The sequence below is a fragment of the Argiope bruennichi genome, chromosome 9 (assembly GCF_947563725.1).
Source record: "Argiope bruennichi chromosome 9, qqArgBrue1.1, whole genome shotgun sequence".
Classification (NCBI taxonomy): Eukaryota; Metazoa; Arthropoda; class Arachnida; order Araneae; family Araneidae; genus Argiope; species Argiope bruennichi.
The window spans coordinates 60916973-61061151 of NC_079159.1; the positions used below are offsets into that span (position 1 = coordinate 60916973).

General features: G+C 27.7%; 1 protein-coding gene across 1 annotated transcript; it reads right to left on the minus strand.

Annotated features, from left to right (window-relative positions):
- Window positions 1–12795: 12795 nt before the first annotated feature.
- On the minus strand, window positions 12796–67086 carry LOC129984370 (2-Hydroxyacid oxidase 1-like). The gene is made up of 10 exons (XM_056094241.1): window positions 66985–67086; window positions 65307–65353; window positions 46691–46822; window positions 38673–38824; window positions 36903–37164; window positions 32376–32491; window positions 31107–31198; window positions 21694–21861; window positions 16158–16227; window positions 12796–13147 (listed from the first exon to the last, which is right to left on the minus strand). Exons 1-10 carry the CDS (start codon window positions 67066–67068, stop codon window positions 13083–13085), a joined length of 1188 nt encoding a protein of 395 aa, XP_055950216.1. The 5' UTR covers window positions 67069–67086; the 3' UTR covers window positions 12796–13082.
- Window positions 67087–144179: the final 77093 nt, after the last annotated feature.

Consider the following 144179-nt stretch of genomic DNA (forward strand, 5'->3'; position numbering starts at 1 on the left):
ATGGTTTGATCTGAACAGCGATTGGATGTTATATATTTCTAAGAAAATGGTCATTATTTCGGGTTTTTATTATTTCAGAAGGCCTGGTAGTATATAAAACTTAGTGTTATGGAAATATTTGAGCGAATTTATTTTATACTTATGGAGTGGTAAAACAGTCTGCAAATATAAATCCGACTTTTTTTTTTCTGGTGAAAACATATGATACATAAACAAACAATATTATATTTCCTTGAATTAGATAAACTCAAGCCAAAGTGCATCGTTAAAAATTATTATAATTATACTTTAAATCAGAAATTATCGTTATTCTTTAGATATGAAATGCAATTATGATTTTTCATTAAATTCATCTATGATTTGCAGTTTAATGCATAAAATCTAGAACCAATTTAATTTTAAGCATTTAAGTAAATAATGTCTAAGATTCTCCAATATCATCAGAAGGCATTTAATTTGTCTCTCTTTTATTTCCTGGTAATAGGAGAAAAAAAATTGTTCATAATCAAAATTACGATGCAAAACTATTTTGTTAATTTCATAATCTGTACAGCTTATTTGGTGACCCGTTCACTGGCTAAAAAAAAAAAAAAAAAAAAAAAAAAAAAAAAAAAAAAAGGTGAATTCAATTTATATAAATATCTTACACCTAACTTTACGTCCATGATTCCTTGAATAAATATTTTTGAATATAGGAGATTTTAATAGTTTATACATACACACATATTGTTACGAATCTGCGATGCGGCTTTCCAGCATAGTTGGTTCCATGGGAGGTCCCAGAGCTTGGCGACAAATTTGGCGACTTTGGCGCCAAAGTAGATTATACCCGAAACATCGAGAATTTTCCCGATCCGTCCAGTAGGAACGGAGATACGCCTCGAACGTTCCTGATTGGTTGAGAGGCTCCTAGCCCCGCCATATATATATATATATATATATATATATATATATATATATATATATATATATATATATATATATATATAATCTCCATAGTATATCTCAGTTTAATTTGGCAACACACATACACGCAACCATTTTATTGCAAAAGATATATACTCGCTCTATATGTGTATATGAACTTTCTATTGCATTGAGCTCCACAGTGACATTAAAAACCAAAATGTCTGGATAATTTAATTTATAATTTCCATTATTTATTGTGTCAATAGGATTTCATTTTTAAATTCTTCATGTAAAATGGAAAAATAATTACAAGAAAATTTCTTTTTCTGCTTTCCAAAATGGAAAGAAAAGACACGATTAAATAATTAACGAAACAATAGAAGCTGTTTAATTTCCCCTGAAACAATGAAATTTATTACAAAAATAATGCAATTAAAATAAATTGCCAAAACCAAATTTAACTAAAATTTACACTATAATTAAATTGGTATCATTCAAAGGGAAATTCGTTAATTTTTAGGCAATAACATTTTCAGGAGTTAGCACTGAAAACAATCAAAATTTCACTTGATTTCCAATTAATTAAAATTGTAAAGAAATACTTCAAGTTGTATATATATAATTTCCATAGTATATCTCAACCAGATTTGGCAACACACATATACACTTACGCTCGTGCCCACACACTCCATCTTTATTTTAAGGAGTAAAAATGCGAAGAAAATGTTCAACGTAAAGCTAAGCACTATAGATTTACTTTTGTTTTTTCATTTGTTCTATAATTATAGACAGAGAACTGTATGAAAAAAATTTATATTTAAGAAATGAAAAATAAATCACTTTATAAAAATAAAAAACTTTACATTCACAGAGAAAATAAGTCAAATATAATAATTCTGCAACAAATCGAAGACAGTTACTCTTAGTTGGGTTCTGTAAGCGATAAAAATAATAAATGCTTTTATCATCAAGAAAAAAAATCTATTATTGATATATCATAATCTTAGTGTTATATTAATTCCACTATTTTATATAGAGTTTATTAAATCGATTAATAACTATTTAATTAACTATATATGAATTACAGGAATATCACTGCTTCATTTTTGGAGGAATTATGTGCCCCCATGGTTGTTGAGTGACCGCGAGATCACCCAATTGTTAGAAGCGAAACGGACTATCTTCTTAAAAATCTGTGGCTGTTGGGGAACTGTTTTGCTAAAACCCTTTTAAGATTTAAAGCTTGCCATTTAATAAAATGGCATAGTAACTTAAAGAGCTTAGATCCGATTCTGAGTAAACATTGTGTTAATTTAGCAATTATGATATTAGTTGGCAGTAGCTTGGAATCAAAGAGATAATTTGATAAATTCAGTATAAAATTCTGTTCGAACAACTCGGTGACATTTTTATAGATACTTCTGCAAGAAAAATATGGACATATATTCTTTTATTTCTACTTTTAAATATATAATGTAATCGAATTTATAAAACTTAATAAATAAAATTTGTGTAAGCGCTCTTTTATTAGTGGATTAAAATTAATTTATTTGTACTTTCTAATCTTCCACTCTAATTCATTATTATAAATTATATTGATTGTTGGATCTTGAAAGCAATATTTTCTCAAATTTTTCACCAAGCGTTAGCATGCAATTTGCATTTGATTATATTAATTGATTATCTAATTATAAAATTCTGAAAATAAAATAAATTAAAGAATTTTAACGATAATATTTAAGTGCTCAAAATTATAGAAGAAAATCATCAAAAAAGAAATGGGAAATCAATTACAAAATTCAATTTTAAAATATACAATATTTTATAACATAAATATTGTATTTGTAAAAAATTCAATTTTCATAAATTCAATATTTTGTAACATAACAGTGAATATTTAAATAACAACAAAATCAAGTCAAGTTAAATGAAAAATCTGAAAAATCTGATTTGCAAAATATTAACTAATGTACATTTATCTCTTTTAAAGTGAATGAATTTTTCTGCTCTATATTTTCATTTCAGTTAAATATGTAAAGAAGAACATGATAAATTTTAATAATTTGGATAATCATCTACGTTATATGATATATTATTTTATATCTAAACAATTTATCGTTATCTAAAAAATATATCGTTTTAAAGTTTATCAGTTTGAAAGACATATTTCTTAAACTATCCATATCATTTATGATGTTCTAATATTTGAATTCAGAAAATCTTATAAAATCTTTTAGCCATAAAAACAGAAAAATAAAATTCGAAAATAATAATCTGGCATTCCTCGAATTCTTTCTATAAAACCCACGAACTACATCTAAATACTTTTATAATGACTGAAATTCCATATCAATTTGACATTCCACGAAGACAGTTTTTACCTATAAATGAAAAAAATACCGTTTTTCCTTTTAAAGAAAAGCAGTGGGAGATGCTTACAAAATAATTTATATCTACCCACGCCTTACATTTATTGAGATTGCAAAAATAAAATATAAATTTTCCAATTTCCTTATCTTTAAATATTTCCTTTTATCTACTTAATATTATTTATTATATTTTAGATTGAAAATAGTTACTGCTTTTATCAAATTTTTACTACAATATTCTGTATTAACGTTTCCTAAATGTCTTAAAAATGTCGATAATAGTATATACGTTTTACAAAAAAATTTTAAATTATTTAGACAAAAATTAAATTAGCAATTATAAACGGTCTTTCTGATGATGAAAAGTTAGCTTTCATTTTTTTTAAAATTTGCAAGAAAATATTCGTTAACGAAAGTTTTTTTAATCTATTTCTTTCTTTTGCTTTCCAAATTTTACGTTTAATGAGAAATTTAAAATAAAGTTTGTTTAGGTATTAGTGGATTTTAGTCATAAATTGTCAATGCCCTGGTTTTTAATTTCTTAAAAGCCAGAGTTCTTAACTGTTTTATTTTTCCTTCTACCAAAATAGAAGGAAATTTGAAAGAGTTTTTGTTTTGATTGAAATAAAACTTCATAGAAAATTTCAAATATTTATCTGTTCCAAATACTTTTTTTTATAAAAGTATAACATTTATGTTAATTGTTATATAAAAGATTAAAAAAATGTATAATAATTTAATGTATGTACTCCGTATGACAATTAGGTTTAACTGGTTGAAAATATTACCTATTCATGTGTAAATGAAAAAAGTTATAAGCATTCAAATTCAAAAATATTTTGTTAAATATCATGATAATTTTTAAAAAAATGAAATATTTTGAAATGCTTTTTCGTTAAATGTATTTTGTTAAATATCATGATAATTTTTTTTTAAATGAAATATTTTGAAATGTAAAATAATTTAGAATGAACAGAATATTCCTTTTTCTATAGAGGGCATGTACATTCGATCTGGCTGGTCTCTCAATCATAAGTTGCTGCCAATAGTGTGTAGACAGCATAGTTCAATTTACGTTGTGCTTTGAAAGCCATCTGTCGTTACATCTATGTGACAATTTTACATAAATATCATATTTTATATGTCTCATTGTTCATCTTATTCTTTCCCACGAGTTTAGATCCATTATTCTTTTCCACGAGCTTAGTTCCATTATTCTTTCCCACGAAGTTAGTTCCACTGATAGAATGAAAGATGAGAAACTCTCGGTATTGTGGTTAGTTCTCTCCATCGTGATAGGTATAGTAACGGCGTTGTTCGAGACACCTCTTGCCAATGATGGGACCTTCCTCCTATTGGAGGAGTAGTTTTTTGGTCGGTGATGACCTTTAATATTCAATCATGTCGCTGTAACTGTGTCTCGTTACATCTACATGACAATTTTACTTAAATATCATATTTTATATGTTTCATTGTTCATCTTATTCTTTCCCACGAGCTTAGTTCCACTGATAGAATGAAAGATGAGAAGCTCCCGGTATTGTGGTTAGTTCTCTCCATCTTGATAGGTATAGTAACAGCGTTGTTCGAATCACTTCTTGCCAATGATGCGACTCTCCTCCTACTGGAAGAGTTATTTCTTGGTCGGTGATGACCTTCAATATTCAATCATGTTGCTGTAACGGCGTCTCGTTATATCAACATGACAATTTTTCTTAAATATCATATTTTATATGTTTCATTGTTCATCTTATTCTTTCCCACGAGCTTAGTTCCATTATTCTTTCCCACGAGCTTAGTTCCATTATTCTTTCCCACGAGCTTAGTTCTACTGATAGAATGAAAGATGAGAAGCTTCCGGTATTGTGGTTAGTTCACTCCATACTGATAGGTATAGTAATAGCGTTGTTCGAGTCACCTCTTGCAATGATGGGACCTTCCTCCTATTGGAGGAGTTGTTTCTTGGCCGGTGATGACCCTTAATATTCAATCACTGTTCACGCCTGTCGCTGTAGCGGCGTTTCAGTCATTCAAATTAACCGTAAGTCTTTAGATAGAACGGCTTGTCTCAAGTATGTGTCCCATCAGATTATAAAACCAATGGAAATGATCTTCCCAAAACTTTCACGCATATTCTCTAATAAATGTTATACCAGAGAATGCCTTGCATGGCACTGGCTTACAGTAATTGCTAAATGTTAATATCTGGCGAGAATTTTTATTGAATCAATCTATTTTGTCATATTTGGCGAGTAGTCCTGGCATTTGGTTAATAACATCCGAAAATTTAATTTGTAATTTAGCTGCGTTTTTCGGAATCAATTAAAACCGAAATCTCGTATTACAAAATTACACACCAAATTTAATATGTTTGCGTTTTGGAGTTATCATGTTTATATGTTGCTGAAAGTACAGAGCTGACAACCCCTCATTGAAATTGGTTCTAAATTTGATGGATGTTTACACTATAGATGTTAAATCTACCTTGCAGTTATCTTGTCAAGTTATCTGCTGTAAATTATATTTCAACAGCAGACAGACAGACACCTCTGAATGGATGTTCCTCAAAATTTGATCGAATACAAATTTGGTGTAAAGATCAGATACAAAATTTTATTCTTCTCAAAGCGTTATTTAGTTATCATTGTTACATACAGACAGACAGGCGGACATTTTTCTAAAATGTGTTTTTCAAACTAAATGAGATCTAAAACGTGGAGATTCATCTTTATCGCCAATTCGAATTTTTCAAAGATTCCTATACTTTTTTTCTTTACCACGTATAAGAGAAAAAAAAAGCGGCTGTTGAATGATCTGGAAGTAAGAAAATCTGACCTTCCTTAACGATGTCACAATTCTTGGCAAACCGAACATTAATAATGAAGTAAGTTTTTAGAAATAAGAGTAGAGATTCCTTTAAGTTTTTAAGGAAACTGAAAAATATAATAAACGTTTGATATAATTAATTAGAATTTCTAAAAATCTTCATGAAAATCTTATTATTGTATAGCTTCAGATAATAATTATTTTGCCAGAATATGAATGAAATTTGTATATATTTTTATTGGCAAGAATCTCTCAGAATGGATGGTAATTTTGACGTAGGTTTAAAAAAGATTAAGATTAAAACTGCCAACACAGTCAGTATGAGAAAAACGAATAAGTTCATTTAAAAAAGTGAAAAAAATCATTTGTTTATAAAAATAATTTTTTATCTAAACAAATCTTAAGATTTATTATTTTGGTTTATATATATATATATATATATATATATAGCATTAGGTAATGAAAACCTATAAATAATCTAAAGTTAAAAATATTTTGTAAACGAAACTGAGTTATTTCAGAATCGCAACTAAAAATTATTTCTGATTCAAACCAAAACTAAAAAAAAGAACAAAAAACGCACCATTGCATCTAGAGAGCGCAAATGCAGCTACTACTAAACACATATGAATCAACACAATAGTAATAAATATCAAGTTAATAGGAAAAAAGTATCAAAATTAAACCAAATAAAATAAGAATCCGGCATGAAGTCTTTCTCAAGGGCAGGGATTGAAAAAAAGGGATTTTTTTTTGTGAAGGAATACAGACTAAAAAGTCCAACTATTGATACCTCATGACCCGAAAATCCCCTGAAATTAGGCTTAAGAGATATACCATTTTTAACAGAAAAGAAAAACGCAAAACAATAAATTAGATGAATACGACCACTAATAAGCAAAAATACAATAACATAAAATAACGTAAAATAACCCTATAATAACACTCAAATCAATTATGAAAATAAAAAGGAAAGATCCATACCAGCAGCAGGCTAAAAGTTTTTTATAAATATAAGCCCGTTATGTTTCCTGCTCCCTAAACTGCCCCAGCTAACTCCATTCAAGGTAAAACATAATTGTAGGGTCTCAGCGCCATCTATTGAGTTATTTAATATGCAACTGAAGGTCTATTTTTATTTAAGGTAAAGGATTAATCCCAAATCCTCCCTTGCTTAATTAAAAAATTAATATTGCAGTAGTTTTTGGAAAATTTATTATCAGTAAAATTTTTAATGAGATTATATGTTGCTTCAATATAGGAAATTTTGTTATTACAAACTCTTTTGATCCTGTTAAATGTGAGAAAATTAGATTTTTGAAATTTTTAGAGTTTAGATTAGAATGATAAGTACAATGTTACGTTATTTTAAAGTTGAATTCACCCTTTTTATCGTAGATACAAACTATTGTTTTATCATTATCTATTTCGATTTTTAAATCCAGATAGACAGCTTCAAGTTGATTTTTATTTGTTTCTGTTAGAATTAAATTTTATAATTAAATCAAAAGATTTTTTAGAATTAAATCTTGCATATCGCATCAAATTGCATATGCATATCAATTGCAATTGCAAAGAACAATTAATTAGCAAAAGTTTTGGAGTATGAAGTATTACAATAATAACTTCCACACGTTCTGAAGAAGAGTATCTGAAGAGTGAATATTAGTCGGAAAAATTAATGTATAAAAAAACAGGAAATAATTTTTTTCCATCGAAATATTATTTATGTTTATTATTGGAATTGTTCTCTGTTAGAACAATATATTTACTCCCAAAAAATGGATATAATTACAATTCACCACCCGAAACAGTGAAGAAAATATAGTAAACATTTTTGATTTATTTCGTTTACTTGTCGGATGGTAAATGTGTCTACAATCTTAGTACCTAGAATTTATATTAAATTTAATTCATGTAGCTATACAGTTTATTAAGGTTTTTAAATATTGCAATGAAAGACAGACAATAATTTCACTGGTCAATTCAATTAACTAGAGAACAGAAATTCCTCTAGTTTATTATGCTTTTGAACTACTGTAGGTGGGCAGACGAACAAACTGTCAACGATGAATTTCACCTAAAATTTAATAGAAACTAAATTTTTGGAGTTGACTGTACCAAATTTCAATAGTCTAGCTTGTTTTTTTTTTATTTATGTTCACAATCAGATATAGGGCTTTATAATCAGATAAATACAATTCCATAAATATTTTTTTGCACTTGGTGAGACTTAAAATCTAGAGATTTAATTAAAATCCCGGAATCAGTCTTCCTAATATTATACTTTCTCTTTTTCTATCTACTGTACAAAAAAAATCTTTTCATTTTTTTCTCATACTTTTGTTGATGAATCCAAAAATGATGGTGTGAATATTCTTTGCATGATAAAATAAAATTTTCATAATATTTTTTTTCTATTGTAAATAAATGATAATTGTTCGATAGAAATTAAATTTTTATTCTAACTAATAATTTTTTCTATATATTATGTAAATATTAAATTTCCCTGAAAATAAAAATTTGTCGGAGTTTTTTTTTTATCAAATGAAATTGCTTTATAACTGAAATCAGAATCAGGTAGCGCATAGCTGCAAGCATACTTTCCGATCTGAAATATCCATCCTTCTGGAAACTACGAAACGGAAGCTTTCCAATCGTAGAATTTAAAATCCACAGTCGGAAAATTCTGGAAATATCTACATCCAAGTGAGCTGATCTAAAGTTTGTTTTAGGAGTTCTCAAAATTCTGATACAAGTTTTAGTTTGAAACAGAATTTCAGGGAAAACTCATTTTGGGGGAACAGTTTGTTAGAGATGAGAGCCGTGGCGTATGAAATAGATACAATTTCTATTCCAGGTGCCACCAACTGAAATGCTTCAATACATCAAATGAACATAATTATTATAATTATGGTATGGGATATATGCCGTTTGCAGATTAATGATGCTCATGCTGCGAACACTTAGAAAATATTCATCTGTGAGAGATTTCTCTTTTATTAATACAAAATTCAAGTTGAATAATTCGACTTCATCTATCTTCTTTCACATTTTTTTTATTTGTTTATTATCATGTGAGAATATGATGTTGTTTTGGTTTGTTTTTAAAGCGACAAATTGCCCGGGATGAAAATTGGCGATTTATCACTTTTGAGGCATCAATTCATTTTAGGGTTTTTAAATGATAAAGAAGGTTGTCGCCAACAAAAAGTGACAACTTGGGACGAATGTCTTCCATGTACCCGATACTCCTATCTGGCCAATAAAGGGCGGGCTCGTGAGAAGTTATCGCCCTAAAAAGCACAGAGAAGAAAATGGGAATGAACGCGAAACAGCAAGGTGAGGTATTGAAAGTTATTGAAGAGCGATTAGAGCTATTGGAAAAAAAAAACACCATCGTTTTCTAAATATCGCGTGCGTAATCTAATAGTCACATAATTCTTTAAAGTCGATTTAAACTAGTTTTTCACGAAAAAATATTCTGGCCTCGAGAAAAAAATTTTAAAACTCGGTTGATTTTGGGATAACCAAAAACAATCTTTTCTAAATCTTGATGATTACGAAATATAAGTCATGTGAGAACATGATGTTTTCTGTCGGATTGATAACACGATACTTAAAAAAATAAAGTTCTTGCATGATAACTTAAAATTTGTGGCAGAAGGTTTCAATTTCTTATGTTTTATTTTATTTATTTGTTTAGTTTTTATATTTATTTTATTTAATCTTCATTTTTAATAATTATGTGGTTTCGTTTCTTTATTGGTGGTTCTTGTAGAGAACATAAGTGCATAACATTGTGATTCGACATGTTTATACCATACTAGCTGCCTTGGGCGACCAGTTTATTTTCCGGGGATAGTTATTTTATTTAATTTCAATTAAATCTCTTAATTTCCTCTATCCTTTCAACGAAATGTTTTTAGAAATCAAATTGTCATAAAAACTGTATTATTTTGATAGACTTAGATATGTTCTGTTAATTATGTACTGAAATTTTTTAAGAAAAATGAGTTACCAAATCACAGCTCTATTACGAGCCAATCCTACCAATTACCGGTTACCAATCCTACCAATTACCAAATCGTAGCTAATTATCCGGTTCATCAATTTTTAACTTTCACACTGCTATAATTTCATTTTGTTAAAAATTTGTCATGTAAACGACTGCACTCATACTCTTCTTTCTTAGCATATAATAATGAATTACGATATTTCATGACGCAACGAATATGATTTGAATTTTAGGGCAATGATGCTATTTATTGCGCTATTATTAAATTTACGAAAAAATTTACGCGGTTGCTAATTTAGTAACATTAAAAAAAGATCATTTTTAAAATTTTAAGTTGTTGTAAAAATAATTTTTGTGCTATGATATTCATAGAACATATGGTGAAAACCGCCAACATTTCATTCAATATTTAATCAAATAGAAATTTAAATAAAATTTCAAAAACTTCATTTTCGAGATTCTCATTTTCATCCTTTAAAGATGCCAACAAAACTAGTATGAAAAAGTCTACTTTCATCTTGTATAGTTTTTGACTCCCATCCGGTCATTGATGGAGGTTTTTAAAATGGTTATAAAAGACTTTATTAGCATAAAATGCTTCACTATACTGTTACGTTATCTTTACGATATTTTAAGACAATCAGATTATCGATTAGCATTGCGGATGAACCGTATTATATCTGGTGCTCTAACTAAACCCTCGCCACGAAATAGAAAAAAAAAAATCCCTTAATATGTGATTGAACTATCAGACTAGGATTTTTTTTATTTTTATTTTCAATACGTGGAAATGAAAGGATATAATCAGTCGTAACTTTGTGCAGAGGTTGAAACCGTCCTAATTTGAATGCAAGTTGAAACCGTCCTAAAGTATTTGCCAACTAAAGCAATTTTTAATTAAAATATTTGATCTATGTTTTCACCCATTTCAGTTTCTTAAACGATCCTCAGGTCATTCTAATTATTTAGTTTAGAACAAAAATAGTTGCACGTGGGGAACCTCGTAATTGAGGATGAGAGTATGGTGCTTGGTTCTCTCCACACTTGTGGGTACGTAAAAAGGTGAGTGTCTTGCTCATCCCATCGATGAAGGGATGTACTTCCCAAGAGAAGGGTTGTACCGTGGCCGGTGATTGCCCTTAGGACTCAACCGCAGTTTTCACCAGTGTTGCTGTTGCGGTGGTCTGGTCATTCAGATTCTTCCGTGTGCAATTAGGGGGGGTCGGAGTTGCCAATTTAAGGTTAGAACAAAAAAAAGTGAGAGTGCATCATTCTTTTCATCGTAAATTCATGATAATTAATAATAATTGAAATTGATATATGTTCAAAATTTCATCCGTGATAAAATTTAATAGAAAATAAAGTTTCAATTGCATAAGGAATTGTAACTTCAATTATGATGCATGATGATTGAAATTATTGAAGGAACTGATAATAATCGAAATTGATCATAAGTGAAGTTCTTGGAAATTTCTACAAATTTATTAAATATAATTTCGAAAATTTTAAGAATAAAATTATTGTGTGAATATAAATTATTACAAAAGTTATATTTAGTTAGTTAGTTATAATAATAAGAAATCAACTTCATGAATAAATCTAAAACATTTCATTTTTATAAATACAAACGTTTATTCAAAAAAAAAAAAATGTGAATAAGTTATCGAATGTCTTTTCAGAGAAGTCAGAATAACTGAAAAATAAATTTGTAAAGATATTTTAAGATTAATATTTTAATTTATAAGGATAAAGATATATTATTATTATTATTATGGCAAAATCAGCATAGCATTTTCCTTCAGTTTATAATACTGAAATATTTCAGTCATCCTTTCAACTCATCGTTTTTATTTTTAAAGACTTTTTTTTTCAAAATGGGTTAATTTGTAAATAAATGCAAAATTCTGAAAAATTAACCATTCAAAATATTCCTAAAATCTTGAAAATATACTTTTCAGTCTTTGGACTTTTAAAAAGATTCCTTATACCATCAAAGCGTTAGAACTAGAAGCAGATATATGAAAGAGAACTATCAGAATGTTTTAAAGATTCTGTTTGAAAATATTACTCCTTTCATACTAAAGAAATAAAAACACAAATAAAATAGTAATGAAATTTTCATCCTTTTGATAAAGTTTGAAGCAAAAATGCGATTTTCAAGAAAGCTGGAATTCTTTTTGAATCAGTGAAATAGAGAGTAGTATATGTATGTTTTGTCACATTTGGGAATGATAGGAAAACAAAATAAACTTCAAATTTTAAAATATAAAATGATAAAAGGTGAATTACGCTCATTTCAAAGATTATATAGAATCGAAGCTACTAAAATGCTATAGTAAATGAAAAAAAAAATTAGTAAAAAAATTGACTGATTTTTTTTTCAATTTTTAATATTATTTTACTTAAATCATGCCAATAAATTTATTATGCATTAAGTATTGATTTTAATATTCTTTATAAAACAGCACTGAGTAACCTAAGGGAGTTAGCTGTTTTATACTATTGAATTTTGAATTAATAGCTAGAATTCTAAAATAATTATAAATTTCTTTTGTAATTTGTATACGTATGTTATTTATTTCTCAAAAAATATCAATCAATACATTTTACAAAATTATATTGATTTATTTTAATTATTTTTATTATAATTTATTTTTATTATTTTGATTAAAAATAGAACTCAACTAGTATTAAACAATCAGGGTATGAAATGTACGTAGTCACGACTAAAGAATAATAGTCTCGAAATAAGCGAACAAATTTTAATACAATAATCTCAAGTGCTTTATAAAATGCCTTCCAAAAATCAAAATTATTGATTAAAAAAATCTGAAAATGAAAGATTTTTTTTTGCGATTTTTTCCTTGCCATAGCTATGGTTGTCGAGTTAGAACTTTTAAAATTAAACATTGTGAATTCTCTATATTTTTGAATTAACTGCTGTAATGTTCCAAAATTCTTCATCCCCATATTGGAGTCGTTGGAATGAGAGTATCTCTTCTGATTTCATTTACATTGGAAGCACCTATGGAAAGAATTAATAATGGTAACTGCACATTGGTTAGCAAATAAATAAATAAATAAAAGAAGAAAGAAAAAAACCGATAAAAGAAGACTGGTTAAAAGACAGTTGTCAAGGATCGACTTTTTATCAAAAAGTCTTCAAAGACATAACATTACGCGATTCTGAACCCCTAGTATCAATAACACTGAGGTTATCTGACCAGTTAGAAGCAAATAAGATAGAAAAAAAAATCAGTTAAAAAATATGGATCTCAAATCTTTCACATGGTCTCTACAGAGAACACTCTAGAAGTTACATCTCGTTCAGATATAGCTCACCTTCTAACACAGTGAAAGAAAAAACTTGAAGGAAAAGAAAACAATTTAAAAATAAAGAATAAACACAAGTTGAACTTAAAGTGAAAAATTGAAGTTCACATATTTAGTTTTCTTACATTTTTTTGAGAATGTTAACTATTTGTGAACTAAATAACTAATAAAAAAATAAAGAATTAAAGATAGAGAATAAGAGAATTGAAGATCTAATTAGCGAGTTGAAGATAACTAATTAAAGGAAAAAGAACCAAAAGATGAAAAAAATGATAAATTAAAAAAAGCATCGCATAACACTGATATAAGGAAATGCGACTTAGTAATATGACTTTAAATCTTCAACTATTGTAGTCCAAACCACTTATGAGGAATTAAGATCTTACGCTTTATTTGAAAAAAAGCATTATGAAGACATAAACTCGATGATAATTTTGGAATACAAGCTTTGTAACAAACAAAAAACATCCTTGGTTACATAAAAATTAAAATTATTTTTAAAAAAATACTCTTCCCTACATAAATGCAATAAAATTTTGTTGAAAAAACTGCGTCAGTGGCAGTTGTTGGCTAGTCTATATGAAGCAATCTTACGAACCTAATGAAAACGACTTTCTGAAGTTAGTTGCTACTAGTCCTGTAGCTTTATTTTTCTGATTTTCTTTGAGCGAGCGTGATTAGCTAACTCTTTTGAGTGTTACAGTTACGAGAGAAATCTTGTGATGTGTAATTCTTTGATCTTGGTCCATAAGTGGTCTTGGAGATATCTGGATATTTATGAATGTAGCATGGATTTTGCAAGATAAGCTCGTGTGATAAAAAGACTTGCTAAAAAAGTGCAATATCTGAATTCGCTATTGCCACTATAACATGTTTATCGAATTCTTCGAATATAATTCTCGATTTACACAAAATAGCCTTAATATTATTATATATACTACTTTTTACTTGATAAATGCGTATGAAATAAGTATATATTGATATAAACAAATCTGAATTTAGATTTGGAATATTACTTATTGATTTAAATAAATCTGGGTAATAAATCAATATTATTAAGCTTGATTTATAACGAAATATCACAATATAAATAAAGCGTTTGCATTGGGAGTAACTAATGTAAAATCTCAGTCACATGATAAACATCAACAGCATGTTTACGTCGTGACCTAATTGTGTTGTGACATCATTTTCATTTTGAGAACTGCGTAGTAGATTTTAAAATTGAATTGGTAAAATTTTAATTATTTAATTTTAACATTAAACTTGTGCAGTATAAATAATTTTAATATAAAAAAAGACATGCTATAATTAACGAAAAATGTCCTAGATTAATGTACAAATGTATTTGGATCATTAGATTTTCCACATAAAATTCATAAGAAATTAATTCACAAATTATATACCTTGACCAACAAATATGTAGGAATTAAAAATACCTTGATAAATGTATATCATGCCCATTACTATAATTTTCGAGCATTTCATAATGTAAATATCAGAACAGAGGTCAATCTAAGGTTAAAGTGCAGTTAGATTAATGACAAGGTGCAAGGACGTTTATGTGTGACTGCAAGCATTTGAGAAGAATCTAAAAAGCATTTATTTATTTATATATTGCTACTATAATTAAACTGTTTGTGTACGTAATTTTATCTTAATTTACCACGCAAGAAATAGCATTAGTGGAAATATTGATAAATTTTCTTCAGTATATTTCTCCCACCGGTGGGCATCTCAGAAATGAGGATGAGAAGCTTCCGGCATGGTGGTTGTTTCTCGCTACTCGGGTGGATAGAGTAAGTGTGTATTTCCCACGGGAAAGTTTGGATGTGGTCCTGAGGTATAAACCATAGTTCCAGTCAGTGTTGCTGTCATGGCGGTACGGTCATTCAGATTTTTCCGTGTGCCTTCGAGGAGGGGGGGGGGGTAGAGTAGCCGATGAAGGTCGTCTAGTGTATTTGAAAATTTCAATAATACTGCAATAATTTCAGTTTTCCGAAGAATATCAATTTTTGTATTATATGATGGCCACCAACAATTTTATTAATTCTCATGGGATCGCACATATTTTTCTGTGATTTGTTAGGAAAGTGCACATATATATTCAATTACAATTGTAATCATAGAATCTACAGATATAATAAATTTATTAATAAACACAATTTGTGAGAAGAAATGTTTGTTATAAATAAGAATAGATGTTCTTCTAGATATTCTTAAGAACTAAACTATGATCTTATTTTTTATGAAAATAGTATGCAAGTTTGTTGCAGATTTAAATAATTTCTATTATAATAAATTCAAATATTTTTAGATTAAACCCATTCAATAAACACTTTGAAGAAACAAACAAAAAATACTGTATAAAATTTACTGTCTCCCGTATTAGTTTCAAATTTAAATGTATAATTTCTGTACTTCATTTCTATGACCCCATGGGGATAAATACTTAATAATATTATTAAAGACTATAGTTATAATTAGTATTCCCAGTGAAGAAAAATATATAGAAAATAATAAAATTTCATATCTGAAGCCAGTTATTATAATTTTGTATTAAACTGCTATTTAAATCTATAAATGAAATTAAAATTATTTCATCATAGATAAGACATTTTTTTTCAATCTTATTGAATAATATGTTGTATAGTAAATTATAATATTTTGTATTATTTCTTAATAATAAATGCTTTGCTTACCTGATAAAAGCATAGTTTCATTGAATCCATCCCTCAAAATAGTCATCATATTATTTACACCCTTGGAACCCTATGTACATACAATAACAATTCATAAACACTTGCATATATAAAAGCTAAATTTTACGAAATTAATTAATTATTTATTTTTAACCAAACTTCAAATGTCACTGATTTTTTTGGTTAGTATTTAATACATGATTGTTATAATTAATTATTTCTAAGACTTATCTAGGGATCGTTCTGGATGACGTATTTTGTTGAAACTTGGTATGTACATTATTTAACTCACATGGAAAAGAAATTTACAATAAAAATTAATAATTCATATTTCGATCAGTAGGTGAAAATGGAGTGTATAGAAAACAATTCACAAATTTGAGAGCGGCAACAGGAATAGTTGTTCCAGTTTAAAAATTTGACAATAAATTTTATGCAGCATGGAGATTGGATTCATCTAGCAGAATTGAATCTAACAAATGCTTTTCACTTTTTTCACTTTAAATAGGTATTTATTTACGTACTATGGTTTCCTATTATATTTGAAACCTGAAAATGTTTTTAACTGAAGAATAAGAACATTTTACATTTTTTTAACTAACTCCATCATGAACGACGATAGTTTAAGAAATTTTATTCAAGACTTTTCTCAGAAATTATTTTAAGAGTTCTAAGAAATGTCTTAGCTAAATACTTTTCATAGTTTCGAAGAATTCTTTAAGACAGTTTTATACAGTCTGCAAACTTTTCTTTAGTGTTGACTCGAAGTTTAGTACCATGATAAATCATAAAAATACCGAATCAATGAAAAATATTCCTCGGAAATATCTGGAAATAAATTTTTTATTGAAAAGTTTTGAAAGATTTGCAGAATTTACTAAATCACAGATTGAAAGTTTTTAAGCCAATGAATAAATAGAATTATCTTACATTTTATTTTATCATTGGTTAAATTATAGAATTATAGTAAATTCTATAATTTCAAAAGAATTTTACTATTGAAATTATTGAAAATTCAATGACTACTGAGATAAAAATTGAAATATAAGAAAATTTAAATATAATATTATAATTTGTTGCCAAAACAAAAATGTGTCCTTCAGTTTTTAAAATAGTTGTTTACTTTAATTTAAAAAAAAAAAAAAACTTTTTCTTTAATACAGCCCATAAAATTCGATATATCTACATACTTTTTTTTATCATCCAACAAATTTAAACATTGTAAAATAGGAAAAAAATGAATTGCTATACACAATTTGTGAAATTTAGGAAAATTTCTGTAATCTACTTGAAAAAATATGTTAATATTTTGATTCTTTTTCGTAATTTTACTAAATAATAAAAATTTTATGTAAAGGTTATCTTAAGTATTTCTTACCATTCATTATTTCACTTTATAAATAAAATCAAGCATTTCTAATTACAGCAATATGGAATGATTTTGATAAATAAAAAAATATTCCAAAAATTTTATAAAATCGTCTGATTTTTTTCATAAAGATTCTTATACGTAACGTAATAGGAATTGAGTTTTAATTAATCCACATAGTTTAATAAACAATTTTGTAACTTTGTATACAACATAAAAATTGTTTATTTCATATTTAGATTTATAAGCCGAAGAAGCATGTAAAAGTGAAGAAAAAGTAGGATAAGAACATATAAATAAGAATAAAATATAAATAAATAAAACTTTATTTGATTTAAATGGATAAGTAATACTTATTTGTTGATTTTCTCTAATATAATGAAGGCTTTAAAAAAACCTTGTTTTTCAATTAGATAAAGTATAAATTTAATTTTCTAAAATGTCTTATGGTTCTAGAATTAGACAAAAGGAAAATTATTTACGATTTGTCATCTCAATTATTCAATTCACTAATGATTTAAAATTTTTAGTGAACTATCATTTAGAATGTCAAGATTCATTTTTCAGAGAAATTAAATTATCCATATTATTCTTTTGTAGCATAGTTTTGATTTTGTTATCAATTTCTAAGTTTCTTAACTCGTTCATTTTTAAAAGTATGTGTTTTCATTACTCTTGATGAAAAACATACAATAAAAGAAAGGCTTCAGAAAAGATGATGAGTTTTTAAATGGATTTGCTTAAGCTAAAAATATTTATGATTCTTTAAACCATTTAAATAATGCTCCAAAAATATATTCGCTCTTTTATCAGGAATAATTTCTTTGCTCCATAAAACGAACTCATTTTCGGAAGTAAAAGAAAGTTTAAGACGGTATTTTAATGAAAAATTCATAACTAAATTATTTTCTACTCTTCTAGACCCTTAAATATATTACGTATTCAAAAAAAATCTTCTTAAATGCGTTGCATTCTGTTAAGACGAACATTTTCCTGGACATTACATTATTTCGAACATTCTCCTGAACTTTCCCTAACAAAATCATGATTGTATTTTTTTTTAAGCTTTTAGTGTAATATTCATGGTTAGCTAAGTTTTTTGCATATTTTTTGGAACTTTTGAACTCAGCAATCTACTACCAAACTGCTTAGTTTTTATCTTAAAAGTAATAAAGATAAAGGCTTAAATTATGCTTAATATTCATTTTTATTTAAATATTCTAGTTTTAAGAACTGTTCTAATCTGTTACGAAAAGCTCATTCCATGTATCTGCACTTTATCATAATGAAAAACGAGCTTTATAATTTTTCAATGAATTGTTTTAAGTTTGAAGTTATTTATATTAGTTTGGATTAAAGTATTTTGCATATCAGGTTTCCACAATTTATAAGTAAATTCTTCACTTCTATTCAATTGCTTGATAATAAATATCAAATAAATTAATATTTAATATCTAAATTATTTAATTTAATAGAATTCTACAATATGTTTTTATGAAATTATATTTTTCTTAAACAATTATCTTTTAAATTGTTATCTGATTTTGAATATTATTAAATAGTTCCAAAATCCTGTTTCCTTTTAATATAAATTTTTAAAATAATGTCATAAAAGCATTAAGTTTAAAAATCTGTTCTTTTTCTGATGTATTACACTATTTCCCAAAACTTTTTGGAGGTATAGTCCAATTGTTGAAAATCTGTCTTTCCGTAGCAACAACTATTTTTTAACTTTATAGTTGAAACTCCCAAACTATTATAAATATACTAAAAATAAAATAAAAGAATTTTGATAATATTCTTTCTTTTGCCTTAAAATACTGTGTCTTGTTGAAGAATTTGACCAATTCAATCTGATTTATGATTTTAAACAATTACACTAACTTTTATTATAATTTTTTGAATTCAATATAAGCTTTATTTCAGATTATATTCCTTGATAATAATAATTAGGTCTTGTCAGATGTTCCAAATATTAAATCATAATTTCAAACAAGTTATTCAATGAATCAGTCATTTTCAATTAAAAGTTTCATATGAAATGTTTCAGGCTTTTAGATTTTAGAATTTTAGATTTTAGAATTTTAGATTTTAGAATTTTAGAATTTTAGAATTTAGAATTTAGAATTTAGATTTTAGATTTTAGAATTTTAGATTTTAGATTTTAGAATTTTAGATTTTAGAATTTTAGATTTTAGATTTTAGATTTTAGAATTTTAGCTTTAGAATGCATTGCAGATTTAAGAAAGTATTTTTAGAATTGAAATAAAATCTTCTTAATTTCGATTTGTTTGTATTTTTTACTTTATTTTATCATATTTCTTCTTGAATCTAGAAGTGTCTTTTTTATGATTAAAATTTATTAATCCTCATATGCTTCTGAAAATCAAATGCAATCTTATAACAAATAAGAGTTAAGAAATATAAAAAAAAATCTCGAATAGTCATTTTAAGACAAAAAAATTCTGATAAAAATAATTTAAAAAGCTTTATAAAAAGTGTTTTGTAGTTAAATCTCATTGAAAATTTCACAATATTTGTTATTTAAATAAAAATCAATTTGTTTTGTTTTGAGAACTATTCCTAACCATTTATTTATAGCTTCCTTTTAAAAAAATGCAGACACCTTAATATATTATAAATGAAACCAGATTACTGTATTTTTTTGTCTGTGCTAGATAGTATTACTGTAATTCCTGTCTCTGAATTTTCCTAATACATGTTATTGTTAACATCGGCATTGACAACTTAAGACCTTTCTTTCATCGTGTGACGGACATCAAGAGACTTAAATCCAATTCTACGCGATATTAAAAATAGAGTGAGTCATTGAATAAGTCAGCATTAATTCGGGTATTAAAATTTGTAATTTCTGTGAGGGAAATGTATTTATAGAAACACAAATCTGCATAATTCCTAGAAAAATATGTTGGGAATTTAATAAAAACGATTTCAATCACAATGATTGTTAAATAAATATAATCTTCCGTATTTGATATATAACATGTAATTAAACAAATATTGCAAAATATTTGACCTGAAAGACTTGCTTAAAATTTTGTCGGAAATTGTCCAAATTAGGAGTTCTTGTAGAGGAATGCGAGTTAGTAAAGCAATTACATTGGATCTACAATATTCAAATTATTGGCACTGTTTTTCCGGTAATGTTACTTCAATGTAATAAAAGAATCTATATTTCAGTTACAAATTACATAAAATCCCACATTGTAAAAAAGAAAAAAAGTGCATTTCCATGTCAGAATTAACAATCTATGTACAAATTATCGCCTATATACGAGGTCTGTTCAACAAATAATGATCACAATTTTTGATTAAATAAATCAAGAAAAAATCAAATTAATATTGCACCTTTTGCGGGATAATAAGTAATAGATTTCAGATGATACATGGTTATAACGTCAATAAATTGATCTACGCGTTTAACTATTTTTTTCACGTTTATCTACAAAATGAATGGATGGAACAGTAAAAAAAACACGATGAAAGGATTTATTTTCTTTTTGTCTAACAAAATCGTGCGTTGAAACTATTTGATGCTTCAAGAAGTTTATGGGAAGACCTTTAGCACAGTTGGAAGATGTTCAAAATATTTTAAGAGAGAAGAAAATTGATTTCAAAGAAAACTAGATACAGAGCTTCAGTGACTGTTCTAACATGAAGAAAGGTAAGTAGTAAGGGTAAGTTGTAAAATCACATTAAAAGACCAATTGGAAATACTAAACATTTAATTGGGTGCTCTTCCCACTATGCCTATAGAAAAAATGTATATGACTCATGATTGTAGATTCAGAGACGTCTCATTACAATCTTTTAAAAATCAACGACGCATATGTTCCGCATCCTGATTTAGCACCATGTGATTCTTTTCATGAATTTGAAGAAAAATCTATGGGGTAATTTGTTTGCATCATCCAAGCTGTGAAGATGACAATAGAGGACTTGTAAAAAACTGTCTTCTAACAAGGTATTTGAAGACTGAAGAGTTTTTGAATAGTTGCATTGTATAAAATAGAAAATATTTGAAAAAAGATTAACAGAATTTGAAAGATAATTAACAATAAATATTTTTTATTAACTTATAATCCTTTTTTATCGAATAGCTAAGAGTAAACATAAAATAAAACATATCATAGAAAAATAACTCACTCCTAATGCTAGTCCCCAGATTATAGGTCTACCAACGAAAACCATTTTAGCTCCTCGAGCAATAGCCTTGTAGATGTCTTGGCCACTTCGGACACCACCATCCATGTAGACATCTCTACGAGGAAATAGTTTCTTCACAGCATCCACTACTCCGGGCAAGGCTTCGATCTGGAATTGAACTTTCGGTTTATAATAAAATATTTAAGAATCAAAAAATGGATACATTTTTGTGGAGCTAAATTTCTGTGAAAAGATATTTGATATGCAAAGGAATTTCTGTTTAGGTAAGCATATTATCATGTAAAAAGAAATTTTTTCGTAAGTTCATCCCATCATTCAATCTCCATTCCAAAACCATCATAATTTTTTTAAGGAATTAAATAGTTATCGGAAAAGAAAATGCAGTCATTGTGATGGGGAATCCAAAGGCTCCTAGAACTAACAAAGAACTATTCATTTAATGATCATTGATGTTCAGAGAATAACTGAATTTCAAGCAAATCTACCAGTGAACTACTATACAATATAGTACCAGTCCAGTGACGTGTTTTCCATTTAAAAGTACATGCATTCAAAGGTTGATTGTTAGCATTACACAGCTTCTTTACCGGCGTTTAATCGGCTCTTTACCTTTCTAATCTGATCTCTGGTTCATTCTTTACTGGTGTGGTTTTGTATGCTCTATTGTTAATTGATCTAAGACGATGCTTTTTGTTTATAAGAATAACTTTCAGGTGCATTTTTTAACAATACAACTAACAACAGTTTTACAATCTGTAAAAGAATGCTTTTTTGTTTGTTATTTATTCAGAAAGTTTTGGTTTCTGATACAGTTAATCATAGTAATATTTCATTTTAGGAATTATTAAATTTGTAAAAAGCGAAGTACCATTATGTCTTATTATCACATATATCATTATGTCTGCTTTAGTTAATCCTTAGCGTGCCTTGAATTCTTCAAGTTTAGATTCCGTTTCTTTTGTGTATAAATATGTGCAATTAGAAGAAATGAAGTTTTACCATCATATAAAGATAACGATTTTGATATTTTGTTTATTTGGCATGTATTATTCACTTGCAACAGAAATAATAAATTATTCGTCTAATGTAACATTTCTTTTCAGACAAAATAGTTTTGACTGAATTTCTAACTATATTTTCCAAAATTCCTTAAGATGAAATGCTTATTCATTTCTTCTTGTTTGACTTAGTTCTTGAAGACGTGATTTATTTCCAAAATAAATATTTTGTACGAATTTAGTTTTTATTCTTTCTAACTGAATTAGTAACATACAACTCAATATGTTAACGATGATTAAGATAATACTTTATTAAGAGAAGAAGATAATTAAGAAATATTATTGAATCGTATTGACCCAAACGACAGAAAAATATAGAAAAAACATAAATAAAATAAAATTCTTTTCAGAGAAATAATATAACATCTCTACTAAGAAAAATATGATACTATCGTGTTCCATGAACAGTTCGGAAATGTCTCGGATCAAATAAACTGGAACAAAACAGCAAGAATCGTAATGTGGTAATACGAAGACTCAGGAGTGCAATATTTTTCTGGATGAATTTGAACAATTCGAATTTCTTCAAGAAAAGTTACCATATTTTCTAAGCATAGACTTTTTATTTTATTTTCAATATTTTTATTACAGTGACAATTGATAACTTCGACTTTTATATTTTTCTTCGGAGTTAAAAAGTATTAAATTACTTGACTGGATCAAAATAGTATATAAACTGGAACAAAATGGCAAGGTTAATAATGTGATAATACGAATACATATGGCCAAAATATTTCTCTGGTTGAATTTGAACAAGTCGAATTACTTCTAGAAAAGATTTTATATTTTCTAAGCGTAGAATTTTAATTTTCTTTTCAATATTTTTATTACAGTGATAATTGTAACTTCGACTTTTATATTTTCCATCAGGGTTTAAAAGTATTAAATTACTTGTTAGTTTCTATTCTATCTGAAAACTTTATATTAAATTGCATAGAGACAAATTTCTAAACTTTATTATTTACTTTGTGAGAACAGGCAGGAAGTGAAGCCCGTTTTCCAGAACTCTTTTCTCAGTATTGGTTTTCGAATTTTGTTTTGCTTTTTCGTCACAGCGTTTTCTTTCTATTTTATATTTCTTACCTAGTGTAAGTTTAATCGATAAAACAAATCCAATAATGAATTTAGTTTCAGTATTGTTAAACGCAGATCATACAAAATGATTATGTATGAATTTCCTTTGAACTCTTAGATATCGATTTCTGATTTCTCATCGGATGAATGATGGTGAGTTTATGTGGCAGATGATCTACGATTCCTTTTTAACTAATGACGAATCGAGGATGCAATTATTTGTTGGTTCTTTGTAATAGCCTAAGAAACAGAAATCCAGTCAGTTATTTTCGTTTTAGAATTCTTTTTTCAGATTTCTAGATGGGGAGTATGATTAACCAAATAATAAATGCATTTTTACTGCAACATCAAAATATTAGGTTTTCCAGGTTCAAATAATATTTTTAATTTATCTTATATATATAAAAAAAATGTATTAGAATTTTCAAACAAAATTATTTCTCTAAAGTTTCACGTTTTAGAATTTCTTGATCCCTCAAGGCAGATTTTTATTTTCTCGTATACGAAGTAAAGGACAGAAAATACTAAAATCGTCGAAAATACTTGAACATGAAATTTTGACGAACATCCACGTTTCAGTTCACCCAGAGTACGAAAATCATATTTTTGCATGATTTCTATATGTTTGTGAGCAAAATAATTCAAAAACGCTTTGAATTAGACATATATTTTCGCATACCGTTGGTCTCAAATTCACAAATGAAGATTTTCTATCAAATTTTCATTGAAATCTGCTCAGAGGAGGTCTGTCTGTGGAGTGTTGGAATATGAGTTAAAACGAGAAATACAAAATGAAGGGAGCTGGATAGATTAAATTTGGTACACATCTAAAATATAGATACATATCAGAATTGGAACTAAACCCGTGAAGGAATTTATATATTTCATTTGTGTTTTCACAAGCAAGTAAACTCAGTAATTCAATAGGTAAGGAAATAAAACAAATGAAATTTGTCATGCGACTTTAATTAGATTTTTCTATTAAATTGTAATTTCCATCTGTCTGTAAAAAACACCCCAAATATAAATTAGATTTTCTGGTACAATTATATAATGCTCTTCTCAAATCGCATTGATTGCACTCTAATATACATTTTCGTAACTGTTGTTTTTCACACAACAACTGTTGTTGATAAAACACAAATACAGTTATTAGAAAGCCTGATAGAAAGTTTCGGGGAGACTACACTTAAATGTTGGAATCATGTTTGCCTGTTTGTGAACAGGATATCTTAAGGGTATTACTAATAAGAAGAATGACATTTAGTATTGGTTTTCAAATGTTAATTGTAGACTCTTATTGCCAATGCTCATATCAACATGATAACCTACAGATTCAATGATAAGAAAATATGATATTAAAGAAATTACTCTGTCATTAAAGTGGTAGATTCTTCCGGTATTTGGCCACATTTCAATATTTGACTAACTACAAGCCAGTTGCTATAATAAGAAGATTTGAAGGGCTTTAAGGAAAATAAAGAAAAATTTTAAAATTTACATTATTAACCCATTTTAACTTCCCCACATACAAAATATAGAGAAAGTATTGTAATCGTCAAAAAATTCGATATTAAAATTACGAAGAATCTCCACATTTCCGATCTCAGTATGTCAGAAAAACGCAATTTCGTCATTATGTCTGTGAACACAATAACGAAAAAACGTGGTGACCTAGACGGCTAAAATTAAGTATATGGCTTTGCGACTAAATTTGAAGTATTCAGTTCGTATATTTGGAGTTCAGTCAATGTTAAATGAAATCCATTCAGAGGAGTTCTATCTGTCTGTTGCAAGTTAACTCGACAACTACAAACACGACGATCCAAGCAGATAAAAATTGGTATTCAGGATTATTACCTAAAATATAGATATTTTTAAAATGTTATATAAAATCCATTAAAAGGTTAATCATTTCTCAATCTATACTTCCATATGCATGTAAGCATATGGAAGCAACTGAAATAAATAGGCCGGGATATCCTGGTTGGTAGGGCATTGGATTCGCGTCCCCTGGGTTGCGAGTTCGAACCCCACCGCCTAAAGACTCCCCGCGTGTTTGGTAACTGGCGCGCATATAAATCCGTCGTGGTCACAAAGTCTCCATGACGAGAGTAATACTACTGGGAGAACTGGATCAGGGTTGCTCGTTCTCCGATTCAGATCTAAATTACGATCTGTGGATAAGTGAATGAAATGTATGAATGAAGGCCGCCCCGTAAAAAGGGTTGTGACGTGTGTATAGCTCTTGGCCCTAGATGGTGCTCCTGAAAGAACAAGAGGCGTGCCCTTGACTTAAAACCACAAATGACTTCTTAAAGTCAGTGGGTGTGTCTATGACAAGTGCCATTAGAAACAACAATTTAAATAAATGAAATCTGATGTATTATTTTGTTATTACAACTGAAGCTTCGTGTCAAATTTTGGTGTCAATCAACCGGTAAAAATGCGTCCAAAATATATATTCTCGCAATCGGTTCAGTAAAAATGTTACTTTTATGCCAAAGATCTATATTTCGTACTTATCGTTCACAAATGCCAAAACCTTAGTCATTGTCCACATTTTTATGAGGAGAAAGGGGGAAGGGTAAGACCTTTATTGTAGAGTATGTGAGAAAGTTTCAGTCAGACCACTCTCTCTAGTTAAAGTGAAAGGGGGAAGGGTAAGACCTTTATTGTAGAGTATGTGAGAAAGTTTCAGTCAGACCACTCTCTCTAGTTAAAGTGAAAGGGGGAAGGGTAAGACCTTTATTGTAGAGTATGTGAGAAAGTTTCAGTCAGACCACTCTCTCTAGTTAAAGTGAAAGGGGGAAGGGTAAGACCTTTATTGTAGAGTATGTGAGAAAGTTTCAGTCAGACCACTCTCTCTAGTTAAAGTGAAAGGGGGAAGGGTAAGACCTTTATTGTAGAGTATGTGAGAAAGTTTCAGTCAGACCACTCTCTCTAGTTAAAGTGAAAGGGGGAAGGGTAAGACCTTTATTGTAGAGTATGTGAGAAAGTTTCAGTCAGACCACTCTCTCTAGTTAAAGTGAAAGGGGGAAGGGTAAGACCTTTATTGTAGAGTATGTGAGAAAGTTTCAGTCAGACCACTCTCTCTAGTTAAAGTGAAAGGGGGAAGGGTAAGACCTTTATTGTAGAGTATGTGAGAAAGTTTCAGTCAGACCACTCTCTCTAGTTAAAGTGAAAGGGGGAAGGGTAAGACCTTTATTGTAGAGTATGTGAGAAAGTTTCAGTCAGACCACTCTCTCTAGTTAAAGTGAAAGGGGGAAGGGTAAGACCTTTATTGTAGAGTATGTGAGAAAGTTTCAGTCAGACCACTCTCTCTAGTTAAAGTGAAAGCTTTTAAAGATATTTCTGAAGTCTTACTGATTATTTACACAAGCTTTAAAGATGAAACAAACAATCAGTCATATTCGACTCACATATAAAATTTTGTTGTCAATGGGGCCGACCTTTTTTTTTTTTTTTTTTTTTTGCAGGTTATGTCAATATCCGACGTCAGTTTACAGCATTCTAATAGAGTTATTACATTTCAATCTTCAACTTATTTCTGGTTTCAATCTTTCTGTATTATTCTTGCAGTTATATTTCAAACATTTATACAAGCCCATTGCTTCATGTTCCTAAACCTGCCTGGTTCTATTATTTTACATGAATTCTTCGAATGAATTTTAAAATCCATTCTTTACTGCTGAAACAAGAGTTTTTGGATTTTGCATCGTTTGACAAATCATAGACATGTGTAAGATTTCGATAATTGAAATTTTAAATATATGTTGTTTTTTTTTAGATTACATTTTATGTTTGGTTAGTGTCATGAAAAATTAATTTTGCACCGTTAAACGTCAAAAAATCAAATCAAACAGCATTTTAAGGTACTGAATGAAGGGCAATGAAGCTATAAAATAAGACAATGAAGGGAAAAATGTTAAAGGCAATGTAGCTATAAAATAGTGTTAACAATACTATAACTAAATATCAATAAAACATCAATCAATTGGACAGTTTAATGACTTTTAAGCTCTCAATGCTCTAAAGAAAGAAAAGGACTTATCGCATTCTAGATATAAAGATTCAAGCAGAATATTGAGATAATAATTGATTTTCTTACTTTACATTCCTCTTATATGCCACATCGCAAATTCTTAAGCATTTTACGTTTTCAAACTAAATTGAAAGACTAGTTTTATATTGACAAAATATCGTGGGAGTGGATAGATTGAAAAAGATGTAAAAGATTTAATATTGAATTTACAATAAAACATGACACGAAGAAAAAAATATCTATCATATAAGGGAGAAAGGATTTTAGGATGATGGAGTAGATTAAATGTATATGGGTCAATCCAGGTGAAGGCTGCAAAAAGAAGTGAATTGAAAAAAGGAATTTATCTACTCAAATTAAAGCGATGTTGTAAATTCACTCATTTTAAAGAATTTAAAAAATAAAGAAAAGCATTTATAGTCATATAAGAAAAGATATTTTTAGAAATTGGAACAATAAGATTTTCCCTTAGTTGCAAGTTTTTTGAAATAGAATACTGTTTAAGAACAGCAGCATATAAGCAGTTTGCATATTTAGTACAAAAATGTGAAACTTGCAAAGTTAAATTTTATTATTTACGATTTATTTTATTACATTAATTATTTTTGTCACATTGAATTCAAACATATTTTTAGAAAAATCCAGAAAATGTGTATACTTTAAGTAAATTGCATCTCTATTTCTATATTCACTAATAATAAAGATTAATATGTGTGCTTCTATATATGTGTGTTGGCGCTGTTGAAGCTAAACCGTTTATTTATAGTTACCGCATTTGGTACATATATACTTTGGAGTGTGGAAATGATCACCTTGAAGAAATTTCTTTAAGCTTTTAATTAAAATTTTAATTAAATAAAAATTAATTGTAATTTTTCTGCTTTTCCGCAAAAAAATCACAGCACAATAATTTTTGCCTCACCGTTAAATTCAATGAAATTATCTGTTGAATCATGTCAAATTATTGTTGTATACTATTTATTTTTATTTTTAGTCAAATTTTAAAATTATTTTCGGCTTATTTTACCATAATATATATTATTGTTATAATGATACTCAAATATTTTTCAGTGTTACTATTAATATTTCATCGAGATTTTTTAAATTGTTGATGATCAAATGTAGAAATTTCACTTATTTTTCCATATTGAATAGATTTTAGTATAAGACATGCTTTTAATAAAATGTCTAAAATTTTGTTGATACATGAAATAAAGTTTGAACTGCAGAACCAAGCAATGATGATATTTTTTAAGTGTTCCCATTTTAAAGTACTATTGTTATTTCATAGTGATATAATGAAATTATATAAACAGAAAATTAGGAAATTACTTGCAAAATGGTGGAACAATGTAAGTTTTATTTAGTACGAGTCATATATAAATCAAAATTGGAAGTATTTCATCTTATAGATATTTTGTTCTGGAAGCTATTAAGACATAGTTACACTAAATACTTAATTAAAAAAAATTAAAAACATTAATGACGTCGAGCAACTAGACGCCAAAGATCAAAGATCTTGAGATTAGAATAAAATCCATTTTCATCAATTATGGAAAACATAAAACATACGTAAATACATAAAGAATATATGTAAAAATATAAAATGTAATTTACTGAAGAATCAACTCTTTAATTAATTACTAACCACACTGAATATATATATATATATATATATATATATATATATATATATATATATATATATATATATATATATATATATATATATATATATATATATATATATATTCAGATGAAAATTGATTTCTTTTGAAATAGAATTTTCATGGACAAATTAATAAATTAACTATTGAAAAGTGAAAAGCTTTTTGTCAAAAGAAAGGTGTTTTAAGAAAAGGAAATTAAAATTCAACAATACTGACGCTTGAAAATCTAAAATCTTTAATATCCTTAACTTTGCTTGAGAAATAAATTTCAGCATATTCCAGAATATGAGTGTCAGCATGCAGGGATAGCAGTTAATTTATTTTTTCTTTCAAAGAGCCGAATTGCAGACTCTAGAAGAAAATATAGGTAAAGATAGGACACATAAGTCCTGTCATTGAACGAAAATGATGATAAAGTATTTAAAAGGAATTTAGGATATTTTCTTCAAAACGTTTTATATCTATCAGCTTAACATACGCCAACATAAGTTTGACACTTTTAATTTGGACACAAAATTGTCTTGTAGGGCACTTCATTCGGATAGTTTTATAAATGAATAGTTAATTATGAAATAAGAACTAATTTAAATTTGACTCTGTATATTATAAATTAACGAACATGAAAATTAATATTTCTTCTTTCAATTCTAGATTTATTCACTGATAAATATATGTGAATATAAGTGAAAACTTTTCATTTAGTAAGACTTCCGGAAATAATAATTTTTATTTTGACTTCTTTATTTTCTCCCATGCAAAATGCAGGAAATGGAAGTATTGTGTTCTGTACTGTCTTTGAATAAGATAAATAAAACCAGTGTGGATGATCCTCACAAAACTTTCTTGCATACTCTTTAACAATGGTATACGCTCCTTTTTCTACACGCAAAATTATGATCAAAGCCATGTTTCCATGAGTGCTCAGTATTTTTTTTTCTCAGTTAGAGTGCGCGCTTCATAGTACAGTAAATAAAATCAATACTTGTTTATTGAATGTATGACAATGGCGAGCAAAAGTTACGAAATATCGATCTTAGAAATATATTTTGAGTTTTACTAAATTTCGCACAATTTTTGGCTGTTAATAGCTTGCGTGTAGTTAATAGACTGGTCCCAGAAAATCAAATAAGTTTTTGGCGCCTTTTTCTTACAGACTGAAATTAAATTTGACAAGAACTGCAATTGTCACAAGATCCTAAGCTAAATTTCATTTATTGAAGTCACTGTATTTAAATAACATGTTGAATTATTGTGCTTGCATTCATGCAAGAGTAGAAATCGGTAGACTTCAAAATCCTAGATGGATTCGGTCTAAAAATTAATAAGGATCTGCATTTTAAATGTTAAATATGTGTACTAATTTTTATTTTTTGAAAGGTTTCCACAGGTATCTTCCCTGATGATGATTTCTCTATTCTGTAGATTCTTCGAACTAGTTGAAGCACATGATGATCAATGTCATTTATTAATTAATGGAACTTACTTTCCTTTCGAGTAGTACATACAACTTTTTATTTATAAAATATAAATCAAAGTCTAACTAACCGTTGCCGGGTCACCGTCCAGTTGCCTTCCACCATGATTAGAGACCAAAATAGCTGAAGCTCCTGCTAAAATTGCTCTGGTTGCATCAGCGCCTGCCAAAAGTAACATTTTGACTATTAATCTTACGTTGTAAAATTGAATGCTTTATTAAGTTTTGAAAAATAAACTTTCTGAATCTGTTTCAACAAGAGATATTTTGATACGTTAATATTTTAAGATCAACTCATGTCAAAATATAAAGCTTTATGAATTTATCTCAAATTTATCCTCAGTTAAAAAAATAATCATTTATAAAGCTTGATGTTTTTAAATATTACTGAATTTTCTCAATTGTTATAAAAATGAATTCATTTTTAAATAGTGCCTAAAGTGAAATATATATTTATTTTTATAACTGAATATGAGATTTCTTTTATTGAAATATGAGTTTAATAAAAAGATTGGTTTAAACAGTAAATTATACTTTATTACTGATGTTAAATTTAGTGAAAGCAGATTTTTCCTTTTTTAGCGCATAAATTGTATAATTTCTAATTTCGATTCATAAATTCTAGTGTTGAAGCTATGTCATTGTAAATAAGTAATGGAATAATCGGTCATGGATAATTCAATCCATTTTTGCTGAGTTTTGTCGGATCTCTAAATATTTCAGAAATGTGCCAATTATTAAGATTTTTTTTTCTTTTTTATGTTTATGTCTCTCTTTGTAAATAACCTTTCAATAGCAGCATTTACCTAAATTATTGTGATGAATGTTTCACAAGCTAGAAATAATGTTTTACAAGCTTTTATAAAAGAACAAGCTTTTCGGTCTAGCTTTATTTAAATATGTTATTCATATAATTTTCCTGAGCATTGTTAAATATGCAGTTGTAGAATTTATTATGGAAACAAATAATAAGGATAATTTTTTCAGATATCAGACGCCATAAATCTGTTATAAAAACGCAATTGTCTTAGATTAGGTAGGAATCAATTGGTTTTGGTCTCTCAAAAGCCTTAAAGCGGGATTGAAAGGAGCTTTTTTTTCCACATATGTTTCTTAAGTGAGGAAAGAATTAAAATAGTGATGATTACTCACATGATTTAAAGATTGCCTGCAAAGCTTTCTTTTATTCAATCAGACAATTTGCATAGTGAAATTTTATTGCATCTATAAGAGTGTTTTTGTTCTTTATCTCTAAGAATGTAGTAACTAAATATCTAATATTTTGGCAGGTTTTAGATAAAATACAATATATAATTTTCTATTTTTGAGAATTATGATACCTGAAAGCAGTCCTTTAATGATGATGGGCAGCTTTGTGATACTCCTGAGCCACGTAATGTCTCGAAAAACTGCAGACGCACTAAATTTCAGTTGAGTCGGATCAACATTCTTCATACTGTATAGTAAACATTCGTTTAATATAGAAGTAACTTATTTGAGCAAGAAATATATTGTGAAATACTGATGAAAGCTGAATCAATCGATTTCAATATTGCAAAGTGATTGTAAGTACAACTTCAAGATAAATTCATTTTGTTCAAAATATCTGCAATAGCAAGAATAATGTTTGCAATATAAGCAATTGATAACAAATTTCGAAATACATTTGTTACTTGGATTTCAAAAGCATAGAATGTTACCCTTTGATGAAATGTAATGTAATCGGAAATGTATATCTGAGTGAAATGGCTATAAAAGATAAAAGTGTGTTTCATTCTATTAGCGATATCCCGCATATAGAAAAATTAGCCAGTATCTAATATTTTAATATCTCTCTAAAATTTAACAATAAAATATTTCAATGAGCAATTTAATATTCTTCTGTCTGTCTTGTTTATAAAGAAATGTGTTTTCTAATATTCATTGTTAAATATAGAATTTTAGCATACTATTAAGATTTTAGATCAGTTTAGTCAGATTAAAGTTTGGCCTAATAATCATGATCAGATGACTAAAATAATACCTGATTCAGCAACATGCTTAGAAATAACTAACTATATTAGGAGAAGGATGTTATCTCAAAATGGGTTTAATGGGCATTGTCGGCAGATTCTCGATAAATTCAGACCTAGGGATATTACTCTTCTATTCCCAGTTATAAGCTACTAGGCATCCATTATATGTGTGTCTACTAGAAATATCTAGATATGAAGAATCATTTCATTTTTGCGTTTAAAAAATATTGTATGCTGATTTGATATGGAAGCGTACATAAAAATAAGGGGGGGGGGGACTCCAGTAAATAAATTATATATAAATTTCTAAATAAAACTTTAAATCAAATTCTGAGTATAAATAGAGTTCTTTGCTTTTTCGATATCATAAAATCACAATCCTAATTATCATATCCATATGGATCATTGTGACAGAAAAGTGAAAATTCTTATTAAAGGCTGAATATTTTTAAAAGAGTCAACAACGTATTTAACAAGATTATTTGATCTCATGTATGTTAAAAGTCCAAGAGCATTACGATAACAAATAACACAAGAGAAATCTAGCTGAAGCGATTGGAATTGTATTGTGAAGAATGCTTACTAATTTCGAACTCTCAGCCCTTTTGCTCATATTGATGAATCTTTTGGAATGAATTGTTTTGACGATTAGTAATCACTTGCTAGTTTAGTCGCCAAATGTTGCCAGAAATTATTTCCCACACTTATGATAAATTATCAATGAGTTATTTTCACATATTAACTTATGCTTCAGCTTCTCTGAATTTTTTTTTAAACCTTAAGACTCATTTTCATTCCTTTCACTGTTAAAAAATCTATAAATTTGTAAAAAAAAAAAAAAAAAATGCCATTTTATAAAATACGCGCTAAGGGAAGTATTTTATACAAACTTTACAACTAATCATCAAAACATTTTATTTATTTCTTCACATTATTTTCCTGTTTTTTTATTTCTTAAAAATAAAACTACTTTTAAACTATTCTCAAAATTGAATTTCAAAACATATAAAAGTGTGAAAAACTCTACTATACTATACTTGACGAATGTGCTATAAGGAGATAATTATTGTAAAGAAATTTGAAATTTTCAGTCACTGAAATATTTTAAATGCAAATAATTGCTTACACAATTGTATTAAATTTATTTTATATTTCATCAGAATGTTTCTGAATACTTATTTTATTGAACAGAAATATGTATTTTCCATTATATAATGCAAAATGTGCTATTCTGTATAATATGAAAATCAAATAAAATAATTATGATAGATTAATTTTTCGAGAAAATTAATTTCTAATATAATATTTGAATGGAATGTAATGATTTGAAACAATATTAGAAAGGAATTAATGTTGCATCCTTTCAGTTTCAATAAAAATAAATATAAACAAAATAATTTCTTACATTTAGATTAAATGACATTTATCAGAGGTCATCAGAAGGTCATCGGTTTTCCTTTGTCTTGCTTGTCATTTGTAATTAGATTCAAGAAATGTTTCCCAAAAGTAACACTTATTCTAGTTAATTTGCTATCTCTTGAGTATTTTTATCTGATGGGAATAAAATACGGAATAAATCTCTTATTACTATGGCTGTCACAAAATTATCTGTGACACTGCTTAGAAATGGCCGATATAATTAACCTCTTCATTGACTTTGTCTTTTGACTTTCTGCAGAGACATCGAATTGCAGGCACGGATTTAAGTTTTTATAGCTCGAAATTTTAATATTTATATATGTGACTGAAAAAAATTGGTTTTATACAATTATAGATATGCTTTTATACATAATAAGATATAAAAATTTATTGTAGTATTCTCAGTAAAGTTTTAACGTTTTAACATTATAAAATTAATTTTTTTCTTCAAAAATCAGTTAAATGGGCAATAAAATTAATTGATGTCTATATGACTGAAATTATTTTTTATACAATTATAGATATGTTTTTATATATAATAAGATAGAAAAAATTACTCAAGTATTCTCAGTAAATTTCTAACGTTTTCACATTAAAAAGTTAATTATTTTCATTAAAAATCACTTAAATGTCAATAAATTTAATTGATGTATATATGACTGAAAAACATTATTTGTATACAATTATAGATAATGTTTTTACACATAATAATATTGAATAGTTTACTCCAGCTATCGTAGTAAATTTTCAACTTTTTTGCATTAAAAATTATTAAATGGTCAATTGAATTATTCAATAGAATTTTTCAAATATTTATTTATTGAAAGATAATAAATTTTGAAAAAAATCTTCCTGGTCTTTACCATGATTCCAACTGAAATAACTCATGAAAATATTGACATTAGAAAAGAAGAAATTGAGCAATTCATACATTTAATAATTATAAACCTTTTTCCTTTCACTTAACTACTCAATATCATCTGAATGTTAAGTTCATTTAAATTCCGTTTTGATGTCAAGCAAAAATATTTTCATCAGACGTTGCAACTCTGAAATGTAATCACTTAACGAGGGCAATATTTGAAACGGTAAAAGAATAATTTGACATTAGCGTAATCAACAAATATCAACCAGATGATATTATCATGTTCCACAACAGCATCCATTGTTAATTTTCAATGATTCAAAACTTATCGTGCAAATTTCACAGGGAGATAGGAAATACGTCAGGAAATTGATTTCACAGAAGAAAGTATGTTCACAAATGTGCACATATGTATGTAGAAGACGCTGTTTGTGCTGAACCAGTGTGCAGCTCACCCAACCACTCTCGTTGCCATTAGTCTACGAGCTGACTTATTAGAGATAAGATGAATTAGTTTCACGCATCAAGAGCTAGCAGATATGCATCTCGCATATGCGTTAGTTGGCGAAACCAGCCTCCAAGCCAGGCAAGTTTATGAAGACCGATACTCCAACAGAAGAATGCCGTAGCATCAAATGTTTGCACGTATGCATCGCAATCTGTGCGAATGTAGTTCATTGCTCAGCTGGATAATCAGAATACCAGCACACAAGCTATTGCTCAGCAGCTTGGGATCATTGCTCAGCAAGATAATCGAATACCAGCACACAAGTTATTGCTCAGCAGCTTGGGGTCATTGCTCAGCAAGATAATCCGAATACCAGCACACAAGCTATTGCTCAGCAGCTTGGGGTCATTTCTCAGCAAGATAATCTGAATACCAGCACACAAGTTATTGCTCAGCAGCTTGGGATCATTGATCAGCAAGATAATCCGAATACCAGCACACAAGCTATTGCTCAGCAGCTTGGGATCATTGCTCAGCAAGATAATCGAATACCAGCACACAAGCTATTGCTCAGCAGCTTGGGATCATTGCTCAGCAAGATAATCGAATACCAGCACACAAGTTATTGCTCAGCAGCTTGGGGTCATTGCTCAGCAAGATAATCCGAATACCAGCACACAAGCTATTGCTCAGCAGCTTGGGGTCTCTCTGTCAGCAGTGTGGCAAATAATGCACGAGAAATACAACAACGGCGCTGTGAATCCTGTGTTCGTGTAAATGGTCGCAATTTTGAACACCTACTGTTTACCTTTTTGGAACAAAAATCATATTCGTTACCATTTAACTGTACTTTTTTCCTTTTTCTCATTTCACTTGCCCATTTTGTCCTTGCAGTTAACGTTTGCGGACATACTTTCCCATGTGAAATCTGTTTCCCGACATATCCCCTACATCCAAACGAAATTTGAACAATAAGTTTTGAATCATCCTGTATAATCGAGAATCGAACTGATGACTTCTCGTTCTGAAGTCAAAATTTGACTTATGAGAGGAACACCAGTTTTACTTTTATTGAATTATTATTTATTGTATATTTTCAGTGAAAAATTCAACAACTTACTCTGCAGAACCACTTTCCAGTAATCCGTTCCTTCCATTACAAGTAAGGGAGCCATCCACAGGGGCATCCGCAGTAATCACAATCCCTTTGAATCCACTCAATTCGGCTCTTTGAATGAGTGTGGTGGTCCAGGAACGGTTGTTAAAAATATACATTTGCATCCACAGGTGGATGGAGGAGTTTTGAGCAGCTTTGCCTACGTCCTCCAAGAGAGTTGATGCAAAGCTGCTCAGAATCATAATGGTGCGAAAGGGGGAGATGCCTACATGAATAAAAAATGATATAAAATAAGCATGTATATTGTAGCAAGGAACATAGGTAGTATATGTAAAATCATATACATCTTTCATATGTGAGCATACATATGTAGAGAGAAAACATAGGAAATAATGAACTTGAGAAGCCTGTTTTATGAAATGGATGGGTTTTTTTTTTCTGGAAATGAACGATCCTTTGATTTAAGATCAGCGCATAATTGCATTGATATGGCATTATTGCCCGTAGAAATAATCATCTTTGTACTATATGACAGAAATGTATACAACTGTCAAAAAATAAATATCACTTCACTGAATTTATTTCAGTGGTATTTAGGGTAAAGTAAAAAATAGATATATAATTTATATACAAAATAAAATTCAGTTCAACAAAGTTTTTAATAAGGCCTTTAAGCGGTGAATTATTTTGGTTTGGTACAATTCTTAAAGTAAACTTTTAAATTATCCGAAATAAAAGTTTTGAAATGTTTTAGAAGCATAGAAATATTAAAAAAAGACCTATTTTGGCAATTTTAAGAAAATAAGAAAACTTAAACAAAGAAGAAAACTCTACATTTTATTGAGATTGAAAACAGAAAAAAATCGGTTCAGATGCTTAAATAACTAAATACAATGATGCCTTTCTTTCCGGTAATAAAACGCCTTTTTGAGATTTCAAAGTTGGTATTAGAAATGTATCATCTCCTATGACTACGTTATATATATAATTATTTATGTTCAATGTGTTGGCTATGAATCGGGTATCAACTCACCTTTGTAATCTAATTGCACATTTAAAAATCATTAGATAAAAATCTAATTCCCATTGAAAATATATTTTAAATGACTAAAGAATACTTTTTTACGTTTTTTTTTCATATCTTTGATAGCAAAATTTGAAGTCCATACTTTTATATAGTCCCCCTTTCCTATTAGTAATATTAAATAAGCTATATTAAGTCCAAACAATATCCAATTCGTTAAAGGCCATGATTCCTGTCTGATATTCCTCAAGGCAGCGATCACAATAATGTAAAATAATGTTAAAGTTCCAAAATTTGTGCAGTTTTCGTTGCAGAAGTGTGGAAACTATTTTGTTTTCAAATATTTTCGTTAAAGAAAATTAAATATATGTTTTTACATTTAGTTTGGAAGGACTATATAAAAAATTATAGTTTATAATATTCTCAGCAATACGTTTATTGATTCACATATAATGATAAATATCCTTTTATGTCAAATAAGATGTCTTTAACTTTAACGATTTAGAAATTAATTATTGCCCCACGATTAGAATCGACATGTAATCCGCCAAATAAGCATTGCAAAAAATTTTGTATTGGTAGTATATATATATATATATATATATATATATATATATATATATATATATATATATATATATATATATATATATATATATATATATATATATATATATATATATATATATATATATATATATATATATATTTTTTTACGAATCAGTAAAGGAAGTGATTTGTCATATTACCAGCTACAGTTGCCAATTCTCCGTCTGGATGTGCAAGTTCCTGCAACGCTACAGGAGACAGTCCTATGGGAAAATCCACTTTCAGACCTAAAGTCGAGGTTCCCAACGAATTCTTAGACACGTCTCGTAACATACGAGGAAAGATTTTGATTCTGCAAAAAACGTATAAATGTCAGCATAGAAGATAAATTAAATATATATGACGAAGAAAAGTATATTGATATTCAAAATTAAAGATAAAATGTTAAAATAAAAAGTTTTTTTAGTTTTGAAAAATCTTGTATGCATAAAAAATTTTTTGAAGAAGAAAAATGATTGAACAATATTAATTAAATACTCCTTTCACTACAGATTATCTATCTTTTTTTGCATTATATAAGCTGAAATAAACGCATCTTATTTTACACTCATGTCCATAAATTAAGGAAAATGCAAGTTCTGGAAAAGAAAGAGTCAGAAGCAAACAAATGTGACTTATTTGTAAAGCCTAATTATTAAACAAAAGGTAAAGAGCAAAAAAGATGCTATATGTTTGATATCATTAATAAAAATTGCATTTTCCCCCTCCAAATTACAAAATAAAACCTATTTACAAAAACCAATATTACATGGTTGGTATGATTGTTAATGCATAGTATGTCTCCCAGACGAGGTAACACAATCCGTACCACGACTAGGCATTCTGAGTATCAAATTATCGGTCTGATCTTGGAGAACATTACATCACTCATCAAGGAATGCTCTCCGAAGTTCCGGTAGACATGTAGGAGGTAGTTGAAGGACTGCAACTCGTCGGCCAAACATGTCCCACACATGCTGTACGGGATTGAGTCTGGTGAGAATGCTGGTCAGTCCATACGAATGATATTCTCCGATCGAAGGCATTCGTTTACAATGTTTTCACGGTGAGGATGGGTGTTGCCATCCATAAACACGAATTCTGCGTCAATGGCGCCCCGAAACAAACGTACATGTTATTCCATAATGACATCCCGATAGATTTGGCCTTTCATGGTTCCAATTGAAGGTCAGTTCTGGAAACCAGAATAATTTCTCCAAAAACGAGCAATCCTGCACCACCGTAATAGTGTCGTTCAATAATGTTCTCTTGGTGGTAACGGATACCTGACGCTCTGCATAAGAAATTCCGGCGAGAATCAGACTACAAGCTAAACCTGGACTCGGTGGAAAACATGACACAAGCTCACTGTTGCGGTATCTACAAAGCATGCTCTCTACTCCAAGCTAAACGCAGACGACAGTGAATTGCAGTAAGTGGAATACATCTGACAGGCCTATGAGCATATAGACCAATCTACCCTAAACGTATGTACACAGCCTACCTTGAAACTGTCGTACCAGTGGCTGAAGAGAGCTGACGAGACAGGTCTGATGCTATGCTCCGTCTGTTTCTTTTGGCAGTAACGGCCAAATACCGGTCCTCATTCGGCGTTGTAACTCGGGGGCGACTGTACTGTAACGTCTACTCACATTACCATCATCTTGGAATCATTTCCAAATCCTGGAGATGACACTCTGATCGATTTCAAGGTCCTCGGATACTTCCATCTGGGTACACCCACATTCCAGACGGCCGATAATTCTACCACATAGTAAAGCATCTAAATGAGTCCTTTGTGTCATAACTATGCTTTTATTGCCCTGAAAGGCTTATAAAGCGCTTGCGAACAATTTTATTTCTTTGCCTGTATCCCTTATACATCACTCTCTTACACTATTGTCATTGTGACGTACTATCGGTGTCATATGGTGGCTTCCTGCAATTTGCATATGATTTTTGAAGATGCGTGTAGTCATTTTACGGGTGATATATGTATTTTAGAGTTCGATTGCCGTGTGAATCTGAATTATCCTTAATTTATGGACATGAGTGTAGATGGTCTATCAGAAAATCGGAAAGCTCTGATGTCGGTCATCAACTGCGTAGTAATAAAATAAGTTTATTGAGTGACCACAGATTATTTTTTAAGATTCATGAACTTTTAAATTTTATTTACAAATAATAGAAACTATGAAATAAAAAAAGCGAGGACAAAATTTTCTCAATCTTCTGAACATAGAATTAGCAAGAAATAAGTTTCCCACTGTAGAAGGCTTTAGAATGCTTTTTATTGGCTCAAATTAGATAAAATTTGATCTACACACAATTCAAATTATGAGCATGAAGTCTGAATAAGATTAAATAAACAGATTTAGTATAATGATCCGTCAATAAAGGAGCTGTAATATATAAAAATATCTAATACGTTTTATAAATGTTAAAAAAATATTCAAAGTAGCTTGAAAACTACTATATATAATATGCTCTGCTTGATATTCAACAATGTACTATAGCCACAGAATCATGTTTTTGAAAGCTTACTGGAGTATGTCTTCTTGAATATCATGAGCATGGCGCCGAATGCTGCCTCTTAGATATGTCATAGATGCTGGTTTTTGACTCTAGTTATTATCCTTTAAGAAACTCAACAACCAAGAGTAGAAAGAGCTAATATTTGACGAACATTGTGGCCATACTATTGGAAAATGACGGTTGATTATCCGTGTACTCATAGAATGCTTAGCAATTTCTTAACACTCCGTTCAATGTGAGGAGGTGCGCTATTTTGTATGAAAATGATTTCCTGAGGTACTCACGCTGTCTAAATTATAGGATTAAATCTTTCATCATATCACGGTACAGTTATTTGGTGACGCAAAAGGTTTGCATTACTTTTACAATTATTTCTTCAAAAAATGCGGTCCAGTGATATGAACAACAGAAAAAAACCCACCATACTGCCAATGCAAGATTTATACCTTGATTGTGTGAAGGTATAATACTGCAAATTCAACAATTGTGAGTGCTCATTGATGAAAAAGCGAGTTTCGTCACGCCTCAAAATGCTGTATGGCCAAATGAACACAGCCATCATTCTAAGAAGGAGGTAGAGTGCAAAAGTTTTATCAATTTCAAAACCCTCATCCTGCAAAATGTGTACTGACCTAGTTTTGTAGAAATAGAAATGCAAAAACCGATGTAGAATGCATTATGAATACACGGGAAATAATTAGCACACTCTTTTTTTTCCATGCAGTGATTGATTGTTGGCTTCAATGACTTCTTTAGTTCGCTTTCACATGGTGAGACGAGGACCTTTCTTTTTTTATTTTTTTCGTTTTCGCTTCAGACGATAGAATTTTATTACAGTTTTAACGGATATCTGCTGGTCTTGGTAACACAATTTTGCCGATTGCGCCTTTTCTTGTAATGTAGGTATAGTATGTAGTTTAATCAATGCTCGTGCAGAATCCGGTTTATTTTTATTCAAAGAATGATGCTACGGGCATGTAATGCAAAGGAAGTAACACATTTTCATTAGATGCCAATGAATACAGTTTGTGTTATAGTGCCTTCTATTGATGCACTTTAGTGCGATTGTTTTTGAATTTAATAAAGGTCATGCACAACAGTTGAATTAAAACTGTATTTCAAACTGTGTCTCATTTTATAAATAGAACATATTCTAGAGTCCATTGAAGTGGAAACTTATATCTTGCTAACCTTGTTTTTCGAAAAGGCACTAATACATTGGTTTTTTTCTTGTTAACATACCATACATAATATATAAAGGCCATTTACCCTTCGTCTAGAAATGTCTTTGTCTAGAAATATGTAGTCAACACTATAGCGAATAGTAAACGAATTTGCATTGCTGTACAGCCCAGTGCTGCTTCAGTAAGCATATTTTCCCAGTGATTGTCGTCTTAGAGGAAGCCAAGTGCAAGGCATGCATCTTTATATATTGGATACTGTTGTCCATTCACTTTGCGTATATTTTGGAATTACAATGGACCGGTGACATACTCGGTATACTGTATATACATATACTGTATATACTCGGCCAAAATTGCTTGATTCGAATAGGTGGGGCCACGCATCAATTGGTGTGCCTTTCTTGAGGGGCATCCTTTTTCTTTTTGTTTGAGTCCATGTGAAATGGCGTGGTACTTCGGAACAGAGAATTGTTCGTGCAAAGGTACAGAAAGTATCCCCACGATTACACAACTCGAAAAATTCGGTGAGAGTAGTTTTTGATGGATTTATGGCACGCTCAATTGCTGTCTCGTTGGTGAAAAATACTCGCTGGCCGTTTTTAAGATGGAGGGCTAAATGTATAACTGCTGGGTCCCGTTCATGAATTGGGAAACCAGAGATACGCCAGGCAGCTTCATTGGAGCTGATGTACATTTAGCCAATTTAGAGACACCCTAATTACCTAGAATAATGAATATACTTTACGGCCTATTCTCATATCTACCAAATACACATAAAAAGTTTCATAAAAATCGGTCGAGCCGTTTCGGAGGAGTACGAATACAAACACCGTGATACGAGATTTTTATATATTAGATAAAATGAAAATTCTGGATAGGATTTTAATTTAGTAAGTTTTCTACCATAAAATTCATTCACATAACGTTTAATATACAAAGTAACATTAAATAATATGCAATACAATTTTTTTTTAAAAATAAAATAATTTTGCCAATGAATGACTAAAAAAATTCAACAGATTTTATAAATAAAACTGATTAGAAATAAAAAAAAAATAGGGAATAAAGAGATAGTCAATATTTTATTCAAAATTTGTCTTTGTGTTTAGTCATCTGCTTTAAGTTGAAAATGTCAATGCCTGAAATGACACACATTCATATTAGTTTTGATGTCCTGCATTTCAAACAATATTTATCTTTTTAAATGGACTAAAATCAATTTGATATGATGAAACATTTTGTAAAAAGTAACATACATTAATCAAAATAATTATTTATGGCATATTTTTATTTATTTTATCTGCCAATTTTAAAAGAAAGCAATATGAAGATTCTTTTTAAAATCAATCAGATTCGATCTCTCTTAAAGATTGGTTTACTTTTACGCATGAATAATGCAATCAAATTCTTACGAATTTTAATATAGGAACAGTGAAATTATTGTCTATTGGAAAGTACGATGCATTTTCGAATATATTGTAACCTGGAAAGTAATAGAAACAGATTTTCACGAACATGGTTATGAAAAGTTGTAGAAAAGAACATTTCGAAAAATGGTGGTTTCTCCCGAAGAGTAAATATTTTTGAAAGCTTTTAAGATCTATTCGAATTTCCAATTCGTATAAAATGCAATTTGCAACACATCTTTTTTCCGCTCTTAAAATTATTCAATGGCTTTTCTCCTCCTCAAAGATCGGAGGCGTGTTATTCTTCGTTTTTTAAATATATAATTCTTCGAAAAAACATTTTACTGAAAAATCCTTTGAAATATAGATTTCAAGTTTTCTGGAAGAATTGTTAACAAATATTTCACAGGAATTCACAGTGCTTTGAAAAGAATTTATTTCTTGAAGTATCTTTGGTTATAAATATATGATTCATAAAAAAAATACCTAAAAACATTATCTCCTTTACTTTCATAATGCCTGACTCATAATTAAATAGATATTCGAAACATTGTTACATTATGGGGGATTCCTCAAAGGGATGAAACACCATGTACGCGAATGGGAGATAATCATCTCCCATTCACGTGGTGTTTTCTCTTGGGGATAGGAAAATGGCGAAGTAAACACCGCCGATGATGAGGTATTTTCTATCGAAGAACTTGCTGCTAGGCTTAAAAGGGAGACTAGAGATGACTATTTTATATGTAACTGCAATACCCTACTTCGCATTGGTGTGTTATTTAGTTACACAGGAGGGCCAAGTTTCCAGGTGGCCTGATTTTATCATGAATTACTCTCTTGTGAGATATATTGAACAAGGAAGTAACTTATCAGTCACGAATATTTTGGGTTTAATTTTGAAAACAAAAAATTATCAAAAGCGAACTCGAATCCGCTATACTACGTAGAAGGACGATGCCGTTTCTCAAACTGCCAATATAAACGTACAAGGCAGGATTCGGAGACAAATTCTTTTTAAAATGATACACATATTAATGAATCGTTAAAGTGCCAAATAATTTTAAAATCCTTAAAAGGTAAGAATTAGAAGAAAAATGAATAAATATATTACTATTAGATTTTGACAAACACTGCAAAGTTCATGAAATTTTAGCACAACTTTTGGGGCTAAGAAAAATATTATAAGAAAAATTAATGAAAATAGTTCACTTTTATTTCCTATATATATATATATATATATATATATATATATATATATATATATATATATATATATATATATATATATATACCTCACAAAATATCTAAAATATAATGGCTTTCAAAATAAAAATAAAAAATATTTTTTAAAAATAAATTTCCTGTGGATATTTTAAGTTTCTTTAATATTTTTTGCCAAACTTTCTCTATTATATTATAGGTATGAAAGTGACTATATAACATGACTGAATGAAAAAAAATCTTAAAATCTGCGATCTGCTACACTCTCAGATGTTTCTGACATATACATATAAGTTATAATTAAATTTTATTGAATTGTGTTTGAGAATTGTCACACAGCGAACCAATCACAGTAAAATATTCGTTCATCAGAAAATGCATTTGAAAATATATCTATGTATAAGTACGCTGAAACCAAATACTAATCGTTTTAATCGTTTTTAATAAATTTGTTTGAAATAAATAGTCTTTGACTGGGTAGGTAACAAGATTATATAAGCATTTTAAATATTATTTTCGTGGAATTCTACGGTAGAAATGAAATAAGGAATTCATTTATAGTTTGAAACATCACTATCTCCGATCTCATTTTTATTTGTTGCGTGTTGTTGAAATTACTATATCTACACTTCTATTTAATATAGGCTAAAAATAGACTGTTTTTGAATTTACAAAATTGGGGCTTTATTTTTAAATAATAAAAATAAAATAGCTTTCAGGACTAATCATTAATGCAATCTAGTCGGATACCTGAATTGCAGTACTAATGTACAACTCTAATTGTCATGTACACTCTGAATTATAATATGGCTGAGAGATTAAAACAAATTCTTTGTAATACCTCGAAACTAATAATATCGTTTTCTATAGATAAAGATGAGCAGCGATTTTTTTTTCTTTTACCTTTTTCTTTTTCTCTTTTACTAATTAGATTTATTTGATCTCAAATATTATTTCTGTTTACATAGTTTTTAATAAGTCATTTTTAATTATCTAGTCATTTAAAGTTAAAAAAAGAAATCTTTCAAATTATGTTTCATTAAATAATCTCATATGCGAATTAGTTTTGTTAAAATAATATATTTATGCTGTTAACTTGTTTTGTGATTTTTCCCATTCTGAAAGCAAACAAATAAAATATAACATATGTATGTTTTTATGTTTCTCTTATTAAGACTATGTCAAATAAAAGCTGTACATCCGATTGAAACATGAATTTCGCTGAATGCCTTTTTTATATCAACTATAATTAAAGTATTGATAGTTTTTCTTGGCACAATGTTTAATGCTGACTAAATGTCTCAAACCTATTTTAATTTAAAGTACAAATCTTAAAACAATATTGATATGAAAGAACAGCATAAGAAAGTCAGTAGGAAAAGAGTATGTGTGAACGAAATGCAACGAAAAGTCAAATACTACATATGAAACCAATTTCTCTATAAAAGAGAAAATGTTGGTATTGTTAGATTCACAAAACAAGTAAAAACTAAATATGATTTTTCAGCAATTATAAATAATGAACATCTTCGCCGACCATGAACAATTTATTTTTGATTTTTCGAATGTGGAAAGGTATAAAAATGTTTCAAATACCATCGTTTGTGAGTGACCGCAAGAATTATTTCAATACCACCACCAATTCTTTTTAGAGGTGATTTCTCATTACATCCATACGTCTTGGTATCTTAGAATTTTCTTGGCGAGTTTTCACTAAATCGTTACTTTTATAATTATTTTCACCAATTTAGCATCTAGAATGTATGGTGTTGCTATAACGGTAAAGTACTTCTTGGAATAAACTTTAATAACTGAAAGATTAACACTTACTCATCGAAAGCATCCTTATTCCTTTTATAGGTTGTTCGTCTTCCAGCAGCTCCAAGGAAATAATTTCGTGCCAACAAAGAGAGTTTGGCTGGACCACATCGATCGTATTCATCCAAAGTCACCAAATCGGATCTAAAAAGTAATTTTTTGTAGATATATAAACTGAAATGATAAATTCTCAACATATTCTCTTTAAACCGATTTTTATGAAGAAATATTAAGCAATTTTTCATTTTTATTTCCACTATTCAAAAATTATTAAGCTTCTTATTGGGATAATTTAAAAACATAAATAAATTAATAATGTAGTAAATCAAACAATGCAATGCAAACGATTCAATTAATAATATAGTAAATCAAATTAATAATGTTGTAAATAATGTAAGTAAATCAGACTTAATAGCGTGATAAGAAAAATATAAAAATACCAAGAAACATAAATTATTAAATTTCAAAGAAATTATGAATAAGCCATACAAAAAATTAAATGCGTCCAACAATATTTGAACCAAGCATGGTAAAATATTAAGAAAAAAAAATTGCAAGAATTTAAATAAAGAGTTATAAAGTTTTATGAAATATAAAATGTTTCAAGAAAAATTTAGTTACAATCAAAAATTAATAAATGGAAACACCAAATTGCATTTTTGATTAAAAACTGCATCGTGTTATATTCTATTATTATTTGTTCATGAGCTAATTTATTATATTATTCTTTAAATGAATAAATCAATTATGATATTATACATTTTATTAGGAATAAAGAAAATCATATAATTCCTGTTAATACATTTTCTTTTTAACTCATGTTACATTCATAGTGTTATTTCATACTTCAAACCAAATTGTCATTTAGCGTATTTTATCCTTCTGAATTATGGTAATTTATATTATATACCTTTTTTAATTATTTAAGATTCCTTTTAAAAAACAATAAGATATATTAAATATTTTCAAAAAGTTATTGTTAAGGATAACACTAAACATATAATTTTTATTAACGTACTTGCTTGTTCACCTACAGTCATATTAATGCTTTAGATTTAATGCAATAAAATTGTCAAAAGGGCGTATTTAAAGCTTCCGAGTTACTATAATTTGTATTATAAATCCTTTCAAATATTTAAGAAAGTTTGAAGGTTACTATTTCTAATTTTCCAAAACTATTACTAAGAATATTGAACATTCATATTGATGTTTCATACTAATGCAACAAAATTATCAAGAAGTGTTATAATCTATATTATAATTTTTAAAAACATTTTAGAGTTGACAATTTTGAATTTCAAAAATATATATTTCAAGAGAGTTAATTTTGTTTTTAATACAAGTTGTTTTTTGTTTTGTTTAAGAATACATTTTTGACCACGTTTTATATCCGCCATATTAAAATTAGCTGACCGACGTCCTTGTCTAGGGGTTCCCCGTGATCTAGGCGTCCCGGGTTCGAGTCCTGGTTCGTGCATGGTTGTACTCTTCATTGTGTTCTTTCTGTTAGGTGCGTGAATAAGCCCCCCCCCACGTAAAGAGGGGTTGTGCAAGCGAGTGTGTGTGCGCTATCTTCATTTGAGCTAAATGTCAGACTTCTGTCCTCGGGTGCTCAGAGGTCTTTACCCTCAGAAGCTACTGCGAAATATTTGGCTTAATATAGTCACACGACAAAAAAAAAAAAAAAAAAATCGAAATTAGGTTTAGCACTTAGAATTTGTTCTGTGTGGATAATTATTTAAATAAATTTGATATATCATATGTTAGCAAATACATTATATTTTTTTAAGCATTATTTCTTGATTATTATTTCATCGTTACGTAAACAGAAAGGAAAATTCAAAAATTTGGATCAATTAATGCGAATTAATTTGTACAGACTACTTTTATGTTATAATATTTTTAATTGAAATACATTTTATAAATCTTTATTTATTGTAATTTTACCCGCTTTATTTAATTGTTGTTTCATCCAAACTTCTGAGTGTCCTATTTCCAACAATTTTAACCGAATTCAATACGAATAACTTTTAAAGATCTCAATAATAAACATTATATAAAGAATATTTTTATTGAAAACACGGAAAAAATAATAACATTATTATATTATCAATTTAATTTAAAAGTATTTTTAAATTAGATATATTTTTTGTGTTTGTTTAACCATGGATATTAAAATAGAGTATCAGTTCTATTTTACCCACTTTTATTTCCATTGATACATTTGCAGCTTGAAAATGATTTTTTTTTAAATTCACATTCATTCATTTTCTAATACGATAGTTTTGAATTTTGATTATTCGTGTATTTTTGATCTTAATATATCATTAAATATATACAGAGCCTTGTGTTTTGTCAAGGAGTTATTTTGATAAAATTTTAATTTTAAACGAGTTTTGCTACCTGTTAATAACTTTCAAGAGAAAAATTATTTCGCCATAATATTTATGAAGGTGATATATAAATTAAAATTAAAACAAAATCTGTAAGATAAAAATTCTTATATTCATTACAACAAATATTTATTTCAAGGAACATTTTTTGCGAGTCTGTCTTTCAGAATGTTAGATAATACATTGCTAAGAATAGTAACAGCTTTAAGAAATGCCTACTTTTAGTTGATATTCATTTTCAATGACTATGATAGCTATATATAATTTAAGGTATCTGTAGCATTGTTTTCTTGTTGTGTCAATTTTATAGTTTGAAATATATTTTACAAATATGTCTAACAGAAACTGAGTGGTTGTCAGGTCAATGATCCTCGACTTTGGCGAAAACATTGTTGACTATTTGGCAATAATAATGAAGATTCTCGAAATCACAGGAATTATAACGATATCTTTCTTAGGTTGAACCGAAGATTATTCTGGAAGATTCGTTGTTCTGTTGGAAAACCTATGTACAAACAGTGATGGAAGTGAGTCAGTGAGTCGAGTGAATTCTTTCTTTGATGTGTTAATCGCGGAAATAATTCTCTTTTTAAACTCTTGATCGATAATACTTAATCGATGATTTGAATGCTTTGCGCTATTGTGGTTGTTTAGTAAAAATCTTCTGTTCATGCACTGTTGATTTCTGCAAGTGCTGCTTTTTATTGCACTTTATCTGTGTTTTGCTTTTTCTGTTTTTATATTTTCTTAATAAAGCATTGTTATTCACTATCAAATTTATCTGAATTCTAATGTGAAATGCAAAATGCTTCAGACATGAATTTCAGTGAAATGCAGAAACTTTCAAGTTAATAAGAAGGAAGCAGAGTTACTGATAATTGGGACAGGCGCATTAATCAGATCAATATCTACAAGGAAATGTCAGTTCCTTCTAATCCATTACACTTTTCTTGGGTTCTATAGATAAATTAACGAAAAATATTATTTCTGATTAGTAATATTTGAAGCTTTAAATATTTAAGTATTAAAGTATCTCATTAATTCATTTCACTTTCCTTTGGCATGACATGATATTTATTGTTTAAGATTCCTTTGAATACAAACTTGCAAGCGATATTTCCTTCTTCTATCTCTGTTTTTTCGCTGTTTTCAAGATTGCTGTGACTAATTTGCAAAATATTCATTGATATGTTTTTCTTTTAAGGTTTCGAAATATTTATCACGGAGGTAAAGTCCCAATGTCAGGACCATAAGTTTTTAGATGGAGCTAGATCTGGGATAGACGGAAGATGCGGTAGAACATCACTGATAAACTGTAACTGATTTTATCTTACAGCCAAAGCAACATCAGGTTTTGTTTTGTAATGATGAAAAACGAAACCTAGTCGTGTGCTAATTCTGTCCATTTTTTCGTATGGTGTTTTTCCATTTATCAAGCTGAATGCACTAGAAAACATTTCATTATCAAGCCCAACAGAAAAGAGAGAACTACATCACTCATTAGGCCCAATCTCATTCAGGTGTTCGTAATTTTCCTTGTTGGAGCTTTTGGTAGAATATGCTAGTTAAAAAAAAATCGTCTCAGTGATCTGGACTGCAAGGGCCATTCCTTTACATATAATTTACTATCTGTAAACATGAACAGTCAAATAGATGGCTTGAAAATCACTTTTCATCCCCTAACTTCTAAGATAATGAAGTTATCGAAAAACTTGAAATACAATATATACTTTGTTCGTCTTAATAAGACACTAATTTGTTAATTGGATTTATTTTCTATCTTCAGTATTAAGAAATTCATAACGAAATGAAAATTTCATCTCCCCACCATTTCCTCATACTTTGAGCTAGATTGGCCATTTACGAACTCATCCGAGATTTTTTTTTATTTCTAATAACATATTCCAAACCAATTAAAATCCAAATAAAATTATTCTAGTTATTATCTTCACAAGGTAACATGAGTAAAGCATTGTATACACACACACGCACGCATATGAACTTTTGAACAAAGAGTTTTTTTATTGGGGGGGGGGGGTTATTAACAATAAATTTAAGACTAAATGAAATTTGAAATTAAATAAGTTAAGCAAAAGGATGGATTTCGAATATGTAATCCAACTTTATGTTATATATATACTTTAAAGAGAAATTCAATACTTAACTTAGACTCATTTATTTCAAAAGTTTAAATGACTCATATACTTAGTGTTTTAACAACACCATTTATCTTATTTTTTTTTCAAATGACATGCATTTTAAGGTAAATTACTTTAAATCCACTAATCTATTGCAGTTTAAATGAATTCAAGGGTATTTTCACATTCATTTTATCAGACTTATTCTCTTCAGCTCTATATCAGACTTATTCTGCTTCTCTCTAGAGACGACGATCTACAAAAGTACTGTATCAATTAATTGCTGTTTTCGCACAGACATTTCCAAATTTCCAAATAATGAAATACGAAAAGATCTTGGGACAGATTCAATATATTTCTCTTTCTTTGTTGATTAATGAAATTTCGTTTAATCTAAATGCATTTAAAGAGTGTTTGCTGCTGGAAAAAGGTCTTTAGTCCGTAATTATTTGTTAAAAAAAGTAAATAAAAAAAAGAATGCATAGTAGTGCAGTATAAGGAGATCTGTTAGAATTCGATAGATATTTGAAACCTGTCATATTTTACTGCAAACAGAAGCAAGAAAAACGATCTTGAGATGAAGAATAATAATGAAATATGCATGCGATTTATGATTAAATTTTAATAGACAATTTCCATTTACTTTTCTTTTATGAATGATTCTGATGAAATAGTGATTCCATTTAATTTATCAAGGAATCATGATTTTTTTTCACTTTTTTTGGGAAAAAAATTATTTTTTTTATAAATTTGAAAAAATGAAGAATTTAATTAACATTTTTTTTTCATATAGAGCCGATTAATTTAAGTTAAATAATTTTATATGCCTAATTCTAATATCTGCTTCTGCTATAGCAATTTGCTTAATTCTTCTATCTATATTAGAAAATACGTTCTTAAAGCATTATTTTCGCATTCATTTGGAATTCGATCAATAAATTTATATAGATTATATAGTTATAATATAGTTGGCCCTATATATCCTGATTTTATACAAATATGTATTTTATAGAGCTAAAATCTGCACTTTGGATCAGATTTTATAGGTTTAATTAAAATTTTCATTAACTAAAACTTGTAAAATATTTTTTTTTTCTATTTATCGTTGATAAGTTCCAGGAATATTTAAAAAATATATACCTCTTTCTTAAATTAAAAAAAAAAGAATCATCACTTAAGAGATGCCAATTTGAATTTTCCATACTTTCACAATAACTTAAACGCATTTCTGAGTAATATTTGAAACAATACTTTTCATTGTTGCATCAAAATTTAAGCCACTTTCCTTCGCTTGTGTTATTTCCATCACGGAAATTCAAGAACCGAAAAATTATTTTAATCATTTTTTTTATCTTCTTCAGAAATATCATAGTGATATTAAAATTGTTATTTCATTTAATCTTTTGCTATATAAGCAAATACATTATTTTCTTTATTAAATCATTTGCTTATTATTAAAAATTCATTAAATAAAGATTTTGAGATTAATTTTTATATCCAATATGCTGCATAACGATATTTATTTATTTTAATAATTCCCTTTCTAATTCTTTTTAAAGTAATCTTTAAATCAGCTAGCATGCTGGTGAACTTTCTTGTCTATTGCAAATAAAATGTATCGAAATGAGGAAAAAGGAAATGTAATTAACATCGGCACCTAATAAAACATAGCGTTAAATCGTGTCAACAATTTAAGTTTTTGAAACGAATGCAAAGCCATATAATTTAGAACATTTCATATATGGAATAAGCAGAACAGGTGCATCGCTATGAAAATAAGACGGCATAAATTTAATTTAAAGCTGAAATCAATTTATTGAGTGAACAATCAATATCAAATTAGGCACAAAAGATTCAAATATAACTAAATCAATATTCTAGGCGGATCAACTGCTTACCAAACATGGCGACTGATTTTTAAACGCAAAACAAAATAGTAGAAAATAATAAATAGAAATCAAAGTACTTATCAATGTATGCTTTAAAATAATGCTTTTAAGGATACAATAGATTTATTTAAAACAATTGTTAGTTTTTCATCAATTAATTTAGATGTGGAAAATTTGAGTGATAAAATGAAACATCCGTTTGAAAATAGATTATATATTTTATAATCTTTCTTCAAAGAATTTATTAATGAATGCCATTTATTAATGATTTAATATAGTTCTCTTTAATTTTTTTTTCAAATAAATATGTACTCTACTAATATTTCATTTCTTTAACTAAACACATACTATATAGTATTATTCAAGAAGGCGGAACATATTTAAAATATTTGTTTCTAATAAATGTCAATAGACAGAGAGGCATATGATAAATTATTGATTGTAGGAAAGTTCCAAATATTATTTTGTACATTCGAATAATTCCGGTAAAAGAGGTAGTGTTATTTATTTACGAACGCACAGCAAAGACTCGGGAAAAATTGCCTTGAATGCTGTAATATGAGACAAATAGAATTATTATTTACAGTAGACAAATAAATAAAAATTCATTTTTACAGCGCAATGTGTATTTCATTTAAGTTCAATACAGTGCCGCCTTATCGTAAGTAGATTAACAATTGCCACAGAAGTTCGTAAAACGGTTGTAAAGGCAAGGGGAGCGTATATGCATTGCTTTCTAACAAAGATTTATCATTGCAGGTACATAGAAGAGCGTGTGCATGCACCAAATATACTTGCTACATTTCAAGACATGTAAGATTAAGTTATTTCAGCAGTGAATTCAATAATCAGGAGCTATCTGTTCTACATGTGGTAAGAAATTAATTTTCTATTCGAATTTTTCTCTTAATAAATGGAACTCATATTGAATGAACAAAATAAAACTTTGAACTATTATTCATTCAGATATGTACTGTAAATAATATTTCTGTATATCGTTGTTGATGACAAATATAAATATTTTAAATCCTCTCATTCTTTTTCAATAACTTTGCACATTGTGAGTTTCAATATTTGCACGTCTTCAAGCATTTAATTAGAAAGATATTTGATCTTTGATTTTTTAATCAATATTAAGTAGTATCATATTCATATACCCAGCAAGAATATTCAAACTGTTTTATAATAATTGAAAAATATATATCATGTGTTTCGAAACCATCATGTCTGTACTACCAAGATTAATCAGATGTTTTATGTGATCTTAAAACAAACTGCCATTTTATGAATTTTTTGAGTTTTTCTTCGTCCTTGCAATTTTCTTATCATTATTACATTGAATTTTAAGTTTACGGTTTTATACAAGTAAGTGAAAAATAACGTAATTGTTGTTAAGAGGAACATTTCATTAGAAAATAATAATTGATACAATTAAATAGAGAAGGTATTAAGATTAATATCAAAAATGGGAAATCAACTATCTATTAATTGAAACACCATTCATTACTACAGAGCAAAATACAAACAATTGGGTAATGAACTTTCAGTTTTATTGTTCTTTCTAAATTTTCTACTTTAATTCGATAAAATTTTAACAGAAGAAAGTACTTTGATGATGATTAGGTGTTCCAAAATTGGCGTTACACCGGAAAAAAGCTAATAATTAAAATTAAAAAAAATAGAATTTAAATATCTGTCAAAGGACTCGTCATTTAAAGAAATTTTTTTTTATTTCTGTGTACTGGATGCAAAAGAAACTAAAAACTACCAAAGAAAATAAAAAAGCAGGATCCAAAAGTAAAGGATCATGCATACAAAAAATCATTAAAATGTATGAATTTAAGCGATTTGACCTTTCAACATATTTTTCTTACCATTAGAAATTATCATATTTGCGCATTGACAATTGAACCCAATAATCGTTACTGAATTTTAGACATTCGATTGTTTTGTAAAAACAGATTTCAACACAATATTTCACGCCAAAAACTTTCAAAACAGTGTAAATGCTATCTGATGCTTTGAAAGACACAGCGGCATTTATTTACCTCCGTCATCTATTTTGATTCACGTTGCAAGGGCAAATTTTAAAATGGCCTCCATATTTTCCGAAACCGCATGATATTGGTAAAAATCTTGTAACTTATCAACTCTAGTAAAAAGGACATCGGATGGTGTCGTAGCGATTTATGTGCCGGAGTTACGTCGCTGTTGATAGAGATAGCCCCTAAGTCATTTAGTTTACGACCCAGAAAAGGGGAAGAAAGTGGCATTCTAATAAAGCTGCGCATCTTAAATTCCAAGTTTATTTTTCCCTCGCCCCATTTAAAATACATGGCACATGATTTCGAAGAGGAATCTCTGAGTATGTGCGAAAGATAGGTTCTAGTAGTAAATTGAAACATCTATATGCCTTGTTAGAAATCGAGAGTTTTCTACGTCGTATTTTCTCATGTATTTCAGTAAAAGTATGCTACTTAATACGTATGGAATGCATAAATCATTACATAACATTTTAATGCATAGACATGGTATCACAAAAACATATATTGTGATGTAATGGCTATATTTAGAATCGTAACAAATAGATGTCATAATCGATTAGCTTTAATAAGAATCGATACTTATCTGTTGTTATGGCGACTAAAAAGCACCAAGAAAAAATTTCGCCAATTTGGCAATTTCAATCGTCAAACTATATAGTAGCATGTGATTCGCAAGCAAAATTCTCAAAATTTTTCATAATAAATAATAATGTACTTGAATATATTTTTAGAATTTGACGACATTTTTTTCTTGGCGCAGTTACAACCAAATTGAAACTAAAAACCTTCCAAAAATTAAAATATTCATTTTTATATTTATTTTATTATGATGTCCTTACATTTTGTAATTTTGATTTTTTTTTTAATTACTTGGGAAATTACTTTTCACAGAAACAATTTTCATATCATTTTAAAGTTATACAGTTTATTTATTCAAGGATGCTTGCTTTATATGTTTTCGTTTTTTAGCACTATTTTTAACTTTCACGTGTACGAAAATACAGATAGAAAGCATTGCAGTCGCCAATAAATTCTAATTCGAAATTTTGTCTAATCTCAGTGTTTCAGATATCTTTGGGATGGATTTTTTTTAATCATGTCAGTCTGTCTGAGAATATGATAACTCAAAAATACTTTGAGGTAGACAGATGAAATGGAGCATATAGTTCTTCTATCAAATTTGTAGATTTCTATCATTCTTTGAAAGAAATCCATTTTGAGAAAGTTTGTCTGTCCGGTTCTCCATTTATAATTTAATACGGTGACTACTAAATGAAAAGAGTTTCAGAAAAATTATTTGGTAAACAGATTTTGCATATGAAGTTAGAAACATGATCAATTTTGAACCACATCATAAAATACAGACAAATATTTAAAATTAATCTGTTTACATGCAGAAGGGATTAAAAAGCAAACATATTACATATCTTCTCTCGTTAAAGTCGGTATAAATTTTTACATTATGATGCATTTTTCCCTCTTGCAAACTATGAATTGCATTCAAAAGAATATTAACATTGTGCAAATGATATGCATCAAGTGGGCACGAAATTACCATATTTTCACACAGTGTAAAGATAATACCTTTGGGATAAACTTAATAACTGAAACTAAATGTTTTTCTAACCATTTTAATGGCAACAATGCAATTGATATGTATTAAGTAGGCCCGAAATTATCATACTTTAGCACAGTGTAGAGATAATACCTTTGGGATAAACTTAATAACTAAACATAAATGTTTTTCTATACATTTTAGTGGCAATATTGAAATAAAGAGATTCAATAATGAAAAATGCATTTCTTATTTTTATTCAACATAGAGAATAACGACCCTATTAAATTTCTCTTTACACATAAAAAGACTTTAGTTTCACAATGTAATGAAAGTAAATATTATGTTTAGAAAAAGTAAATTGCAGATTCTATGTCATGTTTGATCCTGATTTGCAGGTTGATGCAATTGAAAGTATAAAATGTGAATATCAATATAATGTAAAATTGTGAGTTCAGATCAACATAATTTCAAATGTAATTTACTTGGAAAATAGAGAAATCTAAAGTATCAGCCTCATTAAAACGAACTGGTAGAGGTTTTTGAGCATTACGATATTTCTTTCAGCATTTCTTTTACAAGAAAATAAGCGTTTGAAATTAAAGCTGTTCATTCAACTATCTGATATTGTGAATTTTTTAAAATCATGTGTGTGCTAATTTAGGTAAGTGTTATTAATGCCTTTCGAAAATAATATACTAAATAGCACTTTTAAATAAATGATGCATCATTAAGAAAGCAATGATTGTATTTGAAAATTTGGCTTGGCTTAAAAATTTTGAAATCTTTTGGCGACTATGAGAGATTGGCACGATTCTTTCAATCTTGAAGTACGCTCTTATTCCTTTAAAAGGCAAATGGCAAAAAAAAAACCATTAAATATTTTTATATGATGTTACTAAGTAAATAGAATATGTATAATTTATTAAATGATGGTGTTCATTTTTAAAAATTATGTAATCAATTAATCCTTAGAAATTTAGTTAATAAGTTTATTTTAATTTTTAAGCAGAGATTTACATATGAAGGCAGGCTTGCAATATCCATACGAGTTATTTGAGCTATAGAGATAGTTTTAGTTGGAATTAAGGAATTATTAGTTTTGCTTTCAATTATTAAATCTCTCAACAATCGTATGCTTCATCTTTTTCTACAGTTTTCTAAATCCATCTTGTAAGCAGGGAAGTAGCATGTTTCTAATGTGATTGTTAATAACTTTTAAACTAGAAAGATATCTCGATTATACAGCATTTGGTCAATCTGGCTCTACTATTAATTTTTTTCGAAAGGCGAGTAACGATTATTAAAAGGGTAATAAATTACTGTAAGTTGGAACTAATGACCTGGGGTGAAATAAACAATGAGTAGCTGCTCATGATCTGAATTAGCTGCCTTTGGCGACTTTTTGGTTTTGCCTAGGTAAATGAATGCTAATCAGTTTAACTATTTCACCAGAAAAATATATTTTTATTTCAATTTTGATAGGAAAAAACTCTTATTATTTTAGAAATCATCCGCCGTTGTTCTAAGCATTTACCAAATTATTTTTGTCTGTATTCTTATACATCAAGTTATAACATGGGAAAAAAACAATGTTTACAAACAGCCGCACTGTAAAAAAGTTTTCAAAATAATCTGAATTTGATCTTCAAAATTAATTTTAAGAACAAAAAAAATGTCTTACACACACACACAAAAAACACCCTATTCAACATGAGGAATTAAGTTGATTCTTTATGCAATGTTTACGACAACAACAACAAAAGTGAAAATGAAATATTTATTGCAACATTCTGAACTATTTGAGCGTACTTCATCATTAAAATATATTGTTGTAAAATAAGTTTAAAATATTTTTAAAGATTGGTTTAAAATTGAAAAAAAATTGTTCTCATTGAAAATGCAGTTTTATTGAATTTTAAGACTATATAAGAGTTACTTATATATTTCAATATTTTTCGAAGTTATCATCGAAAACTGGCAAACATTCGCTAATTTTTACTGAGATATTAGAAGTGATATTTGATGTAATTTTTTAAGGAGTAAAATTTTATCAAATACATTTTAATTTGTATATATTTTTATCTGAAACTTTCACGATTGTTTTCCCTATTGTCGAATTGCATTAGCGTGAAACTAATAAATCAGCCTAAAAGATATAAATATATAAATTAACTTTTAATTTAAATAACTAAAAATAATTTTTAGTAATATTTCTTTATTTAAATTTGTATGAATGTAGTCAGTAATCTAATAATCGTTTTTGCTAATAATAAATTATTCAAATTTATCAAAAAATGCAAAATATATGCCAAAATGCTTCACTGCCCTAAACAGAATACTAAAAATAACAACATCCTTCTCCTCAAAGCATACAAGTCGATATTGCTAACAAGAGAATCCTTTTTTTTTTTTTTTCATTTCTCTCACGTAGTGAGATAAAAAAAATAGTATTAGGAACACAGCGTACGTCTAATAGTCATATTCTGAATTCTTGAAGCATTTGTCACTTATTGAATCAATAAACAAACTCTATTCGGTGATAATTCGTCAATTGATTTCTTTAATATAATTTTTACTTCCTACAGATCGATAAACTTCACTTATCGAACGTGCTTCTTTTCTTAAGTTTTCCTGTTGTACCCCATATTCCTTTTAGGTATGATCGAAACGATCTTAAGCTATTTCTGGAAATCCTCCAGTATAGGATCTACAAAATAGAAGCCTAATTCCCGATTTTCATTATCTGAAGGGGCTTTATGCTTTGAAAGAAGTCGTATGATCGCTATTTCGTGAAACGCCGATTAATGGAAGATTAGGTTTCAAGCTAAATCAGTAGGTATAGTTAGGATGAAACTACACAAATGAAAAAGTTTTTTAAAAACAATTATGCAATGATTTCAATAAAATATAATGTTCATTATAATCTAAGAAAAAAATAATAGGAGGTAAATAGAAGATTAGGTTTCAAGCTGAAATGTTAGGTATAGTTAGGATGACACTACTCAAGTGAAAGAGCTACAAGAAATCAATTATGCAATGTTTTCAATAAAATATAATTTTTATTATAATCAAAGAAAAAAATAAGAGAAGGTTAATAAAAGATTAGGATTCAAGTTGAAGTGTTAAATAGAGTTAAGATGAAAACTACTCCAATGGAAAAATTGTACGAAATCAACTGTGTAATGTTTTCAATAAAAAATAACGTTCATTATTATCTAAGAAAAAATAACAGCAGGTTTATAGAAGATTAGGTTTCAAGCTGAAATGTTAGGTATAGTTAGGATGACACCAATGAAGTGAAAGAACTTCAAGAAATCAATTAAGCAATGTTTTCAATAAAATATAATTTTCATTATAATCTAAGAAAAAAAATAATAGCAGGTTAATAGAAGATTAGGTTTCAAGCTGAAATGTTAGGTATAGTTAGGATGACACCAATGAAGTGAAAGAACTTCAAGAAATCAATTAAGCAATGTTTTCAATAAAATATAATTTTCATTATAATCTAAGAAAAAAAATAATAGCAGGTTAATAGAAGATTAGGTTTCAAGCTGAAATGTTAGGTATAGTTAGAATGACACCATTGAAGTGAAAGAACTTCAAGAAATCAATTAAGCAATGTTTTCAATAAAATATAATTTTCATTATAATCTAAGAAAAAAAATAATAGCAGGTTAATAGAAGATTAGGTTTCAAGCTGAAATGTTAGGTATAGTTAGAATGACACCATTGAAGTGAAAGAACTTCAAGAAATCAATTAAGCAATGTTTTCAATAAAATATAATTTTTATTATAATCTAAGAAAAAAAATAACAGCAGGTTTATAGAAGATTAGGTTTCAAGCTGAAATGTTAGGTATAGTTAGAATGACACCATTGAAGTGAAAGAACTTCAAGAAATCAATTAAGCAATGTTTTCAATAAAATATAATTTTCATTATAATCTAAGAAAAAAAAATAACAGCAGGTTAATAGAAGATTAGGTTTCAAGCTGAAATGTTAGGTATAGTTAGGATGACACCATTGAAGTGAAAGAACTTCAAGAAATCAATTAAGCAATGTTTTCAATAAAATATAATTTTCATTATAATCTAAGAAAAAAAATAACAGCAGGTTTATAGAAGATTAGGTTTCAAGCTGAAATGTTAGGTATAGTTAGAATGACACCATTGAAGTGAAAGAACTTCAAGAAATCAATTAAGCAATGTTTTCAATAAAATATAATTTTCATTATAATCTAAGAAAAAAAATAATAGCAGGTTAATAGAAGATTAGGTTTCAAGCTGAAATGTTAGGTATAGTTAGAATGACACCATTGAAGTGAAAGAACTTCAAGAAATCAATTAAGCAATGTTTTCAATAAAATATAATTTTCATTATAATCTAAGAAAAAAAATAACAGCAGGTTTATAGAAGATTAGGTTTCAAGCTGAAATGTTAGGTATAGTTAGGATGACACCATTGAAGTGAAAGAACTTCAAGAAATCAATTAAGCAATGTTTTCAATAAAATATAATTTTCATTATAATCTAAGAAAAAAAATAATAGCAGGTTAATAGAAGATTAGGTTTCAAGCTGAAATGTTAGGTATAGTTAGAATGACACCATTGAAGTGAAAGAACTTCAAGAAATCAATTAAGCAATGTTTTCAATAAAATATAATTTTCATTATAATCTAAGAAAAAAAATAACAGCAGGTTAATAGAAGATTAGGTTTCAAGCTGAAATGTTAGGTATAGTTAGGATGACACCATTGAAGTGAAAGAACTTCAAGAAATCAATTAAGCAATGTTTTCAATAAAATATAATTTTCATTATAATCTAAGAAAAAAAATAATAGCAGGTTAATAGAAGATTAGGTTTCAAGCTGAAATGTTAGGTATAGTTAGGATGACACCATTGAAGTGAAAGAACTTCAAGAAATCAATTAAGCAATGTTTTCAATAAAATATAATTTTCATTATAATCTAAGAAAAAAAATAACAGCAGGTTTATAGAAAATTAGGTTTCAAGCTGAAATGTTAGGTATAGTTAGGATGACACCATTGAAGTGAAAGAACTTCAAGAAATCAATTAAGCAATGTTTTCAATAAAATATAATTTTCATTATAATCTAAGAAAAAAAATAACAGCAGGTTAATAGAAGATTAGGTTTCAAGCTGAAATGTTAGGTATAGTTAGGATGACACCATTGAAGTGAAAGAACTTCAAGAAATCAATTAAGCAATGTTTTCAATAAAATATAATTTTCATTATAATCTAAGAAAAAAAATAACAGCAGGTTTATAGAAGATTAGGTTTCAAGCTGAAATGTTAGGTATAGTTAGGATGACACCATTGAAGTGAAAGAACTTCAAGAAATCAATTAAGCAATGTTTTCAATAAAATATAATTTTCATTATAATCTAAGAAAAAAATAACAGCAGGTTTATAGAAGATTAGGTTTCAAGCTGAAATGTTAGGTATAGTTAGGATGACACCATTGAAGTGAAAGAACTTCAAGAAATTAATTAAGCAATGTTTTCAATAAAATATAATTTTCATTATAATCTAAGAAAAAAAATAACAGCAGATTAATAGAAGATTAGGTTTCAAGCTGAAATGTTAGGTATAGTTAGGATGACACCATTGAAGTGAAAGAACTTCAAGAAATCAATTAAGCAATGTTTTCAATAAAATATAATTTTCATTATAATAATATAAGAAAAAAATAACAGCAGGTTTATAGAAGATTAGGTTTCAAGCTGAAATGTTAGGTATAGTTAGAATGACACCATTGAAGTGAAAGAACTTCAAGAAATCAATTAAGCAATGTTTTCAATAAAATATAATTTTCATTATAATCTAAGAAAAAAAATAATAGCAGGTTAATAGAAGATTAGGTTTCAAGCTGAAATGTTAGGTATAGTTAGAATGACACCATTGAAGTGAAAGAACTTCAAGAAATCAATTAAGCAATGTTTTCAATAAAATATAATTTTCATTATAATCTAAGAAAAAAATAATAGCAGGTTAATAGAAGATTAGGTTTCAAGCTGAAATGTTAGGTATAGTTAGAATGAAACTATTCCAATGAAAGAGTTTCTAGAAATCAATTCTGCAATGATTACTTTTATCTAAGAAAAATATCATGTACAGAGACAAGAAATATGGAGGGAAATAAATCTCGTAGAAAACTTTCATTTTCTCTTTAGGTAGAAAATGTATAATATCTTAAAACAGGATGCAGGATTTGAGTTGACAAAACTCTTCTATCAAATTGGAATAATATACGTGCTTGTCTGGGTAAAGTTAAGCAAGTTACTCGTAATCGATATACAGAAACGATTAATCTTTAGAGCTCATTGTGATATTAAAATCATGACTCGATGAAACAGCGAAATTTGCGATGAACAGGAACTCGGAAAGCATTGAAGTGAATTGAATTATATTAAAACGATTTATAACAAGGAATTAAGTATTACTGACTTTTAAATTTGCAATGAATGCAGGAGGAAATATTACGGACTGAAGCGATATTTTTGACGGGGATGATGGGATATAGCAGTCATAATATTTCGTTTTTAATCTTTCGCAATTCATTAGCTCGAAACTCGTATAAAAAAAGAACACCTGGAAGTTTTTTTCACTTCTTTATTGTGATACTCCTCTATGGATATTTTTTAATCATGGAAATTTATTTGTTAAAAGAATGATGGTCTCTGAACAGGAGCAAAAAGTTACTTATAATATGAAATTTACGTTTTATCATTTTATAACCAAAACATTTTGCTTGTATAAAATATAATTAAAATATATATTGGGAAATTGAATAAATAGTTAATGACGTGAGAGGATAAAAAAAAGAACTTCTAAGATTTTTTTTTTTATTTCAAACTATTTTTTTCAGAGTTCAGTGTTATTGTTAAATGTTGTTATTCCTTAATACTAGTGTTTGATAAATAAAATATTTAAATTCCACAATCGCTTTACATTGATTTTATACTTTCTAAGAATTAAATATATTTATGCAAATTCCTAAATAATTTTCGATCTGTAAATATCTTCCATTAGCGAAATTTTGTTTTTTCCTTTGATTTATTTTCAAGGTAATGGAAATTATACAAAAATAGCCCTTTATTTTACATTATTTAACATTTTTTTAAAGGATACAAAGTTCTTTATATTATAAAAATAGTGTTTTTAATTACTTTTGATTGATATTTTAGTAAATTTTATAACTTTATTATAATATTATAAATTTATTATTTAGTATAATTTTATTATTTTTATTTCACAGTTATTTTAGTGTTATATTTGTAATTTAAAAGAAGTTTTCTGAATTATTTATTTACAAATGACGGATTAATTTTTGAGAAATAAGAATTAGAATTAAATAAATATTTCGTATTATACAATAGAACTAATCTGTCTCTCCATTTTGGATTTTAACAGCTTTTAGATAATTAAAATTCGAATTCAATTTGAAAAAATCTGATGAATATCAATATTTAAACAAAAAAAAATCCTAGAAACTAACATTTAAATTAAATTTTAGAATAGTACGTTATATACTTCAATTGCAATTTTTAAGTCATGTTTTTATAAACTTATAAAGAGTCTTTTTTGAACTTTACTTTACTTTAAAACTAATTTTAAAGAATATTTGGATATTTGTTTTATATTTTAATGTGTAAGCATACAAAATCTAATCAACGTTACGTAATTTGAAATTGAATCAAAATGAATTAAATAAAAAATATTTGAATAATATATAAGAGACACATTTTAAAGCGAATAATTTGAACTGAAGCTTAAAATCAATTCATTATCCCTTTAGATAAAACAATAAAAAATGTATTTGGTGCATCATACATTACAATGTACATAAAAAATTTCTTTTTTTCTCGTACACTGTTTCCCAGGTTTATTAAAGATCTGATAGTGTGCTCTTAGGTCTCAGTATTTACTCCATAGGAAATTAGATCAGAAACCTGATTCCCTAGAAGAATTGGGCGTAAGCAAAATGTTGTTGCTCGTTAATTCCTTGAGGAGCAAATAATATCTCATAAGTGTGGTTTGGTTCTTTGGAGAAGTGTGTGCCTATTTGGAGGGTATCCTTATTTTTAGGCTGTGTCTCATAATTACGCTTCCAGCCCAAATACAGTTTTTATGCAATTTCGAAGCATTTAGTTATAATTAATTCGTAAATAATAATAACTTAATTAAATAGATACATTTAGTTACTGAACATTTGCAACTCTTAGATAAGTCGGATAACCTAAAATACTTTAACAAGTTTCAAAGATTTTATTACAAGTTTTGAATTTCAATACAATTTTTGAGGACTATTAAAAATATTCAAACATATATAGGCTTCAGAAGTTGTAAAACACCAACTTAAATAAAGAAATCAATAATAATTCAATAAAATCCGGAAAAAATACTTAATTTAATAATAAAAACCCGAAAAAAATATGGAATAGGTACAAGTCGTTTTCTGATTTATTTAACTATATTAAGAGCAAGCTTTCTGAAGAAGGAATAAATATTCCATATATATTAGATCCTTATATTAAAATTAAAAAAAAGCATTTTAATGAAATACAAGAAGTATATTAACTTACTCTTTAAAATCACAGCCGCTTGGCTCAAATTCTTCATTGCAACCAATCTAAGAGAAAACATGATTTTTTCAATTTTATTTACTACCTTTCTAAAATATTACTTCACAGATATGATAGGAAAAATTAAATGTTTAGGTGTAACATTTCATTATTGGAGTCCATATCCTGATTCGGTGATAAAATGAGAAAAACTTCCTATCTAGATTGAAAAATTCAATTTTTTTTTTTTTGTTCGGATATAAAAAAAAATAATAATCTGCAAACTTCTTTTTTTCATTAAAATTTACATGAATATATAAATTTTAAGATGTCTAAAAAGAGTAAAATCATTCAAGTGGATATTCCTTAAATCTTGCAAGCTATGATTCAGTACAATGTGATCAAGATGATATTGATGACCCAATATACGAAACACGAACTGTAAAATCATCCAGTTCGACGGATGCAATAAAAAAAATCTTGAAATCCTATCTTGGAGAAAATGTGAAACATTTATCTATCAGTACAAAAACCATTTACGTTTACGATGGAAAGTAGAAAAATAATATGTTAGAAGGTAAGCGAAAAATTCAATTATGTGAATCATTTCTTCTAAGAGGAAATCTCTTTTGGGGGGGCGAGGGAATTTTAAGTTATTAAATGCAATAGTCAAATATTTTTCTTTTGTAATATATATATATATATATATATATATATATATATATATATATATATATATATATATATATATATACACAAACATATATATGTATTCGGAATGAAAATGTAATTCCGAAGGTAAAATATTGAAATTACAATAAGGGTTTATTATTATTATTTTTTTTAATTTAGTGACTTAGGAGCAAAGTCTGTATAAACAAAAAAATTGCATTTCAAGATTAAATGCTTTGAGTCTTAAATAGATAAAGATTATATGATTTTTGTATTCTTTTAAAGCTACAATGAATATCAGTTAAAATAAAGTCAACAAATTAGTAAACTAAATTAGCAAATTAACTAAAACCCGAAAGAGATAACAAAAGGTTATATATTCTTAACGTTTACTCTTTTCTTCAAAGTTCGAAAGATGACTTCAAGGGTGATATTCTTTTCGGCGACATTCGTCTTTATCTTATCGATGGTTCTCAGTCGTTTCACTTATCGATGGTTCAAACTAAATTAGTAAAACAAATTAGTAAACAACTTAATAAAAAAAATAAAAGATGCATTATTTGTGTGTTAAAACGGAAAAATATATTCTTTTCCAAAAATCTGCAAGCAAAAATTTTAAAAAAGTCGTAGGAAATAATTGGGAAAGTCTCTGATGCCACAATAAGAAATTCCTGCACATTCTTTATATAAATATTAAAATGCTTTATAAAAGTATTTATGGTTTCAATGTACTAAACGCTCTTTTTTCTATGCATTACTCTCTTGTCATTTTTATTTTGACCACCAGATAATATTTGTTTTCATTTTAATACACAATTAAATTTTTTATTTCATTTACTTTGTTAAACTGAGCGTTTTTGAGAAACGTAAATAATATAAAATAAACTTCCCTTACTCAGTCAAGCTAAATTGCCTATGACGTCTTTAATAAATCTATGAATTAAGTACCAGTTTCAATTTTTCTCTCAAATCTGAAACATAAAACCATATTATTCTATGAAATATAAATTAATTTATAGGTACTTACATAATTCCAAATGTCTTCCCTACTGAGAACCATCGATAAGATACCGACGAATGTCGCCAAAAAGAATATCACCTTTGAAGTCATCTTTCGAACTATATTGAAGAAAAGAGTAAACGTTAAGAATATATAATCTTTTGTTATCTCTTTCGGGTCAATTATACCTGTACAAAGCCTTGAAAGAGTTCTTGTTAATTTTAATTACAAAAGAGTATTGCAGTGAAAATATAATCTACGATGCAATATTGCAATTGCATCGTAAAAAGAAATACATCTCCAACCCGCAGGATTGGAGATGTATTTCTTCTTACGTCAGTGCTTATTTCACCATGGTCATTTAAGTCATTGAAAGTTCGCACATGGCCATTCAAGAATGTTACTAATTAATTTATAATACCAATTCTTCTGTTTTCTGATACATTTTAAAAATAGATATTTTTTTTATTATCTTCATTATTTTTATATATTGAATAATATTTAATGGCATTCTTTGCAGTTAATGATGTTAAATGTTCTTCATGCAGCGTTGCATCGTGTTATTTGTTTTAAATGTCACTTTAGAGAATAATATATCACCCTACACTTTGAAACATTATGATTATAATTGTAACATGAGAAAGACGATTTAAACGGATAAAATTAAATTATAGTTTTCATTTTTGATTTTTATATTAAAATAAGAATTTATTTTTTTAATGAATTTTGAAGCAAAAACCCTGAATTAAATTTTAAGAACAAATTTAAATAATTTCATAAAACATTTTTTTTGTTAAGTCATGTTTATTAATTTATGCCAAATTCGTACATTAAAGATTGTAATGATCTAAGTAAACTAAGATAAGCAACCTAAAATCTCTATCAAATAAAAAGAAATAAACATCCTTTATGGACAACATTTTTCATTCGTATTGGAAACTGCCTTGGCATCAAAGATTTAGTTCAAAACTGCAAGCCAATAAATTGAAGTGAATAACTTAAAAATTAAAAATAAATCAGGAAAAAGACTTGAAAATATGAGTAAAATAAAGTGGCAGACACAAATATGTTTGCAATCTGTGCGCTGTAGACAAGTATAATTATAATTCAAGAGGAATATTTTTAATGTTTAAAGTACTCGTATTTTTGAATTTTTGCATAAAGTCGCTTGAAAAAGTTAAACACAAATGTATCAATTAAAAACTAAACAGGTTTTAAAAACCAGAAAAAATATGCGTTCTTTTTTCATTGGTAAAAAGTTAGAAATATATGGTTTCGGTATTTATCAAAGATCTTTTCAAATTCTTAAAATAATTTCAAAAATATCTTAAGTACTTCCTGAACTAAGAAATAAAGTACATTTTTATTCAATCTTTAGATATTCGGTTTGGATTGATAAAAGAAAATGAAATTTTTAATACTCTCTCAATTACTATAAATTTAAAATTTACTATATCAAATATGGATTTTAATTTATGAAATTTGTCGAAATATTTTTTTTAAAATATAGATTTTGAGAAAATAAAATTTAAAAATATGAAATAGTATTAAAACGCTAATTATTCAAATATAAGATAAACTATCTTTGGAAAAAATGAACACAGAAACAAAAATTAAGTTGGTTTTTATGGGAAAAAATGTTTTCTGGAATTAATAAAATTGATTTAAGAGGTTATCAGTTTTAAAATCAATTATCCGTTTAACGAGTCAACATAATACTCATCTATAAAAAATGATTTCTCTATGTTTTCGAAAACCAATATATTATATTATAATAAATTATTTTAGAATTTTCTCATATATTTATAAATTTTTTTCGAGAAAATTATTTCTTCTCCATTAATTAATATATCATGGTTTCATATAAAATCGAAAAGACAAATATGTTATAATCACTTACTGATATTGCCACATTAAATGACGATTTGAAAGAGTAATCTTTGTTACTATTAATTTTCTGATTGATGAATTAAAAATCAATGATTTTAAAAGTTCATAACTATGCTCGAGACCCTGTTATCGTTATAACTTGAATGAAGAATTTACATATTCTAAATTGATCTGTTAGCAAGCAGATATTATGGTTAAGAAACAATGATATTTTGCAATCTATTCATTGAGGAAATATTTATTAGATATGCATTTTCTACACAATCATAATTCATAAATCAGCAAAATATTTAGTTTCTCAAAATTCCTTGTGTTCCGTCACTGTAAACAATTTATTTCTGTTTAATATGGATATGCAGGGTGATTTTTTTCAATTTCCCCCTCCGTTTTTTTTTTCCTGAAAAATTATATAAGTTGAAGCATTTTTTTTATTCCAATTTTTAACTAAACAATAAATTCATAACTTGAATTGTGTCATTAGAAATTTGCCTTTCTTGCAACAACTTTACTTATGTATTTATTAAAAAAATATATAATACCTAAACGCTGTATTTTTGTTTTGATGTATGTAATTTCCAGCAAAAACCTTCAACATAAAAGCAAAATATTTTATTAATTACTCAAATTGAATTCAACAACTGGTTTACAATTAATATTTAAAACATTTTCTCCTCTTTTCCTGTCCTTTTTCTTCTTCTTGTTCTCCTGAAGATTAATGACTAAAAATATTTTTTTTTATTCAGTTTTGTTAAAAAATGTTAACAATTGCCAAACTGTTATTTTTCAAAAGCGATAAATTGCCAAATGTGGTAACCTAATTCTATTCTTTAGTTAATATTTACCGAATTTTCTAATGTTTGGCACGATTTGGCAGAGATTGATGGGAATTTTCTACCACGTTCATTAATTTAATCCTTCTTTAGATTTAGTATTAATATTATTTTTCTTTACAAATTAAAGGTAAAGCAAATTTATGCATCCTTTGCGACATCCAAAGTGAGAATGAATTTACAAAACAAAAGGCCATTAGATGTTATTATCATTATTACCGTTACTATCTTTTGTGTTTCATATTTTTAGAGATATTTATCAAAAGAGATATTATTTTGATACGTAGATGTTTAGAATAAGCACAATATCATGTGTAAATTGAAATCGTTAGGAAAATTTTACCTTTTACCCTTTATTATCATGTGACAACATTATGTTGTTTTGGTTAGGGGGTGTATGAAGCTCGCAAATGCGTAGGCAATGAATATTGAAGCTCGAAATTGCGTAGGCAATGAATATTGAAGCTCGAAATCGCGTTGGAAATGAATAAGGCATAAATGACAATTTTCTTCAACATTTTTTAATTGCATATATTTTTTTATCTTCTTTTACCAGTATTGCATTACTATTATGAATGCTTCTTTGAAAGCAGATGCGTTTTTAAAAGGTTGCCCTCTTAGCAGTATTGCATTATTATTATGCAAAAGTATTAGAATCAAGTTAATAGGAAAAACAAAAATCAAATAAAAATTAAACCAAAAAAATTATTAAAAAAATATTAAAAAAAGAATCCGGCCTGAAGACTTTTTCAAGGGTCACCCTCAGGCAGGGATTCAAATAAAGGGATTTTTTCTGTGAGGACATACAGACATTGTCTAATAATGATTCCTCGTGACCCGAAAATCCCCTGAAATTATGCTCAAGAGATATACCATTTTAACAGAAAGGAAATACAAAATAACAAATTAGAAAAAAATAACCACAACAAAGTAAAAATACAACAACAAAAATAACAATAAAAACAAAAACAGCATTAAAATTAAAATTAAAATTAAAAACGAAAAGGCCAGAACATACCATCCGACAGTCAATTGTGATTTCCTGTTTTTAAAAAAGTTAACGGTAAATTATGTAAACAGAGGTAGGCACCCAGCGCCATCTATTGAGTGATCCAATATGCAAGTAAAGTTCTATTTTTATTTAAGCCAAAGGATTAACCCCAAACCATACCTTGTTTAATTAAAAAATTGACATTACAGTAATTTCTAGGAAAATCATTTTTAATTAAATTTTTAAGGAGGATATTTGATGCTTCAATATAAGAATTTTTATTATTGCAAACCCTTTTGATCCTGTTAACTTGTGAGAAAATTAGATTTTTGAAAATTTTAGAGTTTAGATTGGAATGGTAGTTACATAGTTTTGTTATTTTAAAGTTGAAATCATCCCTTTTATCGTAAATGCCAACTATTGTTTTATCATTAGCAATTTCGATTTTTAAATCCAGAAAGGTAGCCTCAAGTTGATTTTTATTTGTATCTTTTAGAATTAAATCTTTTGGATAGCAATTTGTAATAATATTAGTATTGTCGAAGTTAATCAAAAGTAGGTCATCAATATATCTCCACCCGTTTATTAAATTATATTTAATTATTTTTTTCTCATAGTAATGCAGGAAAATATTAGCTAAAGCACTTGAGAAAGCTGTCCCCATTGGAATGCCCTTGACTTGTTTATAACAATTAATACCATTAAACACGTAATTTTCAGTAATATTAAAATTACATAACTCAAGCCAGTTATTTTTAGGAATGATATTTTCATAACTGGCTTTCATAACATTTCCTTTCTGTTAAAATGGTATATCTCTTGAGCATAATTTCAGGGGATTTTCGGGTCACGAGGAATCATTATTAGACAATGTCTGTATGTCCTCACAGAAAAAATCCCTTTATTTGAATCCCTGCCTGAGGGTGACCCTTGAAAAAGTCTTCAGGCCGGATTCTTTTTTTAATATTTTTTTAATAATTTTTTGGTTTAATTTTTATTTGATTTTTGTTTTTCCTATTAACTTGTTTCTAATACTTTTGTATCAATTCATCTGTGTTTTAGAAGTAGCTGCAATTGCGCTCTCTAAATACTATGAAGTTCCTTTTTGGTTTTAGTTTAAATAGGTAATAAATTTTAGTTGCGATTTCGAAACTGTTTTGTTTCGTTTTCATTTTAGTTTCGTTTTCAAACTTTTTCTTACTTTAGATTGGTTACTCGCATTATTATTATGTATGCTTTTGTGAAAGGAGATATGTTTTGAAAAGGTTGACGAAGAACTATGACATCATAGCTGTTATTTCATCTCAAAACCGGCTAAGTTCCAAAACTTTGTTTTCCTGCTAGAAAAATTGAAAAAGAAAGTTTAAATAATTAAAATGAAATCTATGTCGCAAATTTCAAGTTATCATGTGAGAACATTATTATTTTTTAAGTCATTATTTGTCTTAATTAATTTAACCAACTTAAACCAGTTTGAAATAATCACAAAACTTCTCTATCGGACTCTATCTATATATAATTTTTTTAAACTCTTTCATTTTCAATTTTTCTAGCTAGCAAACAGTTTTGGAGCTCGATCGATTTGAGATAAAATAACAGCTATGATGTCATAGTGCTACATCAACCTTTTCAAAACACATCTGATGTCAAAGAAGCATACATAATAATAATGCAATACTGGTAAAAGTAGGTAAAAAATATTTGCTGTTAATAGATGATATGAAAATTGCCATTTATGCTTTATTCATTGCTTACGCGTTTCGATTTATTTAGTTTTAAATAACCAAGGGATTTTTTTCTATATATTTTCTGCTATTGTAGATATAAACAAAATTAAAAAGGCAATTCGATTGAGTGAAATATTTTTTGATGTACTGTGCATAATGGAAGATCTTACTAAGAAAAATTGAAGAAGGTTTTGATGTCGATGACATTTATTATATCACAGTCGAGGCCATGCGGGTTTTAATAATACTTTGTAATCCTGCGATCAATATTTGCTCACTTATCACTGAGATGCAATTTATTTCAATTATCATTCTAAATCATTGTTCGAATTTTCTCAAATTAATCAAAACATTCATCAGCAGGAATAGTAATCATGTAATAAATATAAAATGAATACAGTTGTTTGATATTTGCTCAATTGAAAAAAATTAAAAAAATATTTCTTTTCCATTCATTAATTTGGAAATAATTTTTAACTATTGTTTTTGAATTCAAATAAAACCAACTAGTTCATCCTAGAAATGAATTACAGACTCGATACTGGGAATATCTTTTATAAATTTGAAAAAAAAAATGAATTACAGAAATTAAATTTCCACTCCGAATATAAGTTTTAATTTTCACACAAATAAAAAAATATGGTAATTTCTATCTATGGTGAAATTAATGATTTCTATAAACTATATTTATAATATTTAATAATAATGATATTTATGTATTGGAACCGTTGAAAATTTTATTAATTTCTCATCCATTGATAACAGCTGATTAATCATTCATCTAAATGCACTCACTATTCATACTTTCAATTATATTTGATTACACTTGTTTTTTCTAATCAAAATCAATAATAATGTTTAAATGTCTTTTTTTTCCTGTTTCCTTTCTGATGTCTGCCTCTAATTGTTATTTCTCGAAATCTCTAAGTTTATGTCGTTTCTTGATATTCTAAGACTAATTCAGAGTTTTGATGAATGCCATTGGCGAAATTTTGGCTTAACATAATACTTGTAACGAAATTTAGGCTTAGCATGTTAGCGCAAAACATAGTCAATGGGTTAGCATGATATATATGGTGATTTTTTGGCGATAAATCGCTGAATACGGTTAATACTGCAGTATCGGAATTCCCATACTCGAAAAATGCGATTGTTATAACTGAAAAGTGTTTAATTTAATTTGATTTCACTAATATTTTAATAAAATCTATTAATTAGTGTAATCAGCATTCTATAATCTCTCTTAAATTTTATTTGCTTAGTAATAGATGAAAACAATTTTCTTTTTATATTTCTTTCAATGCTTTCTAATTCAAAGTCGCTCTCTTAAGCTAAATATATTAAAAAATTGTAGAATTTTATTTCTTTAGTCGGTAGTATGAAAAAATGCATTACAATCTCCTGTGTTCAGCTTAATAAACTAATCGCAAAACTCTTAATGAATTTCCTAGCTAAAAGAAAGAATATAACACATATGCTATGCAAATTTATTTTGAAAATCTGAATATTGCATTTTATTTATTTATTTTTAATTTCTAATTTACGCATAGTGGAAAATGCTGTGTGTGAAGAATAAGAATGAATTAACGGATACACACAAAATCTTACGAGCGTAAAATCTATACAGAATTTGATATAAAACTTAAATTATACTAGATCAAAACGAAACTTTTGCTCTCTATGGTTCGAAAAAGAAAAAAAAAATATTGAGGTTTTGCAGTTCAAAGATAATTAGAATTTCGTTAATAGTATAATGTATATAAAGAGGGGTGTATTAGAACTTCAATAAACTAGATTTATTAAGATCGCTCTTAATACATTAAATCCGATATGGACGATATATTTTAAATACAAAATTATCTGGTATTTAAAAAAATAATACTTTTCGGAAAAAAATGGAACTTTTCAATTTTAATATCATTTAAAGAACTTGTAACTTCAAATTGGAATTCAGTGTACGATAAATAGTATATTATGATACCCGAAGATGAAATAATAAAGATTAAAAATTGGAATAAATGCTTATATCACTTTTTAATCAATTTCAAAATATAATTAAAACATAATTTCTATCTATTCCATTTTTGGCTATTTATAATTCCTATTCCATATTTAAGTTCGCAATAATAAATAAGATAATTTTACTTATTGTCTTTACTTATATTGCTTCTGTTCTTCGAATCAGCATTTCCTTTCATAAAATTTATAGATTAAATATTCAGTATATATTTTCTTTTATTATTATCATCTTTTATTTCATAACATTTTCATTATTATTTTTAGTTATTTACTGTATTCTTTTTACAACATTTTATTTTTTATTTATTCGCACTCTCAAACTCAATACTTGAAATTTACATTTGTAATAGATTAGATGCTTTATAAATATTAATACAGGTCTCCGCTAAGTTACTTTTAATCTGCACTGCAAGCTTACAATCTTAGCTGATAAATTTCGTATTAGAAAATGAAAGCATTATTCGATTAATGTATAAAGAGTTTTCAAAAATACAAATAATACAATTGTTAGTTTAAAAGTTAAAAAAAAAAAATTGCTACGCCATTTTGATGAAGCCTAAATGTTGTAAAAGGAAATTTCTTTACTCAAATTTCATTATATTTATATTTCATTCATTTCATTTATATTTCATTATATTTATATTTCATTCATTTCATTTATATTTCATTATATTTATATTTCATTCATTTCATTTATATTTCATTATATTTATATTTCATTCATTTCATTTATATTTCATTATATTTATATTTATATACTTTTATTTCATATTTTGATTCTTATATTCAGATGTATATGTTAGAATTAATAAAATTCTAAAACTTATCGATGCAGCGCAAGAATGAGGCGTACTAGTACCCACTTATTGATTAAATCTATATCAGAGCCTCTGAGGTCTGTTCAACTTCATTTTAATCATTTATTTGTGTAGAATTTAGCCATGAAAAAGAGAAAATTTTTGAATTATATATATATCCAGAGACAGAGAATACCAGAATATTAAGTTTATGGAGGATTCCTAAAATTTTACGCACGTCATAAAAATAATATTTCATCAAAATAATTCGTCATTAAGGGTTTCTCATATATCCTTAGATTTTAATCACAGAATTGTGGAACTTTTTAAAAAAAAGAGTTTATGCCTCCAAAATGTTTTAGCTAATGTAACTGAAAAATTTGCAAACTGCATAAAAATTTAAATTTTATAATTAAAAAAATTGTTATGAGTTTTTTATTCTTTTAATCAAATTACATATTAGAATATAATTTATTTTATTTAAACTAACAAATAAACTCCCCCTATAATTTTAAAATGTAAAATTCTTGCTGCAATAACTTCGGTGGTTATAGAAGTAACAATTTATTTAACATTGTTAAAGAAGTAACAATTTCTAAACCTCTTAATTCAAAATGACAAGTCAATCGGAATCTAAAAAAAAAGAAGAAACTAAGAATATAAAATTTTCTTTTATTCTGAAATCAAATTTAACAAATCATTATCCTCTTTGAAATTTGATTTTTTTTCAATGTTATTTAAACTGGGAACTTTTTGAATATAAATTCAGTGGATTTATTACCATGGACTTTGATAATTTCTGTCGATTGACTTATTTAAAAGAAAAATCAGAGATTTTTAAGATTACTTTTAAGCTTTGTCTGTCGTTTAGGAATAATCTAATTTTGAAATGAAAAGACAATTAAGAGATAAAAGTATTCTTATTATTTTTAGAAAATTGATTATGTTAAAATAATAAATATATATTTTATATAAAAACCTACTAGCAGCTTTGTCGTAAAATATTAAATCTTGCTATTATATAAGGATAAGTATAAAGCTTGTTTATTTTTGTAACAAATGATAGAAACTTTTTTTCATTCACATGTAAAAGAGAATATATACACTAAAATTCAAATTAAATTTAATCAATTCAGGGAATCATAATATGAAATTTATCAATCCTTGTTACACAAAAATTGTTTATTTTATAGTCAAAATATTTGTTTGAACATACAGTTGAAAACAATGAGAATTTATATTTTTGATCAACCTTAATATCAGACCAATGTTTCTCAACTTCGATCAGTAGAAAGAGTAGATTCTAATTTATTGATAAAAAACTTTTAATCATTTCAAACGTAAATTCAAATAAAATAATGATATTTGAGTCAATTCAACTTAATTACTAACTTTTAACATGGGTATATTGCTGTTATGGCATGGTAATGAGAACTTGATTTCAGAATTTCAAGCTGCTTGTCTCCAATCTCAACTGAATCAAATGTTAACAGTGAAAATTAAAAATGGTTGGAAACTCAACTATCCTATTCTGGTACTAAAGTAAGAAATATATGGAAGGGGAGATAGTTCAGATGTGTTCAGCTTATCGTCTGATAGCTGTTCAAATTCATGCAATCTATCTCCAAATAAATATTTTGTGTTTTAACAGGGCAGTATATCTTTATTTAGTTAGTTCTTTAGAATAATATTTTAAATCCAAAATTCATAATTATCAAATGCCGGTTTAAACGAAAGAAGTTTTAGATATATGAATTTAAATGCAGATATTCTTAATACATATACAGGGTGTTTCAAAAAAGGTGAACAGAGCTTCTTAATTCCATTTCATTAAACAAGACATCAATTTTTTTGAATAATAGTTGGGTAATTTTTAAAAATCTTTTTAGTAAAATAAATGAACAGCTTTTTTTACTGTATGTTTCTTAAGCTTATTTTATGTGCTATATTCTAATAGCAATAATAAGTTTAACTCAAAAGATTTAGAAATCTTTATTTGAAATAAAAAATAAACTCAGTAAAAAGTATTTAATATTCTTGTGCATATTTTGAACGAACATTCTACAAGCTAATATCATGACACAATTTAAAAATAATATGCTGGTCTAGAAACATTAGTCAATTTTCATTTGATAATTTGTTCTTTAGAATAACAATGGATCTTCCTCCGTTTTGGAAACAAAAAGATTAAAATAAATATTTGCTCTCATTATATTGATTTAATAAATATTATTACAACGATATATCTTGATTACAAATTAAATCGACTGCTACGTCAGAATATATCATCAGATGAATAATTCATTTGTGTTTATATATTTTGTTGTTTCTGAAATTTTGCATCATTTTCGAAAAATTATTTCTACGGAAAAAAATTTCGTCATACAGATGCTAAAATTTTATAGGACGCATTCTCTGTTCACGATCTTTTTCATACAGCTGTTACTCATAAGTAGAATAAAAACAGTATCATAAATTTCCTTTCTTTCCATCAAACGTAAGCCTGTCTTACACAATACGGTTAAAATACTTAAAGGAATGCTGAAGAAATGATATCGCAAGTTAAATTTTAAAGCAATAAAACCTTACAAAAATAAGTAATCATAAAAAAAAAAAAAAAAAAAAAAAACTATATTTCGCATGAAAATGCAAACTTTTTTAGATGTCTTGTATGAAAAGCTCGTTCTTACCATTTTTTTATTTCTTTTATTTAGATCTTTGAACAAATTTCGTGTATAAGAATTTAAAAAAGAATCTGAATAATTATATTATTTTGTATATTTTAAATAGCCTTTTCATACATCGAGTAATGTTTATATATGATTATTTTTAAATATTAAAAGGTAGCAGACAAAAAGTAATTATAAACTTCGAAACGGCTTGACGGCAAAATTTAAAAAAAAAAAAAGCCAAGTTTAATAAATTTTTATCTTGATTTTTTTTTTTTTTTGCCTCTTTAAACGTCCAATAAGAATATAAAATTCTAAACTGTTTTTATATAATATTTAGTGTTAAAACATAAATAAAACACTGACTTCTAAAAATATTAACAAACAAAATTAAAAAAAACCAGCTCTAATATAATCTAAATTCCTGTCTACTGTTCTGTATTCAGGTGCGAACTTATTGCACTCTATAAGGGATTTCAATATATCGACACGTCCTCTGAAATTGTCTTCGGAGACATTTGGATTTTAACGGATAGTCGTGCCTCTATACAGCAGCAGCTTTCTCATTGGACGAAAGTGGGTTACAAGATTAGCATGAATATCTTAGACCTTATTGCCAGGCTCTCCGCTGAACACTCTATACACTTTCAGTGGGTCCCCTCACATGTTGGTTTAAATGGTAATGAGATAGCGGATAACTATACTGCCTCAGCTGACATATTTCATGGTGATGCAACACTAACTTATTCTGAAATCTCCTCTATCAAAAAGATGGAGTCGAGTGCTCTTTAGAGAGTCCCACTTGCTCACCCTTGGTAAGCAGGTGGGACTCTCCTGCTTACCAAGGGGTGGGTAAGAGTCATGGTTGCTGTCACCGCCTGAATTTCTCTAAAGAACAGCAAACGGCTCTCTCTTGTTTTTTGATTGGACACACCAAATCCCTCACCTTCCAACACGGACGGAGGATCTTTGCTGAATGTCCTTGGTGCAAGGCATATCAAGCCTCCCAAAATCAAAAAAATTATTAATTAAGGTTCTATTTAAGATTTTTGAGATATGGTATGGAGGTAAAAATAGTATAAACTTAATCTTCTGTGTTATTACTTTTTCGTGTACGGATTCTTAAATGTTTAAATTTTACGATTTTTGGAATTTTAAGGGATCGGCTATTGTTTTTGGACTTTTTAGAGATCTTTGGTTACATGGAGGTGATATAGCGCAGCTAAAACACCTGGGATTAGAAACAACAACAACAACACAATACTCTAAATATTTAAAAAAGTTGTTCGGTTAAACTTTTTTTAATTATTTATTAAGTAAAAGCAAAACCATTTATTCTTTTTTATTTAGCATTGTATAATGAACTGTAAGAAGAAAAGAGGTAATATATATATTTTCCTTCATGTTTAAATAATTCGAACAATGTATTCAAATACCTTTTCCATGTAAACTTTTTTGAAAGTCGGGGGGAAATGAGAAAATATTAATCAAGTTAAATCATAATTTTTTTTGTTTAATTTCTATTGTATTACTCAACTTTTCTAAAGAAATATATTTAATATCAATCTTAATAAAAAGTATTTAAAACACTTTTTTATTAGTGCAGTAAAGATTCATTTAATTGCTTTAAACTTTTAGCCCTAAATAATTCTTTTGGTTTAAAAGTTAGTTTTAAAAGAAATTTGCTTCCGGTTCTACAGCAACACTTATAAAATGAAAACTAAATTGTATTAATGAATAACTCACGAAAAGTTTTTAAGAATATTAAAATAGTTCATTATATTCGGTAACACGAAACTTCAAAGCTGTAGCACCTTTCATTATATGATTGACAAAAATTGTACACTGTCCTTTCTTCAGACATGAAGCTTATAATTCTTGTTTCACTTCCAAGTTGATATAAACTGTGATTGGGGGACGGGCTCTAACCCTCATCCATCATCCCTTCCTGACAGGTATCCTTAATACACGAGTGAACTGATTCATGTCCACCAAGTGGAAATAGGACATCATGTTTCCCTTGTAGTAGTTAAGTGAATAACTGGATAAAGAAATGATTGAAAGGCTAATGTAAAATTAATCGAAACTAAAAATAAAACAGCTCACAAATCTTTTGTAAATACTAAGTAGTTATTAAGGTTCTATTTAAGATTGTTGAGAAATGGTATAGAGATAAAAATAGTATAAACTTAATCTTCTGTGTTATTACTTTTTCGTGTACGGATAGATAAAAGGATTGTAATCCTTTGAAATATCGAACTTGAGGTTATGACGAATTTTATATTTATCAAATACCAATTTTGGTGCCATCCTCTTCAATTAACAAAGGACAAAAAATAACGCGGCCCTTTCTGTAATAATTCTAGAGCTGCTTTATAATTTAAATTTTAAAAAAAAAACAATTAAATGATTCAACTGAAACTGAAAATATCTTTTCTTTCTTCAATAACATCCATGAGGGGATATTTAGAAATATAATTAATAGATTAATTGATTTAAATTCAAAGTCAGATTGTATTACTTACAATGGTTCACGCCAAATGATACAAAAATATTTTTTTAAAAATTATCAATAAATTTAAAATACCTTTATTATGAGTTCAGCATTCAATAAAAAATGAATGAAATAGATGAATATCTGTCTTCCTGAAAAATATCCTAATTATACTAGGATCATGCATGTTTCATTTAAATTTTTGCTTTGTTATCGCTGAATCATAATGATAATTAAAAATTAAACCACGAGTGTTAGTAGATAATTGGATTTTTGCTTTGATTACATTATATTGTACTAGCGTGATATAAAGGAAATTATTGTTTAATTAAGCTGATTACTGTAGGACATACATGAAGAAACAATACTTCATATATGATCGATTTTTAAAGTCATTCTAGGTTGATATCTAATATTAATACATTCACATAAATAAGTTTTTTTTTTTTTTAATTTGAATTAAGATAAATATGATCAATGCCTTAAAGAAATTTAAAAAAAATATGGATTAAAACAAATTTTCATTTTTTAAAGACGACAAGCCATAATAATTCCTATAAATATATAATTAATTTTTCAATGAAATAATTAATTTAATATTATTACTTGAAGGTTCAGATTTCTTTCAAATTTACCTTAATTAGAGATAAAGCTCTATCTCACTCTCATACACTTCGTTAATTACATATTCTTAGTTTCCTCCATATAAAAAAAAATACAAATTCACTATTCGGTCTTGAAATTATAATTTCACTATATTTTTCATTTCTTTACCGGATTTTTCAAGTCCTTTGAATGATGTAACAAATTATGTAATAATAGAGATTTTAATAAATATGTATTTATTATAATTAAGTTTTAACTAAGTAAAATGAATTATTTCTTGCAAGCTTTGTTAACAGGAAGTAGAACAAAAGCACGAAATAAAAATTTATATAAATATACAAAAATAACATTTACTTTTTCTCAAGCATTTAAAATAATGCTAATGAAATATCTGATATAATAATTAACTGCCTTATAGATATTCAAAATCTTCATAATTTATAAAACATGCCAAATTGGATCCAAAACCAAAATTGGATCTTTCTGTAATTGAAATTATTTCGGAAAATCAAACTGCACGATAAAATGAGCAAAAACTCGTTGAACAAATTTGCAATTTCTGATAAATCCATTATTATAAATGAGACAGCTCTGAATTAATATTCCATCTAAGATAAAATGTGCTACTTCTGAAAGCAGTTAAATTTCCAAAACCATGGTTCACTTCCTAAAATAGATTTTAATGCAAAGGGACAAGAGATTTTAAACCAAAGGGGCAAGAGATTTTAATACAAAGGGACACGAGATTTTAATCCAAAGGGACAAGGGATTTTAATGCAAAGGGACAAGAGATTTTAATTCAAATGGACAAGGGATTTTAATGCGAAAGGACAAGAGATTTCAATCCAAATGGACAAGGGAATTTGCTGCAAAGGGACAAGAACTTTTAATACAAAGGGACAAGGGATTTTAGGGCAAAGGAACAAGGAATTTTAAAGAAAAGTTATTTATTATATATACCGCTATAGCTTTAACATGAATTGCGTAATTTCCTGGGGTAAAGATACAAGAATAAATAATTCAGGTAGCACTGCCTAATAGTGATTCATGAATATCAGAACCATTACAGTTAGTCTACCATTTTATTTGAAACTATTTCTGTTATTTTTTTGGCATATATCCAGCTCCTCCGAAATTTAGAAATGTTTTTGTTTCAGAAAGTTAATCCAATAAGCAATGATATCTTCATAGTGATATTAAGTTATTTCTGAAATCCAGATGAAGTAATTTGACTATTAATGATGTAATTTGAACAATTTTCCAGCATTGAATGATTTCTTGTCACACTTGACTACTCCGACCCAATCTCAGGCATGTGAATAAATTTGAATGACCGGATTGCCGCAACAGCATTGGCAGGAATCGAGGTTGAGTTTTAAGAGCAATCACCGGCCACGGTACAACCATTCCCGTGGGAAGTGCATCCCATTATTGGTAGCGGGTAGTCGAACTTACACCATTTCTGTACCCATCCGGTTGGCAGAAACAAACTACTATGTTAGAAAATCCTCATCTTCATATCTGATATGCCCCCAGATGGGAATAATAACTGGCATATAAATGTTTCCTGATTTGCAAAATAATTTTCTTAATATTCAATTAATAACACATGTACATATAAATAATTTGTGTAAAAATCAAAGCACTATAGCCGGAATTTGAATTACAGATATGTCTCATTGCAGATTTCTTTTCCCATATTCCATACTAGTTTACTTCAGCCGACTACCTGGGGCTTCGAGATTATTGGCTATATTTGATTTTAGATAAAATGTTCTTTATTATTAAATATTCATGATTTCTTGAAATTGTCAATCATTAAAGTCATGTTATTTCAATTGTCTTTCATAATATTCTGTTTATTTTGTATTATTTTCATATTCATGATTTCTTGAAATTGTCAATCATTAAAGTCATGTTATTTCAATTGTCTTTCATAATATTCTGTTTATTTTGTACATTGAATTTTCTAATTGAAACCAGTCGCATTACATAATCGTGCTATTAAAAACATAAATACCTGATTCATCTGTTTTCTAATTTTTGCAGTATTGTAACTTCACTTTTTTTTTTTTCGTTTTGTTCACAATTATTAAACAAAATCTTTCTTCTTTAGCTTCCAGCTGTGGAAGAAAATCACGCGATTAAGTATTGGGTGAAACAGCGGGAACCGATTTGAATTCAATTTCAATAATGTAAAATGTTGTTGGAAATCAGTCAAAAAATATTCAAAAATTTCGAAGATTCAGCAAAAATTTGTATTTCTTTTGAATTATAGTTAAAAAGAAAATTTTCTAGTTTCGAAACGATGTAAAATTCATTTTTTTAGCAATGCTACTTTCGAATGTATTGTGGAAAAATTTCAAGGTTCATCTTAATTTTTGATTTATTAAAATTATAATTAAAATTTTAAAAATATCTCCGAGGTTCACATTTTCACCCTCCAAGTGTCAATTTTGGTAGCTGTAGATATAAGTTGAAAAGGCCTGGCCTTTAAAGAGCCAACGCACACACACACACACACACACATATATATATATTAATAAAGTTTCAAAGAAATGCGTCTTCAGTTTTGACTGCAGATTATTAGAATTATTTTAAATAAAAAATTCTGTTACATCGTTAATGATTTCTTTTGATTGTAAATAAGTAATATAATGCTTTGTCATTGCAATGACAATTATGCCTTATTACGATAGCTATCATTTCTAGAAATTACTTCATCTTTTCTATCAGTCCATATTTCATATTTTTTTTCCTGGATTATATTTTTTATAAGTTATTTATTTCTTTATGATAATTTAAACATTAGTTAAGTTCACTGCATGCTTTTAGCATCACCTTTGAAAATTTGAATTTTTATATTATGTTTGAAAATTTTTTCCGTAGACATTGAAAACGAAACGAAAATCAGCATCATTATAAATTAAACGAAAATCATTAAATAAAATGCTGATGAAAATCCTATATTATACTGAATTTAGAATTGAATTGTGTAGGATATCTCTAATATATATATTACTATAAAATTGAGGAATAAATCTTACCTAAATATTTACATTAAAAATAAGGAATTTTCATTAAAGTTTAGTAGAGCAAAAATAAGGAAAACTATATAAAACATAAAATAAATGGCATTAAGCATTTCTTGATGTATTCTTACTTAGAAACACACACACACACACACACACACACACACACACACACACACACACACACACACACACACACACACACACACACACACACACACACACACACACACACACACACACACACACACACACACATATATATATATATATGAGTTGCAAAAATTATTTCCTATTAAGTGCACTAGCATTCAAAACTATTTTATTTATATTGCAATCAGAAGTAGTCCTAAAAACTCAAAATCAATCTACGTTTTGAAAGAATGCATACATCGTTAATGAAGCTTTCAGGAAAACACTCATGCAAACATTTTCAGTTATTGCATGTAAAATAAAAACTACTGATTTTTTAAAAAGAAAAATAAGTTTTTAAGGAAAAATTAAGCAGATTTTATTAAATAAGTCTATAAAAAAAATCAATTTTAAAAAAAGTTGTTTTTTATGCATCTATTCGTTTATTACCATTTCCAAACATGTTTTAAAAAAAATTCTGTGATGTATGGTTAATATCTTTTTTAATCAAGTCGATTTCTTAGAGAAAAAAAAAACACCAACAGATGACGTTCAGCAATAAATATATGTTTACAATATTATAAAATCAAAATTAAAGTCATTAGAATTATTTTTCGAAGATTGTGATAAGTATTCTTATAATTAATTCATCCATTTTTTAAAATCACAGTAAGCTACTTCAATACATAAATTTAGAGCCAATATATCCTAATGATTTTAAAAACCAATAAAAGTATTATTAAACAATTTTTTATAATGTGGTTGTAACAATAGAATTGATATATCAATCAATCAATTATTATAATAATAATTATTATTTTGACAAGAGTAATGTGGGAACACAAATATAACTTTTTCTAAAGCTGTTATAAATATTTTTATTATGATTTCAATTTTTAAAGATTCACGGTAAGATGCTTCAATACCCAGATTTAGAGTCAATATCTCTTAATGATATCAAAAGCCTTGAAAAGTATTTTTAAGCACTTTTAACGAAAAGCACTTTTATTTCATAATATGGCTTTAACAAAGATGTTTATAATCAATCAATCAATTTCTTTATTTATTATTATTATTTTGATAGATTAATATGGAAACACCTGAAGCTGAAAGAAGCGAGAAATAAGGAAGAAGCGATGAATTTGCTAAATTTTTTCAATATAACAAAAATTTAGAAGTCCAAATTTATAAATTAATGACTGATTAAACAAATTAAATAACAAATAAAATCAGTGTTCTAATAAAGCAAAGTGTTTTGTGTTCTTCAATCATTCTCAATCCTAAAAAAATATTTTAATACAACATTAATGAAAATTTTCTTTAATCGTTTCCCTTAATCTTTTCGGATTGCTTGATTTTTTTAAAAAAAATCTTATTAAATGCTATGATTTTATAAGTGGCTTTAACAATACAGTTGATCAATCATTTATTTATTATTATTATTATTTTGACTAGAATAATGAAGGAAAAGCTGAAGCTAAAAGAAGCAAGGAGTAAATTTTCACTAAATTTTACAATAGAACAAAAATCTAGAAGTTTTAACTTTATATTTCAAAGCATAACTGAAATTACCAAATTTATAAATTAATGACTGATTAATAACACTAATTTATAAATAAAATTAATTTTCTAATAAACTAAAGTCTTTTTTTCATTTTCTCCAATCATTTTAATCCAAAGAAATATTTTAATACTAATAAAATTAATAAAAAATCATTAATCGTTTTTATTAATCTTTTTTGAGTACTTGAATAAAAAAAAACTATTTCTCTGTATAACCAAGAGAAAAGAATTATTAAACATGTTAGAAATAAAAATAAGACCTTTACTCTTAACTTTTTTTCGTAGAGGACTTAAGAGATCTGCTAAATCTTCAGCTTAATGCAAATATAAGCTCATTTTTAAACGAAAATGCAATTTAACGACAAAACTCTTAAACAAAAATCCAATTTTCCATAAATAAATTGAAAATTGGATTTTTCGAATAATCTTTTAAAATTTAAGTCATTAAAGAACAATTTTGTATCTCTCAATAAAAAAACCCTGGCATTTTAACTCTATCATTATACATCTTGTCAAATCCATCAAAATTACATATTCAGATGGTTGTATTAATTTTGATTCTAATCTAATTTTAGAAAGAAAAAAAATGATATTTTCTTAAATGGAATTTAATAGATTGTAACTTTCATTTGAAAAGTTGGAAACCAGGAGACAACAATGATATCAACCCAAAATCTTGTCTCTTTTAGAAAATCAACTAAAAAAATATCTCCTTGAAATACATCAGTCAACTTCTTAAATGCTAAAGCATGATTATCTTTTAATTGCACCATTTATTCTACAATTTTTCTTTTTATTAACTCAACAATCTATAGCAAAATATGTTCATTTCATTTCGAACAACGGAAAACATTTGATACTGTAAAATCTAATTGGAATTGTGCTTTTTTTCGTATCACATCTAAAAATAATCTAACTTTATAAACAATAGTAAGTTCCTATATATACACACACATGTGTGCCTTATTATTACGCCATTTTTCTCCTAACATTAGAGATTCAATCAATGAGAAATGTATTCGTTTTATTTGAATGATCGAATGATATAATATTTATAATGCAAACCTCAAATTTTGTTATTCTTCCTATTGCAGTTATAAACTGAATCCTTGAAAAATAAAGAGGAATCCTCAATAAATACACTAGTATAATTGCATTACTAATTACATCAATTTTCATTACTACAAAAGTCTCCTCACCGTAGCTGTACATTTGATGTCTATTTACATTCTTTTTATTTGGAATAATGTAATGTTAAACTGAAAATTTAACTTTAACATCACAGTTAAAAATTAACTTCACGTTTCAAAAACTAACTTCTTGTCACATTTAAAATTCGTATTCTTGAAAAATGTCAGAAAGTATTTTAAATATCCAGGCCTGATTGCTTTTATAATTGCACCAAAAGTGCTGTAATTTCTCTTTGCATTATCTCTACAATCATTTACTTTCGATTGGAATTGCGTGCTGTTAATTTTTTTTGTTTGAAAATAAATTTGTTATTGCAAAAAGACTTCACTGTTTCGAGAATAGTAAATGTTTAATCTAAGATTTGACTTTAAAGCTAGTATTTAAACATTTCTTAGAAGAACAAAAATCCTCTTTGATCAGCCATTCATGATAAAGATAATAATATTAAAGCTTGTTTCAAAAATCATTTAATGGACACTAAAATATTAAAACTGCTTATTTAAATTAAAATTGATTGCTCTCATTTTCTGATCCATTTATTTTAAAGAATTCTAAAGTGTTTAAATCTTTTATTTGTACATATTTTTACTAAATTATTTTTATTTTACGACCAAATGAGCTGAAATTAAATCTTTTGATTTCGTTCCACAAGATTGTTTGACGCTTCATTATTTTATTTGCAACATAAAAGTTAGTTTCATTTTTGTATTTCGCTCGTAACATGTAAATTCAAAGAGCGTCAGTTTATAGTTTAACTGGGTTATCCTTCGCATTGAGGTCCTTTATGCAACTTTTTATGATAGCCATTAAATCTCGTAAAACGACAAATGAGTACTTTTTTCAGTATTTATATTATTAAATATTGGTCAAGTAAAAGACAAATATAAAAATGGGTTGAAGAACCGTTTCTGTTATTTTTGAATATTCAAGCATCATCTTGAGAAATATTCTACGTACATGTGAAAAGATTTTAGTTATTTTGCAGTTAGAAATTAAAAGTCAGAAAATAAAAACATACAAATTTATAAGTTTCAATTTAGAGAATATCTATGGAAGGATGCATGAACAACATTTACAATACAAAAGTCCTTAATTGAAATAAAATTGTTGGCAAAGTAACAAATCAACATTACGCTACTTAAGTTTATTTTATAAACTCATCTAGCCGCCTTTGGCGACCAGCCAGTTCGCCAAGCTTAATGTTCGTTTAAATTTTAATAATCAAATAGGTTGAACCGGAGTTTAACCCCCTTCTTCGCCAAATTGCGATAACGCGCCAAAGCTGGCAATCTTTATTATGCACTATAATTGAACATCTGCTCCTTTGCTTTTGAACATTTCGCAAGGCCGTTGTTGGCGATTTTTAAGAATTTTGCCAAGCAGAGGGTTAAACTCCGGTCGTACCATTAAATATTTTACGCAATTCCAACTTTAATAGATTCTTCAGCATAGTATTTGAAAACTTCAAATTTTGATAGTCATATAATTCACTCATAATATTATAAAGGCCTTCAGTCATAACGTGATATGTATCTCTCTAATTTTCTGTTACCCCTCGTAGAATTTATGCTTTAAATTAAAGTGTAAATGATTAAACTGCAATTAATATAATAATATTTTTTACTGAAACAAAGCATTTTTTTTAATAATATGATTACTGATAATATAGTCACTGAGCGTTTAAACTTTATGGGCACTAAAGAGTATCTTTCTTAATTTATGTAATATCTCAAGAATTTGTCAACAAAATTTTCTCAGATTCATCATGAACAGATCGATTCATTAACAATGTTTAATTTTAAATGCATCAAACACTAAGAAAATAATATGAATTGTTTAAAATAATCGGTCGAAAACAGGTTTAAAAAAACTACTTTAAAAACGATGTACTTAAAACTATAAGCATATACAAAAAATATATAACTAACATAAATACAATTTACTTACAAAAGCATGCAACTAACCTAAAAATAATTTAAGTCATCCGTTGATAATGATTGCCATGCCAACAATCAGAATATGCGCATGCGTGAATTTTCTTCGCCAAAAATGGTAACGCTAATGCGTGAATTTTTCTACGCCAGTTGGGGAACGCTATGCAGATTAGAAATTTTTCATTTCCTTTATTCTGTGTTATTTTAATTCAAAAGTACTTCAGAATGAATCTGAAACATGGATTAATTAACAATGTTTAATTTTAAATGTATAAAACATTAAGAAAATAAACAGAATCGTTTGAAATCATCCGCCGAAAAATGTTAACCCTAGCCTCTTTACTGTTGGGAGAAAAAAAATGAAGCCTTACTCATTTGGCGGTGGGGAAAATGGAAGATTTTTTTGGCGGGAAAGTTAGCTTTTAATTAATAATTAAAATTCTAATTAAAATTTCAAAAAAAGGGACCCCAGGTGCACATTTCCGACCTCTAAGGTATACATGTACCAAATTTGGTAGCTGTATGTCAAATGACCTGGCCTGTAGAGCTCCAACACACACACATTGAGCTTTATTATAAGTATATAGATAATGTTTAGACGACAAACCGATAGCTTTAATGTTTGTTTATTAACCAAATTAGATAAGATGAAACATAATTCAAATTATAAAAAAAGAATTTATAACGTAGGATGAAAATCGGTTTTTGAAATTCATTTAGACCTTTAAAAATAGCTGTGCTATTTTAATTAATGCAGAAAAGAATTCTTCGATATTATTATATTTTGATTATTAAAGAATTCTTTATTATCTTAATTATATTGCCCTATTTACATTTCGCTTAAATTCTTTTTTCACATTTCTTTATTCTTTACATTTCATTGTATTTTTTATTTTGTCCTTGTTTTTAAAATTTTGTATAATCTCACCATATTAAGCATGAAGCTCAAATTTTACATTTGCACCTGAAAGTATAAGGTAAATATCTATTATTATTATAATATATATAACTACCTATGATTAGTATAATAGATAAGGGAATTATAATTAAAATAAAAAAAATTCTGTGATAATTAAATGAGAAACAGAAAAAATAACTTATGAATCATATCCTGTTTCAAGGTAATGAAAAAAATTGGAGAAATTTCCATTAAATTTTCTGTACTAAGAATTTTTTTTTCTTTCTTTTCGAAATCCTGTTGTACTGAAATAACCTTCTAGTGGATATAACGAATTCTCACTCGAAATATTCTTGCAGAAAAATGTACTTCTAACATTTAGATTGAAACAAATATAAATATTTTCCATAAATATATTCTTTATAAAGAATTATTTTAAGGTAATGTTCGTGTATTCCTGCATATATTTATCTTATAACTTTAAACGAGCATTTCTTGTATATACAAAAATTTATTTCATGTATCTTGGAAACTGGCTCTAACGATTTGGATCAAATTTTATATTTATATAAGGTTTTGTTTTCTAAGCTTATCTATATATGTGTCTTTCCTGAAAAAAACAAACGCAATTTTATACACAAAAAAATCTTTTTTATAACTAAATATTGATATGTGGATATACATTACCTGCGTAAGAGTATCAGCGATGGAGTAATGGTTAGGCCTTTGGGTTTCCTTTCATTTGTCTCATGCTCGATTCTGGGTTTGAAATCTATTATATTTCGTTCATAATTAAAGTTATAGGATATAGGACAGGATTTTATTTACAATTTTACAAAAGGAAAAAAACAAAACCTTTCTAGCGAAATTTGGTTTTCTCAGGTACTTTCATTCATAAAATATGAGAGCAGGCAACCACCCATATTGATCAGATTGCTTTGGTATTAATTTTTACCATGTTATTTGCAATGCATCATCAACTTCATGCTGTTTCATAACTTGATTGGTTCATGCAGTGAATTGATTGATCACTGAATAGAAGTTCTATTACAAATAATCATCTAATCGAAAGTAAATATTTCGGAATAAAACGCATAATGATGATTATATCGGTTAAGCTGTTGAGCTGACAATCCAAAATAGGCCTTTAAGGTAGCATTCGGATATATTACCAGTTAAGACGGACAAGGATGGAAGTTATAACATCCTTTTTAAGCGCTTTAATTTAAAAAAAACCCTATAAACTTGGGAGGAAAATTTTGAATAAGAAAAATTACATGCATTAAAAGGGCTTATAAAACGGGCTCTATAATGTAATTTTAACTTAATTGGATTCAGAAACAAATCAAGTGTAAATTCGGCAAAATATATTTTTAATTCAAATTGTATTTTTTTTTTTAATTCCACAGAAGTACAACTAATATAGAAAGAATACCTGGCAAAATTTTTAAATCAATATCTGTATTATTTTTCCAAAAATTTGAAAAAAAAAATTGAAAAATGTCTGTAATTATTTTCTATTAGTCAGAATTCGCGAACTGTAACTGTTTCTTAAAATATCTAATTGTGCGATTTCAAAAGTCGAAATAACAGTCTATTTTAAAAAAAACAGTTATGAAAATTAAACATTGTCTCAGTTCTTAAGCCAAAGTTACATATCCGATGACAGTTTTGCTTGCCACTTTTTAATTGTTTTTCGAGAATCAATCGCCACGATGTAAGATTTTTTTTTACATATTTAATATTCACGTCTTTTTGTAACGCTCACTTTCAGTTTTCCACCTCCGTAGTATAACGACTGCAGCTGGTCGAATTACTCAGAGTCCTATGGTAGGTAGTGGGTAACTCATTTGAAGTTATCACTGAATGATGCGGATGGTTGTTGAGTCTTATGTCGACCATTAAAGATTACTCCATTTTTCGCTAGTCTAGTGACACTCAATCCTATACAAAAACATCCTATTCCAGCTTGACTCCACCCTTTTCAGTGAAGGCCTTGTTGTATAACACTACGCTCCTAAATGAATTCCAAGCCTGAACTTCTCCTCTCGTATTCAATCATGCACTCACCAAAAGGGAATATAAAATTAATTACGGATTCATACCGATTTCCATTGATGATCGGCTTAGATCAATGGAATTTCTGTGACTTAGAATGACCAGAATTATGCAGTGCAGTAAGGGAAAACATTCTGTGAAGTGATTCCCTCCTTTCCAAATTCTGATTAGAAAGTTATCCTCTAAACATTTTAAATTCATATTTTTAAATTTTTATGTCACCCTCTCGAAGGCATATAATATTTGGTTAAAATAATTATGTCAATTTTCTAAATAATTTTATGACTATATTCTGCAATTTTAATGCTACACATTTTAAAAATTCAATTTTTAAAAAAGCTAATTTAAATTTTAATGAAAGTGGTTGATGAAATGTTTTAATTCAGTGTGATTTTATATGAATATTTTGTTCAGTGTGATTTTATATGAATATAAAGATTATTTTGTCTTAATTTAGCCCATAGTAACTTCATTCTAAAATATGCTCTTATTTCGTGATTCAAGAGAAGCTTTATAAAATTGCTGAAACGACTAAACGCCGACACATTCTCATGCTTCGCGTGAAGGGGTAAAAACTGTCCAGTAAGCACATTCTTTTTAAAAGATCCCTGTGTTTCCCTTACTTGTGATTGAGTGCGTGGAAAATCCCCATAAGAATCTTATTAATATGTTAGCACTATTAAGAAATATTTTCCCTATCCAAATCTCATGTTATATAAGACGAGGGATGTTTTATTTCGCTCTTCTTTCCCACTTCTGCTTTTTGTGCCTCGCTGTGGCGGACGCGCAATGTCCGCGTCTTTGCTTGTAAATAATTGTGCTCTCTTGAGAAGAACTAAAAAGAATTTAAAAATGTAAAATGTATCTTCAATGTCTTCAAACCTGCCTTCTGCTTCAAATAAAATAATGCTTACACACACACACACACACACACACACACACACACACACACACACACACATATATATATGAATAGTATAGTGTTCTCGTCAAAAGTGAAACTTTAAAAGCAATTCATTTGCTATTAGGTAAACCGAATTTTTCATAATTTTTAGTTATTACTGATCAATAAATCTGTAGTTGCTTAGTTGCTTCGAAAGGCGGCAGATTATATTTTCTTTCTTTCTTAAACATATAAGAATTCATTTAAATATACCGTACTTAAGTTAAAGAGAGTTTAATCCGCTGAATGCAGGATTTTAATCTATTTAACTTTTGTTTAGGCTGAGAACAAGGGATTACATGATATTATGGTGATGAAGAAATATAATAGCAGCGAGTTCGAGAATGCTAGGATGAAAGATAACAAGGTTCAAACATGTTGCCATGTCAAAAGAGACTAAATGATTAATTAATTGCCGGCTGCACGGGTAATGTAAGCTCATACGTGAAGGTTTGACCTATCCATGTAAATTAGTAAATATTACCTATTTAAAATTGTGTCTGATTTTTCTCGTTTAGAAATATTTATCTACAACATTTTCTTTTATTTTTATGCATTTTTTTATTTTACATCAAAATATTTTTTACTTTCAAAGTATCATATTTTGGAAATTTAAACAATCATCTCCTAATGCATTTCATTTGTGCATAGTTGATATATATATGATATTTTTTTGAGTATTAAACGAAATGCTCTTCGTTAAGCGTTTTTTTAATCATATGTAGAAATTACACTCAGGGGTAGAATTCCTTAATTCCGGCATTGAAATACCACTTTTATCTAAGGTATCCGATTATGTATTTCTTTCGGCATGCGAATCCTTTCTTTTTATTACATTAAAGTGAAAACGCCTTAATTTTAAATCTAAACAATGTTTCGTATATTTGATGTTATGCCACTCATTTTTCCAATGTTTCTTAATTGATGTGTGTTTTAAAATACATACCACAAAAAATAAGATGATTTTAAGATGTGTTTTGTAAATATACAGTTGAATAACATTCAAATTCTTTTTTCAATAAAGTCTGTTTTCGTTATTTAGCAATTTATTTCGGTTATTTAAATAGTTTTTATAATCAATGTTAAAATGTCTTATTTATTTCTATAGTTTGGATCGGATTAATTACAAATTATAAATTTTCTTTAATGCTATTAATCACCTCATTATAATTTTTTCTGTATTTACAAAATTTCTTCAATGCTATTTTTTTTAAATAAGTGAGAAAAGTTATTTTTACTTATTTTTAATTGTGAGAATAAACGGTAAAAGAAGAAATATCTAGGGACATTTTTTAACTTAGCATTTAAATAAATTGGATCATAAATGAAATAACTTTTTTCCCTGTAATCTTAGGTGATTTAGGAAAATGAGAAAACGTTAATCGCGTTTCATTCAAAGATATGGAAGAAAAAAATTACGATTTTTGGAAGTCAAGCTATTTTTATTAGCTATTCTATTGAATCATCTTGATTCTATAAGAATTCATTCTAGCATTATGGTGTTGAATTAATTATTAGATTATTTTTGTCAACTGGGTCAACAATAAATCGAGAAAAGCCTTTTTACATTGCATAATTAGAATATTTTTTTACACTTTTTATCAAATATTTTTTTAATCATTAACATTTCTATTTAATTTTCATGAACATACGCGTTTCTATTTTAAAAAAAAAGATGTTTCAATATAATTTAAGGCTGACTCTCATTATTTCAGGTTCTTTTTAGATATTGGTAAAAAAAGTAGTTCCTTAGAGAATAGAAACAGTTTGAAAGATTTTTTTTTTTTCATGCGAAATTAAGAAGTATTTTATTAAGTACTTGTTTCGATATAAAAAAGAAATCCTGGAAACAAGATTTTCGTCATATTAATTTACTTAATAATATTCCTAGTTACACACTCATATAAAAAAATTTCTCATTTACTTTAAATAGTTTTTGTAACATATTATGAAAGGAGTTATTTCATAAATTTTTAATGTTATTTTCACAATAATATTTTTTGATTTAAAGTAAAAAATTAGGGATTATCATGAATTATTTTAAATTATTAGATATTTTTTTTAAATTAAAAGTTTTACTTTAGAAATATTTCCCGATTTTCAGCCATTTTTGATAAAAAGTTTTCCGTTTACTAAAATTGCTACTGCTTTCTTTTCCAATATAATTGGAAATTTTCTTTCTTTATTAACTATCATAATCTTTCTACTTTTATGTGCAAAAGAGCAGTTTGGGAGGGTATCTTGAATTTTGAATTCAACACCGTTTGCTATCGAATAGGAAACTAGGCTAGAGTGCTCTTCTTGAAACTTTCTTACATACTTATCAATTAAGTTCTTATCCCCTCCTTCATAAAATTATGAATCTAAGGTAACTCCGCAAATGCCTTACAAGGGAAGTCGTAACCTTCGACAATGCTCCGCAAATACATTATCGAATGAAAGTTGCAAAAATAGTCTTTCGTGAGATTCTAACATTTTTATTGTGTCTATCGTGTGAATATGTATTTTGAACCCTTTTTTCAGCAAACTTGGACACATAATTACAGTTGCAGTCACAAAATCCAATATCGAATTTAATTTTTTCATGTCATTGCGTGTATTAATCACGGCGTTTTCATGCATGCGAAAATGCATGCCGACGATCCATTCTTTGAGATATTTGATTCAAAACTTCATAAGAATGTATGTTTAGATACTAAATATGTATGCGAAATTTTTCCTAGTTCTTAGCATTTTTAAGTTATGAAGTCCATTTGTAATCGAACAGCCAGGCAGACAGTGAGATTTCCTGTGAATGGGTTTTATTCAAAATTGACATCAAATTACAAATTAAGTCGAAGGTGCATATACTAAATTTCACCCCTCTAGCTTAAAACGTTTTTGAATTATCGTGTTCACAGACAAGCAGACAGTTATAATGCTAAAAATGAATTCAGGGCTGTCTGAAACATGAAGATTTATCAAAATCTCGAGTTTAAATATTTTGATGCTTACAATACTTCCTCTATCTTTGTGTATGAGAAAGTAAAAATTGAACCTCCTCATGCAATACACATACCAATGAATAGAATTATTTATTATTAATTTGACATTTGTAATGTTCCTCGTCTCACTCATATTATAATTGGCGTTCCGGCCAGATGTAACGCCATCTGTCACCCCACACATTGTTAAGTGCCTCCGTACTGCTACATGGGGAATCCTCTTCGCAAGTAGAGTCATTGTGAATGATCATTATTTGTATCCAGATAAAAGATAACGTATGTGCGTTTCGACATTTCAAAAAGATCCATCATATATTCAAGGGTGAAGAATGTCAAACCATCCAGATGGTAAACTTTTTTTCCATTAGGAAGGGCTCCTAACATTCAGAGGAACGATGGATCATCAGCAATTGTTGTTATTAAATGCCGAAGTCAGTCAATCCTATTCACTTTACCCGGTGTTATCAGTGAATTGAATATAATTATCATGTATTCGAGAAGGGACAGCTTCAAAGATGAATTATTAATAGACATTCTCATGGTTGAAAGAGAACATTGTGGAAGAAATGCTGAACAACTATTGGGTAATAAAAAACTAAAGTGCACCAATAATAAAGTCTGAGGTGGAGATTTGATGGAAATAAAAGGCCGGATTTTGGTTTAAGAAAAGAGAAGCGCAGTGAGAGGCGTGGAAAGAGAAGTCGGAGAGACGTGAGTGTTCGAAGGTGTTCCTGATTTTGTGAGAAGCTGCCTGTGATTCTGTTTTTTGTGTTACGGTCCACCCAATAAAGATCGTTGGATTTCTGGAGCTACCCCTGGAGTAACCATTTGAGCTAACAACGTGGTAGCGGTTTTATTTTTTATTTTATTTTTATTTTTATTTCTTTTCCGAATTGATGCAGGAACTATTTCATGATTTAACTTTTAATTGTTGCGTGAATTTTGTAAATAATTTTAACTTAGTTAAGAACAAGTTGGTTCTGGTGTACATATAGGAGGCTGCAAATAAAGGAATTGTTTCATTACTCTGTTCTCCTATTTGATCGGTCAGGATCAAGACATTACACTTTCGGTTCTTATTCATAACAACAGCTACAAAATAATTTTTTCTTACTAATAATATAATGCTTGGAGAATTATATTTATTTATTTATTCTTTCAAGAATTGCTTGATTTCCACTATATTTAAGTTTGTATAATTTAGAAAGTAAGCCTGCTTGTTGTTCGTAAATAGCCTGAAAAGTTAACATGTGTGGCAATTGTAAACTTATATAATTTATATAATGGATCACAAACACATCATAGATGCCTAATCTGAGAAGTGGTAACTATCTTTGTCTTTTACAGGTTAATGCAATGCCAAAGTTTAGGATGAGAGAAAAGTTTGAAAATATTGATTATAATGTTATAAAACAAGCAATCGGCATGTGTAGAAGGGAAAAAGAATTTCTTAATTTAAATGCCATGTAAAGTGTTTAAATGTGTCCAATACTTAACGTTATATTTACAAAATTATTTCAGCATTTGACCGCTTTTATGAAATCTGAGTAAGAGAAATTCAAATATAATATTCGTGTTACTCTAAAAAATAAAAATTTTATTAATAAAAAGATTGCCTAAACAAAATGGAAAGAACGAAGTATATATTGACGGAGAAAGGTGTTGAGAAACTGGTTTAAAGATTCATAGAAGCGAATAACAAAATTTCGCCTGTCAGCTGGAACGAAGAAGAAACACTTGAAGAAAAATAGATTAGATTATTTTTGACGAGGCACCTAAAATTTATCCAAAAGAAATTCAGAAAAATTAAATTTGGGAATGGAACATTGTCTTTCACAATGATGAATTTTTGAGAAAAACCTGAAAGATGTAAATATGGAATTGCGTCTTGGTTCGTCCTCACGACGGTCAGAATTTAAAAAAGAATAAAACAAAATATAGTCTTAGGTACAAGAATATCTTTGAGAAAGGATCAATTTGCATGCAAGCGTATTTTTTAAATATTTGTTTGTTTTTTTTAAATTTAATCCATATTATCTTATTGTTTATAGATAATAAATATATGCTTTAAAAGTGAACACATTTTACATAAATTTGTAAAAATATAAATGTTAAGTACTAATTTTTATTCCCATAATATAAAAACCTATCAAAGTGAAACAGTTTTTTTAAACACTTTCACCCTTTTTATAACGTTAGTGAAAGAAGTGTATTTCTTTCTAAAAAATAAAATTTATTTCACAGATTATTTGTAAATGCTAATTTGTGATAAAATAGAAGCCCTTAACATCAAATGATAATTTAATGATAAATAATAAATTTTTGAAAATATGTAGTCAACAAGCAATTTTTAAATACTTTCCTTCAAGCAAATAATAGATTCAAAGGGATTATGCTGTAGACAGATCCATTATTTTTGAGCAACTAAACATCTTTGAATGCCAGCTGGTTCTTCAGGAATTTCCGTGGCTCTTTACGTCACAAATAATGTAGTCCACTACCTTATGCATAATTTTATGATTATGATTCTTTCAACGAAATATTTCTAAGCATTGATTGAAGATAAAGACGTGCAAGTTCAATAGCCTTACACCTGTTATGTTTATACTGTGCATGAACTTTCCTATTTGAGTGAAGTCCAATGATATCATCAAACCATTAATTACTTCACTACCCAGTTTTCATGTAAGTTACTCAGCTAATGAACAAAATGTTTCTTTCAAAGCTTTTAACTACAGAAGAAAATTATACTATTAAATGTTGGATGAAACTGTAGAAAAGATTTGAATTTCAATGAAGCAATAAAATCTGCTGTGGAAAATCATACAAATAAAGAAAATCGTCAAAATTCACGAAAAAATTGTATTACAAATGTATTAATAATTAAGTAAAAAAAGATTTTTTTAAAAAATTTTAAAATGATACAAAATCAAATTTGTGTTATTAATTTCTGAAAAATTATAGGAGAAAAAAAATTAAGTAATTAAAATTTAAAAAAAACTCTATACGAGGTACATATTTTTTTCTCCAAATGTTATATGTGGCATGGAGAGGTCTGTGTCAGTTCATTGGTTTTCCTCTTCATCTGACCGTGGTTCAAAATTACGAGTTTCTTCCCAAATTAGCAATTTTGTTGCTTTAAAACGGGACGTTTTATATAACTAAACTAAATCAAATTTTCTATGTGGCAAATTTGGTGGTTGTAGGTCAAGTGCTCTCTTCTGTATATTGCCAACAAGCACATATATTCCTCCTTTAGATTTAATGATTTTTGTTTATCATTATACAATATCAGTTCAGCTTTATACAATTAAAATAAATGGGGAAAATAAATTGTTGCTAAACTTTATTAATTTTTCAGTTAAATCAAATAATGCTAGGTATGAATTTGAATGTAATAAAATGATTAAGTCATTTGTTTACATGTGAAATGTTTCAGTAAATATTCCTATTTAACCAGTAACTTGAGACATGTAACTGTCAAAATGACTCCTGGTTGTTCATTAGCTCTTATTATCACGTGGTATTTTCACCTTGAATACAATCATCTCCTCTATACTTTCAAGTTGAGAGTTGCTCTTTCAACAATATTCTAGTGAAAGTCTAAGTATGAACACATGCGTGTAACCGAGTTATTCTTCTTCAATTTTTTGTTGTTATTTATGGCATTATTGACTCTATGTCTCTGAAACTGCTTTTAATTTAAATATTGCAAAATATATATTTATATATATAAAAAATTGAAATAATATTTTAAAATAGTTCATTCTACATTATTGTTATTAAATTCCAACAGTTATTAACATTAGTTCAATTCCATAATATCTAAATGAACTAAATACACATTAAAAGATTGTTTACTTTTTTCTTATAACATCTTTTGAACATTTTATATTAAAACATTTAACATTTTTAATATTAATATTTTGGGTAACTACAAGATTTCCAGAATCTATTGGGTTCTAAAATAATTTGAAATGTTGTTTATAAAAGGCAAAAAATGAAAAATAACAATGGAATCATTTTGACTCCATGGCTCCGGCCACTTGAGGAAATTCATATCTACAATTACGGGTTAAGATTTATTTATTTAAAACTAGCTGCCTTTGGTAACCAGCTGATTCGCCAGTATTAACGCTCGCTAAAATGTTCAATTAATATTTTATGTAACTTATTCCCATAATAGGTTTTTTAGCAAAATATTTCTAAACTTCACATTTTGATAGTCATATTATTCCCTTATACTATTATGCAGGTCTTAAGCCATTCTATAATGACCGTTAAATTCAATTTTAAATTAAAGTAGAAATAATGAAACTACAATTAATGTAAAGACGTATTTTAGTGAATCCCAGTATGTCTTTAAAAATATTAGAACTGAAAGCAGAGCCGTTTGGCATTGAAGTATTATGTACACTTCAGAATAATTTTTTATAATCCATACAAGGTGCGGCAAATAAACTCGGACAAACAAATTTTAATATAACTTGATTAAAAAAAATAACAAATTATAACAAATAATAATAAGAGTAGACTTTTACTGATAAGTAAATTTAATTGTTTTCAAAATGGCCTGCTTTTGTGGTGATACAGAGGAGCAAACGCTTATTTGAAATTTTCAGCAGTGAGCCGCAAATCCTCTGCCTTTAATTCATCCCATTTTCGCCGAAGACATTGCTTTAGAGAGTTAAAACTTTTATGTCATTAAGTGCAAGTCCAACAAATTGGACCATACATTTTAATCCTGGTTATGAAATTCGGCGAGTATTGTGCCCATTCTCCAGATGAAATCACATCCAGAAAATGTTCCTACCCCCGCTCTTCTGTCTTTTTTGCTTTGTGAGCTGAGGCAGAGTTCTTGTTGAAACTCTCACTTTACATTGCCAAAATTCGTTTTGGCCCACGGAAATATAACAGCTTCTATAATGCCATACTGGTACACTTTTCACATTAATTTAACTCCCTCATCCACAAAAATCAGAGAGTTTTTGCAGATTTCGCAAATCCCGTTCCAGACCATGACCGATTTTGGATTTTTGGGATGTTGAACAATTGCTGAAGTGCTTGGTGCGTCTATAAACTATATCCTATAGTTCTAGGAGCTACAAGCTTTTGGACGGTAAAGAGCTTCTCATTAGTGAAAAGAAATCTCTCTCAGTTCTGACATGCGGTCCGTTTCAAAAATTTTCGCGCCTTTGGAGCCACACGAGTTTGTTTTCTTCAATGAGAAACTGAACTTTTTGGACTTGTAAGGCTTGTATTAACTTGTAAGACTTCAGTTCAATCTCTGATTTTGCCATTCGTTGCTCTGATCGGTCTCTTATTTCCAGTTTACTGGTGATCTTTCTCATGGAAACCTTCAAATCTCATTGAACTCGCTTTTTGATAGCCTTACTGTTACTGAAAGAGTTCACCATACGTTTTAGTTAAGATCCTGCACTTTGACTATCATTGTCAAGTTCTTTGAAACGATAGATTGCATTAGACACTGCTTGCCGAGTCACATTAAGCAAACGAACGACTTCATACTGTTCGTTTCCCAACTTTAAAATACCATATCTTTTCCTTAGCATTGTAAAAAGGCCAAAAACTAGTACATAGATACATGATAAAATATGTTATAATTGAAGTGGTAGACAAAAAGAAATGAACAAAAATTAAAAAGAGATTAATTTACTTCTATTTTATAATAACTCTGTCCAAGTTTTTTTTGCCGCACCTTGTAATATCTCAAAGAATTATTCAACAAAACTTTCGCGGATTCAATGAACATTTCAGTTTTTAGTTTTATTTTTAAAAAGATATTAACGCTGACAATAATTATATTTGTCTCGGTTTATAAATATTTTTCACAAAATTTTGAAGTTTAATTTTAAACAGTCCTTTCGTCCTAAGGAACCATATTTTGCAAAATTGTCTTGACAATCCAACTTTTCAATATATAAATAAAAGTTTCTATTTTCTGCGTTCAAGCCTGACCGAGTTATTAAGTTTTGAATATCACAATATTAGAACAATCAACATTTTTATAATCTTGGCCAATCATTCTTGAGAAAGTCTGGGAGATGATTAGCTTCTTTGAGACGGTCGATGAAGTGATCTACAGTCTCCCGTTTTTATTGAATAGGGATGTTGAAATTTTCATAAGTGGCCAGCTTTAGTGATTGATTTAGTTGATTGCAGTGTAACACTTTTTATTTAAAGTATTAGCGTATCAAGAATATTTTGCTAAATATGATTCACAAAGCAGCGAAATATGCAAAAAATTTAAAATTCGTAATCCATCGTAAAATGCGTAATAACGCGTTGATAAAACTAAATTTTTTCCCATTAAAGTGCAAAGTGCTCTTGCAGCTTCAATTTTATTTTTATTTCGTGCTAAATAAATTGTTAAAAATATGATTAATTTTTTTTAAATTCATTAAAAATAAAAATTTAATTTGTTTGTTAAAACATTAGTATGAGTAAAAGGATAGTTTATTGAGCTTCAGTATGATGTAAAAATCAATTTTCTGCTGCAAAATGTCCCGAAGTTATAGTAGAAAAACGCCAAAATGTTGCCTAATTTTTAATTAATTAATATTCTAATTAAAAATACAAAACAAATCGTTTCTAGGTGCACATTCCCTATCTCCAAGGTATACATATGCCAAATGTGGAAGCTGAGATCAAACGGTGTGGCCAGTAGAGTGCCAAAACACGTACACACATTGACCTTTATTATAAGTATAGATATAGATAGATAAATGGAAAAACCAATTACTGATTGAATTTTAATAATTTCTTAATTAAATCAAATCATGTCAAATTTGATTTTTAATGCAATAAAATGATTAAATCAGTTGTTTACACATGAAATGTTTCAGTAAATATTCATATTTAAAAGGATTCCGAATATCAGTCTATGAAAAATTGTTATTGGCATACTAAACAAGAATAATCAGTAGCTTCTTCTGCAACTGCTGGAACTTTTCCTTCTATTCAATATTTATGTTCTTCAAATATTTGCAGTTTCAATGAACCAAACTTTTGCAAAAATAAAAATATATGATTTCCCGAAATGCCTTCAAGTGATGTCGTTTAAAAAATATATTTAACGTCTAATTTGGAGAAAATATCCTAAGGTACATAATTTTTCAGTTTTCGCTAGAGAGAGCAACATTTACTTTTCTTGTTTTTTCTTACTTTATTTGCTGATTTTTTATTAGGCTCAACATGAATATTGATCCATTGTAATTAAAATATTACTTATTAAGAGCTGATAATTAATTAATTCTTTGAAATGTAATTGAAAAGGGGCAATTAGTTTCATATATATATATATTTTTAAAATAAGGAAAAATACATTTTGTATTCTTTTCTGCAAAATAAACAGTATTCCTCTTTTGTAAATATTGAAATTGATTCTGTATGAAAATAATATTTTTAACTTGTATTTCACGTATTGATAAAATAATATTTTTTTTTTCAAATCCATAAATATTCAAGCATCGCAGAATCTAATAGTTGTCATTTTAATTAAATAATAATATTGAATAATATTAAAAATATTTTATATAGATTTGAATTTGCTTTACAAACTTAAAACAAATAGCATTTTTAAAATACAGGAGATTTTTTTTTGGGTAAGGATAATTGAAAATAATGAGTTTTACCGAACCGATGACCGAGAAATGCTCAAACTTTTTAAAATAGAATTCTGCATGATCGAACACATATTTCGATATTTTCTCTGACAATTATTTCTCAGATGTTACTTTCGTTGGCTGTCTAATCACAATGTTTTATTTTGTTTATTGTCTTAGTGACTTGATTTGAGACAAAAGGAAGTCTCTTTCAGGATGATTCCTAAGAAAGATCGACAGAATTGTCACCTCATCTATTTATAGTCTTCTTCAAAATTTGAGTACTATCGATGTCACGTGTTAGAATCTTCGATGTCATCTTTAAAATGTCTCAAGTTCACATATAAGGAGTATCTCAGTTGTAATCGAATGTCAAATCTAAATCCTTCATGTCTCCAAACTGGAGCCTTCCTTCGAGAACACGGAGACCAAGCTAATTAGAATTTGAATGGCATAACGATTTCCTGATATGACAGTGCAGACCAGTTGCACAATTTCTGTGAAATGTAATGGGAACGTTTGACTATATTATTGGTACAAGAGCCAGAATTTGGTATAATGGTTCAAAAATATAGTTGATGTACAACCATAATAGTAGCGATAGCATCATCGCAATTCTAATGCGTTTCGATTTAATAATTAAATTGATAAAATCTTATGAAAAAAAAAACTTTTACATACATGCATTTATTTTTGTGAATAATAGCACTCCCGATAGCCTGAAATGTATTCTAAAATTAAATACTGTGTTTAGAAAAAAAATTGATACAAAAGTCAAACAAAATCAGAATTACAAAATATTTTTAAAAAATCTATCTGATATTAAAGGTGGGAATAAATCACTGTTTTCTTTCAGCTTGTCGTATTTCTAAATGCTTTACGAGGGTAGAAGTACTAAAAGTCAATGCATAAAATGTACATAAAATAAATAAACATTATTTGAACAGAATGGGCTCTTTTTTATTTTAGTCTTAGGATGGCTTTATCAACGGTAATTTGGTTTATTAAAGATTGTGACTTTTTTCTGTGGTGTTTTTGATCGCTTTCTATGGTAATTTTAATTTCAGATGGTTCAGTTGCATTATTAGTTTTGTTACTGGAGTTCATTAGCATAAATGTGGATTCAAGCGTTTCACTTGATGATATGGTTTTATGCATTAGTTACGACAACTTCTGCTGCCTCAGAAAAATAAGAAGCTTTATCAATCTGCATGTTATCAGAAGTTGCAATCTATCAAGGATTTTCTTTTTCCAAAATGGAGAGGTTTCTGCTTTCATCCTTTATAGAATTAAATTGAAGCTTTTAGTATTTTTCTTCTTAATAACAGTTTTAAAAACGGAAGTACCTTGTGAAGGGACATCACATATCACTATGATATCATGAATTAAGTGAGAATACGTTAAATACTAAGAATATTTAAGAAAATGGAGATAGTTGTTCTAAATAAAGGAATCATCTGGTTTGTCAAGTGTTTTTATCTGCTTACCTATGGTCTTATTAGTTGATGGTTGCAAAGCTTGCGTTCTGGCTAATTTCCGGTTGCAGGATAAAATAATTGCTTTTTTCAATTTTTTTTGCCTATTCTTTTTTTTTTCATGAAACAAACTGAATAATTACGAGAAAAGAAGGCATATGCAGTTATGCAATTCGCCGATATATTAGTTGATTTACATTGAACACTATCATTACGACGTCTACACGGCGATTGCAGTAAAGTGTCCTGAAGCAAGAAGTTACGGTAACAAAAAAACTTTAATTTTTGGTATTTGGAGCTACTATAAGAATTGGAGCTATGAAAAAGACGTTTATACATAACTTAAATGTACAAAGGTAATTTTAAGAAAACTAAATGTTAAATTAAGGTGTTTTTTGATTAGTAGACGGTTATCTTTCGTTATAGTTATATTCCATACCTAGCTCAATCTCTGATTTCAAAATTTTTTGAGAATTTTTTTTTTAATGGAACATTTAGTAGTTCTCAGCAAACGTTAAAACTTTTGGAGCAATTCAAAGATGATCGTGAAGATAAAAGGGCTGAATTATTTGGAAAGATTTACTATTTGTTGCGATTGATTTCTGGATTGGATTTTGACAAGCAAATCACAGCTTGTCAAAGGCTTAATTTTATTAGTATACCGACCTTATCAGTTATTGTAATATCAGTTCCATGCAGTGATATCCAACTTTCACAAAATAAGAACAGATAAGAAATGGATTTCTTTTGACGATAGAAAAAAAAGGTGAATAACTTAATAAAGTATCCGAATTTGTAGAGTTTGTTATTCACAGAAGGGACTAGCTTTGCATCTGCTTCATATGAAATATTTAAAGATTCATAACGAATGACACCACCCACCATGGAGCCCAAATATGGAAGGCTATTTTCCAAGGTCATTCCCAGATTCTGCATTTGCCTTAATGCCAGCTGAAAAGTATACACTTGAAATGTCCACTCTAGAATCACTTAAATAAAAGTGATAATAAGTAAACTTAAAGGAAGATACGTTGAAATAAAACACAGATAAACCTATGAAAAAAATCTATTTATGGTTCGTTCGGAAGTTTTGCGTTATTTATCTGATTTTACTCCAAGGAAATTTACTTTTTAAAAGTGGGGTATTCTGATAACATTGGTTTATTATTTACAAATTGAAGTTTTTCTATACCTTGGATTTTAACTATCTTTATAAGATAACAGTGGTTGGAAAATATTACTGTAATCTTTGAAATATTTTTTTTATGTTAATAAAAAATAATACCTTAAAGGAGAGCGATATATTAAACAACGACGATATTTTAGAGCAATTCAAATTCTTACCCTTTCAACAATATTATCTGATTAATTTAGAATGAAATATTCTCAAATAAATGAAAGTGCCTCATTTTTTATTTAATCATTAATGTTAATTTATAATTTATTTTTCATAAAATTCTCTTGTTATCTAAACATGTGATTTTGTATGCATTTTCTATGATAATAGAATAAATTGATATAAATATTAAAAAATGCATTGTAAAAAAGAATACAAGCCTACGAAATTACAATGCACTTTTAAAAAAGACGTTATCTACATTCAAAATAATAAGGTAAACGAATGAACCCCCTCCTTCAATAATCACTAATGAAATTTCGCCAATTTTGTTTTACATGAAATTTAATGGTCTCTAGATATGTCACCAATTTTCCCTTAACCGCATAATCCTCCATTTTCAAAAGAAAAAAAATAACTGTACTTCGGTGCATCCCGAGTACCTGTCGGGAAAACCCGCGACTTGAGAGTTCACCAACAATCGATTTCAAATATTTGAATTTCGTATGAAAACTCACGACCTCAAGATATATTTTTTCATGTTTCTCACCATTCTCCCATTTTCCAGAGGTATCAAAAATGTCACTTTACATTTTAAAGATGAAAAAAACATCGACTGATCTCCCACACAGATAACCCGATTTAGAAATTCATTCTTTACATCAATGCTTATGACAATCAGACACGTTATAAATGTTCTATGGCCTTTCTCATAAGAAATATGCTTAGTATAAAATCTTATTCGCTATTTATAGAATCAATGTCCTAAACATTATAATGTGACTATGTAAGGTGCTTAAAATGAAGGGAATTCATTTCCACAGACCTTTTGTGGCAGCTGACTTATTACATATCCTAACATATTAATGTATCCTATCTTTTAATTCAAATTATGATATGCGATATACCTTTTGTGATATACAATACATAAAATATATTCATCAGGTTATATATTATATATGATAAAAAATAAATTATATATAAATATATAAATTACTATCCGTCTTTGGCTACCAGATGGTTCACCAGGAGTAATGCTCCCTTAAACCTTCAATTAAATACTTATGCACCTTGATCCCTTAAATGTTCCTTTTGTGAAATATTTTTAAACTTTAATTTTCTATAGTCACATATTTCATATTATTATAGAAGCCTTACAATATTTTGTCCATTGTGCTATATATCTTTCTAATTCACTTTCAGCTGCCGTAACTTTAAATTTGAATGGGAAATGGAAGAGATATAACTTCGAGAAATACAAAAAATTTTTCCTGAAACTATATATATATATATATATATATATAACCTAAGTAGATCAAATCCTTCAGAATTGTAATTTTATGTGTGCCACAAAATATTTTTATGATATATTTCAAAGAATTATTCTATAACAATTTCTTTGATTAATCATGAAATAAAATGTTAACTTCAAAACGATTTACGGTAAATAATATTTTATTTTATTTGAATCCATAAATGTACTTCTGAAAACAATTACGAAGATTAAATTTTATATAGTCCTTTGATCCTATAAACCATATCCAATAAAATTAACTTGAGAAACTAAACGTTTCAATCATTTGCGATCATATCTATAAAGCTCTAAATATCATCATTTTCGAACAATCAATGATTTCATTAATTTAGACAATCAGTATGGGGTAAAGTTCAAAAAATTGATAGCCGTATTTTCCTCAAGGTGTTGATGATGAGGTCTAAAATCAAACGTTTTTATATAATAGAGCCATTTAAATTTTGAAAAATTAATCAACTGTAATTAAAAAAGAGTGGCTATTTTTTATTTTGAATATTAGTGTCTTTAGAATATTTTATTAAAAATGACTCACAAAATAGAGGATCTGCACAGTAATTTAAAATGCATAATTTATCAGAGCATTTATTGATTTAAACTACATAAAATATGATTATTTATTTCATTTAGTCCATTTTTACTAGATATATACACCAATTAATGAAGTTTTAAAAATTAGCTGTTGTTCACTGATTAGAGCTGTATATTAAATATTATATTCTGTATATTAAATTATATTTGCCTTAATTAAAATAAAATAACTATGTTAAAAAGTCAAAGAAAATTCATTTTTTTTTTTAGAAAGTAACTTTTTTTATACTCATTCTATTTCATGCAAACACATGTTGAACATTACCCTTTCCTAGGTCTTCAATTTATCATAAGAGTTTTTGAAATTTAACTTAATCTTTAAATTTGAATTTTTGTCAAGATGATGGCAACTTTTTCTCATGTACTCATGACGCACTGGTATAGGTAAAACTTTACTTCCAATTTGTGCTAAATAAAGTTAGAAAACATAATTAAAATACTTTTTAAAAAAATAAAAAAACAGAAACTTAATTTATAGATTAAAACATTAGCATTCTTGAAAATTTTATTGTTTAAACTCTAAGATGATGTAAAATTCAATTTTGAGCTGCAAAAATTTCGGAAGTTAGCAAAAATTTCGTTCAATTTTTAACTAAATAAAATTGTAATGAAAATTTCAAAAAAGTCTCTCTCGGTTATCTATTCCTGCCATCCAAAGAAAATATACGCCACATTTGGTAGTTCTGCATCATATGGTCTGGCATATAGTGCTCCAACACATACACACACAAATAAACATTCGTGCAATAATCAGCCTTTAAGAAACTCCGGGAAATTCTTGGAGTATTTTCCTTAAGACGTTTATGTGGAAAGGTCCAAAATCGAGTGTTTTTATTAGAATGGATATACTCAAATTTACATAAATCAGTAACTTTTTGTGATTGATTTATTTGATTGGATTTATTTTTTATAAAAAGATGTAGCATATCATTTTAATTAAAACTTTAGTGTCTCAAGGATATTTTGTTAAATATAATTTACAGAACCGAAAAGCTATGTAAAAATTTAAAATTTGTCTTTCGTAATTTATCATAGAATTTTTTGATTTATGTTACAAATTAAAAAATGTTTTTAGCAGATGCATAAAATAGGTTTACATGCTATCTTTCAGCATCTAATTACAAACAATACCCTGTATATAACAAACTGTGTATGCCTTAAATAATATTTATTTATTGAATCAATAATTTTGATCGTAAAGATCATATAAACTTTTTTCTTGCATTTAGGTTTTTGAAAATGCATTTCATATTTCTTTTATTTCATAGAGACAAGTGCTGAAAATTACACTTTTATATATTAAAATTTCAATAATGATTAACTTATTTATTATTTGAGTTTTTGTTAATGTGATGGCAATACGTTGATGAAAGCTAATTTTTTCTCCATTAACGTGCAACGTGCTCGTGCAGCTAAAATTTTATTTTTATTTTGAGTGAAATAAATTGTTTAAAAATAAAATGAAATAATTTTTTTAAAATTCATTAAAAATAGAAATTTAATTTTTTGGTTAAAACGTTAGTATCAATGAGAAAATTATTTTTTTTATCTTCAATATGATCTAAAAATCAATTTTGTGCTGTAATGTGTTCGGAAGTTATAGCGGAAAAACGTCGAAATTTCGCTAAATTTTTAATAAATTAAAATTCTAATTAAAAATAAAAATAAAATCGCTCCGAGGTGCACATTTCCTGTCCCCATGTATACACGTACCCCATTTGGTAGGTGTAGAACGGTCTGACCTGTAGAGCGCCAACACACGCACGCGCACATTGAGCTTTATGATAAGTACTAGCAGCCTTTGGCGACCAGCCGGTTCGCCAATCTTAATGTTCGTTAAAATTTTAATAATTAAATATTTTATGCAATTTCAACTTTAATAGATTCTTCAGCAAAATATTTTAAAACTTCAAATTTTGATAGTCATATAATTCACTCATAATATTATAAAGGCCTTCAGTCATAACGTGATATGTATCTCTCTAATTTTCTGTTACCCCTCGTAGAATTTATGCTTTAAATTAAAGTGTAAAGGATTAATCTGCAATTAATATAATAATATTTTTTATTGAAACAAAGCATTTTTTTAATAATATGATTACTGATAATAGAGTCACTGAGCGTTTAAACTTTATGGGCACTAAAGAATATCTTTCTTAATTTATGTAATATCTCAAGAATTTGTCAACAAAATTTTCTCAGATTCATCATGAACGGATCGATTCATTAACAATGTTTCATTTTAAATGCATCAAACACTAAGAAAATAAAATGAATCGTTTAAAATAATCGGTCGAAAACAGGTTTAAAAAAACTACATAAAAAACAATGTACTTAAAACTATAAGCATATATAAAAAAATATATAACTAACATAAATACAATTTAATTACAAAAGCATGCAACTAACTTAAAAATAATTTAAATCATTGAAAACAGGTTAAAAAAACTACTTAAAAAACGATGTACTTAAAACAATAAGCATATACAAAAAATATATAACTAACATAAATACAATTTACTTACAAAAGCATACAACTAACCTAAAAATAATTTAAATCGTCCGTTGATAATGGTTGCCATGCCAACAATCAGAACACAGTGCGCATGCGTGAATTTTCTTCGCCTTTTACGGTAACGCAAATGCGTGAATTTTTCTACGCCAGTTGGGGTAACGCTATGCAGATTATACATTTTTAATTTCCTTTATTCTGTGTTATTTTAATTCAAAAGTACTTCAGAATGAATCTGAAACATGGATTAATTACCAATGTTTAATTTTAAATGCATAAAACATTAAGAAAATAAACAGAATCGTTTGAAATAATCCGCCGAAAAATGTTAACCCTTTAAATGAAAACTTTTTTTGGCGGGAAAGTTAGTTTTTAATTAATAATTAAAATTCTAATTAAAATTTCAAAAAAATGGACCCCAGGTGCACATTCCCGACCTCTAAGGTATACATGTACCAAATTTGATAGCTTTATGTCAAATGACCTGGCTTGTAGAGCGCCAACACACACAAACACACACACACACACACATTGAGCTTTATTATAAGTATAGATAGATATAGATATTGTTATATAAAATATTAAATTATATGTTAATATCAACTCTATAATGACGATTCGAAAGACTAGGCGATGAAACGATTATCATTTAAAGGCAAGGAAAAAATCATTAAATTTTAAAAGAATTAAAACAGTAATATTGCCGCATTGAAGAAATACAGTCGAATCTCCATGCCCGAATGGTCATGGCACTGGTCTCATGATCAAGAGACCTGGGTTCGAACCCCGCTGGAGACAATGCGATTAACAGTATATGTAAATACTTAATTCCTTGATTTTAAGTTTTCCTTTATTTCATGTTCCAGAAGATACTGGACCTTTCTTTAGTTTAACAGACAAGTGTTCTGGACTTTTCTTACTGTCTCCAGAAGAATATTCTGGAACTTTCTCTGCTAGTATAAAAGCAGAAGATTTGTCAGTTACTGTATTCTCAGTTCTGTGTTCAGTTAATAAATTGGTTTAGCTCTACTTCGTGTGTGTCTCATTGAGTTCTATACTAAAATATCTACGTGACAATATATATGCAATATATATCCCAACAAGGAATATATAATAAATATATTCCTATTATATTAATATATTAAATATAATATATAAATATTTTATATATTAAATATATTATAAATAGGATATTATAAGCTATTAAGAAGTTGGTGCAATGACATATTTAGTTTCATTTTTTGTAGCCGAAATCAAAACTAATTCAATTTTTGGGAGATAATAAGAAGAAATATGAATAGATTTTGCGTATTTACATATTATGAATCTCAAATATTTAATAATGCTTACAACAAATCTGTGAGTGATATAAGAGTTCAAATTCACTGTTACTATTTTTCCAGAAATCCCAGTGTTCATTCTAGATTATCAGAAAAAAAATCCTGATAATCATTCTGTACATTTTACATTAATTAAACCTAGTGTCAATTCCATGCAATAATGCTATTTCGGGATAACAGTAAAACAATCTTTTTTGTATTTATTTTTGCGGAATACTTTTAAAATACTCATTAATTGCACTATGAATTTTAATATGTCGAGAAAAAAAATTAGTCTCTGATCATTCTAAAAGCAATTTATGTTCATAATTTATACTCTTATCACATAGCATTTATATAATAAGATAATATTGTTTGAAAAAAAATATTTATAATGATTATTTATATATATATATTATTTATTATATTAATTATTTAATTTTTCTGAACATGTTTTTAAATTTTTAAATGTTATTTTAGAGACATATTGCTTTACTTAATATTGTTTAAAAGAGCTTCTTAAGGAGAAGCATTACATTTTTGCCTTAAGGATCATCTCCTTTATTCTTCAAAAAATAACAAATTGTTGTATTTTGAAGAATAAAGGGGATGTTTGTTATAAAGTGAATTTTAAATGGATAAGTTTTAATTATGATATTGCTGTATTGCACTATCATTATATATATATTTTTAATAGACATTTTATTTTCTAATATAATTGAATTTCATCATTATTAAACATAATTGTACTAGAATATATAATTTATTAGTAATTTCCGTAAACAAATGTTTATACGTCAATAGTTATTATTTTTTATATTTTTCTGATAATAGATATTCAGATTCAAATAATATTTGCCGGCGTCCTGGCATAGGGGTAGCGCGTCTTCCCCGTGATCTGGGCGTCCCGGGTTCGAGTCCCGGTTTGGGCATGGTTGTTCTTCTGTTGTACTATCTGTGAGATGTGTGAATGTGCCCTCCTGTAAAAAGGGGTTGTGCAAGCGAATGAGTGATGCGTGAGTGGCAAAGTCGTACTCTTGGCCCTAGTTGGCGCTGCTATAAAAAATAAGAGACGTTCCCCCTCAGGCTTAAATCGCTGCCTTCGTAACAGCGGGCTTGTCAGTGGCAAGTGCCATAAGAAACAAACAAACAAACAACAAACAAATAATATTTATTCTAATTATCAAAGAATTAAAGTGTTATTGTTATATTACTCCTTAAAATTTAAAGAAAACAAATCCATCAGATTGCTCTTCGACAATGCACAAAATGGTAATTGTTAATTACTACAATCCATTATTTATCTCTAGCTGTTTTCTTTTCTAAAATCAATTACCAAAATAATTACAAGCTCAACTGGTATTTCTGAAGTTTCTGTCTTCCAGTGTAATGGGCCTCATTAAAGATAAAAGCGACTTACAACAACAAACTCTGTTACGTAAAAGGTAGACAAACCTCGACAGATTGAAGATATTACGTAACAAATTATTCGCAGAAACTCTTCTTTGAATAAACATTCATTGATCAAAATTATTATAAGGAAAATGCCACGGCTCGCTGTTGATTAATTTAACGCCAAGTTCGCTGTAAAAGTAATAGATAATTTTGTTAAGAATATGTTTGTGAACAAAGAGAAAATAATTTATAATCGATCGTGGGCTTAGAAGAGTTTGGTTAAGCTTACTCCTGATAATGATGTATTTACAACTCCTTGATCACTTTTTTTCTTTTGGATTTCAGGAGATTTAAAATCTGTTGTTGCTATTAGTTCTTATTTGGAGTGTTGTGTTAATGTTAGGTTTCTAACCTTCGTTTGATAATCCTGTGTTTGTAGTTCATGGATTTCCTATTTACTTCTTATACAAACATATTAATTTTAGATTACGGAAAATTTGAAATCAGTCGTTTCAATTTATCAATAATAAGAGTATGATAATGATGCGTTGTTAACCTTCATTACAGATGAACAGATAGATTTATAAAAATGTATAACTTAAATGTTTTATTTACGTAGCAAATAAAACATTTGAGTTAAATCTAAGAAATCTTGCCACCTTAAATTAGACACCATTTATAAGTTAAAGACACCGTAAATTCCGTTCAAAAGAATTATTCCTTTTACAAAACAATATATATATATATATATATATATATATATATATATATATATATATATATATATATATATATATATATATAGACACTAAAGATGAATATTTGTGTAAATTTTTAACAATTAGCACAAGATATTTGTTGTGGGACGTCAACACTCGTACTTACTGAAGTCTGCGTAAATTACTTGAATCAATTTTACCATATGGCCAAGTAGTTCATAATGCTTAAGGTCATTAGTTACAAGATCACATTTTTTGTTGTTGTTTAGTATTCTGAGGGACTCTATTCTTTTATTTATTATTCTGAGGGACTCTATTCTTTTATTTATTATTCTGAGGGACTATTTATTTATTTATTATTCTGATGGACTCTATTCATTTATTTATTATTCTGATGGACTCTATTCATTTATTTATTATTCTGAGGGACTCTATTCTTTTACTTATTATTCTGAGGGACTCTATTCATTTATTTATTATTCTAATGGACTCTATTCATTTATTTATTATTTTGAGGGATTGCATTCAATTGTTTAGTATTCTGAGGGATTGTATTCAATTTTTTAGTATTCTGAAGGATTGTATTCATTTGTTTAGTATTCTGAAGGATTGTATTCAATTGCTTAGCATTCTGAGGGATTAAGTAATCCTTCTTTGTGCATTTCAACAAACTCTAGATGATTTTTCTCTCTTTTGCGATGCATTTCTCTGTTTTTGGTATGAACTTTGGCTAGCTTAATAAATGCAAATTCTCATTAAAAGTTATAAGGCATACATTTTTCGGATATACGCTACACTTTAAATTAATTGAAGATTTAAAGGACTTAAATGTTGCACGTATACATATTTAAAAATGTCAATAATTCGTTTAAAGTGGGAATTTGCCTTTATTACTTTTGTTAGATTCATTTTGAAAAAGAAGCGTTGTTTCTATGAGTCTGATGTGACTATGATTAGCTCAATAAATACAACTTTAAAATTAAATACAGTCTATTATTCCTTTCCCGTATATGTATTGCAAATTGCCAATCAATTGCTCCTCGTATACGTTAGAAAATAATAATAATATATATTTCAACTTTCTCGTATATGTAGTTTAGGGAAGGTAGTCGTTAAAAAATCAGAACTCTAGGTTTTGACAAATCTCCAAGTTATAGACCTCCCTAAGTTCGAATAACACATTTTAAGAAAATGTTCATCTGTCGGTCTGTTTGTCTGTGACAAAGATCATTCGAAAACTGGAAAGTTAAAATTTGGTATACAGTCTTTACATCAAATTTACAAATGTTTACCAAATGTTGAGAAAAGTCTGTTGAGAGAAAGTTTGCCTGTCCAGTTGTTCGAATATAAATTAAAATTATACCTGCAAAACGAAGAGAGCTAGATAGATAAAATTTGGTATATAGATTTAAATTCTATAATATAGACATCTGTTAAATTATGATTGAAATCCAACTATGGATTGACTGTCTATTGATCTTTCAGAAACATGACAGCACAATAATTCAAAAATTCAATGACAAATATATCAAATTTGGTATGCAATTTTATCACTGAAATTGTAGTTTTGTGTTAAATTTTTATTTCGATTGGTTAAAATAATAAAAACGAGTCTTAAATACAAATTCTATTTTCGGATACTATTAACTTCATGGGAAAAAAAAAAAAAAAAAAAAAAAAAAAGCTCGCCAAAGAATGGCGCGATAGGTTCTATAAAAAGGAGGCCAAAAGTTAATTTTTCGTAACTATTGAACACCAATGTCATGTAAATCGTTTTCTGGCATAAGTTTATTAGAGAGAATAGGAGGAAATTTTAAAGAGACCACTCACTCTGGTTTCTTTTAGATTTCGGTATAACATCAGTGTTTTCAAATATAGTGTAATATTTTTTGCAAATTGTCTAGTAACGACTAAAAGATGTATCATATTGTGCACCCAAAACTTTAAAATAAAATTAGGTTATTTGTCTCGAGATTCAGAAAAAATCATGTGTTTTTGCTAGGAAAAAAAGGTGAGAGATTGATGCTGAATATTGATTTCCCTTCTTTTCGATTGGATATTTTTGTCTTCAGAGGTACAAACAAGCAAAGAAGTAAAACAAAGGAAGATAAACACATCAGAGATGCGAGTGAATGAAGAAAATAACTGCAGGCCGAGATTTTTCTGAAAGCATAGAGATAAGAATAGGATAGAGTGAAGGTGTAGTTTTGGGAAATAAAAAGGGAAAGAAATGACTGAGAGATAAGCATCATCGGTGCATTTTCTCCATCCCAGTGATCAATCACATTATATCATATCGATTTTTTTTTCCAGATTCTAAGAGATGAAACCAAATTAGCCAAATCAAATTCATTGAGACAAAATTAGATTAGGTATGCTAAAATAATTCTTATGATCAAAATTGTATTCAGGAGCGTGCCGTAAAAGAAAAGGCATCAATTAATTGGTCAACAGTATTGCAAATCCTTCAAAGTAATGTCTTCCTAAATAGCATTCATCCTTATGGATATTGAAGTTAACAAAAATTTTATGCTAAATAATTTGCAAACAAATCAAAAAGGATTTTGAATTTGCTGAGATCTATTTGATTTTTTATGGATTAAATTCTCAGGGTTATTTTCAAAGCTTTGACTTAAAAATTCTAGGAAAAAGAGCAAATTCCGATTCATAATAAAAATAAATGGTATATAGGTGATTTTGTGTTGGTATTCGACGGACAGCCCAATCAATCTGTAGAACCTAACGCTAATTGGTTATGCGCATTTTGATGAATCTGCTTTTAATTTTAAATAATTAAAAATAAAGCAAGGATTTAGTAATTATTGCTATAAAATATTACAGCAATAATTTTTGGAAATATGTCGCATAAAAATAATTTATTAATTACCAAGAATTTTAATTTTTTTTCCAAAGATACCGATTTAATTATTATTCTATGTTTCCCTTAAATTTTGAAAATATTTTTTAAAAATGAAATTACTCATATTTAGTGAAAATACTTCCTTGAAATGTAAGCACTTTTTTCTGTATCAAGACCAAGAATGTAAAAATGTAACGAAAAATGTACAGCATTTCTATGAAATGAAACGAGTCAATTTGTGCACTGCCACCTGCAGAAATTGAATAATCTTCAGTTAAATTTAGGAAAGCAACTTATGTTAGGTCAAAATATTTGTTGAATAATATTTTGCATTTTAGAAAAAAAAAATGCAAAATGATCTACTTATAAAGCCGCAGTATCATTTCACAATATCTGAACTTTAAAAGTTTGAAATTAGACAAAAATTTAATGGGGTAAGTTGTATTTCTGGTGCTGTAAAATGTACAAATTAAAAAAAAAAAATATTTAAATTTCAACAAAGATAGAACTGCTATGAAGAAAAAGTTTCAAGCTTAATATCTCTTTCTGATGGTGTATCAAAGAAAAAATTAGGTTAAAGATGTAAAATTTAATAATTATATTATATAAACTAACTTATATTTAAAAACAAAATAACATAAAAAATGTAGCTTGCTGTCATCTAAAAAGAGCCGTCAAATAATCGTTCCTAGTCTTTATAGGTATGTGGAAAACATCGCTTTTCTACTGTTAAAGATAAATAGTACTTTTGTTATTGAAACAGATTGGAATTGTCATAACAAAAATCTAACAGATTTAGCAATCAGGACTTTCACGACTTTAACCTAAATAGATTTTTAGTGTTTTATTGAGTTCAAGTTCATAAATTTTTATTGAAGGGACTCCAAGTTAGTGACGCAACACAAAAGTAATTTGTTTACATATCTATTTGCATTTATAGGAGATAAAAAAAATGTAAGAGACAGAAGTACGATTTAGGAAGTGGAAGTAAGTGATTTCTTAACTTATTCAAAAATAAATTTTGTATTTCATATTTATTAAGCAAATAATTTTTAATTAAAAAAATTCTTCTTATTTTTTTATTTATTTATTTTTGAAAGATTGGTTTAAAAATATAAAGAATTTGTGAAATGGTTTTTATTACTATTGTTAATGTAAGGTATTATTTTCTGTTGAGAACAGCTGTAAATTTTTTATGTTACAAAATTTTTAATTATCGTGGAACTATAATATGCTGTAAATGACGTTATGTAAATATTTACTTAAATATTGAATTTGTAAAATATTGATAATTTTTAGATGCACATTAGATGCTTAATTAAAGACACCTGATTTATTGTAGCTCGATAACTGAAAAATTTAAAAAAATAAATTACATTTGGTGGTTGCATAAAGTGGCTTATTTGTATTCAACTAGCCACTCTTCAACTCTTAATTTAAAAGTGATTAATTTCTGTCCCTAGTAAGAACATAATATTAATTGTAATTTATAAATATTTAATAACTTACACGTTTTTAAGACAATTTTTGAATTTGCCTTGTATTTTATAATTTTCTAAATTTAGATGCAATTTCTAAATAGAAATGGACCAACCAAAGAAAAACAGAGATTCTCAATTAGTGTCGGATTTGTTTGAGGGCAGATCTATCTTCTTGGCAGGAGCATCAGGGTTCCTGGGAACGGTAAGATCAGCTTTCTATACTCTATTTTGAAGCTTAATCTCCTAAATGGTTTTCTAAAATATTTTTCCTGTGTGTTCTGAAACAAAGTTTCTAATGCATACAGGGATACAAAATGTTTTTTTGATGTGGCCAATCAATAATATTTTTGGTTTGTTATGCAAGGTTTTATATTATTTTTATAAATAATATAAAACCTTATCCAATATCCTTTTTTCACAATTATACAAAACCTATAGTAATAAAAAAAAAGATAAAAGTTGTTTATCACCTAATGTCAGAATGTATCCAGTTAACTTAAAATACATTGTTTAAAATATTAATTGAAAGAAGAAATATTATAAAAAGGTCGTAATTTAAGTTAAATTATACTAATAAAATCTTATATATGTATTATATGGTCAAAGAGATCAGTGTTAAATCAGTGAACAATCATTAAAATTATTAAGACCCTCCAAATACACAGTCAAAATTAGGTTAAATCCCTCCGGATAAAACTTGGTCATATTCTGAATGAACCTTACCTCATTCCGCCGAAAGAAGCTTTCTAAAGCACGTTAAGTCAGTTCTCACTGAAAATCAATTTTGTAATGACTACCATAAAACCTTAGGTACAAGGGATTTTTAAGTCCAAAAAATTGTATTAAATTTTCCAAATCTTACTTTTATTCATGGAAATTCTGTGTAATTTTTTCAAAAATCTTTGAATCCAACGATCCATTTCCGATGTCAATGTTCTTGCAATAATATCGGAAATAAAAAAAGGAAAAATTCTATTGCATATTGAGGTTAAATATCGTATATAATGGGTATTGTAAATAATAATTATGCTCATTGTAATAAAATATCATTGTTATTTCAGGCTTACGATTTCACCAATATTAAATTTAACAGTAAGTGGAATGGTCATTTCATTAGAAAAATATGATATGACCATATTCATAAAGAAAAAACATCGAAAAAGCATAAAATTAACTGAAATAATTTTTTTTGCATGCTAACTGACATTTCAAATATTATGTACAATGGGACAATGGACCAGAAACCATAGAATGCTTTTCTGTTTTTATAATCATTCAAAATTAAATATATATTATTATTTATGTTTTTGAAGTCTGGAAGTAAAGATGGAATGTCAAAAACACTAAAGAACATCTATCCGAAATATTTTCCGAACACATACAGGGGGATTTTATAGTAAAATAAGTGTCACACATTATATGACCACTATCTCAACAATTTCATATGATAGGCGAAAACAGCTAAGCTTTTCCCTTTTCATATTTAACAATCTAAATCTGTTTATGAGGAAGCGGCTCTTTGTTGAACTTAAACAAAATGCACTCTGCACTGTGGCAACGGATCAGCTCTTTCATACTGCAGCACACAAAGGGCTTTTCCGGAGGCACCGCTAAATTCTTGCGAAAAAGTAACAAAACCGCTTTTATCGGGATTATCGGAAGCAGAAAATGAAGCTCCAGACTTTCCTCTATCTGATGATACATTGTATATTTCCCACTCTATTGTCGTTTACTGGAAATAAATATTTAAATCCTCTTTATTTATAAGTAACCCTGCATTATCTGCACTTCCTTTCTACTTTCAAAACTTATATTAGGCATTTATGAATAATAATAAAAGATAATTTGCCATACAAATTCATCAAAATTTGATTGTCATTCACTTCAGAAAATTATCTGAAGTACGTAAACGTATTATGTAGGCATTATCTATCGTTTTTCACTAAAGTATTAAAACGTATTATTAATGTCTTATAATAACTTTGAAAATAATTAAAGTTCATGAGTTTAATTAATAATATAACAGATTTATTTCCAAAATGCGTATCGAAGCATGAGTAATTAGCATCAGTTAAGTATGTTTATGATAAGTGAGTATTGTCAAGCCATTAAACATGTATTCAACTAATTTTTACAAAGTAACGTATACTATGACATCACTTTCCTTATAACATTTATTAACTAAAGTTACTATAAGTTTGAATTATAAAGGAAAAAAAGACTGAAACTGTGAGCTATTAAATCTGAAAGAATTTGCATAAGAAAAAGAGAATATGACGTTGAAATAAATGTGTCAATAAAAAGAAAATTGTATTTTCTCTACAAATATGGTTAAATCATTAAATTTTATTAAAATGACTTCTTCATAGCGTGTCTTCTGACTGTAATGTGAAGAATGGAAACTGCGTATAGAACTCCCAAGACAACACTATGAATTTTCAAAATGGAATGATTAGAAAGGGAATTCAATTCATAGTTATTTAGTGTTAGTAGTTAGTTATTTCAATTCATAGTTATTAATAGCTTTTTTAAAATATATTTTTCAACAGAATTATTTAAAAACATTTTTATCCAATTTCTTCATATTTTTTAGAAACATAACAGTAAAAAGTAATGTTTATTTTGTTGCAATCAATATATTAAAAGCAACAATGAATGGAGATTTTGAAAAAAATGGTGAGCATAGAATTTCTAATGACATTTTGTAACTTAAAGCATGTTATTTATGTTATAAACCATATGAATTGTAACTTTGAAATTTGTGTGACATTTTATTCCGCACTAAAGCGAAATGCACACGCGATATAAAAATAAAAATAGTCGCAGTTACTGCATTCATTAAATAAATGATGCATTAATCATCAAGTTATTCCAGAATGTAAATTATATTTGACCATCCCACCATTGTTGAGTGATGTATACTTAATTCTTGTAAATTTATTCGACATCAAGCAACGCTTAGGTTGGAATTTTAAACGTAAATAGCATCAAAATTTGAAGAACTTACATATATGTAAAACGCTAACATACGATTGACACAAAATGGCTCTTATTACCTATTATTGAATGGTAACAGTCAAATGTAAACAAGCCATATTAAGAACGTTTCAAATTGTTTGATAGAACTTTTTTGCAGCTACATTTAGTTCCTTGTTTCGCCTTCCAAATTAAAGAAGTTACAAAATGTCATTAGAAATTCTAGGCTCACCATTTTTTTCAAAATCTCCATTCAGTCAATGGAAAAAGGATGCAAAAGGAATCAAGAAATAGGAGTCAAACTGGAAGTTTAATCGATCATGGAAATATTCTTGAATATCGTTGGTAATGGCTGATATTGAACTAATAGAATTGGTGATCGTATCTTCCAAAACTATTATATATAAAAATTATAAAACTATTATTCAGCATTCAAACTATAATCTATCAAAATTATAAACTGTATTATAAAACTATAATCTTAAAAAAATGATTTAAACAAAAAAAATTGTTCTTAAAACTGAAAAAATTACTTGTTAATTGATATCAATTATAATTTATTACTTTATTATTTATAATTTTTAAAATGTTTATGCAGAATCTATATGACAATGTTTCCAATGTTATGAAGGAATTCAAATTCGTCCAACAAAAGATTCAAATGCATGCTTTTACCAAGTTTAAAATTAATAAGATAAAAAAAATGTTTCTTCCTTTGGATACTGACTCCAAAAAAGGATTTTCATTTTTTTTTTTGTTTATTTCGCAATACATTTAATTTGTATTTATTGGACCAATAATTCGTATCAGAGTGATTTATTTAAATTGTCTCAGTAGTATTAAATAACAAGTTAAAATAAAAACAATTTTTTGCGAACAATCGGGTCGCAAAAGGTGGCTGACAACTAAAATATCTTTAATAAAAACACAATTTTATTTTTGTATTGAAATGTAGAATTTTGTTTCTAACATTTTCTAATTTTTAGGTGTAAATTTATATTTTATTATGAAATTGCAGAAATTTTAAACACATAATTCAATTTAATTTAAACCTGAAAATGCGCAAGATTTAAAGTAATATAAGTACAACGAAACGGATTCAGAGTTCGTCGTAGCAATAAAAAAATAGTTACATATTTTATATGAAATTAAATTTCAAAAAAATTAAATTGGAGAAAAACAAATTAATTTTACGGAAATTGGAGATATCATAAATAAGGAGGTGTTTTGTTTTTCTTTATTTATTTTTATTTTAAGACACTGTATACTTATTTTTATAATATAATATAGTTGGATATTAGATATAAGATATGACAAATTTTTATCTAAGTTTTTATTTAAGTACATTTTATTAAATTTTCGATTTTGAAAATACAGAAATGACCACGCACTTGTTGGAGAAACACGTGTAAAAAATTTCAAAAATATCGGAAAAAATTTAATAAGCAAAATAATATGAATAAGCAAATATGTGCCAATTTTAAAAAAAAATATAAAAAGCTAATATGTGCCAATTTTGTCAGATCATGGCCAAAGCGTCCAACCTCTAGAGCGCCAACACAGGTATATAGACACATTCACACATTCTCTGCTAATAATTTTTTTATTTACTCATTATTAATGGAGATTAAACTAAATTGTGTTTTCAAAAGAAAAATAATTACTCTAGTTATCTATTATTAATTATTATTAACAAAAAATTATTTCCTTAGAATTCTACATAGCTTTTTGTTTTAAATTAATTTGATATATTTTTGAAGATATTTATCTTTTCTTAACAAAGTTTTATTCCCTCATTCTTGGTAATTTTTTGGATTAATAGAACTATAATTTTTAATTCTAAGATACATTTAAATTATACACCGCATGTGTTACGACTTCATCATGAAACTTTGTTCCCCTTATATATACATAATTAAGAGAATCTTTCTTAAAATAGAACTATCAAAATTTAAATACTCTACTGCATCTTAGACAACCTTAAACATTCGTTTGAATATTTTATTATCTATAGGAAAATGTTTCTAAATAAATATGCATAGGATGAAATCAAGGAATAATCAAATACCACCGCAAATAGTTTCTCTAAATCAAAAGATTCGAAATGTGAAAATTTTAAAAGCTTTGATGCAGTGCTCAGGGCGGATTACAAATTACGAGAATCAAGCCAAACAGCCATTGACAAACAAACAAAATATTTCCTATTTCGAAAAGGATTTATTTTATCATAAATTTTATTCAATGGAGTTCAATGAACTTCAGTAAATAATGAAAATCTAAAATTGTTTTACATATGAATTGAGCATTACAAAATAAAGTTATTTTTTCTCGTAATACAGAAAAATGAAACGGCTTAATAATTGATTCACTTAATATTACTTTTTGGGGGACAATATTATTAACAAACTTGCATTTTTCTTAAAACGTTGTTGTTTTTCTCATTTTATTTCATTTGTCTTTTCAATTATGTATTTAAAATTCAACTTATTTCATTATTTTCAGATGTATAAATATAAACAGTTTTGGGATAAGTTAAAATTGAACTCGAATTCCAAAATATAAAATAATTTTTTTTTACTTGTACATATAATAAGTAATTATTTAATTATTTAAACTTAATTAACTAATTAATTATTTATTTGAACAGATATAACTAAAATAAATACATTTTCGAAACTGGTAAATTTTTGTAAAATGAATTAGTCATGCATTGTTTTTACCATATATTTAAAAAAAATTATAAATCAGAAATTGCTAATTTCTGTAACAGAATACTATGAATCCAATATAATAAGATTCTGTTAGGAAATTTCAGCATTAAGTTTCTAAATCCCAAATTCTTTTGTCACCCGTACTTTATTCTAAAATGATGCAATGCAGTTTGAACCTGCTATTGTGTGTCATTAGTATGAGTAAATCACTTCACTTGACATTAACCATATAGCTATTTAATCGGTATCGTATCTGACATTTATTTAACCCGGTAACCGTAGCTAATATGCAAATATAAGAATTAAGACATGATATAAATACTTGTCATTATGTTTAAATGTGGTTCGGTGCTGGTCTCGGATCCTGTAATGACCGTCCATTTATTTATAAGTTTTTCCCCATCATATCTGTAAATAGTTCATCTTGTGTTTAATTTTTCCTCTTAATAAATTGCGTTTAAATTAATAAATTGTGTAATTATTTATGCCTTTCCTTTTGTCAGACCCAATCTTTGGAGACTTTTTATTTGTCATCATTTCCACTGTAGTATACTCTAATATCAAACAGTTGAACCCCCAGCCGTTATATGAGATATCATTTTAACAGATTCTATGAAATCATATGCTTTTATAAATGTTATGGAAACATTCTTCTGAATTAATGAATGTTCATAAACTGAAATGAAACTCCACACATAATAAGATCAAACATTAAATTAAGTTTTTAAAAATATTTTGCAAACTATAACTTTTAGTTATAAATTATATACTGTTTCAAGATAAACGAAAAACTCTGACTTAAAAAGCAAATTTTAAGAGGGTATCTTTAATTTTTTAAAGCGAATATTTCTCCTTTACAACAAAATCTAAAGGGCAGTAATACGTGATTTTTTTTAAAAGACTAATTATTCCAAAATAGCAGCAATGTATTTGAATTCCTATCTAATAATTCTACTAATTAGTGTTGAACATCCACATCTGCTTATGAAATATTTTCTGATAAATTCTGTTGTTAAAACTGCGCTTATTTTTTTAAAAGTATTTACATTCCTATTATCTGTTATACCAAGAGAGTGAAAAACATCAAAATAATTGCAGGACTAGAAAATTAGTTTAATTGTAATATCCATTTGGATGAATTATTATCACGATGCATTCTCGAATTTAATAAAAAAATGTGTATTATTTCAATAATGAAATAGTGAACGAAAGTACGGCATTGTTAGCTGAAATCGTCACGCTGTTCTTTGTTGAAGATTTTTCCACAATTTCACAAGCAAAAAAGTTTTCCACTTTAATTACAGAAGTTTTCAGCGCTGATGGTGCTTTATACAGTAATTTTTTTTTGTAAGATAAATATTTTAATGAGGGATTTTTTTATAATTTGTGGCAAAGAAATTTATATGGATTTTCTAAACAAAACTGTCGAATATTTTATTCAAAATAGACGATAGTAATATAATTCAGTAAAAATTATTTCAACACAAGTATCTTTATGGAACAAAAAGGCATTTATCAGTAGGAATTTAAATCATGAGTTACGCTTCAAATATTTTCTAATATATCTAGGATATTATATGAATTGATTTAAATAAGTTTTTGTAAAAATTAGCAATGAAATGTTGGCACTTACCATAATTGAATAATGAAATTTTATCTTGAAAATATTCATATATTTCTCTTTTGCCTTCTGTCTTATAAACCTTTTCAACACTGGAAGTATGAATTATTACAAACAATCAACTCTTATCGTAAAATTAATAACTGAAATAAATTATATCATAATCAAATAATTTAATCAAATGAATTATATTTATTTATTAATTATTCAAATAATTAATAAATAAATTATGTCTATTATTCTATCTATATAATCTGTATCTTTCTATCTAATATATATATATATATATATATATATATATATATATATATTCTATACGGTCGTCATTATTTATTTTAAAACACAGCTACTATTTGAAATTTCAGTTTATTCAGAAAAATTGATTATGATATACCTATAATTTATTCTTTGAATATGGAACAGTTGTCCTCTGTAATTATCATTAAAAATAAAAATATCTGAGATATCTGAGACGAATTTCAAATGGAACTCTTTTTATTTTTAAAGAAAGATATCCATATATTATTATGCATAGATATTGACAAGATATATTTTATATACAGATCCCTGAATACTAGTTTCATATTAGAGAATCTGAGTTTTCATCTCATAGATTTCCATGTGCCATGATTGGGAATGTATTTTATGTTATATAGATATTTTTAATCATTCTAAGGCCTTAAATCTGAAATGAATATCAAAGATGTAACGGATACAAAATTTCCTGAATTCTGATTTTTTCCTCCTCCTGAATTTCTTCTGAATTTCCTGAATTAAAACTTAAAAAAAGTATAAAAGCTTGTATTCTTTTTTTATTTTGGTATAAAAAATAATTTTCGACTTTATATTCTAAATGGGATTAATTTGCTTATGAAAACATGTTAATGACGAATTATCGTAAGGAAAGGGGTTTTTTACTAGGAGCGTAACTCCAAAATAGAGAAAGTTTGAAATATTCAAATGATTTTCCTCAAAGCAAATCATTTGAAACGATCACTGAATTTGAATCAGAAGAGGAGAAAGAATAAATACTTTAAAAAAAACCAACAACTGAAGAATTCCAATTGGGAAAGGAAGGAATGATTTTTTTGTAATATGTAGAAAGATACTATTGAAGTTAGCATATATTTGAAAGTTTAATAACAATTTTCCTACATTTCTTTTTCAAACGTAAGAAACCGAAAGAAGAAATTATAAATTATTTCCTAAAGAATTTTGGAAAAGTATAATTACTTACTACATACACAGTCCGTTTCAAAATTTTACAACCGAATATAAAAGCGATTATGCGATTAAAATAATGCATTTTAACACTTATAACATTTAAACATCTCAGAAATCATAAACAAACCTAAAACTTAAGGAAACACTTCATAATTTTCTCGTTTTCAATAAAAAATTCCATTGAAGGTATGTTGAGATTTTCACGTATACGGAGATTTAAAAAAATAAAGAAACGATAAAGATGTTATAATAATTACTTCGTTGAAATATTTAGCATGTTAAATTGCAAGTTAAACATGAAAAAGTTTTCCTGGAATAGTTTTTAGCAGTGACAAAATTTGAATTTTATTGTTTGTTTTCTGTTAAGCATCGTTGTGCTTTTTTAAATCTTTTGTTATATTGCAATATTTAATACCATAATCTTAACATAATTATTTTTATATTGGATTCTGTTTAATTATTATTTCCCAGAAACCAATTAAATTTTCATTCTTCTTATTTTTTACTAAATTTGTTAAAAAAAAGTACTTTCTTATTACTTGAAACGTTTCTGTTTAAAAAAAAAACATTCCATTTTAAGCAACCCTATTACTTTCCAATTATTTCTCTTTTGCAAATTAAATAATTTTACATTCAATACCCTAAAAGAGAACTGTTTTATATTCCAAATAAAATAAATTATGATCGTCATCTCTGCTCTACATCTTTCACAGGTCATTACTTATCGGTCGTTTCAACAATATTTCTTGGTAAGAAATAAACAAAGACCTTAATGTGTCACTAAACTTAGTTTTAGTGACACATTTCATAAAAGGAAGGAAGGTAAATACAACGAACATCATTTACTTGACATAAATACAATAAATACGATACTGCACTGATGCTTAAGGGGAAAATATTATCATTTGTCTCAATAGATATTGATCGGGCTCGGAAATATGTCGATATATCGACCTATGAGGCTCATGCATTTTGTTGACGAAACAGATAATTTAATAGGGATATATTGTGGTCAACGGAAGCATATAATTCATGTTGCTTCTCTAACAAAGCACTATTCATTTGGACAGAATAGAAATGATGAAATGTATAGTGTATGAGTAAATGCTTTCTCTATTGTTTTCTTTCATTCTGTTAAGAGTTATGTGTGTCCTTGCTGCTTAATAAACCTCCCTATTTTGAAACTAAGATAATGCGAAATAACGAAATTGACAGTTATTTCTTTTTTATTGTTTCCTCAAATATCATAAATGTTATCGAAACTATTTTATTAGCCTTTATTGACTATTCTGGTGCATTAAAGAGATGATATCAAAAATAATAATATTAGGAATCGAATGCTTTCAATATAAATGATAAATCGAAATTTATCATTCCTTTTTTATATGCACACATTTGTGGTTTCATTTGATGAAAATACTCAGATAATTATTTCTATTTATTTTTGTGTTTAAATTTTTGATATTTTCTATAAAATATAATTTCATGTGGAAAATTGAAAAAAAAAACCATTTAATATTTACTTTATTATAAGTTTAAAATAATACTGCTAATTAATTAATAGAAATTGATAGCTGCCTTTTTTGTTTTCATCTGTTATTTCTTTTTTATTTTTTCCTCAAATATCATGAATGGTATTAAAACTATTTTATTGGCCATTATTTACTATTCTGATGCATTAAAAAGATGATATAAAAAATAAAAGCATTAGGAATGACGTCTGAAACTTAAGCAATCCGCCTTATATACACACATTCTTCGCTATAATTTGATGGAAATACTCAGATAAATTTTGTAATTTTCTTTTACTCGAATTATTGGTGTTGTATAATGTATAATTTTCTGTTGAAAATTTAAAACATTTACATAATTTTAATGTTTATTTTATTATATGTTAGAAATGACACTGCTAATGAGATAATAGCAATTAAAAGTGGCCTTTTTTTCTTTCCATTTAAATATTTGTCCTATTTATAAATTTTTTGCTTAAGTTTTTACACTTTCCAAAGTTTTTCGTGATTACAGTCATGAAACGCTGTATTTTAATGATTGATAGTATTAAGAAATAAGAGGAGAGTTTTGTTGCAGTTCAGAGAAGTTTCTTAAATAACATTCCAAATTTTCTGGAAATATTTTCCGAAATCTTCAAAATAGCTCATTCGATTAATTCTAATAATATATTAAGTTTTCGAAAAATTTAGATTTCTTTTTATCAAAAATTCCAAAGAAAACTCTGCTTAGTAAATAAATCATTTCACATATTAAAATTTTCTTGGCTGTCAAGAAAATATTTGTTTTCTTTCATTCCTAGTAAGTTTGATTAAACTATCCAACAAACCATTTTCATTTTCCCTCTGTGCGACATCTGATGAATGAACTTCCAAGCATTTCGTTTAGTTTCTTGCAAATATTTGAAAACTTATTTTGCGCTGTGCAGGAAAATAATAGCTTGCATGTTTCCTTATTCTTTTGAAATATTTTTCAAATCCTATTTTATGCTATGCACCAGTTTTATTAAACTTTTACATAGTTTCTCAAATGCTTCTAAGCTCAAAAGATTTTATAAAAATATTTCTCGTTTAGAAGAATGAATATTTGTCAAAAACATACACAATTGCCATGCTTGTATGAACAATATCGTTTTCTTGAAGAAATATATGCCATTCATACATGAATGCAATGGCACGAAGCTGATATGTTTGTGTAGGGATATTACACTTCTTCCCTTGAAGAAAATACCAGCTTTTTTTTTTCGTTTTATTTCACGAGAAAGTTTGCTAATTTCAAAGTTGCTAAGCACAATACAGAAAGCTCAAATGGTAACCGACTACGTTCGAAGCAATATTTTTTAAAAACTATTTATGGTTTTTAGATGCATTGTCAATTATAAACACTATATATATACAAAAAATTATTTGGAAATATAATATATTTTGAGAAATAGGAAAATTTGTAGTAAATTTTAATGAAATTTAATCTAAACGGTCAACACCCTACACAAAATTGTAATGCAGCAATCCTATTTTTCTTTGTACACAAGTTATAGAATATAATGATGAATGAAATGAACCAAAATCTAAGAAACATTTTGAGATGAAAAGAAGTTATGGGTAAAAATATAAGTATATATACATTTTTTCCATAAATTTAGAACTTAATTTTTCTAAAAACACCTATAAATGAAAAAGTATTTCACCAACAATAAAACTTTTGGTTCATTTCATTGCCCACAGTATTTAAAACACATGCTGAAATTTTGATGTAAATACCTCTATTAGTTTTTGAGATATCATGTTAAAGGTGGATAATTTTTTATAAAAATTAATGTTTGAGAAAATTGAAGTTTAAAAAAAATTAGCTAAAAAATTGTTTAAAATTCTCTTGGATGATAGGTCAGACCTTCCTTTTCCTAGAAAATACTATTTTGGAAATATGAAAGCCTGAATTACAAGAAATAATAACAAAAGAAGAATTCGCCAATGTGGTTGATAACCAGTGTTTTTAACGTAGTCGGATACCTTTTAACTCTTCATCAGAACACTGAATAAAGTTGCATTATGAAGATGCAAAATATGAGAATGTTATATTACTGAATAATCTTCAAATTTATTTCGTCGGCAATTACTTGTGGTATTAAATTTTCAATGCATACCCTTAAAATCTATTCTAGTTGTAAATAACGATTATTAAGAAATTTCAAAATCAATTTCTTGAGCTGAGGAAAAGTGAACACAATTTGCATTATTTACGATAGAGATAGAGAACTGCTTATTCCTTAGAATAGGGTAAATATGATATATCGTCCAAATATGCCAAATGAGATATAATAGGTATTAAAAGCAAATTTTATAGCAAACAACGTTTTCATTAAGATTTATTGGTTTTAGATTACTTTAATTAAATTTTTTCTATTTAAATTACTTTAATTTCTTTGTATGTCTGATCAATCAAACGGTATAGTAATACATATGAATAATATGTATCACTGTCCCATATTCTTCACATATCTATTGGTATTAAAAATTATAAGATCTAGAAAAATTAAAATAGTCACAACAACTATTTGGAGAATTTTGACAAAATAACAAAACTTTCATCTAAAACTTCAAAATGAATTTTGAAATAAGAAATAACATGTTGATTTATTAATTTTTGAAAAAAAATTCTTCTGTATATTTCCACAATCTTTCTTGCACGAAATACTCTCATAATCTACAATTAATATTGTAGATACAGTGCAACCGATATTTTTGCATAGAATCTTTAAATGTAATTGTATTTCATGATTTTCTAAAACCTATTATATCTAATTTCAAATTTAATGATTTTACGTTTGATGATAATACTCTATCTACAATTTCAGAAACTAATTATTCTGACGCGAATATAATGAAACTAAAAAAAAAATGAAAAAGGAAATAATTCACTGTAGATGTACAAAGATATTTAAATTCTGATTAAAATAGAAAATTCAGATAAAAATTGGGTGTGAAAATCAGATGAAAAAATTAGCAACTCTTATAACAATTTATTCTATTAATTCTGTGATTAAAGAATCGCTAAAGATTCCCACATATCCTGGGGAATGTTAAAGTCTTATGAAAATTAAAATGTAAGTAACAGAATTATGTAGATGATTGGATGTGTCTTTTAGAGTAAGACATTTCCAATACAGGAATGATTGCAACACATGAGGAGCTGCATTCCTCGGCAGTTTTAGTTTCGCAAGGACTAAGTGTATTAAAAATTGGAATGTATAGTAGTAATATATAATGCAATAATGTATTAGTAGTTCCATTATAAATTGCATTAAAAAACAAAATCTTATATGTCGGAGATGTAAATATTCCAAATTGTTTTATTAATGATGGTGTTGTAACATTCCCGTTTCCCAGTACTGATAAGACATTTACAGCCAGCTGTGTCGTCGCTGTTACTTACTAAATTCCTCGAGATATCCAGACGGTGGATCCTTTCACCTGGGTGGTCTCGCATCTGTTCATTAGCGACAATTAGACTACAATGAAAGACCTCATGTGGAATTCCTCATCCAAGAGGTATTGATAGTACCTTCAAAGAGAAAGGGATTTCCAAACATCTGGATGTTAGATGTTTCTCTTTGTGAAAGGACCTTCTCAAGACCCACTGGAGCCGCTGAGAGAGCATATTGCTGAACCCCAATTGGCCGAAAGAGAGCTCAAATGACCAATATAAATTAAGAGGCGGAGATTGTCGCCGAAATAAAGTGATGAGATTTTTTTTTTTTAAAAGGAGAAGAAACGAATTGCAGGGGACTGTTGGACTACGCCCACGAGTTCCGAGTCCGAGAACCAACTGAGTTTCAAGAAAGCCTTTGACTTTGACTGTTTTATCTCCTACTACAGGTGTAAATAACTATTTATTTAACCAAGATTAGAATCAGTTGTTCTTTGTATATATAGAGCTGTAAAATAAAGAATTGTATGGAAATTCTGCTTCGTTATTTGATCAGTCTAGATCAAGACATTACAGTATCTATGTCAAAAGTTTCTAATACTAATTGAAATAAAATAAATTTGAGACAATTGAAACATTTACATTAATATGAGTTATCAGACTGCTTTAAAAGACATATACACTAAATATTACTAAAACAATTATTATCGAAATTTGAGAAATCGTGAAAAGCAATATCGATGAAATTAGCTCATAATTGCTTAAGTTCTAATCATTTCTAAATTTATGTAGAAAAGTAACCCTTCATTAAATGCTTTTCAGAGAAATGGAGTGAATATTTGATTGTAAATGAGGAAGATTGTAAAAAAAAAGAGATAATGCAAAAATGTATTCTTATATATTCGGATAAAATTAATAATAATACCAAAAAGAGAAGAATCTTAATCATTACTTAAAATAATAGGTATCTTAAAATTAGGAACGTTCATTATTTAAGGTCTTTGGAAAAGAAGTAGAGACGAGAAAATAAAATATTTAAATATATTTCGACAAATTTATAGTATTTTCATTAATGAATTGTCTAAACAGGTTCGGATCTGCCAATAATGGATTTCTTTCTATTTATTTACTTATTTTGTTGTTGAGGAATAATCATAAGGGGGCACTTGGCTACATTCATCTTCACTAGATCCTTCCACTTGGCGAAATACAAGATAACTCTTTCACTTCAATAGAGTAAATGCACAACTTTCGATTTTTTTTTTTTTTTTTTTTTTTTGCAAATAGAAAACTTAAAATATAGCCATCATAATTATGTAAATCATGCAGAATCATGATTGGTTTTACGTGTTGGTAATTCAGCGATTTTCTATCGTCTCGAAAGTAAAACAAATGCATCGCTCTTTTTACCAGATCTACCAAAAACAACGTATTGTTGTGTTTTCAGATTTATCAACTAAGTTTCAGTCACTCATAAAAACTGGAATTCGAAATAGAAATGGAATAGAATCATCAAACACTGAAGGATATATTTTAGCATTAGGTAGTAAAAAAAAAGTTAGTATATTCTTAAAAAAAAGATGTCACATTTAAGGGAAATAATGTCCATAAATGAGGGAATAATTGTATTAAGAAAAAAATAATTTGAAAAAGTTTTATGCTATTAGAGGTGTAATAAGCAATCAATCTTAAGAAGACAATAACAAAAAGTGCAGTATACAAAAAAGTTATAGCAATTAATTGTGTTTGATAAAATAAACTTAATGCTTTTAACAGTTTGGTTACAGTTTCTCTTACAAAATTTTAGAAAAATAATTTGTAAAAAATTCTGTCACGCTGGTGTTAGTACCTCATTTTTTTTTCCTAACCCAAGATGGGTTGGCACTACCATGCTCCTCTTAAATGAATCCCACACATGTTCAATGGGATCGCCAGGTGACATCCAAGCACTTCATTCGATGTAACCTTTCATTCTCATATGAACGTCAACTTTCAAAGCACATTTACGGAAATCAATACCATTCATAATTCTAAAACAATTTCTAGTTGCACAATGAATAATATCAGGTAATATATGCCGGCGTCCTGGCATAGGGGTAGCGCGTCTTCCCCGTGATCTGGGCGTCCCGGGTTCGAGTCCCGGTTTGGGCATGGTTGTTCTTCTGTTGTTCTATCTGTGAGATGTGTGAATGTGCCCTCCTGTAAAAAGGGGTTGTGCAAGCGAATGAGTGATGCGTGAGTAGCAAAGTCGTACTCTTGGCCCTAGTTGGCGCTGCTATAAAAAATAAGAGACGTCCCCCTCAGGCTTAAATCGCTGTCTTCGTAACAGCGAGCTTGTCAGTGGCAAGTGCCATAAGAAACAAACAAACAAACAGGTAATATACATCTATGGTATCCTTCTCAAAGATGTAAAGTAGTGTATGTTTTCAACATTTCTTCAGTTTGGACCATAACCACCTTAAATCTCCAATGTTAATATTCCAAGATCGGAAGAATTAGGAATTTAGGATTTCCGTCGAATATACTAGTGTCATGAATCGAAGGATAAAGGAACTTTGCGTGCATATCTGAGCAGCGTATATTGTCATTTTGCATTTGGATCAGTCCAGTTCATGTGTTCGAGACACCACACATATTTTTTTCTTTAGTTTGAATTATTTAACAGGACACAGGTTTACTTTAATTTGTTCATGAACAAATAAACGATTATATCTTAATCTCTTTGTTCCATCTTGTGTAATATTCAAAATTCCTTGTTTTTCTGTATACCTTGAGCGTAGTATTCTTTTCGACTTATCTGATGCTTTATTTGACTCATTATGATCATCGCTTAAAAAAATATTGATTGCTTTGTATTCTAATATTTTGTAATTGTTCTAAATGCCTAAAAGTGTGATGGAGAAACATCTAAAATTCAAGATCTAGTACTGTGAGTGTCCAGTGAAACGGTCCAAAAGGCTCAATATCAAATAATGGTGCTTTATTCTACATGAAAACCTGAATTAACAGACAACAAAAAATAGTCGAAGTATATACAAGAGCAGAACTTGTAATAAACAACAAAACATGAGAAGAAAATCAGCAATAAACAACCACAAAAATGCTCAGAAACAACTCGTTCAGCACTCGCTTCAGCTCAGCTCAGCTGACAACAGCTCTGTCTTTTTTACTTTTAAAAATACTGTGACAAAGTAAGAAGTTTCTAGAATAATATCATAACTTCGTCTATATTCGATGTCTCTTACTAACAATAAAGATGAAAGCACATGGAAGCAATATTATATATAACATTCTATTTTCAGCATCTGTTCAAAAACATCTTTGGCAATTTTGAATTCAAAGCAACATCTCAAATTGAACAGCTTTTTTTTTTCAATTTACACGCAGTTGATATCAGTGTAAAATTGTTGACATGGTTCTTTGATTCATGTCGTTTGCTATATCGAGGTAAACTCACTCAAATGTCCAATATTCTTTTTCACATTGGTCACCTTATACTTTATAATATTGTGTGATTTATATACTTGTAACGTAGCCCAAAATATTTTACTCAAGGTATTGAATGTACCAAAAATACATATTTCCCATACTTGGAATTCTTTTCAGTTATCCTATATTATCTCCTTAAATTCGGCAGTAGGAAGTTTTTAATAGATCAATTCATTATTCTAAGTGCTAAGGAATATGTATGTCAAACATTTTTTTATTTTTTTATTTTATCAACGGATCTGGAATTAAATAAGATTGAAACAAAAATATTAACAAATAAACATACATACTTTCAATTTACATAGAGAGAGTATTTGATCTTCATATGCATTTTCGTTTTGAAAATTGTTGCATAGATTAAAATGAACATTAAGCTTTTTAAACAACAATTATTCCATAAAATTATATTTCTCTAACTAACCGCTTTTTTCAATTTTTCCTTTTCAGAGGAGAATAGAATTAAAATTATAAAAGAAAAGAATTTCCCTTCGGAAATTGTAATAGAAATAAAAATCTAGGAATGTGAAAAAATATACTCTTTTTGTCCTCCATTTTACCATGAATAACAAGAAAGAACATAATAAATATTATTTACAACGTCTGTAGGTCATTATTCTAAAGATGTAAAAATTTTTAATATTAAAAAAAAGTTTTAACAGTTAATTGGAAAAAAAATATATATGCCTTCATACCTTCTGAAATGAAACCGAGAAGTAAAAAAGGGGGCAAGCGCATTCAGAAATCTTTTTTTTGTATTTTATCATCTAATTAATTAGGACTATAAATTGTAATTTTTTATGACCAGAGAAGCATAGGTGATTCAGAAAAATGAAGATTAATTCCTTAGTTTTTATCCTTCTATTCCTAAGAAATGAAGTGACAAAAATTCAGATAGTTGGAAATGAAAAAGATTTTGTAAGCTATTTCGCTGAATTAGCTCAGTTTCTTTTCTAAAAATTGATTCAGAAGAATGCCTTTTCTTTTTGAATGAACTTTCAAATATGACTTCTGTCACTTTGATTTAAATTGTGTCAATGACTTTTTCTTAATTACACGCTTAAATTAATAATGAATTTAATTGTTTTTATTGTTTTGTCGATGAAAGTATTTAATGTCGGAACCTTTTTTCTTATATCTTTCGCAGCTTTAATGATAGCTGAAAAGAAATTTAGTGCTTTCATGTTTTTATTCCGCTTCCTTTCTACAACTAACGATTTTATTTTCTTATTTATGAAACGAAGCAGAAATAAATTTAAATGTATTTCTTTTGTATTTTAAATAATTTTTAAGAGTTGTCTCTTTGAAGATAAATTCAAGTTTGAAATGCTGAAATTCATCCAATAAGACATAAAGGTAAACTCTTAATTTCACTATCATTCATAAACTGAATAATGCTGAATACATGAGGGTTAGTGATGATTCAAGTATGTATTTCTTAACATTAATACCGTTCTTTTAAACAGTTTTAAATTAAAGTACAAATATTTAATGAATCTTAATTTATTTTTCATATTTTATTAATTAACTTTGGTATATTATTATAAATATATTTATAAATATTTGTAATATTATTTTAAATGTTATATCAAAAATATTTAATTATAAACGTTTCTCCCTAACATTTGAAAAGTCATCATTTTTTTCAGGAGTATATGGTTTTAACTTTAATGCTAAATTGATTTATAAAATATATATTTTATATCCTTAGCATATTCCATATTAAGAATTATTGAAAATTATCTTTAAAATTTTCTTAGTTTGTAATTCTCAAGTAAAATAAATAAATAATAAAGTTTTTTTTTAATTAATTTTGTCTTATTTTCTACATTTGTACATTTTTAGGCATTTGTTAAAATTTTTGCAACTTCTATGCGATGAAAATGATATATTTCTCATACTAATTCCTAAAACCTATAAATAATCAAATGCAATAAATGCACATGTTTATGGATAATAAATGTTTCTTTTGACTGAAAAAACACTTAAGATCGAACTTAATCAGTTGAAAAACTAAACTAAGAATTTATAAGACTCTTATTATGCCTGTTCCGCTCTATGCAAGTGAAACTTGGACCCTTATCTTGGACACTCAGCGTTCTCTGAACATGTTCGGGAGAAAGATCCTTAGAACTATTTTTATCTCAGTGCCCAGCAATAAAGAAAGAAATTTCTTTCTTTTACTAAAAAGTGTTTTAAATTAATATTATACTTTTATAGTAGAACCACTACATATTAGATATCCTTCAAACATACAATAAAGAATATTCTACAGAACATTCCTTGGTTTTATTATTTCAATGATAAATTTACGAAAGATTTATGAATTGAAATTAAAACATTCATTCTAACTAAGGCAATATTTATTTCAATTCAAATCATTATTTGTCAAGTCTCATTTCATAAAGTGATTTCAATTCAGCGCTATTTTTGCAATTGGAATTGCTTTACCTCAATCATTTAATAAGAAATATATGTCTGCATTTCTTGTTCCTCACCTGTATTCAATGGCCCTTTTGAAATTGATACGAATATGGAGCAGATTCGCAACCTCATCAATCATATTGCAGTGACAGGTATTTTTAATACACGAAACTGCTTATATGGGGCAATGAGGAAAGTAAACGACACAATGAACCGTTTGAAAAAAAAGAAAAAAAAGTGTGGCTTAAAAAAGATTGAAAAGTTAATGAAAAAGCATGAAAAAAAAAAAAAAAAAAAAAAAAGGTTAAACATATAGGGAATTCATCTTAGATAATTATAAGGAAATTTTTATTTTACTATAGGAAAGTTGGAATTCTATAGCAGGGAATTTGGATTTTGTTATCCATAAGAACATTGAAACCGGCAAAACTTATTTAAGACAAAATATTTATTAATTTACCGAGCTTTCAAAATGGACTAAAAAGCTTAAAATTTTTTATCTTAGTCCCATACAGAATGTTCTGCGAATTAATAATCTGTATGCAGTTATAAATCTGTATTGGGTTAAAAGAAAACATTTCAGAATTTTTAGTCAATTTTAAAAACGGTGTATATAAAAATATATTGAATTAATTTTGCTTTTTTGTCGTGTATGAAATTTGTATTCGATTTTAAACTATTACCTGTTGAATTAGCGAATTAGCTTGATAACTTTGATGATAATGAAAGTTAAGTGACTGAAAACTTGTATTGAACAGTCAAACAAATAGACAGACAAGAAAGCTAATGAATATTTGATTCACGTCCAATTCTGAAACAAATTTAATGTTTAAAGTCTCTAGCTCACTGGAAAGTTAGTTCAAAATCGATTTGCAAAATGTCCATTGAACAGACAGAAATAGCAAATAGTTAATTAATAAAAACATTTTATAATAATTAAATAATACATATTATTATATAACTATCCTCGAATCTATATGCCTTGATTTTTAACGGCGGGATTTCATTTTTTTTTCCGCTTTAATTCTCCTTTTTCCTCAGTGAATTTTTAAGGAGTTTTTAGCAGAAATAGACATTGCATTGATGTTAAACAGTACTATTTCATACCTATCGTTCTGATATAATTATCGCTCTTAAAGCATAAATTTTAGTTTTACGCATATCATTATGCTCCTATTAAGCTTCTAGTCTATATTTTAAATCAATTAAAAATAATTAGTAGAACAAAACGATTATATTTACTTTTATTCCACATTCATTTATATATTATTAGTCGCTGAAAGGCAACTCAAACTCATGTTTTTATATTACGCAAACAACATATGACATTTTATGTCTGTAACTAAAAAAAAAAAATTAAAATTGGTATTGCTTCATTTGACAGGATTTATTAAATAAACGAAGAAAGAATATTTCAAACAGAGATTTATTAAGATTTCGTCGGATTTGTAATTCTTGTTGCAGACGGAATCTTGCTTTTTATTGGGTCTAGACATGCAGTTTAATTCTTTTTACTTTTTTCGCCTTTGGTCTCGAAAATACAATATATTACAATGTTATAAAGTCTTTATTTCTTCCTCAAAGATTCTATAATTTTAAACATTATTCATTCAATGATTACTGTTAAACGTTTTGAAGGTGAATGTAAATTTATTCTACTAACGACTATGCATATGTATGAACTTGGAAACGAATGAAAGACAGACATTTGATAACAAATAATACGCAGTTTGTTTTAAACCGAAAACACTTCATATGAATGAGCTCTTTGCAAGAATGTAACTATGCTTTTCATTAAAAAAGGGTAGTAATACGTCAAAAAGGAAAAGTTATTGATCATTTCTATTTGCATTTTAGAAACATTCAAGTGACGGTTGAATTCACAAGTGAATAACCTTTTCTCTAATGTTAATATTTCTCAAAAAAACTCTTTAAATGCTCTCAAAAAGTTTATAAGCATATTAAAAATGAGGGATGTAGTGGATAATTTCGATAATTTAAAAGTCTTGATTTACTAATGAAATTTAATAAAATATGAATATAACTGTTTATTCTCACTATGTTTGATAAATTGTTATCAACTATTTCCTACAGACTATTTATTTATAAGACTACTTATCATTCATTTTAAAATGTAAAGAAGGTAATTTATTTACAATTTAAATCAAACCATTAAATAAGTATTAAGACTTCAAAAGCTGTAATGGATTATTGTATTTAAAATAAAATAAAACGAAATAAACCAATCTAAGGAATCTGAAACTTAATAATAAAATAAACTTCGATAACTTTAAGGATAAATTTAATCATTCATATACATTTTTTTTTTAAAATTTTTAGGTATGCAATGAAATATTAACAGTATATTTAATCATTTTTTCACTTCAATTTGATTTTTTTTAATATTACGGCTTTCATTTATAAAAATAAACATTTATTTAATGAAGTGGTTTCATGGAATTACATGATATTTCCTTCTTATTTTGTGATTAAATGTTAATAAAGTTTGTTTGAACCTGTAGGTTTCAAATTTCACTGAGTGAAAGAACACATTTTTGAGATTATGGTTGTGTTTCCGTCACTCTATTTGCCAATTAATCTCCTTAGACTACATGATGCCCGTCTCTCTCACATTCTTCTATTCAGATAGAGAGTCAAATCACTCCTACTTGACATTGATCTATCAAAAATTACCATTGAAACTTTTGATTTATTTAGTTTTCCTCCTTGGGATTCTCCATACTCTTCCTTTCTGAATCCCTTTGCAGATTTTAATAAAATCCTCGACTGATGCTTTTATTTTTCAGAAGCCTTTTCATTATCATCCCTAGCGATTGCAATATCGGATCAAAAGTTCAATACCGGTATTCGGTATTTTTTAGATCTTAAAACCGGGATACCTGTTTTAATACCGGGAGTAGAAATTTAAGAAAAATAAAGAAAATACAGGTGTTTCTTTGTTTTATTGCCAGTTTTATTAGAGAGTGTAAATATCAAAAATAAATAAATAAATAATATGTAACTTATAAATTTTAGCACTATATAAAGAATCACAAAAAAGTAAAGGAAAATCTTATTTATTTAAATTACAAAAAAGTATAAATATCACTATTCAGTCTGTGGTACAATTACAAATTTTTCAAAATGTATCAATTGTACTGTCACTCAGCCTGGAACGTAATTTTGTGCAAAAATTGCTAGCTATCGAAAACGCTCTTTCAGCATCTACACAAGTTGGCAATGCGCGATATACTTTTATTTACCTCTAAGTCCCTCATCTTCAAGTAAATCGATTTCTTTTCGGATGGTTTGGATATAGCTGATTTCTGTATGGCATTTTGGTTTGTTGAATTTTTTCATTTATCGCTAATTCTAATTTTTGTTTAAGAAGCAATTCCGTTTTACGATAGACATTAGCGTCATCATAATCTTCGATAATTGTACCGAATTCTTCTGAATGTGGATAGGTTTGTGTGAAAAAAAAATTAAGAAAATTTACTATAAACTTTATCAGATTTGAATTGATTAGTCCCTTTTCTCCTTTTTCATTTTCATTTTTAAAATCATTATAATTATGTAAATACCATAAGACATTTTCTATTTCGGTATCCCTTTCTTCTGTGTGATTTTTCAATGCAATATATAATTCTTTAGATAGTGATGTGTGCTGTTCTTTCAATGACTGCAACATGGAATTTATTGTTGCATTAGCTGTTAATGAATTGGAATCTTTCCGACATAATGCCTCAACAGCCAGTTTTATTGGAAGTAGAACTGATACAGTTCTGAATATTAAGTCGAACTCACTATCTGAAAAATTCATTTGCAGGTTTAAATCGGTTATTGCTTTTTGGATTGGATTTCTCAGTTTCAAAAATCTTTACATCATTAGAAATAAACAAATTTTAAGAACAGAAATTTTTCATTTATTTTTCATAATTTTATTTTTATGTCTCTTATTAAATAAAAATTGCTCTTAAATATTTTACTGTGCGTTAGATACTTTTTTCTTTTGTATTACTAATTATCTGCAAAGTTTAAATTTCATAAAAGCGCGAGTCTTCATTGTTAAATGTAATCATATCCTGCTTTCATCTTTCCTCTCACCCCTATTTTGTTGAATTAAACCCATCCTAACCCATGCGCAAAAGCGCAGAGGGTTTTACAATCCGTTGTCAAACAGTATTTTACACTTCTCTTGATTGTACGATGCAACTTTGTATTTACAGTCTAATTAGTTTCGTCCGTTAGAGAGACATAAAAACAAAAACGTATGCTATTCTGCTATGTTGGCGATCCCGGAACATATAGTAGTGACAATTTAAAATTTTTTTATTAAATACCGAAAAAACGGTATTTAAACTTGTGGATATCGGTATTGAAAAATTGTACAAATGGCTCAAAATATTGGTATTCGGTACCCCGGTATACCGGTATTGCAATCCCTTATCATCACTGTCACTACTCTTCGTTCTCACCAATTTATATAGATGGCTCAAAACCGGTCTCATATCTGTTGTAGGATTGTTTTTACAAATGATACCCTGAGCTATCGTCTGCAAAAAAACTTGCTCCATATTTATAGAGTAATTGCCTGCGATTTTCTGTGCCATTCAGAAAATCTCGCCTACAACTCTGCGTAATTTTATAATCTATATTGACCGTATGAGTGCATTGGAAACACTCTCTCATTATCATAATCGGATGCATCCAGTCACTATTCAAATTTTGCCCATCTTACTGCTCATTCATAGAGATTTCAATGTCAGGTTTTGTTGGGTTCAGGTCATGTTGGAATCTCCGGAAATGAAACGGCAGACTGTGTTGCTAAACAGGCAACATCCGTTTTGACATATGGACTTCCGTATTGTGGCGTGAGAAATTCTGTCATTAATTATTTTCATTATACTTGACAGAAGGCATGGGATCTGCAGATCAACAATAAGTTGCATTCTATCAAACCTACAATTGGTGTATGATCGATTCTCCCTGTACGAGAGGTCGATGTCAAGTTGACTTGCCTTCGTATAGGACATTTTTGGAGAGGCGGCACCAAAATGCTCCTCATGGAGTGTGGATTTTACGATAAAACACATTTTAAGTGAATGCCTGTCTTTTAGTTCTGATCGTTTACAGCTATTTAAGTCATCGTTATTAACTTTATAGGACGTGGTTGGTGAGAAATTCTACCCAAAGCTTTTTACATTTTTAAAAACCATTGGCTTTTATACTTGTATTTATTAACTTTTACCTTCTGGCCATGTTTGGCATTTTATATCGTTTCATTGTAATGCTTTTTATGCATCAGTGGTTTATTTAAATTTATTAACATTGTACTTTTATTTCATTATTATTATTATTATTATTTTGCCTTTTTATGCTGATACCGTTTGCTTTTAAATCAGGGATTTAAAATTCGAATTCTAAGATTTTGATAAATTCTTTAGCGTGTACAAAAGCTGAATATTGTTACAGTTTATCACAAAATTTAATATAATGAAATGCATTATAAATTTATTCATGCTTCCGTATGTTTTGATAAAAAAAATTGTAAATATCTTTTTTCCAAAACTCCACCAGAGTGATCCATTATGTTATTTGAGGAATATGAATGAATTTCTCCTCATCTTATTTATAAACCAATCAATTCTCAAATGTAATGACTTAAGGACCCCCTCACACAATTGATATCCAGATGCAGCACTCGATATCTTGGGAGCCAAAAATGGCAGACTGAGCCAAAGCTTGCAAAATGGTAACGATCAAATATTCACTTAAATTCTCTCCTCATGTAATAAATATCTAAAGTCAAACGTCGGAATGTTAAGAGGGGAGTAAAAACGATTGGGACAAGACTCATGTAAATTGGTGGCGACAAAAACAGTCATTTAAGTTTCTACCTCGTCTAGCAGATATCCGAAGTCGAAAGTCGATATGTTTAGAATATATGTTTAGACAAGATGCCTGACTGAGACAACGCAAAGTGGTAACAACCGAATCCAAGAAAGGATACTAAGAAGGATTTGTTAATCTAGAAAATAAATTCTTTGACAGAGTACCAACTGGAAGATATATACTTTTAAAATAATAGAAAAAATAAAATAATACAAACTTTTAAAATAATAGAAATTTATGCTAATAAAGAAAGAAAGAACACAATTACTACCAGATGATAATTTCTCCATGTGAATATATACCTATTTTTTAGCTTCTCTTCTATTCATATTGGCTTATGTGTGTATTAATTTTCTACAAAATAAACCGTTAAACCGAATACTGCCGAAATTGGCAAAGGTATATCTCGGAGTGTTAAAACGTGAAACACGGAGATATTTTTCTAAAATTTTTATTTAAGTTTTAAAAAAATTAAAATTTAAGCGAAATGTTATTTTTCTAAAACAATTTAACTATAAAATTAGCAATCATAGTATAAATCAAAAAGAAAAAAAAATGTTCTCTATT

Excerpts from the sequence above, each read along its gene's own strand:
- LOC129984370 (XM_056094241.1), bottom strand. The coding sequence starts at position 67,068 with ATGACTTCAAAGGTGATATTCTTTTTGGCGACATTCGTCGGTATCTTA. Across the intron at positions 46,823-65,306 it reads AGCGGCTGTGATTTTAAAGA|ATCCGATTTGGTGACTTTGG; the intron begins GTAAGTTAATAT and ends ATTACTTTTTAG. Across the intron at positions 21,862-31,106 it reads TGGACGGTGACCCGGCAACG|ATCGAAGCCTTGCCCGGAGT; the intron begins GTTAGTTAGACT and ends GTTCAATTCCAG.